The sequence below is a fragment of the Cyprinus carpio genome, chromosome A16 (assembly GCF_018340385.1).
Source record: "Cyprinus carpio isolate SPL01 chromosome A16, ASM1834038v1, whole genome shotgun sequence".
NCBI lineage: Eukaryota > Metazoa > Chordata > Actinopteri > Cypriniformes > Cyprinidae > Cyprinus > Cyprinus carpio.
In genome coordinates this window covers 9,789,005-9,931,510 of record NC_056587.1, presented here as the reverse complement: position 1 = coordinate 9,931,510, position 142,506 = coordinate 9,789,005, and the positions used below count along the sequence as shown (strand labels likewise).

Here is a 142,506-nt window from a genome sequence, read left to right as displayed (position 1 = left end):
GTGAATCAATGATAATGTCTCTACTCACAGGCAGCTCCAAGGAGCACCAGGAACACCAAAGACCTCATGACTGCTGATTAAAACTGTGAGATGAAGGTCTTGCTCCTTACTTGGCGTATTTATAGGACTGTCAGCCTATTGATCCACGCCCAAGAGGTCTGTTATTGACCAATCAGCTGCAAAAGACATATCTGAAGCCTTATAAATAATATGCTATCACTGTGTTTCCATGAAGAGAAAACAGTATTTTAGGGTTGCATTGGCACCCAGTGTATAAAAAATATACAGTATCAAGATATTTTTAGACTTAGTGTAAAAATGTTTGTCATAATTTTCCCAAAATATAAGGCCTTTAAAAAATAACAATAAATTTAAAAGTCATCTGCGATACAACAGTATTACAGTTTTTCTGAATTGCTAAAACACTAAAACCTAATCTCTGAACCAAAGACCAGAGGGTTTTTTTTCTCTTTGTCTAGCAAAAGCAAATGATTTCGAATGCAAGGGCAATGGTTTTGCAGTGATTGTTTGATTTTGATGGGAGAGTCAGAGGTTTCGTGAATTTAGTTTGAGTATTTGGATTTGTGTTTAAGGTTTTGAGAAAATGAGTGATGGTTTCAAGAAATGTGTTTTAGCAATTCAGAAAAAACTGTAATATTACAGGGAACAAATTGTAAAACTGGACCACAAAACCAGTCTTAAGTCGCTGGGGTATATTTGTAGCAATAGCAAAAAATACATTGTATGGGTCAAAAATTATAGATTTTTCTTTTATGCCAAAAATCATTAGGACATTAAAGATCATGTTCCATGAAGATATTTAGTAAATTTCCTGCCATGAATATATTAAAACTTAATTTTTGATTAGTAATATGCATTGCTAAGAACTTCATTTGGACAACTTTAAAGGCGATTTTCTCAATATTTTGATTTTTTTGCACCCTCAGATTCCAGATTTTTAAATAGCTGTATCTGAGCCAAATATTATCCTATCCTAACAAAACATACATAAATGGAAAGTTTATTTATTCAGCTTTCATGATGTATAAATCTCAGTTTCAAACAATTTACCCGTATGACTGGGTTTGTGGTCCAGGGTCACAATTAGAGCACAAAATTAAATTTTCAAACAGTGTAGATGAAACTGTATGTCAAATTTTGATACAAGCATGGAGATCCAGCAGCTGTGCTGTTGATTATGTTTATTTTAGGCTTTGTGACCTTGACAGCAGGTTTCCTCAAAACAAGTTTTGATCAGCTATCCATCTTCTTACCCAGGTTTTGCATCTGTACTTGTCCCTGACTGTTTCACAATTCCCATGTTGGAAAACCGAAAATATTTCCTGGTTTTGTTTCTCACAAGAAGCAAATAGATCGGTAGTAGTATTTCTAATAATTCAGTTTAAATTTCCAGTAAATGTCCACTTACAACAAGATGTTTAATATGTTTGTGGATTTTTTTTGTTGTTGTTGTTTGTGAAAGTTTATTTTACACAGTTGTCTTTGAAACTGATTTCATTGCTAGTTGGTAAACAAATTTGTTCATGTTATTGATATTACAGCTTATATGTTTAAATAATATGCAATCAGTATTTGTGCTGCTTCATGCAGATATTTTGGGGGGGGTTTATAATGCTAATCATATCAGCTATAGATTAAATTATATGCATTTAAAATGTATTTATAATAAATTACACTATTACACAAATTAGAAATATCTGAAATTGTCACAAATGTAAAAAAAAACTTTATGTTAACTTTTGCAATATCTAACTTTTAAGTAATTCATAAATTTTTAAATAAAAATAATTAATTAAAATAGAAAAACAAGAAATACATAAATAAATAGACTTATAATTTTGCATTTAACTGATTTTATTTTTCTCATGATGAATAGACTTTATTTTTTAATAATAAAAAAATAATTACAGCAGGAGAGATGTAATTATGCTGCATGTTCTTTTTTTCTTACAGTGCATGTGCAGTACATGTACATATATTCACATGACCTAAAATATGCTATCTAAAGGTTCTGTGAAACACATTTGATCCCAGTGCCATTTTAGATTTTGTCCTTGGATAGTTTCACCATGTTAAGTTTAGTCAAAGGTGTACTGTATATTACAGTTTTACTGAATTTCTAAAACACTAAACCCCAGTCTCTTTTGGCCTTGCAATTTCTCAAAACCTTAAACACAAATCCAAATACTCAAACTAAATTCACGAAACCTCTGACTCTTCCATCAAAATCAATCACTGCAAAACCATTCCACTTGCATTCAAAATCAAACAGTGCTTTCAGATCACACACACACACACACACACACACACACACACACACACACACACACACACACACACACACACACACACACACACACACACACACGAGTCAATCAAATAAACACTACAGAGCATTCATTAGATGCTACAGAGAAAAATGGAGAACACAGCATCCTGAACATTACAGAAAAAAGTATATTGTATTGCTTCAATTATAATTATTGCAAAATTACTTACAACATTCGTAAGACAATCGCTTATGAAATATTGTGCCTTAAAGCCTGACACGGTAAAGTCATCTGGAAACAATGGATGCACAGGTCTATTAGAATTTTTTCATTTAGCTAATAGTAGAGTAAATGATCCTTTGCTTATGATATTCTGTTTTGTTATCTTGGCTCCACACTGTTAACATCAGTGTTCATTTTTTTTTTTTTTTTAAGAAAGTGACTAGAATTTTTTCTGCAAATTATTTAGAAAAAATAAAAACATGTACAAATGCCTTCCATGAACAGATTTATTCTTTATTAATTATTATATTCAGTTAGAAAGATATTGTAAGTCACAATTTTAATATATGTTAAATTCAACCAAGGATAATAAGGATTAGTGGATTAAATTGTACATGTATATTGTCATTGTCAAGGTCCTTTTTGTTAGGGTTAATTTTAGTGTTAGGGACAAGGTATTGAGCACAGCACAGTCATGCTGGGAATGAGAATGACACTGCCGCCTGTTGGAATTACTAGCTACAGAAAAAAAGTGTGAGAGCAACAAAAAATCTTAACACTTCATACAAAAGGACTCCAAACCTTCACTCACAGGAGCTCATGGTGTTTTGTCTAATGACACTGCACATGACAGCAGGAACACAGCTGTTGGGCTGCAGAGCAATATGCTGCAAGTACTGAGTGATCAGCATCATGTCACTGTAGAATCAATGAACTGCTCAGAAAACCTCATTCAGTACAATGTTGTGCTGACCCAAAATGATCTCAGCATGACTACAATACACAATACACAGCTAAATTCTTTTTTTTTTTAATTGTCACAGCTGCACTTATATTCTTATATTTCAATAAATACCAACTAATTACAGATTTGATGAAGCTTTTTAAAAAAACATCCACTAAACTTATGTCAGGTACAGTTCCTAGCTGTTTTTAAAAAAAATATTTGAGTTGAATGCATCAAAATCTAGTTGAGAATTAATAATTATTTAGTTAATTTATAAGAAAAAAATAAACTGTGTCTTTAATAAAACCTTGTTTTCAGGAGATTTATATATATATATATATATAAAAGAAATAATGAGAGAAATATAATAATATGTGTGTGTGTGGTGTGTTGTATGTCTCTTTCATGCATGTGTATGTGTGTGTGTGTGTGTGTGTGTATATGTGTGTGTGTATGGTGTGTGTGTGTGTGTGTGTGTGAATTTTTTATTAAGAATTATTTTTGAGGAGAGTTGGGCTAGTAGGTTTTCAAGAACAAAATACGCATAAAATTATAAAAGGCTTCAGACTACCAAACATGTGCATCCAAATTTGTACTGTAAGCTGGGAAACACCCAGATGTTGTTTTTGGGTCAGAGGAAAAATCCAAGGACAGAATGATTCTCTTTGTGTAAGGCAAGGTCTCTATATTTCTATTATCTTTCATTTGGATACCGATTGTGGGTTATTTACTTCTGTACAAGTGACTTTGTATTAGGAATTCAATCCTTTAATTTTAAACAACTGAACCAAAAAATTCAGTCTTCAGTCTTTACTTGCCATTCTCTAGTTTCCAAGGACATTCTTTCAGAATAGCTTTTCTATTTTTATTTGCTGTTCATTTTAAGATTTGATTCCCTGATGAGACTCTCCATTAGGTCTAATGCTGCAGTTAACCTAACATTTAGGTTAATATGTAGATTTTATTTTCTCAAAAATGCTCTTACTTCTCAGAGAAGCAAAGAGCAAATATTCATAAATGTAAACTAGTCTCATCATAAATTTAGGGGAAAGAATTGATTCCAGTCATATTCAAAGTTTTCTTTTTAGGCTTATGATACTCAAATGAACCTAGACTTGTTACAGATTAACAGTTTACAAAAAAATAACAATTAGGCTTAATATGGATGTTGATCAACTTATATAAAATAATATGTTCATTAACAGCACCCGTTGTTTTGTACACTGTTTTCATTGTCTACACATAAAGCAAAAGGCTAGTGTTTTTAGCGCACATTTCTTTTAAAATGTCTATGAAGTCTGTAGATTCTCGCAGTGAAATTTACTGTATAGACTGTGTATTTCCCATGGCAAGTTTTCACGTCACAAACCAGCTCGTTCGGATGTTTCTGAAAGTATTTAAGTCATACTTTCACAGTGTTTTTTGGCAAAGGCAATGAACACTTAACAGAACAGATACATAACAGAAACACACACACACACACACACACACACACACACACACACACACACACACACACACACTTTTAAGACATCTATTTCCACAATAAAACACATTTTACCTAATAATATATTGTTGTGTTTTTTTTGCTTTATAGTTATTATACTGCATTACTGATGTACAAAAAATATTTTAGCACATTTTATTTTTATTTAATTCATTAATTGTTATGTGTTGGGAGCTGCCCTGTTTGAGAAGGACTAGATATTTCTTCCAGCATTGAGCAAGGGCTGCTATATTTGGGGTTTCTTGTTGTGAACTTTTGAGAATTTCTGTTTTTGTTCTTGATTCCAGCCTGCCTTCATTTGTATTTATATATGGTCCATGTTATCGCTAATTAATTGAGCATTTACTGTAAGGTAAATGTCTTTAATTTCTGCACAAACACACCTCCTTTCCACAGCATGTACAATAAATTAGCATCATTATAGTAGTCATTATAGTATATTTATAGTATATTATAGTATATTTATTCACAAAGCTGCCTGCCTGATGCATCTCTCTATCACCACTTGCGGAAATTAAAAATTTCTACATTCTCCAGTATCTATAGTGCTCAGAACCAACCCACAAGATGGGGGAAATCGGCTTTAAAATAACAAACACAGTACATGCAAATGAACAGCAATGTCAGCGGGCGTAATTCATTCTTAGTGAATTCCCCTACGAAGTTTTGATTTTTGAGACTGGTTGGTTAAGATGTCTTTGAAAAGCAGTTCATATTGTTACAGTGGTTTTACTAATATGCTACTCCTTACATGGAAACAGCATCAAATATCTAAAAATAAATTCCTATATCTGCTTGAAAATGTAATGATCACAACAACTGTAGGGCTGTATGATTTGATAATAGGCTTATGGTATCAGAGAACCAGGTCACTGACTGTAAAGGCAGCCACAAGACAAACCTGAACAGTGACATGCTGAAAGAATTTCCAGAGGCCGTGACGGAAAATATCATTCACCGAGTTTTAATGTGGGTTGAATTGTTGTACTGTTGTACACCGATTAACAGTGGGTTGTACTTTCAATTTGCTGAAACTATATAGCTGACAGAAATGTAGAAAACACAGGTGAACTGAGAAAGGTCGCTAAATAAATTCATATGCATTTTTTCCACAACATGTTTGCTTATATCATGCATCTGTTTTATTTTAGGAAAAGATTTTCTTTTCTGCATTTCGCTTCTGCACTAGCTGGTTTCCTTTAAATAAACCTGGCACTACATACTAAATATAGTTGGTTCTGTGACAAATTGCATGTTATATTAAAATGCATGTTTACAAATGAGTTATTTCCTTTTAGAAAGGCTAGCTGTATATTGAGGAGGAAGCAGCAAAAGCCCTCATTCAATCAATACAGTACAGTTTGTGTTTAGGAAAAAGCTGTTTTTGTGTACAGTAGAAGAACATGTATGTCTTCTGAGTTCATTTGGCATATTTAGATAAGACTCTTTAAGTGACTTAATTTGCAGATTACATTCACTATAGATGAATTTCTGTGTTTGCAAAGAGTGATGACGTTTTTGTGGGCGGAGACTATATGGTGGCAGAAAATGCCAGTTTTAACCTTTTTATACAGTCTATGGTTTCAACGTAGCAAGCCATGGAATAAAATGTATTTATTTATTTTTTTTAAAGTTCATTTTGAGTTTATATTTTAAAATTCAGACTTTTCCCCCATTGAATTCCGAGATTATATCTCACAAAATTAACTTGTCATTCTCTTAGATCCGATTTTATATTGGATCATGTTTCCTGGGAAACAAATTCATTACCTTGGTGTTTCTAGCATCATTCTCCATCAGCTAAGCTATAGAAACCCACAAATCAATTGGTTAATTATTGTGTTTTGTACTTGACATTGATCAAAGCCTCTTGTGAGCTGATTATATTTTAATAAATACTTTAAATTCTTCAAGTGGGCATATCTAAACTAGTTGGTTTATGTGTCATTGTCTGCATGTCTGCTGGATTTAGTGTGCAGATCTGGAATACTGTGTCCACCTGCTTCTCTTTTATTTACAGTTGTTTCAGTAATTCTGCATCTGAATATGTCTCAAATCATTTCCTGCTTTTAGGTCTTCTGTTGTTTCAGTGGTTGCATACAAGCTGTTTTTTTTATTTTTTTTTTTTATTTTAAAGGGTTCATATGATGTTGCTAAAAAGAACATTATTTTGTGTATTTTGTTTAATGAAGTGTGTTCATGCATTTTAAGGTTCAAAAAACACATTATTTTCCACATACTGTACATTATTGTTTTTCCTCTATGCCCCGCCTATCTGAAACGCGTCGATTTTTACAAAGCTCATCGTTCTGAAAAGTGAGGTGTGCTCTGATTGGCCAGCTATCCAGTGCGTTGTGATTGGCCAAAAACCTCAAGCGTGTGACAGAAATGTTACGCCTCTCACCATACTGTGATGCCATTTCCCGGCACGACCAGACAAAACTAATAAAACCCATTACAAATGAGGCATTTGTTGCATCCAGTGGGGACATAATTACTGATTATAATGACTTTGTGATTGGAGAAATGACAAACAACAAGTGCTACTCTACACTGCTCCAAACTTGTGTTTGAATCATCAGGGACAAATTCTTTAAATACAAAAAACGTAATTACAGGCTGAGAGTCAGAACAGCCGGCAGATCAGGAAACAGTCCTCCATAAAATGTGTTGCACACATCTGAATATTTGGGTCGAACTGTTCTAGTTGTGTCCTCTTTTGGAAGACCAAACAAAGTAGTTTCGCTTTCACAACTAAACACAGCGTCACACACGGCGGGCTGAGTGAGTGGAGGCCAGCTTGAGAACGGCGCAGCCGGTGGATTTGGAAAAGGACATGTGACATGTGACAAAGGATGGCAACCACATGTGATGACCATGAGCTGGACTCCACTTCTTCCACGGTGAAAGCCGATGCGGCGATCCTCAGCGCAAAGTTGATGCATTTCCTCAGCGACCAGCACGGATCAGCTCTAGGCATGACAAAGCAGATATCATCCTCTTTTGTAAGGCACAACAAATTAGTTTCGCTTTCACAGTGAAACACACAGCATCTCCACAACATGGCGGCGGTGGCAACAACAATACTACAGCGAGAATAAAAGTTACGCCTTCTTTCTTTGTGTGAACATTTGGGTGGTGTTATGCAAATCTTCCCACATCGTGCCATAGACATGTGGGGGCATGTTTAAACGAGGCATTTTAGGAGGGATGGTCGACTCTTAACTTTTATAAAGAATATCTCTTTGGATTTGAGACTTTACAGATCTTCTTTATGCACCAAGAGCTTGTAACACCCCCAAGAGAAAGGAAAAATTGAAATCGCATCATATGACCCCTTTAAAAAAGGGGTTTATTACTTGCACAAATTACAACATGCTGTTTATTACTTGCTTCAAATTAAGAACATGGTGATAGACCCTTCATGTCGTTGTGTTTAAATGTGGGTTAAATGTGTGTATGTGTGTATGTGTGTGTGTGGGGGGGGGGGGGTCACTGCAACACTTGTTAATTGTACACAGTTTATTGATTGCTCTGGTCTAAGGGGGCATCACAGGAAACACACAGAAAGAAATTCCACCAGTCATGTTTGTGTGGTGATAAGTAACAAATTCTGCTCTATTCTGAAGTAATTCAATAATAAACAAATATTAAATATGGAATTTGTCTGTGTCTTCAGGGAATTTCTGTCAGGAGGAAGTTCTTGAAAAAGGACACACCCTGAAGTCTATGAAACTCTCGTTCTGCACTTAACACGGCTCATTTGGTTTTGTAATGAAGCTGTTTACTCATTTCTTACTTACCAAAGGTAAGATAACTTTCTATTTCATTATATATTATTAACTTTTAAAACTAACATTAACTTACTTATTAGAGATAAAGTCATTTTTAAATATATTTCAAATAATTTGGTTGAGAACTGTTAAATTTGAGCTGTTTATGTCTTAAGACTTAAATGGCTTATCCGATACTTTCTTTTGTAATACTACCAATAATTAATTTTTTTGTTTTGGAAGAATTAAAATCATATATGATTTGAATCGGTATATTTAAAGATTAATAGGCTTACTGTTGAAACAAAACAAAAATAAATAAATAAATAAAAAATTAAGAACTATAGCCAAGCTTAAAGAAATATAAATAGCTATCATTGGTCTATAAGCAGTTCTACAAACATCAAATTTATGTTTTTATGCAATTAAGAAATGGATGCAACATGTTGGTTTATGCCTTTCAGATCGGAAATTAAATGACCATTTCAGTGAGACGTTTGTATGATTCAGTCCAACTATATGTTGCAGTGGACAGTACTGAAGCTTCCAGAGGCTGAGCAGAGAATTCACTACTCACAGCGGTGGGTAAAAAAAAAACAAACAAAAAAAAAAAAAAAAAAAATTTTTTTATATATATATGTATATATATATATATATATATATATATATATATATATATATATATATATATATTATATATATATATGTATGTATTTATATATAATATTATTTTTTTAATTGTGTAACATGCATCATGCTTATATAAGGTATTTCTCTGTGCTTAACACTGTTAATTTATTATTAATCAGATATGATTTCATTAATTTATTATTTCATTATAGAGCTACCATGACAGATTTGGTAAATCCCTATAATGAAGAGGATTGCTCCAGCCAGTCATCTGTATCATCATCAAGTTCATCACATTCATTCGGCACAGAAAAGACTAAAGACAAAAAAGCTAAATCGCCAAGTTCTAAATATCCAACAATTAGTCCAATAAATATGCTGCGAAAACTGGAAACAGCTGAGAAAAATGTACAGACGAAATGTCTTGACGAACCTAAAGATAAAGACATCAAAAAGTCAGATGAAGAGGACCAAAACAGTAATCTTTATGTGGTTTCCAGAGAGTTTGTAGGCATATTGTCAGATGCCACAGCGAACACAGAAGATTCAGACTCTCTTGGCTCAGCATTGGAGGGAATAATTGACTCTCCACCTGCAGAAAAAACAAACAAACTAAAAAGTAAACTGAAAGAGTTAGAGAATGTTACACTTAACATTGCTATAACTGGGATGACAGGGGCAGGGAAGTCTTCCTTCGTCAATGCCATCAGAGGCCTTCCTAATGATGATAAGAACGCAGCTCCCACAGGAACAACTGAGACTACCATGAAGCCCAGCATGTACCCACACCCCTCCATGCCAAACGTGAAGATCTGGGATCTCCCAGGAATTGGTAGTCCAAAATTTAAAGCTAAGAAGTACCTGAAAGATGTCAATTTCCACACATATGACTTCTTTCTCATAGTAACCTCTGAAAGATTTAAGGAGAATGACATAGAGCTGGCTAGAGCGATCAAGAAAAGCAAGAAGCTATTTTATTTCATTCGCACTAAAATTGACAACGACATTCGTGCTGAATCAAACAAAAGAAACTTTGATGAGCGGACGTTGCTCGAAAACATCAGAGAGGACTGTAAGTTGAACCTACTGAAAGTAGGAATACCCAAAATATTCCTAGTGTCTTCATTTAACTTGGAAAAATATGATTTTCAGAAGCTGATCAACACTCTTGAAGATGAACTTCCTGAGAACAAGAAATTTGCTCTCATTCAGTCTTTGCCTGTTTATTCTCTTGAGGCCCTCACAAAGAAGAAAACATACTACAAGAAACTTATTTGGCTAAACGCCTTTGCGGCCGGGGTCGGGGCGATAGCGCCCATCCCAGGATTGTCCCTGGCCTGTGACTATGGCATCATAAAGAAGTTTTTTCAGCAAGTCTTTGTGGGCTTCGGCTTATCAAATCAGGCCCTAGAGGCCCTATCAGAACGAGTGAATAAACCGGTGGAGCAACTAAAAGCTGCTAAGACATCACGCTTCAAAGATGGATCCACTGAGGATATTGTGATAGATATGCTGTCTAAACCAATAATTGCGATAGCCAAGACACTGGGGACCATACTGTCTCTGCTGCCAGGAGGAGCTCTACCAGCAGGAGGAACGGCTGTTGCTTCAGTGCACTACCTGCTTAATATGGGACTGAATGAGATGGCAGAAGACACCCAAAATGTTCTTGCTGTGTCACAGCTTGCCTAATATGCAAAAAAATTAGCCTCAGATCAGGCTTACAGATCATATAATAGGTCTGTTGTTACAGAAGATATGTCATTTGAAAATAAATTGATAAAGTGATCAAACTAATAATAATAATACTATTAATACTATTAATACTATTAATACTATTAATAATACTATTATATTATAATAATAATAATACTCTTTTTTTGTAATTATGATTTTATGATGATACAATAAAATAATAAACTGAAATGTGATCATGAAATTAAAACATACTTTGTTATACCAATGCAAACTACACGTTCTAATTTTGCCAGTTTCTTTCATTTGTGTCTTTATATAACTCTATGTATATACTCCATGTATACTGGACTTGTAATTTGTGCAAGTAATAAAGCACTTGTTTAAAGGATTGATTTATTTTATTTATTCTTTTTTTTTTGTACACTGTGTGACTTAGAAGACATTGTTCATTGGTTTGCAACTGTATCAGATATATAACTTGATATTTAAAAAAACGAATGTTCTAGTCAATTCAACAAAGTCAACAAGTCATGCAAAAATGAATACTGCTATACACTAATACGTATCTGTTGTTCTCATTTCATTACATGCATACATACATACATACATCATATATCATCACTATATAATGACAATTAAAACCTAGAAATTATTAAATTTTATTAAATGAAATGTATCATGTCTAAAATGCACATTTAAACACAGAAGTGTTGTGGGTAACAAGAATTACATAATAAGATTTTACTTTTTGTAAGTAACAAGTATTCTTTAAATTCACACCATAGCTTAGCTACCACTTCTTTTACTTTTTTTCTTGATATATTTAATAATGCACTTACAAATACAACTGAAACCCCCTCTTTTCTTCATAAAAGTCATGTTGGCTAAGCAGCTGAAATGGCACATTGCACTGAAACACATAATAGATTTAACCTGCTTATTCAGGACTACTGAGCATTTTACAGGTGCTGTATCATAGAACTATGTGTTTACTGATTTGTTCATTATCATGTTTATGTGGTTACGATTTTAGGTTTCTAACTAGCAGAATAAAGGCTACATCCCCCTATAAAATATCTAAAATTCACCTGTATGGGAAATGGTCAGGAATGAAAGAGCCATCATATGCCTGTTGACTTAATATGCAAGTCTGTTACGTATGCCAATATAGTAATGAGTAGTAACATCATTCATTCCTATCTGAGTGATTTTGTAGACATATCTGTCCATCACCAATTTCAAGAGATAAAAACAAAACCTGAACAGCAATAAAGAAACATAAATATTTTACGTATATTTTGGAATTGTATTCAAAGGTATCACATATTTCTCTTACAGATAGAAAGATACAATGTGCATTATGAAAATTTTTATATTGGGTAAATCATTGCTATATAGCACTGCTGGAAGAAATTTAACAGCACTTTGAAATTAAAAATAACCTGGAAGAGATTAATAATGCATGATACACAGACCTAACCATAAAATTTTGTTTATAAACAAAATAAACAAATATAAATTTGTATATACATTGAATATTAGGACCTCAGCAAAGTTCAAACAAAAATGACAGTGTGCTTGTTTAGGAAAAAGCTATTTACTTTGCTTAAAGATTGTCCATTGCTTAAAAAAAAGCAAGCCTCAAAGAGGAAAAAATTTAACACTTACAAGCAGAGATGTTTTGCATGTTTTGCACACATACCTTTGCCAGTAAAAGAGCAACAGAAATATCTCGTTCTACAACACTGAAACTTCTTCAAACAGTCCTCAGACTGGAAGGTGCTAATAGTTACAAAACAGACTTACACGAACCATGAACACATATGTTAAAAAAAAAAAAAATGCTTGTAGACATTAATGAACAATGGGAGTAGTAAGTCATTTAAGTCTGTAGGCATTTAAAATGATTCATACTTGAAACTGCTACCTTTGAAACACTGTTGATGCATAATCAACAGTATTCATTCACATGCATGTCTGACAAAGAATATTTGATTAATATGTTCTGCCAGAATGCAAAATTTGTGGTGGTTTCATGTAAAACCTTTCATATTACAAAAAAACATAGTACCTGCATTACAAAAAGAATCCAAATATGATCTGCTTCCAGTAAAGCACTTCCTGCTAAACAGCATTCATGTGGAAATGTGCATGTTTGGAATTGCTGTGTGTTATAATTGGAAACAGCATACAGACAAAATATAGATATTATTATTATTATTATTATTTTTAAATAAGACAAAAAAAAAAGATGTAGATAAGAGTGTATGGACAGGAAATATTTAAATATGGTCAGATATATTTAAAAAAATGCACACACTCACATACACATACAAGAAATTGACTTCTGCTGCAAGTGCATTTATCAACACTTTTGTTTTTAGAAATGTAAAGATTAATATTTTCTGTGTTAAACCACAGCATGTCACTCAATTCATATTTAATCGAAATACTAGTTTTCTTATAGTAGTTCTAACTAGATTTTTAGCCTCAGTTCTCAGACGTTCTCAAAACCACACCCTAAATCCACACCTACCTTTTCATAAACAGCTACCATATAATTTAAAGACTTAGACAAATACTAATATTATAACCAACTGTGCACAGATAAGGTAAGTTTGCCTTATGTTCGTTTCGATCACGAGTGTTATGCTATTATTGGTGTAGGAAAATGTCTACTAATTGATGTATACTAATGCTGTTATATTGTACAAAATATAGGTTTATATGTTTCTGAAAATATAAATATTTATCTCGAAAAAATGATGTAAATGATGTGAGGTCCAGTATTATTATCATAAGTAGGCTAAAGGTTTACGAGATCTACTTACTTTATCTCGGTAACACCCTTCCAAATTACTTTCGCTCGCAAAATAAATAAATAATGGATAACAGAATTTCTAAAATGGTTTATACAACTGCTTTTGCAAATTTTCATTTGCATTTGTATGACACTCTATATACGCCGCTAGATGTCAGCGCAACATTAGGAATAATCACACAACAAAAAAATAAAACTAAAAAAAACAACATAAAAGAATCAACAATGAATGAAACATATTGACTTAATTTAAAGGGAAAAGAGAAAGTGTTGATTTATATGATAATGGCTTCAGAACAGTTAAAGTTTACAAATTAGATTTAAATATTTTAATTATAGCCTATATTTTGTATTGAATGGTTTAAATTACACATGGCCATGTGTAGACAGCTACCTAAACAGCTGCATTATTCTAATGAATGATTAAAACATCACAAGATAAAAAACAGATTTTATAATATTAACTACAAATGGCACTATTGCTGCAAAACTATTATTGCAAAGCAGTACAAACATTTACTAGACACTCTGCATTTATGGCAGAAAACCCCTGAATGTTTCTTGACATTTACCCAGTTGCTTTACTTTTTCAGAGCCATCATGTCAGATGAAGTCAACGTCTTTATGGACCCTTTCCTCAAAATCTACACAAATCCTGATCAGATAGAAGTAGCCGATAAACTCACTGAATCCTTTCACGAGGACATTGTGTTGAAAGAGCAACAGAGAAACACAGAATGGTTGGAGTCCCTAGGAATCATCCAATCAAAACGCATTAAAACTATTGAGAAACAACCGGAGAAACCCAAACAAAGTAGTTCATTACTGGGCATTGTTGAATCAAAACTTAATGATGTGAAGGAAAGAGAGAGGCTGAGAGAGAAAAAACAGAGTGATAAAGAAAAGCAAGTAGAGAAAGAAGTGAGAAATGTAACAACTGAAACAACTGTAGATCAGTCAGAAAAAGCTAAAGTGTGTAATTTTAACATGATAAAGATGGAAAAATGTCTTGAGGAGCAAAATGAGCAAGCTGAGGCTGAGGAACCACGTGAAGTGACTTCAGAACAACAATATATGAGAGAAAAAAAGCAGAGTGATAAAGAAAAGCAAGCAGAGAAAGAGGTGAGACATATAAGAAATGAAGCAACCATAGAACAGTCAGAAAAAGCTGAAGTGTGTACGTTTAACATGATACAGATGGAAAAATGTCTTGAGGAGCAAAATGAGCAAACTGAGGCTGAGGAGCCATGTGAAGTGACCATGGAACAACAACATGTGAAGGCTATTAATAAAGAGGAACAAAAAGAACAAAACTGTTCAGTTCCGATGACAAACGAGGAAGCAAAGAAAATGATTGAGTGTGGAAAAGCTACAGACATTCACAAAACAAAACAACCTGACAGTGTCGAAACACACCATTTTCAAGAGCCACGTGATGCTATAATGGAAAAAAATATTTTGACAGAAAAACTCAGAAAGACTAATTTCAATGAACCATTAAACAAAGTCAGCGCTAAAGAGGAAAATGTGGCGGTTATAGAGATACAGAACCAAGAATTGCTCAGTGGAGCATTGGGTCCAGATGCAAAGAAGTCACAAGATGACACAGATAATGTGATTCAGTGTAAAGCAAAAGAGAACACACATTTAAAATCAGAAAGCACAGAGAAGAGGGAAAGTATAGACACAACAGCTAAAAAGCATGAAGACGAGCATATATATGAAGTACCTGATGTTATGCTCACTAGTTCTGCAGAATACGTTTATGTAACAGAAAGTGTTGAAGAACAATTCAAGAAACTGGACAATGTCACACTTCACATTGCTGTTACAGGATCAACTGGAGCAGGAAAATCCAGCTTTATCAATGCAATACGAGGTCTTCAACCGGATGATGTCAATGCAGCTCCCACGGGAGCGACTGAGACGACAATGACATCAACAATGTACCCACATCCTACAATGCCCAATGTAAAATTCTGGGATCTGCCGGGGACTGGGAGTCCCAAATTTAAAGCCAAAAGATATCTAAAGGAGGTGAAACTTGACACCTTTGACTTCTTCATCATCATCTCCTCAGAGAGATTCAAAGAAAACGACATCATGCTGGCTAAAGCAATTAAAGAGAAGAAGAAGTTGTTCTACTTTCTCCGCTCAAAGATTGACAATGACATTCAAGCGGAATCTCAAAAGAAAGACTTTGATGAGCAGAAAGTTCTCTCCCAAATTCGTGAGGACTGCCAAAGGAACCTGAAGAATATGGATAACCCAGAAGTTTTCCTGATTTCCTCATTTGAATTGCACAAATATGATTTTCAAACCCTCATCGACACACTGGAGAAGCAGCTGCCTGCTCACAAGAGAGATGCTTTGATTTTGTCTTTGCCAGTATACTCCTCTAAGATTCTGGAGGAGAAAACTGAATTGTTTATGAAGCAAACCTGGTCGGCAGCTGTCGCTTCTGGTTCTATTGCTGTGGCTCCAGTGCCTGGTCTTTCCATAGCTTGTGATGCTGCCATATTGCTGGCTTTCTTCACCAAGTGTTACAATGCATTCGGCCTGGATGATGAATCAATAGATAAGCTGTCGGTGAGGGTCAACAATCCATCCCTCAAATCTGTAAGAAAGTCACCTCTTGTGGTTGCTATTGGGCAAAAGAAACTCAGTAATAAGGAGCTATCAGCACTGACAAGTAAGAAAGCAGCTGTTAAATTTGCGTGGAGCATGGTTCCTGTTGTAGGGAGTAAAAAAACAGCGGAAATGGCATACTCTACAACACTAAACCTTCTGCGAGCAGGAGTTCAGGATCTTGCTGATACAGCCAAAGAAGTGCTGAAAGTGGCGGGTCTGACTGATGTCTACTAAGATCACAGATTAAAATCAAAATCAAAACCCAATCACAATTATCATTTAAGCCAATCCATAAATTTGACATATTGTGTGTAGTCACAATCACTCATAACATACTAGCTAACAGTTCTGAATATGTTTCTGTATTATCTTAAAAAGCTATATATTACTTTTGTTCATTGATTTATTTCCTATAGAACATAATAAACATTTTATGTCTGTGACATGGACTCAATGTTCATATGTTATTTGTTAGATTGTGTGCTGAGTGTGTGTAGAAACTAGCTTCCACTGCTTGATAGTTTTAAGATGTTCAAGTGTGTAAACTATTTACAGGAATCTGGTCCCAATTAGCTGACAGTTATATTTGTCATAGTTTTTATTATGTAATCTATAATGATTTTTGATGATGTATAATGTCTCATACATAATAAAAAGTAAACGCTGTATGTAGTTTTTATTGGCTTTTGGAGCTATAAAAACATTAGCAACATTAGCAGCGTTTTTAATTTCAAGGCAACAATAAATATATAACCAATGTGCAAGCCTTTTTTTTTTTTCAATTTCACAAAATCGAAACCGTGAATAGAGCAAAATAATATTTGTTTTATTTACAACTTAGGAAAAAATCATTACAGTGTAGCTTATACTCTATGAAAAGAGACGAAACAATTCTGATTCTTATTTTTGCTAAAGCATTTTAATAAGCCAAGTAGCTAATGTAGCTAATTTTGAAAATACGGCGCGGTGCTTTTATTGCGCTGTTTGGACTGTCACTCATCTGTCCTAAGTTTCGTTTTCCAAACATAGGGCACGTCAGTATTGTGAGGTTGAGGAAGGCGTGAAGGAAAAGATATTGGACATTGTGACGTAACAGCTCGGTATTTAGCAGCCGATTTAATTTTCATTTATATTCATTTGTAGAACTTCTGCAGAGTTTTCTTAAGCATCTCTATAAGTGAAGAGGCACTGAGTTACCACTGCTGGAACCCAGAAATCAAATAAGTAAGTAGGATATAGACTAGCTTAATTATTTGTTGTCAGTTGTTTAATTGCTTTATATGTCCCTCATTAATCATTCACTAAGTATCTTTAAAATCAAATTAATTGCTTTATTAAATGCAATAACAAAAATAAACATAAACAGAATAGCCTATTGTATGTATGATTGCAGGCTATTGTATGAAAATAAAACACTGTAAAAAAATATTTTTCGAAATTGTAGGCCAGGGATAGGCAACTCCGGTCCTGGAGGGCCACTATCCTGCAGAGTTTAGCTTCAGCCCTCATAAAAACTCACCTGCCTGTATCTATCTAGTAATCCCGAAAACACTGGTTGCCTTGTTCAGGTGTGTTTAATTAGGGTTGGAGCTAAACTCTGCAGGACAGTGGCCCTCCAGGACCGGAGTTGCCTATCCCTGCCATATGTAATTTAACAGCCATATTTTAATACATTTCAGTATAATTTTTTTAAAATAAAACTAAATATATGTATTTTTAAACAACATTTTATATATACAGTTTTATATATTTCATTTTGCTGCTGAAGCAAATTATGCATGTTATCTGTTAACGTTTGTGTTATGAATGTAGTAGCACGGTCACTTTAAGAATGGCGCGTGGAGTGCGTGGTGGGTTGGTACGTCAGGTAATCACGTAATATAGACACAGGTGAGATTTCAGTGTCCTCGTGGCATTGCGCTGATGTGACCTGTTTGTGTGGGTCGTGTATCTTCTTCACTCATCTGGAAAGGTATGTTTGTCGTTTTAAAAAATCTTTTAAACAAAAGGGAATTATAAATTTAGAATATGGGTGTTTGGGGGGAACTAATTTAATTCGTATTTGGATTCATGTAATTTCAGTATAGCATTGCAGATAACATCTAACTATAATAGGGAACAGAGAACTGGTTCTTATTCATAACCTGTTCCGCTTTTCTTTATTCTTTTTTTTAAAGAACCGGAACCGTGAACAATTTATAAGTTTCGGTTCCGAAAAGGTTCTGGTTCGACGCGTGACCCGCTGTGAGGGTCAGGGTATATTCTGGCAAACTACCAATCACGTTTCGCACGTTTTGCGCCGGCGTTTCGCGTAAAGGATGTCACAAACCAAATAACAGAAACCCCGCCCTGCCTCTTTAATTACTGAGCACATCGTTTCCCACGACTTAGAGAACTGTGCACTTTGTTTTCATGCATTTTAAACGTTTAAAAATCTGGAAACCACTCATTGCATCACACCATCTCCTGACTCCATTATTATTATTTGTAAAATAGGGGGTTTATGGAGAGTACATGGTTATAAGTACAAGTATCAGTTTATTCCTGCTTAAAAAGCAAAATGTTATTGATAGTGTAAAAAAAAATCAACTTTGAAGCACGTGTGACTGATGGACTAGCATTACTCAACATTACTTGCTACCTTACAGCAACACTACATTCAATGAAGGTGAAATAGTGAAAATAATAGTTAATTTAAATGGAACCGGAATCATAACCGGGAATTGTTAGGCATAACTGTAATCGGAACCGGAAAATTTCTAACGATACCCAACCCTAAATCATAATATGCTATATCTGCTCCATTATTTTTATGATGTAAAAATGTAGTTTTATTACTAAAGTGTTATTTGATAAACTTTAAAATACACATCAACCAGAACTATTGCAGTTCCTGACACATTAGGGGACAGCAAACAACATCAGCAGACACCACAACTGAAAAATGTGATGATTATTGTAGTAACAGAAAGGATTAGCTATCAGGCTTCAAGAATAAATTGTTAAAGTACACATACTTTTATATACATCTATAACTTTTACAGTTTAAGACATGGAAAGTCAAGACCCTGCTGTTGAAGAGGCAGTGAAGGCATCAGGCGAGTCCACCCTGGAAAAGGCCACAGCGAAAGCTAAAGAAACATTTGACCAGTTAATGAATGTTTCACTTAACATTGCTGTGACTGGAAAAACAGGCTCTGGGAAATCCTCCTTTATAAATGCACTTAGAGGTCTAAATGAAGATGATGATAACGCAGCACCTTCTGGAGTCACAGAAACTACAATGGAACCCACCATGTATGAGCATCCCACAGTGCCAAATGTGAAAATCTGGGACCTGCCTGGAATAGGAAGTCCAAACTTCAAAGCAAATAAATACCTGAAAGATATCAAGTTTCACACCTATGATTTCTTCATTATTTTAAACTCGGAGAGGTTCATGGAGAATGATGTCATGTTGGCTAAAGAAATAAAAAAACAGGAGAAAAACTTTTACTTTGTTCGTTCCAAGATTGACAATGACATTTTAGCAGAGAAAAGAAAAAAGGGATTTGATGAGCAGAACGTTCTTTGCAAAATAAGAAAGGATTGTCAGAAAAACTTGAAAGAACTGGGAGACCCCAAAGTTTTCTTATCATCTTTTGAATTGGAGAAATATGATTTTGAAATATTTCAAAACACTCTCGAAGAAGAGCTTCCGGACCATAAGAGATCTGCTCTTCTACAAGCCTGGCCAGTGTGCTCTGCTGAATCTCTTGAGAAGAAGATCAAGATGTTTAAAGGAATGATCTGGGCTGTATCTCTTGCCTCAGCTGGTGTAGCAATAGTCCCTGTGCCTGGTCTATCAGCAGCATGTGATGCAAGCATGGTGTTGCTTTTTCTCACAAGGTGCTACTATGCATTTGGATTGGATGATGGCTCACTGAGAAGGCTTTCAGAAAAAGTGAACAAGCCCTTGCTGGAACATCTGGCCAAATCAAAGTTTGCATCTGCCATTCGAGAAAAAGCAATGGCCAGATTACAAGTTTCTGTTTCACTTGCAACACTTGCTACCCTTGAATATGTTGCAAGTCTCTTTCCAGGGGTGGGCAGTGTTGCTGCTGCAGGAATATCCTTTGGTACTACTTATTACCTCTTGAGAGAAGGGTTTAAACTTGCAGATATTGCTCGAAAAATCAGAAAAGAGGCTGAGCTGGACACACTATGCAACTCGTAGATGTCCTGAACATGTTTGTATAAGAATATATGGTATTAGATTGGTTTTGTTGGATGATTTAGGTTTCAGATGCATACATCCTATATAGCATGTATGCATATTCTGCCTCTGTTATGGGCTTAATGGCCATTTTGTGTTGATTTAATAAGTACCACCATGTCTTCATATAGTCTTCAAAGAATAGATTACAGTGTGCATGTGGATGACTTCAGAATTTAATACTGTACTTTCATTGAATCTCATGTTGAGTGTTAAATTATATTAATATAGGCTTGTATAATCATTTTAAATCATTAACAGTGTTCATTTTCTCTGTTCAAATATGAAATGTTAAAATCTGAAATGTTTATGATATATATATATATATATATATATATATATATATATATATATATATATATATATATATATATATATATATAATATATATGCTAGTATATTTGTTATAGCATAATCACATCTCATACAATAAAAAAATTAAAATCTGTTTATAAACCTTTTTGTGATAAATGTTTGTATATGTAGTTCAACCACACACCCGATCTTTTAATATTTCTAATAATTTTGTAACATTTTCCTGAAGGTTATTTACCTCAAGATTAAAAAAATAAAGCTGAAGTTTAAAATAAGGAATAAAGCACATTGTGTTATATATATTCTCAATTGTGTGATATAAAGTCATATTGTGAGAAATAAAGTTGCATTTACAATGAAAGCTTACGACTGTGAGATATAAACTCCTAAATTGGAGATGTGAACTCATAATTATGTCAAATAAATTCACAGCTGTCTGTGACTAAGCAAAAGAAAAAGTCATGATTATACTGTAGTAAAGTAACTTAAACCATGCAATGATTTATACCCATTATGTGTTTTTTTTTTTTTTTTTTTTTTTTTTTTTTTTTTAATACAGTGAAAAATTTAACGGCATAATGACAGAAGATTCTTCTGCTGACTTGCATTTCTCTGGAGCTTTGGAGAGACTGGGGGAATGTGACGCAAATGTAGCTATTGCAAAGGCTAAAGAAAAACTGGACAATCTTGATAGTGTGGCTCTGAATATTGCAGTGACTGGAGAAACAGGAGCAGGAAAGTCTGCCTTCATCAATGCATTTCGAGGTCTGAATGATGATGATGACAATTCTGCACCAACTGGAATAACTGAAACAACAAAGCAAGTCACCATGTACACCCATCCCTCAAAGCCAAATGTCAGACTGTGGGACCTGCCAGGGACTGGCATGCCTAATTTCAAGGCTAACAGATTCCTCAAGGAAATGAAATTTGAGACTTGTGATTTATTTATCATCATTTCCTCTGAGAGGTTCAAGGAAAATGATGTATTTCTGGCCAAGGAGATTGAAAAAAAGCAGAAGAGGTTTTATTTTGTCCGGACCAAGATTGACAATGACATTCGGTCAGTGGCGAAAACAAAAAATTTTGATGAGCAGAAGGTACTTTGCACAATTAGAGAGGACTGCCACAGAAATGTGAAGGAGCTAGGAAACCCCAAGGTGTTCCTGATTTCCTCTTATGACTTGGGAAAATATGACTTCCAAGACCTTGTAGATGCCCTAGAGTTAGACCTTTCAGAAAACAAGAGATTTGCTCTGGTCCAGTCTTTGCCTGTGTGCTCTCTGGCTATGCTAGAGAAGAAAAAAGAGGTTATGGAGAAGTTAATTTGGCTTGCAGCACTAGCTTCAGGACTGGGTGCCTTTATCCCTGTTCCTTTATTACCTGTACTCGTTGACAAGATGGTATTGACGACCTATCTTGTACATTGTCATTACGCTCTGGGTTTGAATGAGAACTCGCTCATCAAACTGTCTGAGACAATGAACAAGCCTCTTTCACAGCTGAAATCAGCTATAAAGTCTCCTTTAGCATTAGCACTGATAGACAAACTGGCAATTAGGCCTCGTACATCTGTGGCAAAACCAGTGAAAAGCTTAGAGGATCTGCTTGATGCTAAACTTCTTGTTACAAATTTTGTGAATGCGTCTGAGGCCTTCAAATCAACATGCACTGTATTGCGTGGAGCACTAAATGACATGATAAATGACATGAGACAGGTCCTTCAAGCTGCAGGTTTGAATGAATAAAATCAAGCTGGTACAGTAAAGAGATGTTTACCAAAATGTTAACCAAATTTACATCAGAACATCAAAACTGAGTTTATTGGCCATACATCTGCACTGGAGAGTTAAATGGTTGGAAAGAAATGTTATACTGAATATTCTCCTTTTATATTATATAATAGTGCATGTTAAATGGAATGGAATAAATAGAATAATAATCATTTAAACAATAAATTGGGTAAAATGTGGGACTTTGTACAGTTTAAGGATACTTGGGAATCTGGTGGTTTGTGGAAACATTTCTTCTGCCTTCTCATTTATTATACACTTGTGAAAATTAGAACTAATAGACTCATTGTAATGTTTAACTTATTTTACAATGTTTACACTGGCTTTAGGCCAAAGGGTCAGAATTTCTTTATATTACCTTCTCCTAATATACCTTTTCTGTATATTCAGTAGTGTTTTTTTTTTGTTTTTTTTAATGTAAATTTGCTTTAAGCATATTGTTAATGAAATTTTATTTACTGAAATGATGCTGAATGACATAGCAGGTGTTTACTTTCAGGATTTACTAGTTGTGTGATCCAGGCTCGAAGGGATTTGCATTTATTATTGAAAATATGTGTGTATATGTTAATAAAAAATAACATTTATGACTGTCAGCCATTAACATTATTTTTTGTTTCATGGTGCTACCTACTGATGCTTAAATTTAGGATATTAAACTGTTGAATTGTTAGAGGTATTGGTTTAGTCTTAGAAGGCAGATGGGTGTGATCATACATAATTCTTTCTTAATGTGAAAGGGGGAAAAAAGCCCAACCTTTTCTTTACAGGTTTATTTTTGGACCTATTATCAGTTTTATGACGCATTTGAAATTTATGAAGGTTTTTGGAATTTTGTAAGGTGTGAGTAAGCTGTCGAGTTGGGTGTCACAGTAATAGATTAGTCCAGTTCATATCACTGATTCCTGGCATAGTCACAAAGTATTTGTTTATGTTGCTACCCATAACAACATCAGACATTTCGGTTGACCTAGAAAGTGCACATAGGGGTAGCTTACTTATAGTTTCACAAAAATTATTTCTACAATTTTTAGGTCCCTTAAAATACAAATAATAATTAAAAACACTAAATATTGTTATAGTATAACTTACCTACAGTCCATTACAAACTGTTTTTTTTTTTTTTATTTGCATAACAAAAGAAGAAACAGGGAATATTTTTTTATAACGTTTTATTAAACGAGAAATAGCCTTAACTGTGAAATGATGTGAGAATCTGCAGTTATTACAATTATTACAAACATTCAATAAAATAGTATATTGAGGTCAACGGTTCACATATTTTTAATGCAGACCAACTTCTACAAATTATTTTCTATTTTCCAACTGAATATCTTCTATTCTTTTTCAATAATAAGGACAATTAAAATGTGGTGCCTCTCTAGCATTTTCTTCATATGTTTCAAAGTCATCTTATCTGTCACAGACAGAAAAATACAGAATTATACAGCATATTAAACTAAATCAAACATTATTTGCTAATTCAGTTAATATATTATTACACATCCGTTTTAAACTGAAGTTACATTAGTATGCTTAAATATTTAATGGTTATTTTAAATTAATGGTTAATTAAATTAAACGGAAATCAAGTCATTTTAAAGCAGTTTACTGCTGCATCATATCTTACACTTCTATGTTTTTTTTTTTTTATTATTTATGTTCCTTTACTGTGTTTGCTATATAATATGCAAAAGCACTTGTCCTGACAGTTTTGAGGTCACTGGAGAGTGCACTTTCCAAAACTACAAAATCAAAGGCACACCTGTCCAGATTGTTGATGAGAAAAATCTGCTCTTCAGACAGTTTTGCCATCTGAAGCTCCTGGGTATATTGTGCCCGAAGCCCATCAAGTATCTCAGTCTCATCACAGCACAACTCACTTTTTTGAGTCTGTAGATGACGGTCTACTTTAGTCTGGACTAAGAGGTAATGCTTCCTTAATTCTTCAACTGCTTTAGCTAGTTTTAAATGGCGTGCTTTCTGCCAGTCTGATACAATGATGATAAAGAAGTCATAACAATTCAGGGCTTGTTTCATTTCATACATCGAGTAATCCATGACTCCCTCTATGCCGGATATGTCCCAGAACCGTACATCTGGGTATCCCAGACTCATTGCTGGGTTGCTGATGGACGCTGAAGCTGCACCACACTCTTCGTTCCCCAGCCCAATTAAGGCATTTACAAAAGTGGACACTCCAGAGCCCGTCTCACCCAAAACTGCAACATCTAGCTGAAAGTGACTCAAAGCCTCCAGTACAACACTGACTTTCGCAGCTCCAAAACCTGTGCGCTTATGCATATTTTGCAATGTTGTGATGTCCTCAGCTTGAAGTTTCCTAGTCTGTTGGATGTGATTTGTAGCATACCTAAAGTAATAAATAAAAATAAATTACATGAATGTTAGGGTAAATGATGTTACATTCATTGTTTGCCCTCTCTATTATGACTATTTTTCTTCAATAATACATTCAATATATCAGTCATAAATGCAATAACTTAAATAGGCCTCATCTATGATGACAACATTCTTAAATTCAGAGTTAAAATTAACTGTGATATTTAATTTGAGGTATAAAGCCCAAAAAGTAAGAAATTCATAATTCATTACTTTAAAAACGTTAAAATATAAAAACATTTGGAGAATAACGGTTAAAATGTATACCTGTATTCAAAGTGTAAGGAAAATGTTTACTAAACATGAAATGTTCAAAATCATTCAATTTAATGTTTTCTAAAATGGTACAAAAGTTTTAAATACAATGGATTTCTAAGTATTAAACATTTCCTACAGTTTTGAACAAGCATTTACTTACAGTACATACTTACCTTGCTTTTATCCATCGTCCATGTAACATCTCGTCCAGAAAACTTGAAAATACCTCTGCTCTAAGTTGAGAAACCTCATCCTTAAGAGTGTCTGTGAGCTTCTGCAACTCATATTTTTGAGTGTCAATGGCTGACACTAGGAACACATGTGGGTCCAGTTTCTTCTCCTTCAGATATTTCTTACAGTCCTGTCTCATTTGATCTAATACATGTATTTCAGAGAATTTTTTTTTCTTTCTCTGGGACTGTATGTCATTATCAATTTTTGTTCTAATGAAATAATAGGGCTTCTTTTGTTGCTCAATTTCTTCAACCAACAGCATGTTGTTTTCTCTGACTCTCTCTGATATCACAACCATGAACATGTCATATAGATCAAAGTTCATTGTCTTTACATAACTCTTGGATTCAAAGGAAGGGGTGCCCATCCCTGGAAGATCCCACAGTCTGACGTGTGGAAAATTTGGATGCTGATACATGGTTGCTTCCTTCGTGGTTTCCACAGCTCCAGTTGGAGCAGCCCCTGCATCATCAGGATTCAATCCGAGGAACGCATTGATAAGAGAAGACTTCCCTGCACCAGACTCTCCAGTCACAGCGATATCTATCTTTAAACGGTCAAAGACTTCCAAAAGAGAGATAAGCTGGTGGGGAATTTCCTCAGGGCTTTCAGAGGCAAACACATTCTTGATTTTGTTGATATAATCCTCTTGTATTTTTGCTGGTAAAAATCTACAGAAAACAGAACACTCGGTCAACACTTTATGCTGTAACATTTTAAAGAACATTATTCCATCATCCCACATTTAGGGTTCTTGGCCTTTTTGTGTAGTTGGGAGGTCCAGTGAACTATTCTGTAAAAATAAAAAGATAGGCTACTAGAGGCACTTTGGGTTTCTCTGGAGAAATATCTCAACACTCTTTTGAAGGTACCTCAAATATCACTGTGTGTGTCATATTTATGAGGAATGAATCTGAGAAAGCCGAAAGTGCCTCATTTTTTTTACACGGTTCAAACATATCGCTTTCTCGTCGTTCCACTGCGATTTAATATTTTTAGATAGGTTAAACATGAGCTACACATGTCGCCGACCCTTGCGTCGCGTCTAGCTGCTTTTTAAGACATTTTAAGATGTCGTGTCAAGTTAAGACGCTTAACCGCAAAACCGCGTTCATTTGTAAACGAACCAAGTTGACTTATAGCTGTTGAAATAAGCGCTACTGAATTTTGATAGAAAAATGTGCAGCTGGCAACTAGACGGCTGTAAGTAAAAAGTAGGAAAATAACATCTAAATGTATAGAGTTGTCGTGTTTTTGGAGAGATTGCCAAATAAACCCACTCACCCATCGTCCATTGCGCTGATGTTTATGTTGGTTTCAGTTTAAAGGAAATGGAAAGTAGTCTATGCGATGTGCTCACAACGCATTAACAAAACTAACATTGTCATAATTAGGCTTTCTTCACAGTTTGATTTTAAAAACTGTCAAAACCCGACCCCGTTTTTTTTCACGCCAAATACCAATGTAAACACGATTTCACTTGAAGTCTAAGTGTAGGACTGGCATAAAGTTTGCTTGACGCTGGACTTCGATATTCGCAAATCTAGGGACCGTCTCTAAAGTTACATGCGAAATTACTATATACACTTCTCTAAGGTCAATAGCATGTAAGGAGAATGACTAAAAGTCATGAAAACAACGGTTAACTGTTCATCCAGATGTCAACTATAATGCACACCTTTTATATTTTTTGATAATTATTAAAATAAACTGTAAATCATATGTAATTAGCAATTAAATCAAATTAGCATGATTTTACATATGATTTACAGTTTATTTTAATAATTATCTATGTATATTATATTATGTGCATTATAGTTGACACCTGGATGAACAGTTAACAGTTGTTTTCATGACTGTTAGTCATTCTCCTTGCATGCTATTGACGTTAGAGAAGTGTATAGTAGTTTCGCATGTAACTTTAGAGACGGTCCCTAGATTTGCGAATATCGAACGTCCAACGTCAAGCCAACTTTATGCCAGTAGCAGTAGGGAGGAGGAAATGACGTCGTGGAAGCCAATCTGAGGACAAAATCTGAAGACAAATGACTTACTAGCAGTGGCGTTGTGCAAAAGATATAGATTCTAAATATAGGCCTTTTTTCAGATTGTGTATTATACACACACACATATATATATATTTTTTAAAAATATGCCCAATATGCATCCTCTTCATACATCATATAACAACATGGTAAATAATAACAACATTACAGGTACCAGGACTGGTGGCATTTATTTATAAAATATATTTTCTTGTCTTTCTTGCTTCCGTCGGCTTAATTTCTTACAGCAACCAGAGTGTGTTGATGTGTGTAATGTAGTCTAGTATAACTATCTTTCAAAATAATGTTGACAATCGTTCAGTTTTAGTGCAAATATTAAACCTACTACATTCATACATAAAAGAAAGATTGTTTATGATAGATATGGCTTGAAAGTCTGGTTTAACTTAACCTTGGCACACTTTAACAAATCATGTGAAACTCATTATAAAAGAATGAAGGAAACAAGAAGAATGCATTCAGGTGAATCCCAACCACCTCTAAACAAACAGAAGTACTCCAGCATTTTAACACACTGAGTTCTGGCTCAATCCAACAGAGGGCAGCAGAGACAATCCAGAGATCATTAACAAGAAAGTCACAGCAGTATGGAGCAATCGGTTGTTATAGTTCTCATTTACAGCCAGGCTTGGAAAAACATTGTTTAATTGCACAGATCTGGCGCCAAAACAAAGGTTTTCAGAGATTTTCTAGGCAGTACAAAGAATAAATATCAATGCATGTCTGTTTCAATTCTTTTACTAAATATGAAATTGTAAATCTGCAAACTGTTACTGTTATGTAATGTGAAACTTTTTTTTGGTTTGATTTGGTTTGGTCTGGTGTGAACGAACTGAAATTACTTACACACTTCCATCTTATTTAGATAAAGTTAAACAACCTATATCTTAAGATATAGAAAGAAAACAAGTCTGCTTATTGTTTTATTTTATTATTATTTTTTTTTTATTATTATTATTATTCTGGTCTGTCAAAACACAGTGCTTGTTCTCTAAAAATTTAGTAGGCATGAGGTAGAAAAATGTGTTTAAAAGGTGTGAGCAGTAAAATGCATGTTTTCTGCTGTCAATGCAAAGTTCAGTTGAACTAACATACATACAGAACATGTATGTTCCGAATATGGTGATTATTGAGTCCTTTGAATAATTTTGGTTGTCCATTGATGCTGATATCACACAATTGCTTTGTCTGGTCAATATACTTTACAGTCTGAAGTCGGAGGTGAATTTTGCTGTCAGGATGACGTGTTTCCTTCCATCTCCCCATGAATATGACTTCCTGAGGGAGATGCTGAATCTGCCACACCTCTGTCGTGATCTTCTTCTTCCTTGTCCCTTCTTTTCGCTCTCTTCTTCATTTTTACACTTTCTGAAGGCCCTTCCCAGGGCTCCCCACCTACACAGACAGGAAATTGTTTCATCAGATATGATCTGCTATGTCATTTCAAGCCCTGCCACCTGATGTCAGTAAACAGCAGCAAAAGTAATGTTTGGGTGTCTCAAGTGTTCAACAAAACGTGTCACAAGTATTCTTAAGATATTTAATGAATAAAAAATATCACAGTTATAATAAGCATACAAGAAGTGAATGAAAGTCAGTTATGATACCTACTCTGTCTGACATATGGCAAAGATGAGGGACGGAAGTCTTCCAAAAGTTCCTCACTTCTGAATCCAGTTGGAAAGTAAAGAAGCAGAAAAGGATAGCAGAAATAGACATAGTTATAAAAACTTATTGTTTTAATTTATTAACTTATTAATGCATCAAACATCTGACTATAGCTAGCAACCCCAAAACATATTGGACAATTAAGGCTTTCTGAAAATGTGAGAATTGTAATTGCATTAGGTGAAAAATATGAAACCAAGTGGCATCTGAAAGCAACTAGCATGACAGCTAACTTCACTTTTCGTAACTATTTATACAATGGATTTTAAGGTTATTTTTGGTGGATGCATGACATCAATTACAGTACCATCAAGATCACACAGGCGTCCAAACAGAGGATCTAATGCAAATGTATTCATGCATTATTGCCAAATACTTGTAAAGAGAATCTTACCCATGTGTACTATGTTGTAAACATATTATTCAGAACATTTCTTACCTATCTGAGGAAGTTTGTCTTAGCATGTTTTCTGACCAGGAACTGGGTTTGACTTTCTGCGGTAAGAACGTGATAACTGATTCTCATGATTACAGTTACACCGAATTCACTTACTAACCACTGATGACCATGCACTCAACAAAAGTAACATTATTTATTTCATAATTTGGTTACCAAGTGATCTAAAAACAAAACCAATAGATAGACAGACAGAACAACCCACCAAGCTAGACTGGCTGACCTGTGTGCCTATGCTCAAGGATCTGGAGGGTGGTTTGGGAGATGGACAAGGGGAGAGTGAATGTCTTTTGGGAGGAAGGGGAGGAGGTGACAGACTGGAACGGGGAACTTGATACTCCTCCTGAGAAATCTGAAATAGTGAGAGAGGAATGAGATTAAACACTCATTAAAGTCAGAGTGAACTGAAGAATTGCACACACTCAGAACAATAGATAAAACTACCGTACATTCACATTTATTGCATAAGCAGACATTTTTCATAGCAAAGCAACTGCCAAATAACAGACACTTGAGAATACAAAATATTATCGAGAAAATCAAAAACTGTGATCATGAATACAATACAATTTATGATGCAGCCCTATCTGAACTGAACCAACACTGAACTGACTTGAGCTAAATAATGACACATATTAGAGCTACTTTAGCAGAATCTGAATACTCCCCATAGCTGAGTTTCCATAAGTGATTCTGCTACTTTACTATTTAGCACCGTGAAGCTGCTTTGACACAGGCTGTATTGAATAAAGAGCTATAGAAATAAAGGTGACATTAACTTTAAGTGAGCTTTAGATGGTGACAAAGTTAATCTAAATGTTAAAACTGGAAATGAGCATTCACAATGAAATAGTATAAACAAATTGATCTGTAATATTGGCTGATAACTGATATAGTACAGATATATTGTGCATTCCTGGTTTAATCATCTATAATCTATTACACTGCAGTCAAATTATATAAACAGGGTACCCTACACACAAGAGTAAACAGTAAATAAACAGTGTAAGTCATAAAATGTGGATTTCAGATTTGCAGCAAAAGACATACTCTCACCTTTTTCATACAAGCCATTTTTTTCATCACCAGCTCTACATCCTCATGATCCTCCTCCTCATCTTCATCTTCCTCCTCTTCCTCCTTCCCCCCTGCCCTCCTGTCTCTGGTTGGCAGGTAGGGCTCAATGAGGATGGACTCTGTGCCTCTGATGTCACAGCGGCAGTAGGGGCAAGTGTGCCCATCTGACTTCTGCATATCAGAGGGAGTGACACAACTTTCAACACACAAATTCACATACTTAATTAATGCACAGGGTACTGAAACCATGGACTCAATTTCTTAGCTCCCAAGGGCATCTTTCCCCTGCACATCATACCACAAGAAAGATTTGCTTATCTTATGACATCTTACGCGAGTTGCACTAGTGTTACATTGTAAGATGCAGAGCTGCAGAAATGCATCACATCCTCTCATTCTCTAGGGTCAATGTGATCTTATCATTCAGTGAAGTGTAAGTTTAGAGAAGTGGAAAATTAGTCACAGTGCACACATATGCTTTATCAAACACAGGCAGGAAGCTTGAGCCAAAATGTCAGGTCATGTTGCATGACACTGTGGCAAACACTGTATTTCATGCAGAACTGCTTTCTGAATAACTTTGCTTCATGCAAGTATTTAATTATCAGTTTATGTTAATGGTATATTGTTATTAAAATAATTATATTCTAATTAGATTTATGTTTATTTATGTGCACCAACAATGGAAAAACACAACCACATAATCATGTATAATTGTTCTGGATGTGGGTTTGGGGTGTAACCTGACCATAATTGCATGTGAGTGTGAATGTAAGTGTGAATGGGAGATGGTTATAAAGGTCTGAGCACAATAGGAAAGCAATATACCTGCCAGCCAGTCAAGCAGGGCTGACACAGCAGATGGCCGCAGGGCTGAATGCGAGTGTCCTTGTCTCGTTCTGTGCAGATTTTACAGAGCTGAAATGTGCTGCCAATCTCACAGTATAATTCATACTGCTCCTGAAGAGAGAAGTTCAACAAATAAAGGAAAGAGAAAACAGTCAATCTTGCATTAGAGAAAAAAAAAATGCACTTACATTCAAGAAACAAGCACATTTCAAATATGAAAAAAGCAGAGGACCATGTTTAGTATAGTGTAATGTTTAAACGAACAATTAAAAATGTAGGCAATAATTTAATTTAGTATTACATAATAGTGATTATTATTATCATTTACATTTTTCTTGTAATGTTGTGATCCAAAAAAGGGAATTTTAGTATTAGTTTAGTATCACTGAAACTAAAACTTTTTTATAATTTATTTCAATAATACATTTAATCTAACATAAATAAAAAAAAAAATAAAAAAAATGTATATAATATATATATATAAAAAAAAAATATACATATATACATTATAAAATACAATAACCTCAGTGACTTTGACACTACCATCTTGACTTTATATATATATATATATATATAGTAATGTACTTTTATCTTGACTTTGTAACTTTCAGTTACCTCAGTGACTTTGACTCGACCCTTGTGAGTTGGACTGCACAGGCTGGTGAGGTCAGGGTTCACATCACGCCCATCAGGGTATAAGTAGCTGCATATATAAGCATTCCAGATTATGTTAACACTGTGAGGTCAGAGTTTTTTTTTTCTTGAAATAATATTAGATTGTGAACTCACCAGCCCTCCCTGAAACCTTGTATGAGTGCTTGAAAGAGAGGTGTATTCTGGGGAATGGTTTGCACAATGGTGCCATCACTGGTCACATGACCAATCGCCCACTGACCCATTTTTGTGCAACTGAGACGAAAGATGTAGCTGTGGGGAGAGCCAGTAAGAGTTTAGATCTAATCCACTGTAATTCTGTAAGTTTAAACCTAGATAAGCAAACTGTAATATTTTGGTTTATTGACTTTTTTGGTTACATAGTTTGTTCATTTTAGCCCTGCTATAGCCTGGTGTATCTCTTACCTGCCAGGACGATGTCTGTAGTGCTCTAGTCGGACCCTGACCTGGTCATAGGTGAGAAACGCCATGTATCCTGGGTGAGTTACTGCTAAATGATTCCAGTTTCTTAACAAAGTTGACCAAGGCTGAAGGAAGAATAGAAGATTAAATAGCTTATAGCAAAAAAAAAAAGGAGGTAATGTTTTACTGCTGCACTTTCCATGAATAAAGTACAAAATACAGTACAAATACAGAATACAGTACAAAAAATATATATGTGACCCTGGACCACAAAACAAGTTTTAAGTCGCTGGGGTATATTTTTAGCAATAGCCCAAAAAACATTGTATGGGTCAAAATTATCGATTTTTCTTTTATGCCAAAAATCATCAGGATATTAAGTAAAGATCATGTTCCATGAGGATATTTGTACCATAAATATATCAAAACTTAATTTTGGATTAGTAATATGCATTGTTAAGAATTCATTTGACAACTTCAAAGGTGATTTTCTCAGTATTTTGATTTTTTTTTTTTTTTTTTGCACCCTCAGATTCATCATCTCGAAAAATTGACACTTAAGGTTTTGTGGTCCAGGGTCACATATTATAAATACATGTATAGTATATAAATGTTGAAATTATCTACTTTTCGTGTTAGATTTAGTTTATCAAACATATCTAGCAAGTCTCACAAAAATGACTGAATTAATGGAATGTGCCTGCTACTTAAAAAAAAAATATTGTCATGTGAGAAAACAAAAAATATTTAAAAAAAAAATATATGCAAGTTCTCCTCAAGCTAAGGATACCTGAAAAAGCCTGGTGAATATATCAAACTCAAAGATGGATATGTGATCATTACAAGTGAGATCAACCGTGGACTTCAAAGCCATGGCCTCCATTCCCTCTTCAAAGTAATGAAACCTCCTCAGCTGCTGTTTGAAAATGTTCCACTGCACTATACATCTGAGAGAGAGAGAGAGAGAGAGAGAGAGAGGTGTGTGTGGGGGGGGTGGATGACTGACCAATTTTTTATTTATTAAATTTTTTTTAAATTGATGCATAGGGTTTAAATTTTCAATACATATAAAAAAAATGCAATACTTGTGTCCAAAGGCTTTCCTCCAGAAGTCTTTGGCCTCTGTCTTTGTAATTCTATAAGTATCACCCTGAAATCGTCCCCCAGGAAACAAAGTTTGTAGTTCATTCAACATGTGGCTGAACAGCAGTGACAGCTTAGTAAGATTTCTCCTGAAAAAGAAAGCAAACTTTTTTAATATATTTTTATTATTTTATTTTAATGTGTGCGTGCATATATATATATATATATATATATATATATATATATATATATATATATATATATATATATATATATATATATATATATATATATATATATATATATATATATTGTGTGTTGCATAAAATATTACCCAGATATATATTGCATGGTAAAACATATTTGTTTGTATATAAAGTGGGTAGTAAAGTGCACAGAAGAGCTGTGGTGCTTGTTTTCTGATTTGTGTGCATATGATAATTGTTTGTTGATGTGTGATATAATCATGTCAACAAGTTGCACAAACATACACTCAAAAAGAAACAAAAAGCAGGCATAAGCACAATGCACTCTAACTTCTAGAAACAGGAAGTTGTACTTTGATGCATCCTGTCCTGTGTGTCTGAGGTGGGGCTGACAGAATTTTCCATTACTAATTGATCAAAGACGTTTCCATGGTAGTGTCAGCATCCTCTACACAGCACGGCACAGATCGGCACCTCTCATCTTATTCTCTTGTCAATAAATCTGCAGTCTGATTTAACATGAAGATTAAATCAGATTGAAGATTTAATTTTATATTAGATCTGAATGCAGAGAAAATAAATAACATATTTACTTAAAAAGCACACAGCAGGGCAGATGTAATATGCATTGTATTTAAAAATGGTGTAGTAAGGGATGTTTGAAGAAATCAATGCTTCACTTTTTTCATTGTAATATAATAATGACTAAAGTGTATTTTTAATGTTGTAAATAAGATTATGTTCTACAAGAAAATACTATTTCAGTCTTTCTACTTGTTACTTGCTCTTTCACTGTAATTGAAATATTTTTTTCCCATTCCTTGAGTCTGTTAATGTTTGACTGTGGATAATGTGGCTTACTGTGTTGAGATGCATATGCACTTGGGTGCTAAACTGACCAACCATGTCTTGTATGCAACAGATTTTTCCATTCAGACAATATGACCGCTTTGTTTCTACTTTTATCTCTACTAGCTTAGCCACAAAGCCCTCATTTTGTCGTACCTTTTCTCTGAGCAGCGTCTCTGAAGCCTGAAGTTTCCTTTAGTCATGCTCTTAAATTTTCCCCCACATACTGTCCTGTCCACTAATCATGTTGACATGGTTTCATCGCAGTCACAAAGTATAGGTGAAATGATCTACATTTACCCACATGTACTGTATTAGGTTTGTGTGGTGATTCCGTTCTCTCTTATAGTGAAAAAATTAAATGAATTAGTCACAGGAGAGATATAATATTTCATGCTTCTCAATTAAAACTCAGAGCTTTGAGGAAAAGGCATGTATTAAGCATGGTGTTCAGATTATGTATATATTTTGTCAGCATATCAAACGTGTGTATTTAAAGTATGCATACATTCACACATAGTGGTGCTGCTTGGTTTCTTTCAGATCTTTTCTCAACACTAAAGGTCCAGTTGTGACATGCTGTGTGAAATATTGAATACATTGCAGCTCCAGTAGAAAGTAAAAAAGAAAGTTGTGACTTGAAGGACCTGCTATTCAGCTTCACACAGCAGAGAAGGTAAAACAATTTGCGGACATTGCGAAACAAGCCTTTTATTTACTGTTACTTGGAGATAAATGAGTAGTAGACCAAATATTATCTATTACGTCTCAGGTTATTCTCAAATTTGATGTATTATTTGAGGAGCATATTTCACTCTTTTATTTTGCCATGCATAAATAAAAGAATAATAATCTAATAAAGTAAAGTTTTGTGATCAGGAAGTAACTGAACAGCCACTGCTGTGCTGAAACATAACATTAAACTGCTGGCCTCCATTGCCAGAGGAAAGTTTCCTCCATTTCCATGATAATGCTGCACTATACACACTGGTCATTAGTAGTCACAGCAGATCAGAAACTTGGTCAAGCCTCACAACAAAGTGTAAATAGGGACTGCTATGTTTGGTTTCTTAAGATCGAAAACAAGCCGTTTTATTGCAGGCAGGTTGTTGGTAAGGTTTACTAGGAACGTTTTTACCAGGATAATTTTTTCCCTTGCAAAACTGATCCACATCTTTATATGTGTGTGAACATGTCAGCATTTATATTTGCATTCTTTTGGCAGACATTTTTGCTAAACATTCTATTTATTGGTGTTTAACTTTATGACTGTGGTCATTTCATCTGATGACCAAATTTGAATACTTCAATAGTTTTAATACTGTTTGTGTTTTTGCACCTTCTTGATGGTCTTTTTTTTTTTAATTAGATAAGACCATTACAACAACCATAGAACCAATATTAGAGAAGTAGCAATAAGACTTGAATTAAAGTAGTATTTCCAGATTCTTCAAAGTTGAGGGTACATCATAATGCTGCTCTACTGAAGAAATGTGTAAACCACCACTGTAATTTACACCCACACACAATTACATATTTATATATATACACACACAGGCACACATTCGCATAAGAGCGAGTTACCTTCTTATATCTTTCTAAGTTAAGGTTCTGATATGTGTCTGAATCAACAGTCATCTAAATTAGTGTTGAAACCAATCACTTTATTCACACAGTTAAAGTGTAGTTAATGCATTTTTTTGCATGTAGCTGTTGATGATCAGTTGAGTCAGGGGTGCCGCTAGCAATTTCCATGAAAGAAAATGAGGTTGGGCCCCCTACCGTACCCATACCGCACCAAACATACAAGCCAACCTAGTTATCTTTGTCTGCAATTTAATAATACTGACCTACTACTTTTGCAATTGCTTTTCACCACTGGGTATCAGTATTTAGTCATAAACCTACACATAGCTGGGTTCAGCTTGTTCGAGATGCGTCGGCGCTGCGTAGCCACAGATCGATCGGCCTAATAAAGTGCTTTTGCTTTCGCCTAGATACACACAGCATCTCCCTGACATGGCTGCTTCAACACTAACTGCGGTTACTGAAACCATGCCTTCTTTCTCTGCGTGAACATTTGGGCGCCACTGCACAAATATTTCCACATAGTGACGTAGAGATGTGGGGGAGTGTTTGAATGAGCCGTTGAAATATATGAGAACGAATATATATTTGTCCTTTTGTGGGTTTTAGTTCAATTGTGTTTTTTTTTCTTTAATTTTTTACAATTATTTTAAGGGGATTTTACTAAATATTAATCTAAATATTAAAAAAGGGCAGAAATAATTTTGTTTTATTTGTAACTCTTGGGTAGATACATTTATAATTTTTTATTGCATTACTACTAGTACTGTTACTGCTAATAAAACAGATCTCTGGGGGCCCCAAAAGAATCGTCCTAATTTTCCCTCCCTTAGCGGCGCCCCGGTTGAGTTTATGGAAAGCGTCATTTTTAGCAGAGCTAGCAAGAATGAAAAGATGAAAATCTCTATATATGCATACACACACTTACATACAAAATGTATTATTTAATTAATTTTAAAATTTATTTATTTATGGTTACACTTTATTTTGATAATCCAGACATTATACAAACTATAAGTAACTTTGCAACTACATGTCAAATAACCCTTAGAGAATGGTAGACTGTTAGGTTAGGGTTAGGATTAGGGTTAGGCTGATATGTACTTCCGTATACGTTACTTATAGTCATCAGAATATCTGTTAGGGAACCATTAAAAAGAAGCGTTACCATATATACACTTATAATAAAAATGTGTGTGTACCTAATCTTAAAATTTTTTTTGAGGTTTTTTTGACCATTTTCGGATTTTTATTAATTTATCATACAAAATATATTATAAAAATACAATATATTAAAGGTTTTCTTTGATAGACCTACCTAAAACAAACAGGATTAATCTGCTTTATTACCTTTATACCTTGTCTTTTTTTTCTTCTTAATTTTTAATATGATTCAGTCAGCTCAACTCTGATCATCTCTGAGATGTTTGAATATGTCCACCTAAAGAACACACACACTGAGTCCAGTACATAGACTAAACTGACCTCTGCACTGTTTGTTTTTCTCTTACCTGTAGCTTGATGTCTCTTCAAACATCTTCTCCTTGCCATCCTTAAACAGCAGCACAGCTCTATCTGCCTTGTCCAGCAAGTGTTGAATATGGATCCTCAGATAATCACCCTCGTCCCCTCGTGGCACGGCCATCATGGACCCCCTGTAGGGAGCCCAAACTTCTGTCAGGTGGATGGTGGTCTCTGACACTAGTTCAGGAAGGTACGGTGGGCTGTTTTTAAGACCCAGCCTGGGGTCAGTGCTCAGTTTATGCAGTTTGTTGAGTCTCCTGAGAACTTTATCAAAAAGTTTACGGTCCGCACTGGTGGGGGGCTGGGACATGGATTGAGAAGTGTCAGGAGTTTGACTCGAACGTCTAGCTGTTGCCATGATAGATGAGATACATCCAATGTGCCACACGTGGAGTGCTAGTTAAGATTCAGACATGTGTCTGAATCAACAGTCATCTAAGATAGTGTTGAAACCAATCACTTCCTTCACACAATTGAAGTGTAGTTGATGCAGATATCCTCTTTTATGCATGTAACTGCTGATGATTGGTAGAATTTTTGGAGAACATCATTTTTAGCAGAGCTAGCATGAAAAGATGAAAACCTCTGCAGCTATAACTCATCAAACAGCCACATACAATAACAAGTGGTTAATTTGTGTCCCCATTATCCTCTGAAAAGACATCTATTTTTAGGTAGCGTGATTTATCTGAAAACCACTTCCCCAGTAACTTTGTCCTGTTATCACTGGTGATGATATGATGTAAAACAGCAGTTCAAACGAAGCTGTAATTGTGACGATTTCAAAATGAACAGTCATCTTACCACTACAAAACTCTGTTCAATAATCCAGTTTACAAACCTTGTGTCGTCCATGGCGAAGGTCCATGGGTCATATCAAGTGCGAAGAAGTGATGAGCGACGTTTGTCATCATTGCCACATGCGATTCACAAGATACATTCCTCTCAAGCAGAACAAGAAAAGCTTACCTACCCAAACAACACAGGCGCAACACCTGACCAAAAAAAAAAAAAAAAAAAAAACTATGCAGGTTGGTTTCAGTTAAAAAAAAAATGCTACTGCTCCATAGGAAAAAGGTGCAAAGTGCTAGTCATGTGTCCTTTTGCCATGTCTCCATTACAAAGACTGCTCACAAGCAAAGAGAAACCCAAAACCATGACACCAAAAATACTCAAAATACTAATACTTTGCTTTCAGATCTACTGGCCTCCAGGTCCTACTAGCACTCCTCCCATACAGACATTTGGTGCTCTCGCTCAGCATTTTTCTCTCTCCTCCATTTGGTTTCTCTCAGTCTGTCTGATTCTATCTCTGTGTCCTAAATTTTGAAGAGGCACTCACGCTCATGCTGGTTAAGGACAGGAACTCAACTGCAGACATGCACCTCTCTTTCTCCCTCTCTCTCTCTCTCTCTCTCTTTCTCTCTCTCTCTGATCAGTTTCCGGGTAGCTAACAGGCAGACAAACAGGTTTGTTTTCTTTGTGTGTGAGAGTGAGCCGAGCAGCGTGGGCTGTGTGCAGTTGGGACGCTGTTTGAATATTGGACCGACCATGTGTGAACGACTTCCTGAATACATAACAAATGACTATGGAAAGAGGGAGCAAAGAGAGTCTCTGAGCTGTAGTAGGTCTTAAAGTGACATTTGATTATTACACAAATTGATTAATACAATATGTATAGGCCTACCATACTGATATGAGATTTCATGCTATAATGTTAAATATATTTTAAATTGAAATTGTATATTTCATATTATAGTTTATGGTAAATGCTTAAAAAATAAAAAAAAATAAAAAAACATTTAAAAAGCAAATAAATAAATAAACAAAACAAACAACAAACCAAGATGATAACTGATGAAACCAAAGGAGGAAAAAACGATTTAGGGACTATATTTATGTCATACTGACAGCTAATATTAGCTGACGACTTTTCTTGAGATTTACTTCAACTTGTTTTAAACAGTTGGTTCTGTGTGGCCCTCTAGTGGACAAAAATTACTATTCTGACAATAGGTTGTGGCTATAAGGGAAACAGCAAAAACCGGAAGCTAACAATAAATTTAATTGTCCCCAGAGCAGCGCTGGGATTCTCTGATCACTGTTTGGTTCACCGTCTACCAGCCTACAGGCAGAAACGCAAATCTGCTAAGCTTGTAGTTAAAACTGAAAAGAGATAGACTGCTGAAGCAGAGCAAGATTTACAGGCCTGCTTTGAACTTACTGATTGGAGTGTTTTTGAGGCTACAGCAACTGATCTGGATGAGCTTACTGACACCGTGACATCCTACTTCAGTTTCTTTGAGGACATGTGTGTTTCCACCAGGACTTATTTATCTTTTAACAATGACAGACCTTAGTTCAGTGCAAAACTCAAACGGCTTCGCCAGGCCAAAGAGGACACCTACAGGAGTGGGGACAAAGACTTGTACAAACAGGCCAAATACACACTGAATAGGGAAAAGCTAAAACAACAGCTTTCAAGTAATGACTCTACATCAGTGTGGAATGGCCTGAAAGCCATCACCAGCTACAAGACCCCATCCCCCAGCACTGAGGCCAGTTGATCTTCAGCAGATCCCTGGAACTGTGTGAAGTCGCCTCCTGCTTCAAATGCTCCACCATCATCCCTGTACCCAAGAAACCAAAAATCACAGGACTTAATGACTACAGACCTGTTGCTTTAACATCTGAGGTCATGAAGTAATTTGAGAGACTGGTGCTGGCCTACCTGAAGGACATTACTGGACCCTTGCTGGACCCCCTGCAGTTTGCTTACCGAGCAAACAGGTCTGTGAATGATGCAGTCAATATGGGATTGCACTACATCCTCCAACATCTGGAGAAACCAGGGACTTATGCAAGGATCTTGTTTGTGGACTTCAGCTCCGCTTTCAACACCAGCATCCCGGACACCCTTCAGAATAAACTCACACAGCTCTCTGTGCCCACCTCCATCTGTCAATGGATCACCAGCTTCCTGACAGACAGACAGGCAGCAGCTAGTGAGGCTTGGAAAAATCACATCCAACACCGCACCATCAGCACCGGAGCTCCTCAGGTATGTGTTCTCTCCCCACTGCTCTTCTCCCTCTACACAGATGACTGCACCTCTAAAGACCCCTCTGTCAAGCTCCTGAAGTTTTCAGACAACACCACAGTCATCAGACTCATCCAGGACAGAGACGAGTCTGCTTACAGACAAGAGGTTGAGCAGCTGGCTGTATGGTGCAGTCACAACAACCTGGAGCTCAACACGCTCAAAACTGTGGAGATGATCGTGGACTTCAGGAAAACCCCCCCTGCTCTCCCCTCCTCGCCATTATAGACAGCACTGTGGCTGCAGTGGAGTCATTCAGATTCCTGGCCACAACCTTCTCTCAGGACCTGAAGTGGGACATTCACATTGACTCCACTGTGAAAAAGGCCAGGCAGAGGTTGTACTTCCTTCGTCAGCTGAAAAAGTTCAACCTGCCACAGGCACAGATGACACAGTTTTACTCAGCTATTATTGAGTCGGTTCTGTGCTCTTCTATAACTGTCTGGTTTGTGTCAGCCAGCAAATCAGATTTAAGAAGACTGCAACGGACTGTTAGGACAGAAGAAAGGATCATTGGTGTGCACCTGCCCAGTCTTCAGGACTTGTACAACTCTAGAGTGAAGAAACGGGCAGGTAACATCATCACAGACCCCTCTCATCCTGGACACAACCTGTTTGCACTTCTCCCCAATGCCATCTCCAGCTTAAACCGCTAACATAACATACATCTTTAATTATTACCTTCTCAAGTATTATGTAAATACATATGCATATCTCTATTATTTATACAGTTCTATATAGAGTAAAAATGCACAAATCTGTGCATAAATCATAAATCATATATATATATGTTTAGCTATTTTTATATATATATATATTTAGCAATTGTTTAAAACTGTTCACAAATATACATTTTCCCTCATCAGCAGAGGGCGCTGCTTCACAGCATTTCAGCATCAGTCCGAGACTCTTATGACAGTGATAGAAGAGCCCGACAGCTTCTGAAAAATGTGCAAGATGATCTTGGTGTTCTGACTGAACGAATGATTTTGGTTCCTCTATATTGCTATAATGTCTACCATGTCCAACCTGTAGAGCAGAAAAAAATCATATGGTTAAAATTTTTACAAAATAACTATTATTGAATTTACTAATGATTGCATAGAAGTTTTTTTTTTCTTCTTCTTCTTCTAAAGGCAATGTAGGAATGGTAAATGGTGTAACAGTGTAAATGGAACGTTCATTAAAAAAATATACTAAAAAATAGATTAGAAAAACTGTCTGACTGTCTATAAGATTAGTTTAAGGTAAGCATATCAAACACATGAACACTATGTGTAACACACTGTTTATTGTCTTTTTTCTCTGTAAAGCACTAGGCTACAAATTGTAGCCTTCATTTCCCTCAGGGATTAAAAAAAGTATTATATTGCATTGTCAAATGTGTTTTGATTATGCAGCAGAAAACCTAATGCTAAATTTAATTGTGTGTTCTATTCAATTTAAAAAGTTCATTCGCAGATCCTGGAATCATCTTGCTGATCTTCAGTTGGCCCACGGGGACTAAACAAGCTGTGATTCAGCATTTTGACAGTATTGTATGTCACCAACTGACAAGTTCAGACCCACCATGGACTCTTGGTGTTTTAGGGACTTTAAACACCTATAATTTTTTTCCGTTTGCTGTTCCAACAACCCCACAAAGAAGGAAAGTCCCAAACTGGCCAAGGTAACTTCAAACCCCTGGTGTGAGGAGGAACTAAGGCTAGTGGGGTGTAGGCTCAAAGAGAGGGAGGGGTACTGACTGAGATTTTTATTTGCACATAATCTGATACTATGTCTTGTTTTTTCCGCCCAGTATATTTTGATTGTACATAGGGATAGATCAGAGGGCTGACGCTAATGATTTCAAACTCACAGCAAACACAGAACATTGTCCTACTGTTAGCATATAGGCTAGTTCTCATTTGGTTATTTCTGTTCCTATCGTTCTTGGAACGTTCTCTTTAGGTTCTGTTTTGTAACCAATCACCTTAACGTCTTCAGAACGTTCTAGGAACCAACAATTATTATCCGGCCTATGTATCTTTAAGGGATGGGGGTGCTTTCCAGATAAGATGCTGAGATAGCATATGAAAGTCAGACATTTGTTGTTGTTATCGGTATGAGTCATATATCTAATCTCTAATGTGAAAAAAGGACTGTATTTTATCAGTTCAATCAGTCACTAATGATCCGCTGACCGATATGAATGTGGTCAAATACAGGAAGACAGAGGGCTGGGCCTGGCAGGTTTCCCGACAACAGCTGAGGGACATCCCCGCGGAGATCCAGCCCGCTTCCTACCAGGCACCAGAGCGAACATTAAAAACCGAGTACGGCTGAAAGGAAAGCAAAACTACACACCTGTTATCTGACAGCTCGTGACACATTTATGTGCACTGAGAGATGAAAACACAAACGCTGATGTACATGAGTACGATTCAAAAGACAGTTTCATACATGCCAAACATTTAATAACTAAACCGAAACCGATGTTCCCATCCTACAACCACCTAAAACGAAACCTTTACTTTACATGACGAATAAACTGACCCTGATTGTCAAGTACAAAGTAGCCTTACCTACTAATAAATGCTAAAATTTTAATCTAAACTGCAAAGAGCTTCAGCAGTAGGCTACCGTCCTTTTAACCGTGTCGCAAATGAGCAGCTTGCGAGCGATTCAGTTATAGCTGAAAGGGAAAACCCCAAAGTTCACTCACCCTCCTACTTCCTAATTTGAGTGAATGAGAGAGGGAGTCTCTGTGAATTTAGTTCAGATTACAGAGGCAGCGAGCAGAACAGCGCACAGGTTATCATCATGACTGCAGTGCGTGGTCAATAATAATAATGATAATATTAATGCACATGACATATTGTCATTGCCCTAAAACGTCATTATTCTAATTGCATGCGTAATTATTAAGGATTTTTATTCAGTTGTTTTTTTTTAACTTATCATTTTAATAGAAAACTTGTGCATAAGAGAAGAATATGAATTTAAGTGCTTCAGTGAGCTGTGCTAAAACATCTTGAGCAGAGCAAATGTAAGTATGTTGTTTAATCTGGGCAACCTGAGGTGATAGTCAGCTTGAGACCGAGTAGAGATTCAGATCTACATAATGCTGATAAAAGGATTCGTCTAGAACCCATATATCGCCTACCTGAGGACAATGACCATGAGTGGCAGTAATCACACTGTGCGATCTGTGCCACTGGATCTTACCAACAAAACCAGAGAGCGTGGGAGCTGCGCGCAAACGGGAGACCAAGGTCGCCCTAGACCTGCTCCAGGAGGACAGGTGGAACCGGCGCACAATTGCAGCAATGGACACGGAATTCTTCCATCCGAAGCGCAGGACTGTTGTGATGGATCAGTTTCGCAGACTACTCAAACAGACGCTGTGGGTGTCAGGGGAAATAGGACGCTTAAGGGTCCCAACCAAACCCGGACTATAACCCCTAACGCTGCAGGAAAACCGACAGATTCCTCAATTTCCAAACTTCCGCCAAGGAAACGTCCTTTCCCTCTGGATGTGGATCATGACCACAGTGGTCCAAGAAACGATCCACCTAGCCCGGATCCAAAAGTTTTGAAGAAGCCAGAGACTCAGATAGACACAGATACACAGCGGAAATTTTGTCCATCTGGACATAAACCAAGCGCTAATGACTCCCGGTTTGTGCCACACTTAACACCATATCGTAAGTTTACAAAAATGTTTATTTTTAATGATCACTAACTTTATATTTTGAGTGCAAACTTGGATGTCTTTGCGCAATTTAGTTTGTTATGTCATTGTGAAAGTATGTGTGTCCGTTTGCGTGGAGCGCGTGCGTAACATATGATTGCGCAGTCATGGTCAGTCCAGTCAGCGAGCAACAGTCAACACGAAACCACTGAGCTGATCAGCAGGATGTTTGGTTCAGCAGCCTGCAAAACGTGTCAGTGGGTTAACACGCGTAGGTGAAACCGTGTAGTGTTGTAAAACATAATGTTTCTCTGTTTTTTTGCAATATATAACCAAAACCGCATATTGACTATCAGTTTGTACATCAGTAAAATACAAGCTAACACCGTTTGAAAACATTGACACTGTAAATTGTATGCATGAATTAATGTCAAAGTACTTTTCCCACACCTTCCCATTGTTGATTAAATTGACAGACTTGGTATTACACTACTCCCCAGTCTCCATTATACAGAAAATCTAACATAGAAATAATAATCTCCAGAATTGTGCTGAAAACCGTCACACATTGACATTAGTAAATTCTCCACTCTTGCCGTGTTGTGCCCAATTCTGACCCCCTGCCAGATTATTATCTCCTTAGTATTGGTAGGTTTAGGAGTCTGTGTCAGGGAGGGGTTAGGATTATGCAATCAGGTAGTGAATTTATCAAGGGGGGTAATCATTTGACTGGGGGTCAAAATTGGGCACATCACCAGCAATGAATTCTTGGTTTTTATGATAATGTGCAATGCAGAACTTTAGTTTGTTAGATCTATTCTTATCTTTTCTTGAAGATAATCTAAACCAAATGTATGTACATTGCAACTCATGGGCACCGTAACAGGGGAGAAAGTTAAGACGATTCCAAGGGCCCGATGAGGGAGAGGGACCCCGGAATGTGATTTTTAATGATTTAACCCCCCCCCCCACCACCACCACCAGCAACGTGATCGTGGAGGCGGGGCCCAAGTCAATATGCTGTTCAGAGGGCCCAGAAACCACAGCGGCACCCCTGCTGCAACTATCCAAAATTGAACCAAAGCATATTAGCAACTTATTAGCAAAGATATCCTATCATACTACTTCTTCTAGTTTGGAAGATGTAAGGAAGTAGTAATGCAAGAAACTACTTTCTATACATTTTTCAGTGAGGCGATTTACTTTTTTGAGTGCGCAACTAATTCATTAATGTTGGTTTGACATGCATTGACAATGTTTGATTACGTTTGCAAGTACAAATATTTCTTCTCCTCTGGGTTCATAGCAGGTTGTCCATATTTCCAGTGGCCTCGGCAGCCTCCTCCACTGGAGAGCACAGATCGTCTGCTGGCAGATATTGCTGAGGCAACACGTCAAGATGAAGATGGTGACACGTGAGTCTTTTACCCTTAATGAAGTCTCAGTTATTTCATGGCATGTTGTAGTTTAAGAAATGATTATGGTGAAACATCCCTCAAAATTGTCTATCATGCATTTCAGCAGGTAAGGAAGTAGATCAAACCATATTTTATCATATGTACTGTATATTTAAATGGTCAGATTCATTGTTAAACTGCACATGGGTTTATTATTAGTAATTGTAGGTAAATTATGAGTATTAGTAGGGTGGACATGTACTTTCTGTTGGCTTTTTGGAAATTCCAGATTATCCTAGATATGTCACTCTGACTCTTGCTTAGTCATCCAGAACAAAAAGAAATCCAAAAAAAAATCTTAAGTGATAGGTTCAGTGTGCTTAAAAATATGTAGACATGCCTTCTGTTTATTGTAGTCCTGGCTGAATCACAAGAGTCAAGTACACAGTCACAGTGACCCCTGTTACCCAATACATTTCAACTTCCTGTAAAAAAAAGATTACCAAAATCATTTTATCTGATGATCCACACTGAAAACAGAGATTCTCTGTTCTTTGTGAGAGTGATAAAAGGGAGATTGATTGTGGAGGAGGGTATGTCTTGTGGGTATGAGTAAGAGTAACTGAGAGAAACTGGTTTCATGTGCTGCTGTTTCAGGGGTTGGTTTTATGAGTGTGGCTGGTTATGAACATTCTGGCTCCCTTAGGCTCTGGCACTAACACAAACACATGTAATGTGTTACTGTAATATCTCAACATTTACTCAGTATGAAAATAACCTTTCTCATGTGAGCGAAACTTCTCCATGATGACATCTGGTGTCACGCAATATTGATATCAAGGTTTAGTCATCAACAGATAAAAACATCGCTGCATGCATATAATGCTTAGTAAGCAAATGAAGCCAATTCCAATTTTGAGAAATTTATTTGACTCATCACACATAGGTTCATAAAATCTATCCCTTATGTATGATTAAAGGGATAGTCCACCCAAAAATGAAAACTCTGTGATCATTTACTCACCCTCATCTATTGTCTGTTGTCAGAAGTGAAATCATTGCGAAATCTGCATTGTGAAATCTTTCGCCCTCAAATGAAATTCCTGATTATGTTAAAATGAATGGATTTGCCTATGAAAATTTGCTGAACAAATAGGAAGTATGTTCACACATTCAGACTTTTGGACATCTTTAGAACACAATTCAGAACATTATATTCTCTCATTATTTTTGTCCATCCACTGAGAGTCTATGTTGTCAACATAGGGTATAGGGTAAAATTAATCTATAACAATCGAGCAGTTTCAATCTAAGTCTCTGAAGAGACACATTAGCGTTTTATATGATTAACAAATTTAATCAAGGCTTTTATTCACATATAAATCAAGGCAGATAAATACAGCACATCAAATATGGTAAATAGGCACTCCAGTGTGCTTGCTTGAGGTTTGTTTTCCGTGCCACTCATGTACAATGTTTATTACTCTCAAAGCATGGACAAACAAATAATAAGAGAATATTAAAAATGGCTTGTATGATTCAATAAATAAGAAGCTGTATGATGAGAAACAGACCACTGATAATTCATTAAAGGGGTTCATTAGAGTTCATTAAAGAGTTCATTAAAGCAGCAGTGATTCCTGAATGAATTTTTCTTTTGAGTCAGATCTCACTTTATCTAGTTCACAGAATCTGTTTGAATGATTTATTTCACAAATAGTACTGTTTCTGTTCTCAAAGATCAAATCACAGACTTGCTCCACTGGAAGAAGGATATCAGTAAATAAGAAATTAAAATTTGGATTGTTTCTATCATAAAGAGTCAAAAGATACAGCATTCCTGTAGCTCAAATGGTAGAGCATGACACTAGCAACACCAGGGTCATGGGGTTGAACCCCAGGGAATGCAAACAAGTCATATGGGCCAATGGTGCTTTTGCATGTCAATGTGATTGCATGGACAAGAGCGACCAGTATACAATTCTTCAGAATTTCTTTTATGTTCCACAGAAGAAAGAAATTCCTGATGTGTTTAAAATAGCATGCAAATGATGAGGTTTACTGTTATGGTGAAAAGCTTTCTTAATAAAATGTTTAGTTCTGTTGCTATTTTGTTGGCTTTTTATTGGTTAAACTTTTTAACCACATTCTCAACCACATTTCTTCCCTGAACTGATACTCTGCTGATAGTTGTTAACAAAGTTTTGGTTTCCAGTAGATCCCTATTTCCTGGTTTCTGTCTATTGTTTACATGTACATCTGTCAGTCATGCTATTCAATCAACTGCATTTACACAAACAGAAAAACAACCTTGTCTAAATTTATTTCTCTCACCTCCCCCCTTGTCTGTACTCTCTTACGTCAATGGGCTTCTCATGCTCTCACCTTGTTTTTTTCTCAGCACTTCACAGACCCTCATTTTCGGGAAAGCCTGACGTGAGTGCAAGTCTGTTGTGTGACTGCGGTTGTTTCAGGTGTCTTTCTCTCTTTCTCTCTCTCTCTCTCTTTCATCTTTTTCACTGCTTTGTGTGTTTAAAATGAATGGGCTCAAAAACCCAAACATCCGCTCTTCACTTCCTCTTTTACCGCTTTTTCTCTGTTGCTTATCAGTCTCTCTCTCCCCCTTTTGCTCTGTACTGTTAGCTTATATACCTGTGCCATTTCTACTCTTCATACCTACTTTTTCTTCCTTCCTCCTCTTTCATAGTTTGCATACTTATATGAAGCACCATAAGGTTGCATGACAGGTCATTCATGCTTTAAACATCTAGTTCCTCTAAAAATACAAATTTGGTCATCATTTACTTACCCTCATATTGTTCCAAGCATGTATGACTTTCTTGATTTTGTGGAACACAAAAGAAGTTATTTAGAAAAATGTCTTTGTGATATATATATATATATATTTTTTGTCCATTCAGTAAAACTCACTGTGGTTCAATGTATGTGTTTCGGACCCCAGTGACTTTCAATGTTGACAAAATATATTACTGACAAAAACAATTCTTTAAAGTTCTTCTTTCTTTTGCAAAAAAAAAAAAAAAAAGTCACATAGGCTTGGAGCGACACACATTACTGTTTACAGTAGTGCATGATGTAAGTAATGCCATGGATAGCAAAGTCATGCATTTGTTTCTCTGGTAATGTAACCAATGCACTGTAAGTCACTTTAAATAAAAGTGTCTGCCAAATGTGTTAATGGCAAAGATTTTTTTAGGTTATATATGATGTGAAGGCTATTTTCAGATCTCATTGGTATGCAGAAAAACATAGAGCCTTGACACATGGTTACCTTCAAACACCTTTCTTGTAAGGATTTTATAGTCTCTTCTGTTCCTGTAAGAGTTTTTTATTCGAGTGGTTGCATGTCTTGTGTTTGGCTCAGGCTGTTTATGTCTTGTCTCAGCCTCTGAGCTTGTTTTCTGCAGCAGAAGCAGGCCTGTGTACTGCAAGGGATGTTAGAGGTTTGTGTATCTGGGCTGTACAGGATGCCACACATGCGCCACAGCCCCGCCATGAGCCCTTCATCTCCTTCTGATGATGTTCAGGTTCCTACGTCAGTCTCAGCCTGGGCCTTATCTGGGGCTGCGGTCTAACTAACTCTCAGTCACTTCCAGGAACCCAGAGAGTTTCATCTTACGAAAAGAGCGAGAGAGATAAAAATAGACAAAAAAACATAAAATAACTTCTGACCTGCAGTATAGTAAGTGACAGCAAAGCCAATGATTATCATATACAGACATACATGTGATAAGAATATATTATAAATATAACTTAGTTTACATTAATATTTATATTAAATTATACATTTTCTTTTGATGTGTTTATGACGGGTCTGTTTATCCAAAGGCTGGCTTTTCTGATGTAAAATATCATCAAGCATTAAATCCTGATCATATTAGTATATTTACATACTTTGTTGTGATGTTTAAATTGCAAGGCCATTTACAATAATTGTTAATGTACTTTTTAATGTACATTTTATTTAATACATTCTAATGTGGGAGGAACAAGCAAAGATTTAGTTGAGGGCATAGTTTGAAAAAAAAAAAAGAAAAGTTGCTGAAAATTTACTCACCCTTGGCCGTCCAAGATGTAGAGGACTTTTCTTCATTGTTCATGGTTTCTTCATTAGATTTGATTTGGAGAAATCTAGCATTTCCTCACTTACTCACCCACAACCTGTCAATCACATGAGATGGTAGCAATTAGCAAATGGCAAAGATCTAATCAAATAGAAATAAGTCTCAATAGAAAAGTCAATTGTAATTTCCAACTTTATTAAAATTTCCGACCTTAAAGGCCCCTGCATTTATTACAGCACTTACTGAAACTGCAATAGACAGAGATTTGTTAATTGTGTGCAGCTGTATTTTTTATTTATTTATTTATGTATTTAGCCATATCACCCTGTAGCCCAAAACTGGTTGCCCACTGAAGCTAATCAGGGTTGAGCACGGTTAGTACCTGAATGGGTGACCTCCTGGAGAAACTAGGAGTTGCTGCTGGATGAGGTGTTAGTGAGGCCAGCAGGGGGTGCTCACCATGTGGTCTGTGTGGGTCCTAATGCCCCAGTATAGTGATGGGGACACTATACTGACAAAAAGCAAAGGTCCTGACTCTCTGTGTCATTAAAAATCCCAGGATGTCCTTTGAAAAAGAGTAGGGGTGTAACACCTGGCTTCCTGGCCAAATTCACCAATTGAAAGCTCTCCATGTGGGCGTTCCTTTAAGGGTGTGATGACACCATAGACTGTATAAAAACATGGACGTAGTGTCTGTGATGTCACCCATAGACTCCTGAAGAGTGGTTTTGAAACTCAAAGTGTGCAGAGCGGGCCGTCGCCATCTTGGCAGCACGTCACCGCGCGACTCTCCCGGATAATCGAAAATGGGCAAAAAGGCGGGAGCTGGTTGCTGAAGCCACGCCCTCCTAGCATGACGGCATTGTCAGCAGCGGCAATCCACCTGTCACTCAAGTGGCCACGCCCTTAATTATACAAACCTTTAAGGCTTAATATAATTTAAACGGATGAGTTATAAGAAAAATTCACCCCCCTCACAGTTGTCATGAAGGGCAAAATTAGCTATATAGACCAAAATCATTTTTTGAACCAGGCTGTAAACATGTTTTTTTTTCTGCTGTAAAGTTGGGCATTTTACATGGGGAGTCTATGGGATTGACTCCCTCTTGCAGACAGCCTCAAGCGGACAGTCGATGAAATGCAGTTGTTGTCACTTCCTTGTTGTCTTCACGAGAGAGAGTGGGAGGTTGCTGCTCGGACGACACGTGAAAACTACCAATTGGCCTCTGTCCATCATAATGGCCTCACAATCTTCCCTATATACCATAGGCCTTCAACCCTGCTCCTGGGGACCCACTGTCCTGCAAAGTTTATTTCCAACCTGCTTCAGCACACCTGGTCTATGACTTTTCATATCTTTCGATCTTGAAGACCTTGATTAGCTGATTCAGTTGTGTTTGGAGCTGAACTCTGCAGGACAGTGGTTCCCCAGGAGCAGGGCTGAAGACCTATACTATATACTGATTAACTTCTTGACTCCTTCTCCTCCTGCTGGTGTGTGGTGGGCATTCTGGCGCATTATGGCTGCTGTCGCATCATCCAGGTGCATGCTGCACATTGGTGGTGGTTGAGGAGATTCCTCCCATTCATGTAAAGCACTTTGAGTACCCAGAAAAGTGCTATATAAATGTAACAAATTATTTATTTATTTCTTTTGCAAAGAGTGTGGCCCTTGCACTGTGATGCAGGCCAATCTCACATGTTCTGTGTAAACATACAATCCTCAGACCTGATAAAGACTCCTTGATCAACAAAGCAGCATCTTGTCAGAAGGGCTGAACACATGGCCCTGATGGCAGAAGTATAAAAGCATGAGATTTCCTGAAGTACAGTGACGTTGAGCTCACTTACAGGAAAGGAGACAAATAAAGAAAGAATTAAGCTACTAATAAACTCTTCTGCTTTCTTATCAAAACCAAGGAACAGAGAAACTGTGATTTGGCAGGCCGGCCATAGCCTGCGTCAGGCCAGCTTGCATTCATTTTGACAAAAAGGCTCTTCTCTTCCTCTTTTGGTTTGATGCTTCATAAAGGAGTTTGATTTAATGGTGACTTGTTCTAAACAGAAAGTTATATTTCAGGAAGTCAGGTGGCATTCGTTTTTTGTATTTTATCACCTGTTCTTATACATGTTATATATAGATTTGTGCTTATATATGTAGCATATAATTTCATTCTCTATGTTTTATCTTGCCACAATGGAATAACCCACATGAAGCAATCGCAATATTTACATTTATATCAATAGGAATATGAATCAGCACCATAATTCAAATCATTTGCTCTCCCACTGTCTGTGTTCCGGCTTTTCATCCCACAATGACTCAATACGGGTCAAAAAAACAATATAAACAATGAGTTCCTGTTCTTCTCTGTTCTCTTTTTCTCTATCATTTTTCCTGCTGTCACAGTATGACTTCCCATCAGGCCTATTAACATTCTTGCCACATTCCCAAGAACTCTTTTATAGTTCATAATGAACATTCTACATTGATGTCTGCATTGATAGCAATCCTAAGTGTTAGTCCTGCTAAAAAGTGTTCATTATATTATTATATTATCTTTTATTAAGATGACTTCTGAATGATCACAAATGATCTTGAACTTGTTTCAATATTGTTTTGCATGTTACAGTAAACAATTGCTAAGCAAATAAAGCACTCTTGTTGGACTCTTGTAATAGGCTATAAATACACTGTTCTTGTGTTTTAAGTCAGTGCAAGGTTCTTCTTTGTAATTTTTTCAGGGTTTCATGGGAAGTTCTGCTAGAGGAGTCTGAAAAGCACAGAAAGCCCCTAATGCAACTGTAAATATAATGATAATTAGTATTCAAAACAGAAAGAACGGTGCCATTGTCCCTGAGGGCAGGAAGTGACTTCAAACCAAAGTAGCTGTTACTGGAAGCAGATATAGCAAGAAAAAAAAACATCATTAAAACATTTCATGAAGAGTCCCTCTCTCTTTCTCACCCAGTGTTTTCTTCCTGTTCCCAAACTTTGACTTCTACACTCTCACCTCAGAGAGGCTTTCTGTGAAATGATAAGGGAGATAAGCATTTCCCTGTACTCACTGACACTGGTTGCATTTAGAGCCACTGTGTACAAGATGAGTTGTCACTCAGGTGAAGGGTTATTCATTATGAAGGGTTAGGCCCTTAAAAAGACAGTCATCCCTGTATTGTTAAAAGAAATGCATCACTGTACATTTTAATATTTCTAGTTTTGTTTGAGTGGTTTAATGTTAATGCATTTACATCAGTGCATGATGTTTTGTTTGGTGAATAATGCATGTGTTTGTTGGTCTGTTTGCATTTACAGGCCTCTTCACATTGCTGTTGTCAAAGAGAATAGCCAGTTGGTCAAATGGCTTATTGAAATATATCGACGGGCGCACAAAGACATGGACGTTTTCAATAACCTAAGACAGGTAAAGTGTATAAACACACACACACACACACACACACACACACACACACACAAAGCAAACTCTGTTAGATATCATGAACAATAACAATGAACAATGTTTTGGAAGCATTTATTAATCTAGATCAGTGGTTCTGAACCACGGAGCCAGGAACCACTAGGGGGCCTCAGCAAACGTGCAAGGGGGCAGCAGGATGACTTAAATGATTAAAATTAATATATTTATACTATTAATATTAATATTAATATTAATAAGTTAAATCATTTAAATACTTAAAATTAAAATATTTAAAAAATGTGGGAATGTAAAGAATGTTGATCTAGAATAGATTAATGATCATTTCTACATAGACTTATAAATGTTTAATATTTTAGCTTTAAAAAATTTAATTGATCAATTGAATTGTGAACAAATATGAATTGATAACAATAGTATATAAAACATAAATAATAAAAGTAAAAAATAAAAATAAAAGAATTATTTTAGAAATTAACTAATTATTCAAATGAAATGTTATTAGTTCATTAACTAAAGTTAAGGAATCAAACCTTATTGTAAAGTGTTAAATAATTTAAATAATGGCTACTTTAAATAAGCCATAAAGTAGCTTTGAAATATGTGCTGATCTACCTTGGTCTTTGCAGCAGGATATAGCAGGACAGAAGAGAGTTAATGTTGGTGATTGTTGGATTAGAGGATTTAATGCACAAAGAGCACCAGGCTAGTTAAACCTGAATTCTTGTCCCTGTGGGACATATGTTGGTTAACTGTAATTTCCACAAATGTGTTCTTAACTGTCACTCAATACCTTTAAGCTAGGTTTGAGCAGAAGAGGAAATTACTCCTAAGGCACTTTTGTTCTCAGGAGATGCCACCGAACTGCTCGTGGTTATTTGAGCACTTTTAGAACTGCTGGCCTGCCCACTTGTGTGCTCACCACATGGTGACCACAACACACGCAACCCGTGTCCTCTGCCTCATCGTTCTCCCATGTGTCAGCAACATAAATTGAGCACACAGACCTTTCGGACTCTTCCCAGGCTTTCACATCCTGTTCTTCTCCTTTTCTGGTTGTGTTAACCCATACTTCCACCAACCGCATTATCAATTACTGCCATTGCATGTCTAGCCAGACCTCAAAAATTACCTCAAATTCATGTTTAGGTTTCACTTGACGTACAGATGCACTCTTTCACACACAAACACGAACGCTTGTACATTCACAGGTAGCCGACAGTTACCAGAAGCTGCACGTACGTCTTAGCCACTGGCTGAAACTTGTTTCTGTCAGATTGTTGAGGTTAAATTTTGTGTTATATCCTGTGTTCAATTCTTATTTCCCCAGAAATGTGAACTGAGCATTAGCATGTCTTTGAAGCTTAGATGGAGTTTTAAGTAACTTTTGTTGCAGCAAATTACTGTTTTGGTGTTTCAAAATCCAAGATTAGGGAGTAAATACAGTGAATGATGCATTATTTTAATGGCAAGTAGATACACAGCTGACTAGTACGGTACCGAGGAAAGTGTTACTACAGCTATCATTATTACTACCACTTAGATTTGTATGTGCCAGAATGACTTACACACAATGTCTGCGTTTCCACTCCTCACTCTTTTAAAAACTGATTGTGCTCCCACATGTCTGTCATGATCAAACACTGGCACTAACATTTGAAATGCACATGAGAAAAGCCATGCCGTATATGTGTGTGTGTGTGTGTGTGTGTGTGTGTGTGTGCATGACAAATGTGTTTTTATGTGTTGTCTATTATCAGTCAAGCAAGCCTGAAGCTGATGGGTTGTTTGCATGGCTGTAAGTAAATTCAGTTTACAGAAGTGTATGTTTTTATACTTGTATGAGTGTATGTGCAAACACATGTAAAGCGGCTGCTGCATGCATCTGAACTTAAGTATCCTCATTCCGAGAAGTCACATGACCCCCCTCACACCCTGGGTTGTTTCTCAACATACCTTGTGTTGAGGTTTGCAGGGTATTAAAAGGGACTTTCCCTTGCGCTCAGTTGCTCTTTCTCACTCTTCTGCAGCCTTTTAATATGCTTATCTTTTTTTATCCTGAATTATAAAAAATGATTTTACTACAAGTTGGAGACCCATAGATCTTCACAGAAAAACTATACAATGGCCTAACTATGCATAACTATATAAGCATTCATTAAATACAAGAAATATACTTCCTTAATGCTTGTTCCTGTTTTTTTGTGATTTGTTGGTGCATGTTACTTCATAGAAAAAAACTGGCTGATGATGCCTAAAACCAGCTGAGCATGAGATTGATCAGGCTTAAACCAGATAAGACCAGCAAACTATCTTATGCTGGTTTAAACAGGATTCAGCAAAACCCATTTAGATCTGGTTCCACTCTGGGATGCAAGACCCACTTTTCCTGATGCAAGCAATTCTCCATGGATAGTACAGAATACAATTTATTTAGCATTAAATGACCTCTTTAATTTTTCTTCACATAAATTACATAGAAATAAAATGGGTCTAATTTAAAGTGTGACAAATGTATAAAAACAACTATTTATTTTCCTGTACTTTCTTGTCCTAGAGTTTTTTTAAGCCCATTCATAAGTGCTAAATCATGCAGGCTTTAGTTTCAGTTCACTACAGTGTGTTTTTGGCTCATGCATCTAAGTCATGAGTCTTCCCCTCAGTCACTTTCCTTATTCATCCAACATTCCGCTCTTTTTTTCCCCCTGTGTTTACAAACAGGAATATGAATCTGAGGACACACTGCTGGGGAGAGGAAAGGGATTTTCCCTCTCTGATCCATCTCTTCCCTTCACCGTTCCCTTTGCTCGATCATTTCTGGCTTCTCCTTTCCCTTTCTGTGTCTCTCTAATCCCTCCTTTTCCAAGTACTTGCAGTTTCTCGTTAAACCTTTATTGGTTGTTTATTGGTCAGTTATTGCAGGTTCATTGGTATTGTAAAATGAAAAAAGGCACTATTACGCTGGAATTTCTCTCCATATTTTCTCAATGTAATGTGATGTATTTCTTATATAATTTCCTGTTTCAAGGCTTGCCTAAAGAGGATGTAAGTGGGTTTTATCCATCGCTGTTCCTAAGTTAGATTTGTAGTGATACAGTTGATCTGAGCACAAAGGAAAACCCATCAAATTTTTGTGTGGTAACATGTCTTCTAACACATACACACACCAGCAAGTGTGTGATGCTTGGTGAGTCAGACAGGATTCAGGGAAATAGGAGCGTTGTTTTCATAGGAAGGGAGGACCAAAGGCATTGTGACACCAGAGGAATTTCTGTCTTCATTCTCACTGTACTTTTTTTTTTCCTCTACTGTGCCTTACTGGAACACCCTCCCTCTAGTGTCAAACCACCCCCTCCGTGTATCGGGCTGGAGCCAGCTTTACCTGCTAGCACATCTGAGCTGATGACAATCTATAGTGTGTATCATTAAAAACCACAAACCTCTCTTTATCTTTCAATCTTCTGTCAACAAAACACATACATGACAGATTACTTGACTTGTGTGCAGTATTAGCTTCCTATATTAGCAAAAATGCTAATATCCAATGTGTTTGTAGTGTACATCTGGATGCAAGATTGTTCTGTGACCCATGTAGAGCTTTATTTTTTCTTCCTTTGCCTGAGTTAAATGAAGGAGCTTCAAATAAACTAGTGCAGTGTGTTGCCATTTTGACTCCGTTAATGTTTGTTAGGCCTGGCGTTTTACCTCTTTGAATTTATTATTTAACTGCTGTCAATAACACTAGTTCTTTCAATGTAAGATTTTACCTCAGGTGAAGGAAACAAAAATAAACAGACACACAACTTTGGCTTGTTATGTCCGTTAACGTATCTACTGTAAATTATACGTGAAATTGAAATAAATTATATAATAGTTGATATTTTTCGAATTTATCACTTTACGTTAACAAAATTAATAGCACACAGAGGCATAACCACCACATACTGTACATTGTAATAATAGTCATGATAGTTTTGCGATAGAAAAGATTAACTACTAATAATCCAGTGATGCAAAGTAACTTTTTAAAGGTAAATTTCACCATTTTAAATTTAAATTATAGACAGTCATTCATGTGATTCATGCATTTCAGAAATAAATGACAGATGAAACATTCACAAATCCGTTTTAAGAATATGATGAAAATATTATTTCCCAAAATATTATTTGCAGATAGTTCAAATGTATTACTTGACAATAAATTCTTGTTCTTTTCTTAAATCCCTTTAAATCCTTTAAATATTTCATTCATTTAAATAAAAAGAACCATTACTACGCTTAAAAAAATTATAATTTGGTCTCCCACCAGTGTTCACGCCATGGTTACGGCCTTGATTGTACATGTTTGTTTGCATGTGTTGGATAAGTCACTGCAGGGCTGTTTACAAAGGGGCGTTAGCCCAATTTATCTCATTATTATCAGATCTATGGAACTGACCTTTAACCTGTTAGACAAGTTCCAGGTTAGCAGCTACAGCCACAGGAATCCACACCAGGATGTGACTCAGCCCATTAGCTCAAATACACCTGAACACCATATCAGACCTCAGAGTGGTAGATTTTCTAGATACACTGCTTAAATATTGACATGCAATAGGAGTCGTGGGAGTTGAGAGTATGCGGTCTAAATATAATCGGGCCTTAAATATACTGTGGATTTGATTGACTGAATCAGTAAACTGTATTTCTCTCTCTCTCTTTCTCACTCTCTCAGACACCATTGCACTTGGCTATAATAACCCATCAGTCTATTTTGGTGAAAGCTCTGCTGGATGCAGGCGCTGACCCTGGAGCTTTGGACCGTAACGGACAGACTGCGCTGCACTTGTGCTGCGAGCACGGAGAGGCCGACTGCCTGTCTGTCATCCTCAGACACTACCCCCAAAACTCCTCACCCCATCTGGAGATCAGGAACTATGAGGGTAAGTGCTGGACCTGGATCTACATGAGTATATATACATGCAATTTTGTGTGTGTAATTTTTTTTGTAGCTTAACAAAAAAAGTAAAAGGTTATTTCAGTCATCTGTTGGCATGCATATAGATGTGCTGACACTAAACCTCTCTTGACTATGGTCCTGTTTAGTACAGCAATGCAAACAAATACATAACTGTAAAATTAACATTTCTCTTGTCTGTCATTATGCAACACTTCTGAAAATTATACATGACTTCAGAAGGAAGAACTTTTTTTTTATTCCAGTGGGGGGCAGTAGACAGAAAAAGAGGTCATGCTGGTCATGGATTTTCCTGCATGAATGTGTGATTTTGTTTTGGAATATTTTTGTTAATCAGAAATGAGGGATGTATATAGACATCTAGCATTATTTTTGGATTCTGACACAACTATTCCCTCTTGTAACAGAAAACCACTCATATAACCCCAAATAAAAATCCAAATAAAAAATCCTAAAAAAAACCCTTAAATAAACCTATTTTAATTATTTAATTCAATTTATATTAAGTCAGTGTAGTCCTAAACAGTCCTTACAGTTGGTATTTGCTTCATTCATGCATAAGAAATGTAACATGAGACATTTCCTGTTGTTGTCACAATTCAAAAAGTCCCTAGAAACACAGTGAGGAGGTGTATTAGTGTTTTTGTGTATCTTACCCAATGAAACATGCCCAAACTTGTTTCAATGGGTCATTCAGATTACAGCCTGAAGATTTTAATGTCTAATTTAGGTCTGACGCCCCTCCACCTGGCTGTGCAGAATGGAGATAAAACGTTGGCAAAAATCTTATTGAAGAATGGAGCTGAAATCAACGCTGGGGTCAGTGAGTTTGTCATCATTTCCACTACCTGTTATGTTGTCTGATGTGATGTTATCTTATGTTTTCCTCATGCATGAGTTATTGCATGAGGACATGAGTTGTGTATTATGATCTGTAGTGTTTGCTGCACACGCTATGTGTTTATTGTCCCTTTTTTTTCCTCTATCACAGGATAATAAGAGTGGTCGAAGTCCACTGGTTCATGCTGTAGAAAACAACTTTACTGACATGGTCATCTTTCTGATTGAGGTGCGTATGCATATATAAATATACATTTGATGAGTCATCACCTGTTTCCCAATCTGTTCCCTTCATTTTTAGCTTGTTCTTCTCTGTTAGTGAGCACAGGGATGAACACGTAAAACTATGAGACTGAAATCTTTAACTATTACTCTTTATTACTCAGTTTTTATCCGTGTGTGGATTAGAACCAGTTATTAATGTTCACAGTGTCTTTTTCTGTGCTGTGTCTTTCAGAGTGGGTGTGATGTGAACGCTCAGTCTTATAGTGGGAACACAGCATTGCACAGCGCCTGTGGCAGAGGTCACATAGAGATTGTCAGGGTCTTGCTGAAAAATGGAGCCGACAGTAGTCTGAAAAACAACCATAATGATACTGCCATCATGGTCGCAAAAAACAAAAAAGTAAGAACTAAAAGAATGGCATTAGTTTATTTGGAAACATACTGTATATTAATAAGTCATGCCTAGTGATGTATTTATTTACAATATAAAATGTTTTTTTTTCTGTTCATCAGCATTGTTTTGACAAAAATACAGAAAGTTATTTAAATTTTTCATTATAATAATAAATAGATTCAGCAGAGTATATATAAAATGCAAACACTGCCAACAAGTGGCGATTCACAGAACTTTCATTGCTCAGTTTTATTGCATATTAATTACCAGTCAGATATCAACAAAGATGGGTTATAGTTGTATGAAGCCCCATGAAGACTATTTCTTGTAAGAAACAACAACAACAACAAAAATTTATTACTTAATTAAACTTTAGATTCTACAACTCAGAATTTGAACCTGAACATAATTACAACATTATAAATGAAATTATGCTTAAAATGCTTTAACTTTAGAAACTTTTGCTTTATATTACTATCGTATCTTTACTTCACATCATCAAATTCATCTCAAATTTGAGCTTTATTTCCTGTGTCAGTCCATTCCAGGCCTCTCAGTTCGTGGCCCCTGTAGTCAAAAACCCCCATTAGCATCATAATCCATCCATGTGTATCACCATAACTTCTGTAACTTTTCTAAACAAGTATTCATGTGGTTTTGTCTTAAGTATCTGATGTGCTGCGTGGGAGAGGCACTCGCAGCTGCACTGTGAAAACAAGCAGTAATGGTAAGCATCTCTCTGAAATTACAAGAGTGGATTTATTTCTAAACATCTTGTTTAAACATTTTCATTCAAATTTTGCTCTGCTGTTTAGGTTCTCTGTCCCCTGGCAGCTCCAACCATTCTCCCCGAATGACTCCCACTTTCTCCACTTTCTCCCCACATTCTCCTGTGACTCCAGTTTTACCCCGAAGTCAGTCAGCAGACAACATTTCAGAACGTCAGTCACCGATGAACAGCAATGAAGAAACACTGCAAATGTTGCCACGGACACACCATAATGTAGCAGTGGACAACAGGGCAGGCTATGGAATGGCACTCCATCATTTCCCATATCTGTTACCGTCTGGGTACAACCAAATTAAGCCCACTGTCCCTCATATCCAGAGAAGGATGCTAATCACAGATTGCCCAATTTACTATCCCACTGGTATTCAAACACCTCCATATTACTCAGATGCACAGATCATCTTACTCCCCAGTTTCTCTGTGCCAGTCACATATGGCTCTCCTTCACAGGGTGCCGTTATCCAATCACGGCCATCGAGTCGCAGCAGTGACCAATCAGACATGTCTACTGTGAGCGTAAACAGTGAAGAAAGAAGTGTGAGTTGATAGTTGCTAGATGTTTAAGCAGCTGGTCATCTTAAAGGGATTGTTCACCCAAAAAGGAAATTTCTATCATTATTCACTCACCCTCACACTGTTCCAAACCTGTATGAGTTTCTTTCTTCTGCTGAACACAAAGGAAAATATGTGGATGAATTGGTATGGTAACCAAACAGTTGCTGGTAGACAGTGACATCCAAAGTATGGCGAAGAATAAAAAAAAAGGAAGTCAATGGCTACCAGTGACTGTTTGGTAAGCAAAATTTTCTAAATATCTTCCTTTGTAAGAAAGACATTCATTAAGGTTTAGTGGGTGAATTCCCACCTTTAAGGGCATAAATCACCCAAGAATGAAAATTCTTTCATCATTAATTCACCCTCATGTTGTTCCAAACCTGTACAAGTTTCTTTCTTCTGCAGACATATTTTGAAGAATGATGGTAACCATTAGTTTTGGTAACCATTGACTTCCATTGTAAAATGGAATGACATGAGGGTTAATAAATAATGATTTTTGGATGAATGTTCCCTTTAAGTGGTGTTGTTTGAATATTATTTGTGGTTGGACAACATACTGACTGATTTATAGCATTTATTTGTATCTAAGCTTTTTTCAAATATATGTTGATTCTGATATTGTTTTTTCCAAATCAATAATATGTAAGTGTATATTTGTGTTACCAAGTGTTTTGCAACATATTTAAAATGATTATGGTGATTTTGTCATGTATTATAAAGGGCTATGATATTTATACTTCAATAGCAAGATGGCAGAATAATGATTTTTTTTGTGTGTGTGATTTTCTTATTGTTTACCATCAAAACTGTTGGTCAGCGTGTTTATTGAAATCGTTTTGGTTTTCCCATGTTCAGATTTTCCAGATATTAGTTATTCAGATTCATTTGACACACACCCACACACACACAAATCTTTAAGTGCATTCATCTTTACAAAAAAAAAAAAAAGGTCAAAAATTGCACTTCACATTTTGAGGCTCTCAAAAGGGTGTTATTAGGGTACACACATGACAGCTGAAATCAACCAAGTATAATGCCTATAGACGCCAGGATAGGTTTTTCTAATGAACGGAGTGCCATTGTCAACTATTGTCAAAAATGCCATATACACAAAATCCCAAAATTGTGACTATGTGCCACTTTTATTTTAGGGCGAGTCTTTGAATGGCCACTCGAAATCACTGTCTGATTTCATTTTGACTCACTGTTTAGTGGCTTAAAATGAATAACCTTGTAGAAGGCCAGTGTGAAAAAAAAAAAAAAACTGTAAAACAGTAACCTGTAAGATTAAAACCATATCCAGAATCTTGATATTCTGAAACTGTGATTAAAATTATAACCACATGGGTTTTAATATGCATTTAATATGCCATAGTTGTACTTAATGATGTTGCTGACAGTTATGTGAATGTATGAATTTAGCTTTTCATATGGATGTGTGAATATAAGTGCAGCATAGTATATAGTAGCCTAATTTACGAATAATAAAAAATACATATTTTTATACATATGTGTGCATTTCATGACTAATATTTGAATAATACATATGATTATTTCTTTGATGTTAAGCACTTTTCAAACTAAAAAAAAATATATTTTTTTGTTTTTGTTATATGAAGGTCACATTAAAACAGTCTTTGAAACTTTTTCCATGCCTTCATAATTTTTTACTACTTTTCAAAAGCTTTTTTATGTATACTATTATTTAGCCTACCTTTTGTCCAGATTTTTTTCATCTTAAAGGGTCATATGACATTGCTAAAAAGAAAATTATTTTGTGTATTTGATGTAATGCAAAGTGTTTATGCGGTTTAAGGTAAAAAAGAAACAACAACATTATTTTCCACATTATGTACATTATTGTTGCTCCTCTTTGTCCCACCTTTCTGAAACGCGTCGATTTTTACAAAGCTCATCGGTCTGAAAAGCGAGGTGTATGCTGATTGGCCAGCAATCCAGTGCTTTGTGATTGGCCGAATGCCTCAAGCATGTGATGGAAATGTTACGCCCCTTACCATACTGTGATTCCATGTCCCGGTGCCATGACACAAAAGCAGTAAAACCCATTACAAACGAGGCATTTGTTGCATCCAGTATGGACATAATTACTGCTTATAATGACTTCTACTGTCTTTTTATGCATTGCGTTGGATATCGCACCGCGTAAACATTAAACCATTATGTTGTGATTGGAGAAACAACAAATAACAAGCGCTACTCTACACTGCTCAAAACTCGCGTTTGAATTGTCAGTTGCAAATTCTTTTAATATGAAAACATACTTACAGGCTGTGAGTCAGAAGCGCCAGCCTGTCCTTGCAAAGTTGGAACTGACTCACTTTATAGAAACAGCCTTTGTGTGTAGATGCATTGTAGGCTACTTTCCCAGATTCAGGACACGGCCTTCCCAAAAATGCGCTGCACACATCTGAATATTTGAGTTGAACTGTTCTGGAACAGTGTTGTAAATACAATTAACCACTGATTTCTAGTTGTACGAAGTAGTTTGCTTTCACACAGGGCCGTAGCTGGGGTTGTACCAGTGGGCCCGGTTTGAAATTGTTTAATTTGTATGTTTGTTCTATTTATTTATTTGTGCTATTTACACAATGTTTGTTTTTTCAAGTTTAAAGGTGTCCAGGTACAGAAAACAAATAATAAATGTAAAATAACACTGCATAGTCTTCACTGTAAAAAAAATATATATATATACAGTCAAACCAAAATGTATTCAGACACCTTCAACATTTCTCACATTATCATAGTTTATTTGCTATAGTTTAGAAAATGTTAATAAAATATGACAAGGACTCAGAGTTAAACTGTGTCAGAACAAATTCATCTTGATAATGTCAGCTAACTTTGATAGAAAGGTATTTAATGGATTAATGGATGGACAATCAACCAAAACTTCAGACAACTGTTAGTATGACAATATTTACACAACTATCAATACTTTGTTGAATTACCAAGCAATGTTTTTTTTTTAATTTTGTTCAGTCTGTGTTGTAAAAAGGTTGCATTAGCAATTAAAGAAAAAACATTTAAGCAAAACTTATAATCAGGTCAAAGTGTCTGAATAATTTTTGGTCCAAATTTATATATATATGTATATATATATATATATATATATATATATATATATATATATATATATATATATATATATATATATATATATATATATATATATAAATTTTGCTGGTAGTCCACTGTATAAAGAATTTTTGGGTATAATATGTCACAGTTTATTGTTTATTTTGCTATACTCACTTACATAAATGAACAATAGTGTGCTGCACCCAAATATCAAAAATTATATCTGGTGTCTGAATAATTTTTGGTTTGACTGTGGATTCTTGTTAAAACTACAAAGTAATTCAGTCAAGAGCAGAGAGTGATTTTCTTTCTTTCATTTTCTCAAATTAACATCACAGCAGCTAGTAAATTAGGTGCGGTCACTTTAGGAGACAATGGATCCATTATAATGATACTCATCCGATTTCTTTCTCCACTGTTTACTTTCACTTAAGACATAACCAACAGGTTTTTTGAGGATACCCTCCAACACGGGTATTTTGACATAATTTTGTATGTATTTACGGTACAAGAGCAAGAAGAGCAAATTCGGTGTTGAAGCGTTTTGAGACGCATCTCTCTGCTTGCACCCTGAACACAAGAACACCAGGTGATGAAGTGGGCTCTTACACATCTTTTTCTGTTTGCATGTCTAAACTGCGATTTGTATTTGTTCGTTCATGTGCAGGAGGACGTGAAGGAGAGCTCGGTTCAGTGTTGCTCTCCGTGAGATGTGGCTCTCGCGATCTCTGCATGCACACTGAACACAGCGTGCGAGTACAGTTGAGTTTTTCCACGTCTTGTGTTTAAATGCTTTAAACTCTTTTGAATGTTTAAATTGGCATGGCTTAAAAACACGAGCAAATGATAAGCTGTCAACTGTCTTGAGCATTTTTTTTAGGCTGGCATCAGTCAGACGGTTGAGATACACAGTGTCTATACGACATGGCGGCGGCAGCAACAATACTACAGAGAGAATCAAAGTTACGCTTTCTTTCTTTGCGTGAACATTTGGGCAATGTTATGCAAATCTTCCCACACAGTGACGTAGACATGTGGGGGCGTGTTTAAACGAGGCGTTTTAGGAGGGTGTGGTCAAGTCTTAACTTTTATAAAGAATATCTCTTTGGGTTTGAGACTTTAGTCTTTGCAACTTTAGGGATCTTATCTATGCACAAACAGCTTGTAACACTCCAAAAAGAACGGAAAACTTGAAATCACATCATATGACCCCTTTAACATAATCATGTTTTAAACTTTAATGATCAAAACACAAACCATCTCAATATATCTGTTGTGAACATTATTTATATCAATAACAATTTGTAGCCTATAGTTTTTCAAACATGCAAAAAAAATTGCAATGTCAGTGGAGAGCCTGCTTGATACAAAATATGAAACTTGTGGTGTGTAAGAAAAAGAAAGAAACAATAGATTAAATATTTTTTATGTTTCTGAAAGTCCACAGGGCCAAAAGCGCCTACATATGTAGAAGTACTGAGCGTACGGAGGTGGACTTGATAATGGTACCGCCCACCAAATTCAAACTCTGTCACCTGATTGGTCAATTTCGATTCGTGCGTAAGCGTCTATGCGTCCTCTGAGATCGATTCAATGCACGGCCATGTTAAATCTCTAGACGGAAGAGACAAAAGCCACAGCAACAAAGAATTTCTCAAGAAACGTTCGAAGAATTAATCAAATCCACGAAGATTCAAATCCTTCAGAATTCGAAGGTAACGAATTCGGACATAATTATAATTGAAATAGACCGTTATCTTCCCCAACGTGCATAGTGGGCCTCTCTTGCGCTCTTGTTAGCATCTAGCTAAGCTAACCTGTCTTAACAATGTAACCGCTGGCAGGTTGAGTTAGCATGAGCTTTAATAGTATGTTTCAAATATAGTTCACCGGTATCTCATACCTCAGAAAAAAAACACAGTTCACCATGTCTCCAGAAAAATGTGCGGCGTTGTGTTGTTCTCCTTTAATGTTGTGAAATGCACACTTTTACTTATGCATCTAAAATGAAAAAACAAAACTCCATAAAACAAACCACTTTTTGCCTTTCCTCTAGCCCAGCTAACTCAGCAAACAAAACACCCAAACCACAACCTCACTCTTCAGATCCGATCGTTAAAGCTAAACCTTTAGAGAATTAAGAATGACCTTAAATCCGACTCGAATTGAATCAGATGTGTTATTAATCCAAATTTAAAGACGTATAAAAGTATTTAAAGTATTTAAAGACGAACAGTGAAACTTACCCTTTACTAGTTGCCAGAAATAGTGTATGCTTGATATGATACTTATTTTGTATAATATCTTTAATATTTGGCAGGTATTCCAGAAATTCCTCCACTGAAGCGTTCAGGAACTGTGACAGAGAGAGGAGAGGAAAAACGAGACATCGCGAAGCCAAAGTGGAAACATTTATGGACTGTTAACGTTATTTTGGACTCATAATCCTGCATTGACTTTCAGTTTGAAATCCCTCCGTTTGGAGTTTTTCAGCAGGTGAAATAAGAGCAAGTGACCCTGAGCGAAGTTTGAAATTCCTCATGACGGAGAGAATACAGGAATTTTAAGAGCACATTAAGAACCTTTTGCTGAGCCTTGTGCTTTTGAATGTAAATACTTTATACCTTTTTTTGGATACCAAAAGGAATACAGAGGGTACTACAGGATTTCTGCAATCCAGCTGTTAAAAAAAAAAAATCAGAAAAAAATAAAAGTGAATACTTTTCAGGGATAACGTAAAAAGTGACTTTTGAAAAGCATTAATAGATTTTTTGCGAACTTGCATTTTTGGAAACCCTTGTGTAAGACTTGAATTTTACAAGTACCTGTTTGCTAGTTATTTTGTACATTGGCTCTAGGCTTGTTATATATTTATTCATATAAATATAATTTTCTCCTATATTGGGAGAGCTTATTATAAACAATTGTTATACGCCAGGCACTCTTCTTTTTAAGAGGTCTGTACGTACTGGAAACTGTTTACATAAAAGCGCAGTGAGCGTAACGGTAAAACAGTTTAACAAATAGCTGAAAAGTAGCAAAAAAAAAATTTATTTGTTTGAAACCGTTGAGGGAAAACATCTGACAATGGCTACAGCGAGAACAGAGATCCCTTCTTCAGTCATGCCAATGAGCAAACAGAATGGACAGGCCAAGCCCATGACCCTCCAGTCAGGATCACATACTTCCTCAACACAGTCTGGAAAAACACCTGTGATGCCCCAGAAAGGAAGCAGTATACACCAAAGCAGTGGCGGTATCAGGTAATCTTTATTGATTTAAAATAGTTTGAAGAGTCTGGTTACTTTTGACATTGATTCCTTGCATTAATCATGTCAGTTAAGCTGTTTGTTATGAGTGTGCAACTGTATAAAGTCGAATTGAATTATTTCTTCTAGGTTTGGTGATGACTGGAAGAAGTGCCTGCAGCTTCCACCGAAAGACTTGCGAGTGAGAACCACAGTAAGTTATGAAACTTGTTTTCTTATAAGAGGGTGATTTTTGAGTTGGCTACTGGTCCCCTTATTCCCAGTTTTTGACTTTAAATGTCCTCCTTTGACAGGATGTGACTGCAACCAAAGGAAACGAGTTTGAAGATTACTGCCTTAAGAGGGAACTGCTGATGGGCATCTTCGAAATGGGCTGGGAGAAGCCTTCCCCTATCCAGGTAGTTTAACCTGTATACACCATCACAGTGTGATCCTGTTGCAAAGTTTGCATATTTATCTAAACCAAAGTGGTTGTTTAGTTTTGTCTGCTTGGATAATGACTTTTAGAATGGTTGTTAAGGGAGCCTAACTTGAGTTTTGTTTGCCCCCTCACCCCACTGTCTGTCTCTGTAGGAAGAGAGTATTCCTATTGTCTTGTCAGGGAGGGACATTCTTGCCCGAGCTAAAAATGGCACAGGTAAAAGCGGAGCCTACCTCATCCCCCTCTTGGAAAGGATTGACCTGAAGAAGGACTATGTTCAAGGTTGGAATATAATATTAAAAAAGCAAATAAGTTATTTATAATGCATTAATTCTACCATTTAAACATTTGTGGTCTGTAAGACTTTTTGTGCCCTTGTTTACCAAGGGATGCATTTGTTTGATCAAAAATGACAAAGAAAAATGTAATTGTGAATAGGGCTGGGTATCGAGAGCGATACTCTTTAGGCACCGACCGAATTGCTTCGATTCCATTGAGTAACGAAAAACCTCTTGTTGTTCAGTACCAAACTTTGATACCTAAGGGGTTAATCTCGTCAATGTCAGTAAGCCTCCAGTACTAGTATGGCATTATTTTAATGACAAATGTTGAGAGCGCATTATTGTAGCGCGAAAGCACATTAATATAATGCGCAAATTTCTCCACTCACACGTGGATTTCCTTTGCTCTCACACAAAGCTGAAAAAATTAAAACCCAAAAGTGTCGTTCAGGAACCGGTATCGGAGTCTAGGTATTGGTATCAGTATTGAATTTTTTTTTTAAGATACCTAGCCCTAATTGTGAATTTGCTTTGATTACAAATGTACTTTGTCTCATTTGGGCAGCCATTACTCTAGTCTGTAGCATCACATGATCCTTCAAAATTCATTCGAGTATGCTGATTTGCTGCTTAAATATTTCTTTTTGATATTGACAACAGTTGTGGAAAGTGATGCTTTTTCCCCCTTTCAGTAATGTTTGATGAACACAGTTTAAAAAACATTTATTTTAAATAATACAATTTTGTAACTATGTAAAAGCATGTAACTGTTACTTTTATTCAGTGGGACTGATTAAATTGAGCAAAGTACTAATCTTTCCAAAAAAAAAAAAAAAAAAATCTTGCTGACTCCAAGCTTTGAACATCTGTTTATATAAATTGATTATTTTTATTTATTATTTTTTTTCCTCCACATCTTTATTTTAGCCATCGTGTTTGTACCTACTCGTGAGTTGGCTCTTCAGGTGAGCCAAATAAGTATCAACATGAGCAAGCACCTCGGTGGTGTCAAGGTCATGGCTACAACAGGTGGCACTAACCTGAGGGATGACATCATGCGGCTTGATGAAACTGGTAATTAGAGTTCTATACCATTTTTGAGTTTCCCGAGCTTGAAAAATCTAGTAGTGATTTCAAAACTTAATGTGGGTTATGAAACTGATGTAAAAAACACCTTTACAGTAACACGCTTACAAAATTTTTTTTTTTTTGTTGCCTGTTACACCTACTGACTGTTTTTCTGAAGTCTTGCCCTCTTGCCAGACCATAGACATTTAAGCAATTCTTAAATTGTGCATCCTTGTTCCTCAAATCCACACTTCATTATAATGGGTTCAAGATCTAACATACAGGGTTATTTTGACTAGAATTTAGAAGTTAAATGTACTTGATGAATGCAGTCCCCCCTCCTCCTACTGTTAACCGTTATATTCTTTTCTCTTCAGTACATGTTATAATAGCTACCCCAGGAAGGATCCTGGACTTGATAAAGAAAGGTGTGGCCAAGGTTGACAAAGCTCAGATGATTGTGATGGATGAGGTGAGAAAAATAATGCAAAAAAGTCGATTTCCAGCTAAGAATGTTCTCTGAATGAATGCTAAAATTGAAGTTCATGGTATCTGATTCTTTCTTTACAGGCTGATAAGTTGCTATCTCAAGACTTTGTGGTGCTGATTGAGGACATCATCAGCTTCCTGCCCAAAAAACGGCAGATTCTGCTCTATTCTGCCACTTTCCCCATCAGTGTGCAGAAGTTTATGGTGAGAGATGTACTTGTAATAACTCTCCGGTTTTTATCAGTCTAATCTTTCTTAAATTGTTAAATGTCTAACTATATCCAAGATTACTCATCATATTTAGATGTATTGTTTAATCATGCTAATGACTCTCTCCTGTTGTGTAGACCAAGCACCTTCAGAAGCCATATGAAATCAATCTGATGGATGAGCTGACACTGAAAGGCATCACTCAGTACTATGCTTATGTGACAGAAAGACAGAAAGTGCACTGTCTCAACACACTGTTCTCCAGGGTAAGTGACTGTCCCTTTACAGATAGACTCTAAATTTGACAAGTTCTCCATTTGTAGTATTCCAAAGTTTCTTTAGCATACTACAGTTGAATAACTGTGTTGTCTTAAAGACTTTTGGTACTCTATTTCCTCACCTTCTAAAAAGAAAAAGAAAAAATCATTGTCTCTCCTTCTATTTGTTTATTTTATATCTTTTTCTTTCCTAGCTTCAAATCAACCAGTCAATCATCTTCTGTAACTCCACCCAAAGGGTGGAACTCCTTGCCAAGAAGATCACACAACTTGGCTATTCTTGCTTCTACATCCATGCCAAGATGATGCAGGTCAGCTTCAAAATGCATTAAACCTTTTTTTCAAGAGGAAACACACTATTATTGACTTTTTTTTTTTTTTTTTTAAGAAATTAATTTGGAAAGTAGCCATTAAGTTGAACAAAAGTGACAGTAAAGATATTTTAAATGTTACGAAAGATTTCCATTTCAAATAAATGTTCTTTTGACTTTATGTAGAGAATCCTGAAGAAATGTCACTGCTTTTACAAAAATACTATGCAGCACAACTTATTTTCAACATTGATATTAAAAAGAAATATTTCTTGAGCACCAAATCAGCATATTAGAGTGATTTCTGAAGGATCACATGACACTGAAGACTGGCTGCTGAACATTCAGCTTTGCCATCACAGAAATTAAGTATTAAAATAAATGAAAATAGACAAGTTATTTTAAATTGTAATATTTCTCAATATTACTGTTTTTACTGTATTTTTGATAAATTCAGCCTTGAGTATGAGTAACTTCTTTCAAAAACAGTCATACAGACCCCAAATTATGAACAGTACTACATGTTCCTTTGTTGTTCTTGGTGTATGCCGTGATTTTGTTTTTCTGAATTATATTTATATATTAACACAGGAATACAGAAATCGTGTGTTCCATGACTTCAGAAATGGACTGTGTAGGAACCTGGTCTGCACAGGTACGGAGAACCACGTTCGTAGATGTCTTGTTGTTAGGATATTTCCCCAAATCTTTCTGAACATTTTTCATGGGATCTTTCCTGCCACAGATCTTTTCACAAGAGGAATTGACATCCAGGCTGTCAATGTAGTCATTAACTTTGACTTCCCCAAAAATGCAGAGACATATCTGCACCGCATTGGTCGATCAGGTAATCATCAGCTCTGGATTTGACTGGTTATTGGTTGTAAGGTTTTCCGTTCATCATTTGTTAGTGTTCATTATTGTGATTGGGTCTACATGTAGTTTATTTCAGTGTTTTCTCGATGTTCTCAGGTAGGTACGGTCACCTGGGTTTGGCCATTAACCTGATCACCTCAGAAGATCGTTTCAACCTAAAGGGCATTGAGGACCAGCTGATGACTGACATAAAGCCCATACCCAGCAGCATTGACAAGAGCCTGTATGTGGCAGATTTTCACACCATGAACCCTGATGAAGAGGAGGCTGCTCACAAAGCAGGCGAGCTTAATTAACCCTTGCCGGTAAGAAGGTCATGTCCTAAAAGACCTGATCTGAAGTGCTTCAACTTGTTCTTTTGTATAGACGTGATTAAATTCAGTCGGAATATCTCCCTTTCTTTCAGGAGAATAAAGGGACCTATGCTTGGCATTCTGCACAATTTCTACTGAAGACTGGCGCAAAGATGACTGTTTGTTTGTTTGTTTGTTGTAGTTTATTTTCTCACCAAATGCTTCAAGGGTCTGGAACTGCCATGTTAAAATGTGATCAGCTGCCACACATTTAGGGGCTAGTATAAAGTCATTAGATTTGTTCTCGATGGACTCACTGAGGCAGCTTACCCCTTTTCCATTTAGAGCACAATAAGCCACTTTTCTTTGGACCATGAGCACTGGCGAAGACCATTCATCATCCATAACTGCTGTTCATGAGGATTTCTTTCCCTTTTATTTACCAAAACAATGAAATAGAAAATGCTGGCAGAAGAGGATGCCAAAACAAATGCCCAAGCTTTACTAGGAGTACATTCAGTCTATCCGTCACCTCATGTGCAAGGTTTTGCGCATTATATAATGATTGAGTTTTACTCTGAGCTTTACAGTTGATCAGGAAAACCAGGGAGGAAGTTTAACATTCATAATGGTCTTCTTTTACAACCTTGCATGTGTGTGTGTGTATATATTTATATATATATATATCATCTGGAGAAAAGCTTGTGCTTTTGTTCTAATACAAACAGACAATATTTTGACTTTTTCTTTGGCTAACTTTTGACTCGCCAGCATGACATCATTCCCAAAAGATTTTTTGAAAACATTCAGCCCCTTTTTTAAAGTCAGTCTACATCGTCATACTCCCTTTGACCATCTCCATTTCTCCAAGTGCCTTACTCTGTTACATACTTCCTCTAGGTAGGAAGGAGCACTAAAGGTGCGTACTGCAAAAAGCAAAACAGCACTTTGGTCAGGATTGTTTGGTCAAGTTGTTACCTGCTAGATTTAGACTTCTCTCATACCTCAAACCCATTAATCGCTTGTTCTCTATTTGACCCACCAGTTTGTTGGTAGTAAACAGTACCTAGCTCGGCATTGGCTGGGTGAGCAACAGATTTGCTCGTGTACAACAACCAGGTAACCCAGTTCAGATGTTTGGTGAGGCTGGACTTTTTTTTTTTTTTTTTTTTTTTTGCATTTTTGAAAACTGGGGGACAGTTCAATATACTCTCCTTTTTCCCCCCGTTGACAAGCACAGTCAGGTTTTGTTTCGATAAAAACCGTGTAATGTTATTAATCTGATTCAGTCTTTCCCCTGGTGGTGTCTAAAGCACAGAAACAGACAGAGTAATGTCTTTTACAACATATCAGCACAAATGCTGTGATGAAATGGCAGCTGTAATAAAGTTGGTAGCTCTTGAAATGTAAACTTTTGTGTCCCCTGTTGTATGTGTTGAATTGTGCTCTCTTTGCCATGTGTTAAGTAGAAGCTGTATGTTTTACTGCGAGGATTCATGGAAGAATGGCCAAAGCTTTTTGCTCAAAATGTTAATGCCAGCCTATCCTGTCCCTTCTCTTTTAAGCAAAATAAAGTCCAGCATATTCTCCAAATGTTTGTTTTCTCTTTCAAGTACCTTTAAGTCAAAGAAACTATTATCACTCCAGTGATGGCTAAATGGCTAAAAGTCATTTCTCAATGTACAGTCTTTAAATATTTAAAATAGGTCATATAAACTGATTAACTGAGTCTAGTTCAGTGAGGTTTTCACTCTAGCGTTTTTCTAATTAACATGAAATGTTTAGAAACTTCAAAAAGCTACATGGCTCAACCCACACCATACCAAGGCTGAGCAAGACAAAAGGACAAGTTTCAGAGAAGTTGCAACAGAGTTGCCACAACACATTACTGTGGGGCTCTTTGGCTGAAATAGAAGAAACTCCAGACATCAATCACTTAAGCCTCTTTGCGTGGATAAAACAAAACCACATCTGAGAGCGATTAATATTTCCTCCTGCTTGAGGTCATGTAACAATCTGAAACTCTCAGATGAGAATTGTGTGCTCTAAAGATGGGGAAAAACGTTTTCAAAAAAATCTTGTTGGCATTAAAAGCATAGTTCATGGTTAAAATATTTGCATATAAAAATATCAATATATTATTTCTCTCAATTTTGAATTAGCTGGAAAAAAATCTGCTAGTTCACTTTTCATTTAGTTTAACTTTAGTTCAAACTTGCTACAAACTATATAGACAAATTAACAAAAACTAATAAAATGTCAAAAACAACAAAATGACATTAAAAACTGAAAATATATATATAAAAAAACTAAATATGAATAGATTACCTACAATAGTATCTCAGTGACCTCTAACTTTAGAGGAGTGGAGAACACGCCACAAACCATCGCGTTTCCTTCCCCGATGACCTCACGAGTACACCATACTCAGTATCCAATTATCGGGCAGTTGTGGTGTCTTTTATCCAATCATCTCTTAATACAGCCGGAATGGGCGGGGCAAGACGTCGGGTACGTAGGTTGTCCCTTACATTCTACCGGTGCCTCCGCCGTGTAATTGGACTGCATTGCTAAACGTGAGTATAGCACGAGGCCTGCAAATACTTACATAAATTGTATTCATTCACTTGCTTTTAATTAGTCCGCCGTATATTGATGAAAAGGACCTTCCAGCTAATATATAATACATCCTCGTTCTCGCGTCTCACTCTGATATGTGCCACTCTTTATTTCACAACACAGCATGTTAGCTAGTTAGCTAGCATTAACCTTAGCTCACTTGCTATTTAGCCAGTGAGGCGTGAATGAAGCTCCACATGCCTAGTGCACTACTTTTCTCTAATGAGACAGATTCTAGTTTTTGCTGTGCGCACAGAACTGGCTTTCAAGCCGAGAGAGTCACAGCTAAACTAACGTTAGTTGTCAACTGTGTAAACCTGGGGAGATCTAAGGTTTTCATTTGGTTTTGACAGTTGGCAAGTTTTGGAACCAGAGATGTGTTGTTTACTGCCAGTCTTTGTCTGATTGTAGTAACGTGAGCTTTTTCCCGATGGTTCTTGTCAGTGGAAGCAAATGATAACATTTAATGTTATTGTAGTGTTATTATACTGTTCTATTTTTCTTTAGCATGGGCAGTGTGTTGGCTGCCAGCTCCCCAAACCCACCCCCAGCCTCAGCCTCAGGGGGTGCAGGTCTAGTGACGGTACCCCCAGGTTTCACCATGCCCCCAGTGTCTGCAGTCCCGCCCTCCTCAGGCACACAAGGGCAGCCCGGGACAGATGCAGAGTCCTCTCTCCCCAACCCCGGTACATTTGAGGAGTGTCATCGCAAATGCAAAGGTTTGTCTCATTTTCTGTCATACCTTTGCAGTTTTATAATTTATATTATATTCTGTTTACTAACATTCTTTTTGTCTGCTTCTCAGAGGTCTTCCCTGTGCAGATGGAGGGGGTACGATTGGTTGTCAACAAGGGCTTGAGTAATCACTTCCAGGTCAATTATCACACATTTCTGTTTTTGCCACTTAGAAGTGAAAGATCAAAGGACAAAACTATACATCACATCTTGGTTTGCTTCCTCAGGTTAGTCACACAATTACTCTAAGCACCTTGGGGGACTCAGGTTACAGATTCGGAGCTACTTACGTGGGCAGCAAGCAGACAGGACCTGCAGAGGTGAGCCTTTTAGTTGCTTTTAACTGACTAGTGTTTTTCTCTCAGTTTGCTAGACAGAAAACAGAAGATATAATAATACAAACTTATTCAAAATATTAATAAAAACTATAATAGTATCTCAATGATTCTATGAAATAAAAACTAACAAAATAATTATTAATATAATAATAATTGTCAAAATATTAATAAAAGTTATAATAGTATTTCAATGATACTTAAATCGCAGAAAAAATCTCAGAAACTGTTTTTAATTATAATATTCTCTTTGAAGCAGTTCAATCACAAGACATTTTTTAAAATTCAAATTATAGTGGTCCTATAATTATGAAAAAAAAAAAAATGGAAATCTGAATGGCAGTTAGTAAATCCTGACACCCATAAATTTATATACAATGGCACCACTCTTACCCTTTTTTTCTGTCAAATAACTATACTAATATTGTTTCAGAATGAAATACTGAGATGCCACTTGTTTTGTTTTTTATTTTAAATCTGTCCCCCTCAGTCTTTTCCGGTCATGGTAGGTGACATGGACAACACGGGAAGTCTAAACGCTCAGATCATCCATCAGCTTGCCAGCCGCATTCGCACTAAAGTGGCATTGCAGGTACGTACGACTTTACATTCATGTTCACAAACTCTGAAAGGGAATCCGCAGATCCTACACATGATATATTTTTTATGTGACAGTTATATTGTACAATTAATGTAAGCTGGACCAGTTATGAGGTAAACTGGTTTGTCTCGTATTGTGAGCAAAATAATTTCTGAAAAATATGGTGAGAAGAAGTTAATCCCAATCAAATGATCTAATGCTTCTTACAATTGCAGCTTTGTCAAGAAATCTGATGTTGTGTAAATGAGATGCATTGCTGCATAGTGTACTGTTATTAATGGCCTGAATAAATGACGTCTTACAGACGCAGCAACACAAGTTTGTGAACTGGCAGTGTGATACCGAATACCGGGGTGATGACTTCACAGCTGCTGTTACCCTTGGCAACCCAGATGTTCTTGTTGGATCTGGTAACTTACCTTGCAGTTACTGTAGTCCATGAATGTCAAGTTCCAAAAATACAATACAAGAAGATTTTAATGTTTTTTTTTTTAATGCTTTATTCCTAATATACACTACCATTCAAAAGTTTGGGGTTGTAGGATTTTCATAATGTTTTCACTTAAGCTCACCAAGACTGCATTTATTTGATCAGAAGTGCAGTAAAAACTGTAAAATTGTGAAATTTTATTACAGTTTAAAGAACTCTTTTCTGTTTGAATATATTTTAAAGTGTAATTTATTCTTGTGATGGCAAAGCTGAATCTTCAGGAGCTATTACTCCAGTCTTCAGTGTCACATGATCCTTCAGAAATCATTCTAATATGCTGATTTGCTGCTCCAGAAACATTTCACATCATTATCAGTGTTGAAAACAGTTGTGCTGCTTAATATTTTTGTGGAAATCTTGATACTTTTTTTTTCTTAGATGTAATATAATGCACATTTGATATAATGCATCTTTGCTAAATAGAAGTAAGTTCTTTTCAAAAAATCTTACTGACCCCAAACTTTTTTAATAGTTTGATGAGGAATAGACAGAAATGTGAATTATTAACTGATCATCTGTCTTCTGTAGAAGCTTACATTCACATTTGGTCTGTTAGGTATTCTTGTGGCACACTACCTCCAGTCCTTGTCTCCTGCTTTGGTATTGGGTGGTGAACTGGTCTATCACAGGAGGCCAGGAGAAGAGGGCACCGTCACATCATTTGTGGGCAGATACACAGGTGGTCATTTATTTGCAGATCATTCTGTCACATTTTATTTAAGGTTTGGCAAAAATCAGAATTTATTTGCATGTACTGATGGGACCTGTATGTTTTCATCTTCAGGTAGTAACTATGTCGCCACGTTGACTGTTGGAGGAGCTGGTGCACATGCATCATATTACCACAAAGCCAATGACCAGGTACTTCATACAGTGAAGAGATGTATTAAATGACAGATTTCTTACTCAAGGTAGCTCACTTAGTATGTTAAACTCACTACTATGTATTTAAACACCTCCTACAGCTCCAGATTGGGGTAGAGTTTGAGGCCAGCACACGGATGCAGGACACAAGCGTGTTGTTTGGTTATCAGCTGGATGTACCTAAAGCAAATCTGCTTTTTAAAGGTATTGAAAAACTTTCTTGAATTGTTTGCATTCAAAACAGGTTGAGATTGATTTGATTTACTTGCATACTTTCGTGTAGGGCTGCACGATTTGGGGAAACAATCTGATTGCGATTTGTCTGAATAAAAATTGCCATTACGATTTAAAATGTGATAAAATGGCTATAAGAGGGCTATCAATATGGCTATAAAATAATAATAATGATGACAGTTTGTAGTAGTAGTATTTTTATTTCTAAATAAAATATAACAATTTCTAAATAAAAACAAAAGAAATACTACTATTGTAATTGGGGCGGGATGATAAAATAACCATAATTATCGTGATGGAATTTTCTTTGAGAAAAGTTCAATAATTGTTCAATATATTGTTTGCATTATTCCCGTTAAGTCTAAACAGCAGCGCAGTGCAAGCTTACTATAGCTGTAATGTTCTATATAATGTTTCCATTATTACTATAGCAGACGTGTTTATTTGCTGATAAGTCTCAGTAGCGCAACCACTAAACGGTGCTGTGAGATCCAGTGTGAAGTGCATGAATGCAGTTTGGGATTGATAAGCGCATTACAAGTTTGGTTGACAAGACTGTTGGTGCATATTGTGTCCCCAAATTAATGTTAAAATGATCTAAACTCAGAGCAGATACAGAGATCTGCATGGAGCAGCATGCACTGTGAATAGAGCCACCTTGAGAGGAGCTCAAACTCCAGAGGATAATGAGATGCTCATGCGTAAGAACACAGTGCCGTCCTTCGCTCTGAAAACGCAGTGCATATATATTTATTTCATTAAATCGCAGTCAATTTCGATTTAATTCCGATTAATTGTGCAGACCTACTTTCATGCTTGTTCCAGTTTGGTTCTATCGCTAAGCTTCCCTCTCCTCTTCTTGTTCTTCAGGTTCTTTAGATAGCAACTGGGTGGTGGGAGCGACGCTGGAAAAGAAGCTAGTACCCCTTCCTCTATCGTTAGCTTTAGGCGCCTTCCTTAACCACCGGAAGAACAAGTTCCAATGTGGCTTCGGCATCACCATCGGATAGAATGGCCATGGCGATTTAAGAATCTCAACAGATACAACCCTCCACCACGCTTGGACCGGTGCAAAGAGACATGGGGACATGGACCAACACTGAAACGGACTCAGAGACTCCCAGTATTAGCGTGTTGAACCTTCACAAGGACAGACAAGGACACAGAGCTCGCAGGACTGTCCAGCAGAGCTCTCATCAATCTAAATGTTCATTTACTGATAAACAGGCAGTCATATAAGGTTTGTTTTTAAATGCACATGATATGAAAAAAATATGTCTGGTACGTGTAACATTACATGTGTTTTGTAAGGAAGTATATATCCACTTTCACAATGAGTTGGCATGCCATTGTTTTTTTTTTTTTTTGCCTTTTAAGACAAAATTATGTTGTTTTTTCCATTAGACGGTTATCTTAAGGGCAAAAGATTTGCACCCTCTCAATTTTTTGATTTATGAACAAAACGAAAAAAAAAAAACACTCGTCTTGGTCTGTATAAATATGGCTGGGTGGTGTGTTTTTCTTTTTCTTTTTTTTTTACTTGTTAATGTAAGAATTAAAATGATTTAATGTTCAATAACTCACTCCATGAAATGCTGTTTGTCGAAATTATGAAAATTCAATGCATGGGAAGCTCTGGAGTTAAATAATGGGTTGTTTTAAGTCGACGCCTGTGTCCCTTTGTCTCATATAACTGATCACACAGAACCGTCTGAGAATTTTGATCACGAGGTCCTTTTCCTGTATTTGTCTGTTAGGGTCTTAGGGCCAAATTCGGATGCTGGTTTAATATTTACCGGGCATAACCTATCAAGACTGTCCTTTTTATGTGTCTGGACATAAAATGCGTCACTGAATTGTCCACATGGAAGAATTTCCAAAGTTTGTATTGTTTTAATTAGTTGTTGTACACAAGGTTTTGGGGCAGTCAAAGGGTTGGTGCAGATACTGTAATAAACCTGTACAATTTAAACTGGTTTTAATGGCCAGTGGAGTTTTTCATGTCTCATGCTGATTTCATGTCTTTGTGGCCTGGCTTTTGGCCTGATTCTAATGGATGATTTTACAGTGCAATTATGTTGAATAAATATTTGGTTGTGAATTGAGTTTTGAAAAGAAGCAGGTTTTTATTTTCATTCCTAGAGATGAACGTACTCCGTTTGACTAAGGATTGCAGGATAAAATGCCTAGTTCATCTGAGGTTTAAAGAATGTACAAAGGTTTATTTTAAAAAATGTCAGCATTGACAAGCATTATTTCTGTATTACAAACATGAACATGAAACATAAAAGTGTTATATATTAACTATAACATGAACCAAATATTACAACAAAACTCCAGTTCTACATTTCAACATTAAGGCAAACCCATTTTCCCATTAAAGACAGAACAACTATTACCATCTGCAGGACTGATTTAGTCAAATTAGGTTTTTCCACTCTGTCTCTTGTGGTTCTGAATCATTCTCTTCATAACCAAATCCAGCTCGAGGTCTGACTGCTGAACATCTGCGTTTCCACAGCCAACCTTTGGACAGCTGTGAAGAATGACAGAAAGGTTGACAACAGTGGCAACTGTTTTATTATTCTATACACTACGGTTCAAATGATACATTAAATTGATCAAAAGTGAGAATAAAGAATTTTACAATGTTAAAAAAAAAACAAAAAAAATCTGTTTCAATAAATGTTTAGAACTTTCACCATACTTTTGAATCCTGACAAAATGGTGCCACTATTAAATGTAACATTGGTATAAGTTCAAGATTTAATTAATAAAATTAAATAAGTTTAACATTAAAATATATATATATATATATATCTATATATATATTTTTAAGCAGCAAATCAGCATATTAGAACGATTTCTGAAGGATCATGTGACACTGAAGACTAATAATTAAAACAGAAAACAGTGGTAACACTTTATAATAAGTATACACTATTAAAGTACTTAAAAATCATTAAACTATTAGCTCATCTTTGATTCATAGTTTATAAACAATACTTAATACATTAGTAGACTCTACACAAATGGTGAGTTCTTCATTCATTAAATAACACAATTATTATTGTTTAATTAGCTCATAGTAAAGGAATTGTTCATTGGTAATAAGGGGTGAATAGTTTTCATTTTAGATAAGGTCACAGAAAAATGGGAAAATGTCATTAAATAATATCCAGCGTTCCTTAAAATGTTTACAAATACTGTACATTAAGGACACACACACACACACACACATTGGCATGTGTGGTTTACAGGGACTCTTTAAAGGTGTCATGGTTTTTATACTGTACAAACTGAATATTCTATCTTTAAAAACATTTTAAAATTTTACTGAACACAAACATTTGAATGGTTGTGTAAGTGTATGAAACTCAAATATAAAGAAAGAGAACACATCCCAAAAAAGTAAGTAAGTTAATAAATAAATATTTGTTGGTTGCAGGATATGGAAATGAATTATGCATAGTAACTGTATACTTATTTGGGACAACATAAAGACATTACTGAGCAGTGGCTACGTACCGAAATTTCTTTTTATTTTTGTGCTTAGCCTTAATCATTTCAAGTACAGCCTCTTGGTCATAGTGATGACCGCATTTCTTGTTTTTCACTGGATTGACCATTTCAACCTGTCAGAACAAGGTACAGTAAAAAAAGGTTTGAATGATATGACATTTCTATATTCTTGCAATACAAATAACACACAAAAACACCACTATAATGTGAACTTTTAACTCAAGGGCTTGCGCACTTGATGATGTGAAATGATGCTGATGTTTACCTGGGTGAGAGGACAGGTGAAGTTTGTCTGGCTCTGTGTTACAGCAATGTCCTCATCCGACTCCTCCTCTTCATTCTCAGCAGCAGTCTGACCTGCTGCATATACATACACATACATATACATTTAGGAACTGCATCACTTCACTCACAACATGCGGGCTTTGTGAATGCTGTGCAAAAAGGTGTGAGTTCCTCACCTTGCATGGCATATCTCCTGACACTGTCTCTGAAGGCAACAACCTTGCTGTGCCTCTGCAGGTCTGCATCTGTAACTCCAGCTGTAAGCTCAGTGAAACGCTCCTTTACAGAGCTTTTCAGATGAAACATGGCCTCTGGAGGTTCACGTCTGACCTACAGAAATACGAGGGAAAGCCACGGTGGCTCAATGGGAGACTTGACAAACACTCTTCGTCAAAATGAAGCACCAGTGACAGTCAATAAGACAAACCTGAGCAGTCTTCTCATCAACAGACTCCACAAAACAACTGATTTCTCTGTCCAGTCTGGAGCACTCCAGAATCATTTCCTCCAGCTTCTTCAGAGCCGGACTGTTATCCATACCTGAAATCAAAGGTGTATAGTTTAAAAACTACGTCCAAAAGAAAGCTGATTTTTCAGCAGCCATTACTCCAGTCTTCAAAGTCACATGATCTTTCAGAAACCACTCACCTTGTGCTTCAACTATTCCCAGCGCAACATCTGATACCATGTCCATACAAGCTCTAATATCGGGCTGACATGACTTCAGAGTGGACAAGGTGGACTGCACTGAACTTAGAGACATATCTGGAAGCTATAGGACTGCTTGGTTAAAGTTAGTTAAAGTTATCACTTTAACTAAACGAACTAACAATTTAATGATCTAATTGGTAGGCTATAGCATTTTCGTTAATTTACTGAGAACATTAAAACTACTTATCTGCGATATCTTTGCAACTATAATCACATAAAATGATAAGAAACCTTCGCTTCACCAAAAGTAGCGCCACAAAGTAGCCGTTTCCGGTTTCAAAACGCCTCGAATGAGACGTCAACGTAAAAGACTTCGAACAATTTCATAAAGCGGTCTTAAAGTTCTCACTACGTTACACATGTGAATACAACCCATATAAATTATAAAAAACTACTTTTTCAAATATCTGCGTTTAGGTAATAAACGGTTTTTTTCGAATTCGAAAAAAAAAAACATATTCCTTTGCATGACTGTTAATTTGACAGTCAAATCTAACGGAAAATCGCAACAAGGACGCGTCTGTACGCGGCCACGTCATGTAAACCGAACGGGGAAGGAGTGCGTACACACACCAGGGTAACCGAACCAAAATAGAAGAAGTCTGAAGCAGCATTTCTGCCTTGTGTTCAGACTCGTTTTCATAACCCGCATCGGCGGAGAACCCACAGAGAATCTCCAGGCTTTCTAATCATATGGCAAGATGTCAGATATCGGGGACTGGTTTAAAAACATCCCTTTCATCACTCGTTACTGGTTCGCTGGCTCAATAGCAGTGCCGCTAATAGGAAAACTGGGATTAATCAGTCCCATGTACCTTGTGTTATGGCCGGAGGCATTCTTTCATAAATTCCAGGTAGGTTTACATTGAATTCAACAGAACGGAGACTTTAGACAACAGCTGCGATGACAAGGCCTTGTTGTAGGCCTCGTACCGGAGTAACGTTAAACTGATGCCCACACATGGACTGCTGCAGTGAACCGAGACGGTTTGCTGATCAGTGTATAAAGTCAGCAGTCAGTTGTGTTCAAAATCTCATGCACACGATTGCCGAAATTACGTGGTTTGTTATGTAATATTTTGTTGTACTTTAGGAAGTCTGAATGTTAGGTATTTAAAGGTTGTCGAAGCGAATATGAATACTTAATACGATGTTTTATGATTATGCAGAATGAGAATGTTAAGAGATGGCAAAGAGCGTAACACGTGCTGTTTATGCATCGACGGTATCCTAATATATTTAGTATAATCGCACCCTCCATATGTACGCCACCATTAAAATGTTGTACTGGCGGTATATTGTAGTATTGAAAGACAGGAAATGACATGTGAATCAAAAGTTGCGCAGCCACAGAAATAAATAAATAATAAGAAGAAAAAAACAGTAACTTTGAACTCGTCCCAGTCTGCTCTGTTCAACCAATGACAGCCGAGTACGCGTCTGAGGCTACTTCCGGGACAACAGGCTTTTCGTGGCCTGCCAAATTAATGTTTTTCCTTCCACAAGCGCTGCTTCTCACTGGGATGGCAGATATTTTAACCTTATTTGCTTGACCTAATTAGGAAAATGTTGAGTTTTGCGACATATAATAGAAATAATGGTGTTCTGTTGTCCTCATCACGGAGGAAGTCTGTTTTAATGCTTAATTCTAACAGTCTGCCTAAACTGTAAGATAAGTATTGTAAATATCTTAAGACATGTAATTAAGCATTTATGAATTAACAAAAAATATGATATTTATTTTTTTCAGTATATCAGTAATTTCCACCAGGTGGCGCAAAGCTATTTGTTTGTGGGCTACAAGTGTAAAACAACGAATGAATGTTTGTAAAAAAACATTTGTATCCATTTATTCCATCCTTGTTACTATTGCACCAAATTATAAGCGTATCTAGGTGGTTATGTAGCATGTGTTAATATCAAAGACCAATATAAATTCTGTTTTTCAGAACATTTTTTTGTACTTCTTAAACCAGATGTTGTCAAAGTGGGCTTCGGAGACCCCCAGGGAGTCTGTGGAAAAATTTTGAGATAATCAGTGTAAATTGATTAAAAATATAAAAGAGTATTAAACTAACTGAATAATACAAATATTTATTAAAATAAAATTATTTGATTAAAATCAAATCAAATAAAAAATAATCTAACAATGAAGCATTACTATGAGTAGGGGATAATGTTATAAACAAATACATTAATATTTTCCAAATAATATTTTACACAGATTTACATTCTTATTTTTTTCACAGTATAAATTGGATGTTTATAGATGAAACTATAAACTTTAGAATGGGATTATTATATTTGGGGGTCTGTTGCATGTAAAAGGTTGAAAACCCCTTTCTTAAACCCCTGCCGTGCAGCCTCTAAACTGTGTGTAGTGGGCATAATGCACCACTTCTTAAAAAGTAAAGCCCCCTAGAAGTTATTTTAATATGTATTTGGGTACCCACATTTCTTTGGCTTATCTAGTTTGTAAATGGCAGCATCATTGCTTTCAATCTGTTTCCCTTGCTAGTTTTCATGACATGAGAGATGTGCCTGGAATTCAGGCACAGAGTAATTTGACCTCTGCTAATGGCTAAGCTAATTGATTCATTTTTGTAGCTGCAATTTTGGTTGTAATTTATTAACTTAAACATTAAGCTCATTTTTGCATGGTGTTTCTGTGATTTATCCACTCCCTTAGAACAAGCTCTAAACTCAACTCCTGTCTGCTCACTATTAATTAACATTTCATGGCCTCTATCCTGCCAGTACAGGTTTCTTCTGTATTATGGCAAAGATCTAGGAAGTAAACACAGCTATGGAGTGAGGAAAAGCATTGCACACAGGATACTGCAGATAAGCAAAATGAGTGATATCACCCACTTTAAAGAGCATACACTGCTAAGCCAAGGGTTACATTAAGCTTTTTGTCACAGTGAACCTGTGCTCACATTGGCACTTGTGAAGGAACCATTTAGCTGTTGAGAAGCGGCCAAATAAACCTCTCCCTGTCCTCTCGCGGCATACCAGTCCTGCTGTGCTTTTTAACCCACTTTTCTCTGTGCTGCAGTCTACAGAGGTCACCTCTCCACACAAGTGAGCTGGCATGATTTATGCTGCAGTGCGTGGAGGGGCTGTTGGACTGCCTGGCTACTGCAGAGCCAGTTCAGACGCCAACATTAAAGCGTTGCTGCTCAGCGGATTCACAGCCCCAGACCGAAAAAACCCTGCTAGCTCAGAGATACTGTGTGTGCTGAAGGGAGGAGAGAAAGCGCTAGAAGTGAGAAAGGGATACAGGGAAAGGGAGGAGAATGAGACAGCCAGGGACTATAAAGAGCGATAAGGTGTGCAGTATATGCATGTTAAAAAATTGTGCAGGGGTGCGTGTTTGTTGTTTACTGACCCAGTTTTTCTAGTATGGGAATTACCCAACTAATCTGGATAACAGACCAGATGAGTGTCTGTTCCTCTCAGAGCGTGATGTCTGGTGTAATAGCTGCAGTTGTGCTCAGGCACATGGATAATGAGTTCAGAATGTGCAGGGAATCAAATCTGCAGTGCAAGCATGGTAGCCACTCCGTTTTTTCATCATTTTCAGCCAGTGCTGGTGACTGCATACACATGGTGCTTGCTGGTTTTCTCTACTTTTACTTCAGTTTAAAGGGATCGTACTGATTACTCATCCTCATGCCGTTCCAAACCTGTATGCCTTTCTTTCTTCTGCATAACACAAAAGATATTTTGAAGAATTGGTAACCAAACATCTTCATTTATGTTCCACAGAAGAAAGACATACAGGGTCAAAACAACATGAAGATGAATAAATAAGGACAGAACTTTCATTTTTGGGGGAACTATCCCTTTAAGAGTCTTGAAAGACTTTCAAGAAGTACTTTGATGCATCTCTTTCAATAAGCCAGAATGGATGGGCATCTCCAACAGTAATCTGCGTCAAGTTAACTAATCGTTGTTCTGTGTTCTCTCAACAGATATGGAGACCGATAACTGGGACGTTGTATTTCCCAGTTGGCCCAGGGACGGGTTTTCTATACCTGGTTAATTTGTATTTTCTCTACCAGTACTCCACGAGGCTTGAAACAGGTAGCTTCTGTTTCCTAAAATGTATTAATCATCCTTTAATTAAAATAATGTCTGACTGGACACGATACAACAGTCATCTTAACTGCAGTTCTGTCATCTGCTGCTTTAAATGCTTAAGCTCTTTAAAGGGATAGTTCACCCAAAAATGAAAATTATGTCATTAATGACTCACCCTCATGTCGTTCCAAACCCGTGAGACCTCCATTCATCTTCGGAACACAGTATAAGATATTTTAGATTTAGTCTGAGAGTTTTCTGTCCCTTCATTGAGAATGTATGTACGGTATACTGTCCACGTCCAGAAAGGTAATAAAAACATAATCAAAGTAGTCCATGTGACATCAGAGGGTCCGTTAGAATTGTTTGAAGCATCGAAAATACATTTTGGTCCAAAAATATCAAAAACTACGACTTTATTCAGCATTGACTTCTCTCCCAGGTCTGTTATGAGCGCGTTCACAACACTGCAGTTTAGTGATATCCGGTTCGCGAACGAATCACTCGATGTAACCGGATCTTCTTGAACCAGTTCACCAAATCGAACTGAATCGTTTGAAACGGTTCGCGTCAACAATAAGCATTAATCCACAAATGACTTAAGCTGTTAACTTTTTTAACATGGCTGACACTCCCTCTGAGTTCAAATAAACCAATATCCCGGAGTAATTCATTTACTCAAACAGTACACGGACTGAACTGCTGTGAAGAGAGAACTGAAGATGAACGCCGAGCCGAGCCAGATAACGAACGAAACATTGACTCGTTCTCGAGTCAAGAACTGGTTGCATCGGTTTTCGGATCACTAGTAGTGATGGGAAGTTCTGTTCTTTTCCGCGAACCGGTTCTTTCGGACAGTTTGATTCAATAAACCGTTTGCCGAAAACGGTTCACCAGTTCTTTTGCGCTCGACGTAATGACTTCATTGGCGATGATTGCCCTTGATTCAAGCCTTCGGTTTACCCGCGCTCATAACATTAGCACAGAATCAGTTCAGAATCAATCACCAAAAGAACCAGTTCGGTTCAGACGCGCTGTGTGTCAGTCTGCTTCACGCACGCATGCAGTATCATCAGCTCCTCGGTTCTCGAACCGGACGCGTCCGACAGAAACGGTTCTTGACTCGAGAACGAGTCAATGTTTTGTTCGTTATCTGGCTCGGCTCGATGTTCATCTTCAGTTCTCTCTTCACAGCAGTTCAGTCAGTGTACTGTTTAAGTAAATGAATTACTCCGGGATATTGGTTTATTTGAACTCAGAGGGAGTGTCAGCCATGTTAAAAAAGTTAACAGCTTAAGTCATTTGTGGATTAATGCTTATTGTTGACGCGAACCGTTTCAAACGATTCAGTTCGATTTCGTGAACTGGTTCGCGAACCGGATATCACTAAACTGCAGTGCTGTGAACGCGCTCACAACAGACCCGGAAGAGAAGACAACCCTGAATAAAGTCGTAGTTTTTGATATTTTTGGACCAAAATGTATTTTTGGCATTGAGATTGTCGATGCTTCAAAAAATTCTAACGGACCCTCTGATGTCACATGGACTACTTTGAAGATGTTTTTATTACCTTTCTGGACGTGGACAGTATACCGTACATATATTCTCAATGGAGGGACAGAAAGCTCTCGGACTAAATCTAAAATATCTTATACTGTGTTCCGAAGATGAACGGAGGTCTTACGGGTTTGGAACGACACGAGGGTGAGTCATTAATGACATAATTTTCATTTTTGGGTGAACTATCCCTTTAAAGTCAGGTGGATTTTGATTGGCTGTCAGTGTTTTTATCAGCTGGAAAATTTGTTTTGAAACTGTTGTGTGGACTTACTGTTCCCATATGTAACAAACAACACAGAGGAACAATATTGTTGGAATGACTTTCAGAACAGTTTTTTTTTTCCACTTTTTAGAATGATAAAAAACACATTGAAAGCCAGGCAGAATCCCTCCAATTTATAGAGCTTGAGCACATAAAGCAACAGACAACAAAACTGCACCATGCTCTTAGACTAAACAGTGTTATCGTCTGTTAGTGTGGACGGTAATTTAGTTATTGTTATAGTTATCTTTATAGTTATCATTATTGGTGTGAAAGGGCTTTTATACTGACACCTAGTGGTGTGGATGCAGCATCACAAGTTTTTACTTACTGATGCCCATTGTAAAAATGCTCTATTTAAAACCATAATTAATTCTATTCCATGAGTGAAAATGTCCAATAATAGGGAGGTTACTTATATAAAGAAAGAAATATTCAGCTTAGGTTACCCACTTCATATAAAATAAAATAGTGTTTATTAGTCTTATAATATGACTTGTCCTATCTCACTATGATGTACATAGTTTTTTTTTTAAATACTCTTCTTTGTGTAAAGCGTTTTGATCAGGAAGTGAAATGATGGTTACTATGGGATGTGACATCTCATCATCTCTTCTCCCTTTCACAGGAGCTTTTGATGGAAGACCAGCAGACTACATGTTCATGCTTCTGTTCAACTGGATTTGTATTGTTGTATCCTTTCTGTCCTGTACACATTATACTGTAATATTTTAAAAGATTGAATGTGTCATTCAGTGCAGCGCAAACAAGTGATTAGTCATTGTCATCAAATGATTTGCGTCTGTACAGCGCATACCCACATTAACAGTGAATGAATAATGAATGTGATGTGCTGAATTCAGCATTTGAGTATATTGCATTAAATGATTTAATATCCTCTGAAGATGTGGTTTTCATTCTATGCAGCGTCCACTCGGCGAGAAAAGCTGTTCTAGGAGTCATGTTCATTTTACTTTATCTTTCCTTAACATTTATAATTCAGATAACAGGTCTAATGATGGACATGCAGGTTAGTCAGTTGCTTTTCTTTCTTTTTCTAAATGTGAATTTTCCACTTTTTGTGTGATTGGCATTTAGTAATGTGTAGGATATCTATTAAGTCAAATAATGAAGCTATCTTTATTCTCTCTTTTAAAAAAGTGATTGTTTTTTAATTGCTAAGTGTGGTATTTTGTTCAGTTAAATATTGCTGTCCAGTATTTTTTATCTGCTGTGTAAAGTTTTAATACCTTTGAATTTAAACTTGCATCTATTTTATCACTAGGTTGTTGATTAAAAGTTAACATGAATCACAGATGCTAACACTAGTTGTTACAATAAAAAAAATAAAAAAAATAAAAAAATGTAAAGATGCCCGCTGCCTCCCTACATCATCTTTCAAACATTACATTTCCTCAGAAGCAAACTTTGCCACTCTTATTTGGTGTAAATCATCAGTTTAATGAAAACATTTAAAATGTTCTCAAAGCAGTTTTTGACTTTCTAACATCATCTGAAAATTTGTGCTGGTTAATTGAAATGACAACCTTGTGTGATTTATGAGCATTTTTCTGCACTTATGGAGTTAATTAAGCTTTTTGATGTAACCTATTAGTTGTTTAAGGACCATTGCATGACATTTAAAAGCATCTTTTATCTTCTTTTTTTTTGAGACGGAAAATTTTATGTTGCATTTGAATTTTTATTTCCTCCTTCATTTGTTCATAAATATTGGCTTGTTTGTGTTTTTCAGCTCCTGATGATCCCCTTGATCATGTCTGTTCTGTACGTCTGGGCTCAGCTAAATCGTGACGTGGTTGTATCTTTCTGGTTCGGCACCAGATTCAAGGTATTCAGTGCATTATTAAATGCAGTATGTTTTTAAATGATATAGTGATGTACACTAAAACCTGTTCATGTTCACACTCACACAGGCTTGTTATCTTCCTTGGGTCATTCTGGGATTCAACTATATCATCGGTGGCTCGTAAGAATCTTTTTGCCTCACAGAGATTTATGTTCAAATGTCATAGTCATTTGATGAAAATGTTGTACGAGTCATCGCAGTCGCATAATAATTGTAATAATAACCATTTCTTTTTTCAGGATTGTCAATGAGCTGATTGGGAACTTAGTTGGCCACCTTTACTTCTTTCTGATGTTTAAATACCCCATGGACCTGGGTGGGAGGTCCTTCCTCTCCACCCCACAGTTCCTGTGAGTTTATTGGCTGCACATCTGGCCTCAGCTTCCTGTTATTCTGCTGCAATATGCAAGCAGTGCTGATATGAATGAAGTGCCTGTTTATTAAATATTATGAATGTATAAATGAATAGCTGAATGAAACTAACAAGTAAGGAGTTATAAAAGGTTTCCTCCACCCCAAAATGAAAGTTTTGGCATTAATCAATTACCCTCATGTCGTTCCAAACCCGTAAAAGCTTAGTTCATCTTCGGAACACAATTTAAGATATTTTGGATGAAAACCGAGAGGCTTGTGACTGTCCAATAGACTGCCAAGTAAATTACACTTTGTACATGAAGAAAACATAAATAACGACTTTATTCAACAATTACTCTACCCTGTGTCTCTCTGTATCACCGTAGCGCCATTTTGGAGAATACAAGCTGAATGCAGGCAGCATATGCTATTCTGTGTCAGCCACGCCACAAGGATGGACTGTTTTCGTTCAAATCAAAGTGTAAATACAAGTAGAAAGCATATCCTTGTGGCGCAGCTGACATAGAAGAGCGTAAGCTGTCTGCGTTCAGCTCATATTCTCCAAAATGGTGCTACGGTGATGCAGAGAGACACAGAGGAGACGATTTGTTGAATACAGTCGTTATTTTTGTTGTATTCACGTATAAAAGTATTCTCGTCACTTTATAACATTACGGTTGAATCACTGATAGCAGATGGAGTATTCTGACGATGCTTTTCATATTTTTCTGGACCTTGGCAGTATATTTTACTTGGCCTCTCGGTTTTCATCCAAAATATCTTAAATTGTGTTTCGAAGACGAACAAAGCTTTTATGGGTTTGGAACGACATTTGATAAACTCATCAATTACAAAACATTCATTATCCCGCACATTACCCATTAAAAAGTTTAGTGCATTATTAAATGCCTTAAAAATGATACTGTTATGCTTTATTGTAATATTTTTCCTATCATTTCTTCTTTTTTTCCCCTCAGGTACCAGATGCTCCCAAATCGACGAGGTGGGGTGTCTGGATTCGGTGTTCCTCCAAGCAGGAGACCTGTGCCCCAAGAGCAGCCAGGAGGCGGAGGTGGGCGCCATGCCTGGGGTCAAGGCTTTCGGCTGGGGGATGACTGAAGCCTTTGACTCTTGCATCAATGGATAAATACAGAAACTTCTAACATCAATGCTGCAGAATATGGATTTTATGTTTTGGATTTTTGTGTTGCATTTCTTCTGACCCACAAGGAAAAGTGACGGGGCTCCTTCCCAGCGTTACGTATTTTCCTATTACTCTCTATGTCATATCACACTGTTATTGAGTTTCACAGTGTGTACAGAAACTCTGCAAATATATGTGCAGTGGCAGAGTTGACGTAATTGTAGAAAATTCAGGGGACTTTGATGGTGTTTCCCATAATATGAACGCATCTTTCAGTGTATTCATGTTACTTGCTCACAATCAAATGTAGCTGATGAATTTCGCCATGAAATGTTCAGTGTAGATTTGTTTGTTAGCATAGTTGTTTAGGAATGATCATTAAAATCTAAAAAGTAGTTTTTTTCTTTATCACCTCATTTGTCAAAATTAGGTTAAATTTATTGTAATTTTTCTTAAGCATTATGCTTTTACATTTGTGAATTAACTGAATTACCAATCCTAACATGCACATGAAAGTGCGGTGTCTGTTTTATACATGTATGCATATTTCCATCTGTTTGTATAATATTATAAGACTCCATTAAAAAATATCAACAAAAAAACCAACAACAAAAAAACTATGAAATTAACACACATTACTGATCATAAAAATAAAAATATCATATATTTATCTTGTGGTACATACTCATGCTATCTAAAAATGTTCTGACAGCAAACAGGAACAGATAAAGTTTTATTATTTGTACACTGGAAGTTATATTTATCACTTTCAGTGCTATAATTTTTTATTTAGTATGTACTAAATGACACATTGATTTGATATTATGTCCCTCAACACATTGTTTGGAGAAAGGTGCTTCGCAAAATGTGCAAATGGTGTATAATAGTGATACGGTCACATCAAGAGTTACACAAAGTGACCTCTTGCCAAAACCCCAATCTTTACTGAAATGTTCAGATTAGATTTCTAGTGCTTTGTTATTGCCATTTCATTGAGTGCTTTTTCAGTTATCGATGCTACAAATAAATTGTAAACAGCAACTGTGCTCACTAATTTGAGTACATCGATTTCACAGTGTCTTGAGGGACACACACCGGATACTGGCGCCTTAGTTACATTTACATTTTGCAGCACCCTGAACAGCAACTTGCTGTAAGAAAATTAGCAGCTCCCAATGAACCTCAGCTCCGTTTTCTGAAATTCTACTTTGGCAATGATACTGTTGTGTAAACGAGACTCAGAACAGGCTTTCAATCAGTTGTGTTTTATTGAATTACAGCAGACTGGTTCTTATAAAGAGCAAGCAGGATTCTTGGTAGCAGTACAGTTTTCCTGATACATGTCCGAACATGACACTAAAGCAGCTGCAGGAAAAAGAAATACACTTAAGCGAGCTGAAAGCAGTTCACAGCTGAGTAGTGGAAAAATGGAACTATGTGTTGGATACCAGGAAATGCCAACATGATACGGATAAATTTGCAGTTACTGTAATATTGCCAGAAATTAGCCTATAACTACAAATAAACATGTGCTGTGCATCTCTGTATTGTATTGATTTCTATTTCGATTATGTCTGTCATGTGGGCTCTCTACACTTAGCGATAAGGTACAGTATGAGTGCAGGCAATGTATTTATGGTCCAAAGAAAAGTCCATAATATCACCTCGTTTTCTGGAATGAGATGTTTTTTATTGAAGCACCGCTTGTTTGTGTTTGCTTGAAATATTAAGTGCCTTCATGAACCACATTGTTTTATACCAGCAGGTGGGTTAGTTTTGTGTCCACTCACAAAAATGATTGAACATTCCATTATAAGGGTCAAGGGAAATTTCTTGGGACTCCTATTATAAACGTAACAAAAGTCTCATCTTCAAAAAATTGTACAAATCTGTTGAAGTACAGAAAAAAATATTTACAAGGGCCCTTTTAAAAAACAAACACATAATAACAACATAGCAGTCAAACTTTGGCACTCCATGGTCACTCTCCAGACAGTGTTTCACAGATGCTCGCAGTCCATCTCTTCTCTGATGACCTCAAGAGTCCAGATTATGAGATCATTGTTCCATTCATGACAACAGAGGTCATTCCTTAATCATCAGGCCCACCTAGTTCGGTCATAGCAGCCTGTTTTCTTCTGCAACAGAACAAGCAACAAGTGCCACTTGACTCACATAAATAATGGATAATGTCTTTGAAATAAAAATCCAAAATCGACACTGCCCCCCTCCCCCTCCCAGCACACAAAATTTGGGCTCTGCCCTCTCTCTCGCTGCCAAGCGGTTTTTCTAAAGGCTAAATTACAGACTTCCGACATTCTGGGTGTCTTACAGCCACATCTGCTACATTATCACGAGAAGCAGCTATTTCTCAGGGAAAGCAACTCTCTCGCTTCTTCGCCATTCAAAATATCAACCAGGTAGTTAAAATAAAAAAAGACTATTACCTTTATCACTTCATCCTGTCACTCTGTGCTCTGCCGATAGGTCTCGTGCCACTTTCTGTGCATCGTAATCTTTGCCATCAATGTCAGCTGCCAAGGAAACCCACCTCTTACCATCTACGCTCGCCTGTCCATGTTGGTCCTTGCTTTTGCTGATTTCAGGCATGTTGTGGCCCAACTTACTGGTGAACCATTCGACAATGTCCTGGTTGGTTAGTTTCGATTGCTCTGCAAGCTTCTCAAAACCCTCCCCTTTTTGTACCCTTGTCTCATGAAAGTGCCTTTGTAGGACACTCTGGGCCTGCTCCGAGAATGACGAGTTGTTTTGTCCATTCGGTCTCTTGTTGCTAAGACTTTGAAATTGCTCCATCCAATCTAACGTTCCATTTTTCAAAGCAGATCTGTTGTCCTTAAACCACCGGACAATTTCTGTACGAGCTAACCCTGTTTGGATTTCTAGTTGGTTGTACTCCTCTGGTGAGGGCCACTGGGTTTGTGCAAACACGTCTTTAAGAAGGCAGAGAGACTTTCCATCAATGGCCTCTGGACAGGCTGAGGATGTCAGAATGGGAAGAGGTGAGTCCCTGACTCTGCTGTCCTGCTCATGGACTCCATTTAGTGTCCCCCTTTGAAGGTGATGCTCCGGCCTTTTTGAGCCCATCGAGTTGAGCAAGGCTTGCTCCAGGTTGTCTCGTAGTGCTCGGCGCTCCGTGAACCAGCAATCAATTTCGTTTTTGGAGAGCCTGGTATCTGCCACAAGTTGCTCTATCTCAGCCTGGGTCGGAAAGCTAGTCCTTTGGAAACTCTCCTCCAACTTTTTCATTTGCTCAGAGGATTTGCCTTTAACTCTCTCTAGTAGTGGAAAATGTGTGGCCACAGGCTTATGCGGTTGGCTGTCCTTCAAAGAGAGGTCTGTTTTAATCTGTTGCACTGCCTTATAGTTTCCATGGCGCTGATCGCTGAACCACTTTTTGATCTCTCCCCATGAGAGGCCAGTTGTCTCGATGAGGCGATACACTTCTTCATCATCAGGAAACTGACACTGAGCATAGCTGGTGGTCAGCTCTCTGATCTGATCAGGGGTTTTCTCACAATCTAAAGAAAGGGTTGGTGTCGGAGAGACAGACTTGGGAGTACTCTGAACGGACTGAATTATTGAAGGCCTCTTTATCTCTGGGGCAATCAGAGGTGCTGTATGGGGCCTCTTGACACCCTGTGCTATCTGATTTGTCACTGTTAGTGCGAGAGGAGGACCGGTAGCAGTTGAGCCATTGGAAACTGGTGCCAACACTAGGCCAGATTGTCCAAGAACATGGCAAGGGACGGTCTGGATAAGGGGCTGTGAAGCTTTAGTGGACTGAGTTAACTGAGCAGGTAAGACAGTGAATGCCTGTTGAACAGGCTGAATCGTTCCATTGAACATCTTTTTTCGTGCTTCCTCAACCTCCTCGGGAGACCAGCTAATACCTTGTTTTAGCCGTTGGGTAGTGAACCACACTTTGATTTGTTCTTCGGGGTGTTTGGAGGCTGCAGTGAGCCAAGAGAGCTCTGCTTGGGTAGGGTATGGAAACTTGTTGAAGGAGGTGATGAGGGTCAAGTTGCCATCTAGCGTGGGGTTGTATTTTGAAGTGTTCAAGGGGACAGCAATTTTTGGTACTAAGTTGTAGTTAGGCGGGCGTTGCAAGGATGGCATTATATGAGAGAGGCCATCCTTAAGAGTTGCATCTGGAATTATCACAGTCCCGTTCACATTCACTGCAGTAATTTGCTTTTTCGGTAGATCTTGAACGAGTTTGTCCAATGGACTATCGTCCTGAAAACGTAAACTATCTGCTTTGGGCTTACCCACCTTAACAGTACTGGATTTGCTCAGGGGAAAAGCAGTAAAGTCCTCTCCTGACTGAGGGCTGGTTGTATCATAGATGACTGCACAGTTCGAACCTTCGATTGTCTGTTCTAGAATGGTTTGACTGTTGAGTTTGATTCTCTTGAACTTGAAGTTGCTCTCCCCAGGATGGCACTTCTCATTGTGTTCTGTCAAAGAATCAAACTTTTTTGTGTTGAAGTTGCACACCGCACACAAGTACAGTGGGTTGAGTATCACATTGGGGTGGTTGGAATCAACATGATCTTTGAACTCGTTGAGATTTTGTGTGGAAAAGGGACAGTATTTGCACTCATAGCCTCCCTGGAGTTTCCTCTGTGGTCGTGCTTTCACTTCAGGTTTTTCCAGCTCTGTTGCTTCCTGCACAGAGTTCACAGAACTCTTCCTTCCTTCTGTCCGATCGTCACTAGAAGACACATGTGAGGATCCATTCTCTTCTGGACCATCCACACAGGAATCCATTTCTTCTGGATCATCTGCAGTCACCAAGTCATCCGGTCGGATCATGCAGGGTGTTGTAGACTTTCTTCGACTAGCCATGGTCAGGGAGTAAGACGGTGCAGTGCAGGGGGACTCTGTTGATGGGCAATGAGCAGGTCTTTGTCTGCTGGAGGATCGGTAAAGGATGATTCTGCTGACTGTGAATGTCAGCTCCAATGGAAGACTTCATGAGACTTCATCCCAGATCACACAGTCTATTTAAAAAAAAGAAAAAGAAGCAAAATAAGTATTACTAACTCGTATATCAAAACTAGATTTTCATGCATTAAAACTATGGTAATGAGGTATGAACTATACGTAAAACAATTACTGGGGTGCTTAAGGGGGTTAAACACAGGACAAGAAAAACCACACCACATCACGCAAAAGTACCACAAACAGACAAACTTGTTATTAAAAAATGGTCTATAAACAAGTTATCTTCTAGACTACAACATACATGTCACTTGCAAAGACCCCCCCCCCCCTTTTTTTTTCAAAGATTTAAAAATTTTTGAATGGCACATAAGAATTTTGAGCAGTCCACAAAGTCATATCAGGTGCTGTCGAGAGATGATGAACAGCTGTGGTGTGCAAAGATTGATAGAAAACAATGGATTTGATTTTAGGATGCTGCAAGTTGTGTCTGACTCTGCTGCATCTGGTGTGTGACTGCCTATAGACACTTAATGTGAAAATGCAAAGAGTTTTTTAAGGTTCTTCACTGTCTACAGATACTGTCTGAACTGCTGTTGAACAATAAAGGCTTATGCTTGCCATTTCAATGTAATTAAATGTATTTCTATCAACACAAAAGATCAGCTTTTTAATCACAGTTAATTGTCACTTCAGGTGCAACACAGCTTGATTTAGAGTGAAAATCATCACAAAGGACTACAGAACCTCATTAAAAATTAAGCTGAGGTGTTGCAGCTCCTGCATAAAAAGCATTTAGATACACACCCCAGTGCTGGGTAATAAATTAGAGGCATCAGCAATACGGTGGTCAGTCCGGATGTGAGGGGCAAAAACATCCTGTGCTAGGCTGAACTTGTCCAGACCAATAATAGCCTTCTTCAGGCCTGTGTTGCCCTCAGCAGATCTCAGTACATTGGAGACTAATTAAATATGGATGGGACCCTGAGCATCTCATATCACAGCGTCAACTCACTGTGAGAGCACCAGTATAATGTAACCTTAGCAATTATTTTTCTTCCTTGAGAAAACTGTGCTTACGGCATAGAGGACAACAAAAGTTCACAGAACAAGAATTTTTAAATAATATATATTAATACACACACACACACACACACACACACACACACACTCACACACACATATATAGACAGACAGAGAGAGCGAGCGAGAGAGAGAGGCTGAGATTCACCTAAATCAGGCAGTACATTTATTACCTCATGAAAATCAAAGGATGAGGAAAACGTTTATCATATAAACTCAGAATTTTAAGTGTTTGCCAAGGGCTTATAGCCAATAAAGATTGAGAAAGCATGAGACCACATAACTTACGATCACACAGCTACAATCTAAAGCCATTAAAAAAAAAAAAAAACATTACTTGTGTCAATAACAGCTATTGAGAATTGAGGCCAAGAAAGAAAAACAGAATGTTGTGTGCTTAAGACTGTGCTAGAGGCAAATAAAAAATAAAAATACAAATTAAAAAAAACAATCAAAAATAAAAAGTCATAAACTTCCAATTTCAGTGAAGGGATTTTACCATCTATAGCAGTGCTTCTCAAAGTCCGGACTGGTCCAGACCCCCCTACATTTCATAGTTTAAGAGTACTAATTATTTCCTACTTTGATAAATGCATGTTAAAGGGGTCATATGATGCGATTTAAATTGTTTCTTTCTCTTTGGAGTGTTACAAGCTCTTGGTGCAGGAGAAGATCTGTAAAGTTGCAAAGACTAAAGTCTCAAATCCAAAGAGACATTCTTCATGTCTTCATGCCCAAGTTAAGAGTCAACCACGCCTTCCTAAAACACCTCATTTAAACACGCCCCCACATGTCTACATCACAATGTGGGAAGATTTGCATAACACTGCCCAAATGTTCAAGCAAAAATAGGTGGTGTAACTTTTATTCTCGCTGTTGCCGACGCCATGTTGTGGAGACGCTGTGTGGTTTGGTGTGAAAGCAAAACTACTTTGTTTGGCCTTCCAAAAGAGGACACAACTAGAAATCAATGGTTAAGTTGTATTTACAACACTGTTCCAGAACAGTCTAACCCAAATATTCAGATGTGTGTGGCGCATTTTACGGAGGACGAGGACTGTTTCCTGGGAGAGTATCCTACAATATGGTGTCTTTTTCTATAAAGTGTCAATGTCAACTTTATTTATATAGCACCATTAAAAACAACAACTGTTGACAAAGGTGCTGAACAAAATATCAAAGCCTTGAATAAAAACAATTACAACATACAGATTATACACAATTAAAGGGATACTCCACCCCAAAATTAAAATTGTCATTATTCACTTACCCCCATGTCATTCCAAACCCGTAAAAGCTTTGTTCGTCTTTGGAACACAATTTAAGATATTTTGGATGAAAACAGGGAGGCTTGAGACTGTCCCATAGACTGCCAAATAAATAACAGTGTCAAGGTTCAGGAAAGTATGAAAAGCATCATCAGAAAAGTCCATCTGCTATCAGTGATTCAACCGTAACGTTATGAAGCGACACAAATACTTTTTGGCACTGACACAGAAGAGTGTACGCCATCTGCATACAGCTCAGGTTATAGTGTTTTTTAATCCATTGGCAAATTAATTAAAATTTCTTAAATATTACAAAAAAAAAAAAAAAAAAAAAAAACAATTATTGACTTTATATCGGCCCCCCTGCTTTCCAAGATATCGGCATCGGCTGTCAAAAAAACAATACCGACCACTAGTAAAAAGACAGTATGAGTCATTATAATCAGTTATGTCCCCACTGGATGCAACAAATGCCTCGTTTATAATAGTTGTCGAGCCGGGACACGGAATCACAGTATGGTAAGGGGCGTAACATTTCCGCCACATGCTTGAGGAATTTGGCCAATCACAACGCACTGGATAGCTGGCCAATCAGAGCACACCTCGCTTTTCAGAACAATGAGCTTTGTAAAAATTTACACGTTTCAGAAAGGCAGGTCATAGAGGAGCAACAATAATGTACATTATGAGGAAAATAATGTGTTTTTTGAACCCTAAATCACAAACGCATCGCATTACACCAAATACAGAAAATAATGTTCTTTTTAGCAATGTCATATGAACCCTTTAAACCCCCGTAAATCATTTGTTTACTTTATTTTTTAATTTCTTTTTGGAGATGGTCGGAAATGAAAGCGAAGGCGAGATATTAAAACTGTTCCTTCATGACATTTGTTGTCATGACATCCAGTGAGTTTATGACGTTTGACATAATCTCCACTCCAACAGCGCCTCCCGCTGGCAGAGAATCAATTTGCATTTGCAAGTCTGTGGGAAACACTGCTGTCTGTCAACAAACATAAACAAAAAGCAGGCTTCAGAAGGTTTTAAGAAGGTGCTTTGAGCCATGAATTATTATTACTATGAATTAGGCTACTACTACCATCTTGTGCCCTGCAATAATCATTTACTCAAACTTGCTTTTATGAGATAAAGAAATTTTTTTATTTTTTTTTAAATCGACCAAACATATCGGCCATCAGCTGCCCTGATTTCTAAATATTGACATCGGCCAGAGGTCAACCTCTATTGCTGACACTTAAATTAATTGTTTGCCACTTTTGCACTTGTTATTAATATATTTTGAATGCAAAGGGTACTTTATTTTTTCAACAACAACAAAAAAAATTTATGCATAGTATATATATTTATTAAAAACAAGTTTTGTAATAACCAATTGTTCCGGTCTGGACCTTTGACACTGATGAAAATTCAGATTTGGACCGTTGAATATAGACTTTGAGAACCCCTGGTTTATAGACTAGTCAAAGTTACATCAATATTACAGCAATAAACTACCAACGTTAACACAAGCTGGAGGGTGTGTAGCCTGATGTACAGTTTCTGTAACATACTACAGTCTATTGCAAAACAGTTCTCCTGTTTGGATTAACACATTAACATGCATGTTTCCAGGAGAGGATGTTGCAGATGAGCCACTGTGAAGGGGCGGAGACTGAGCTCTGTTAATACTGTGGAGCACAGTGGGGGGGGGGGCTAAATTTGGGATTGAGGCAGAATTAATTTAAATCTCATCAAATGGGGCTCTAGAAGCCTGCAACACTGCACAGATGTACACGGAGTTCTATTTTTCATGATAATACTGACAAAAAGTGTTGAGTGCAATTGGTATACATCACACCCCCTTCCCAGATTTTAAACTCAAATTGTGGGAACTACTGACTCCTTTTGAATATTAGGATGATGTGGCAAATGTCTCTGGATCCACAGACGTAGTAATACCTGATGCCCAATGACAGATTGATCAATAAACAGTAGCTCCACAGATTCTATTTCAAGGCTCTAGTAACAAGAAGTAAACACTATTTAAGAGAGAAAAAAAAATATTTGTTTAAATGATGAATGTGGGTATATGTGAGAATGAAGTAGTTGTGCAGAAGGAAAATGACACAGAGCTCAGAGCAAAGTCCTTTGGGTAGGTGTCCAGGCTTTCAGTGATTTGGGGTGCCAAGGGACAGGACTTGAAAAAGCTGGACTCATGCGTTGTCATGGAAACGGCCCAGCAGCAGGTGGGAGGGATTTTCTCCACAGAGATCCAGATGAGGAACGTTCCGCATTCCTATTTTTGGCCGAGCCTGTTCTTTCGGGGTGAAACCCACACTGAGAGATTGTATTCATCATATTAATTCTAGATTTGTATACTTGTGTATATGCTGATACATGTTTCATGAATCAGTATGAGTGGGTGCATTAATTATGCTTATTCAGAGGAAGCAAAGCTAAAAACTTGAAGCTAGAATGTGCATCTTGTTGATACTGAGATCACAATGCTGGCTCAACATCGTGATGTCTGTCATCCATCAGCGATGGACATGGCATCATCTATCAGCCCAACCCTATTACACTGCATTAGTTTGAAATGGGTCACTATTATGCAGGGGAAACAATGCTTAATTTTGACTAAGAAACCAGAGACAGAGGGCATGACATTCCTGCTAAAGCCAGCTGTAAAGGCATGGATGCTCAGCAGCATACAGTATCTTCAAAAAAAAAAAAAAAAAAAAAACACAAATCTCTGTGGTTGACCACTAAGTTATATGGCTGCTGTCCCAGATAGTTATGAAATACTCATGGAAAGGGTCACACTGAGGATGGATCAAGAGATCAGGGTCATGTTTGAGCACTGCGTCTATGAGCCTCGGATGAAATACTTTGTTAAATAAAATGATAATCCGTTAACATGACTTATCTACACAGGCGAATGTATGTTTTCATTGAATAACAACAATAAAAAGGTTTTAATCATTCTAAAGAGCCTATATTGATCTGGTGACTTGATAACATTTATACACTAACCACAGCCAGTTCAGACATGATTGGCAACTGTTTCTGCCTTGTCTCAAACACTCCTAATAAAACAAAAAAGACAGGCTCTACTAAGCCTCTGATATGCTCAGTGGATATCAGATTCATTCCACTGGACAGCGATCACTGCTGTCATCCATCTGTGAGTTTGAGTCATGACACTTAAGAGGCCCAAATAACACAGATCCCACTAAGATTGAAAACTGTCTGGGAGTGAACTCTTTCTCTTTTTGTTTATAGCTTTCCTCATCTGATCTAATGCATTCCAACATGCTGATGTGAACAAGAAATTAAAATCACAATTGTTTTTGTTGTACAATGATGCCACATCTGCTCATTTTAAAGGGATACTCCACCCCAAAATGAAAATTTTGTCATTAATCACTTACCCCCATGGCATTCCAAACCCGTAAAAGCATCGTTCATCTTCAGAACACAATTTAAGATATTTTGGATGAAAACTGGGAGGCTTGTGACTGTCCCATAGACTGCCAAGTAAAATACACTGTCAAGATCCAGAAAAGTATGAAAAGCATCGTCAGAATAGTCCATCGGCCATCAGTGATTCAACCGTAACGTTACGAAGCGATGTGAATACTTTTTGTATGCAAAGAAAACAAAAATAACGTGTGGTGTGGATGACACAGAAGAGCGTACGATGCTTGCGTTCTCCAAAATGGTGATACGGTGACGCTGAGACACACAGAGGAAACGAATTGTTGAAAAAAGTCGTTATTTTTGTTTTCTTCACATATAAAAAGTATTCTCGTCGCTTCATAATGTTACGGTTGAACCACTGATGGCAGATGGACTATTCTGACGATGCTTTTCATACTTTCCTGGACCTTGACAGTGTAATTTACTTGGCAGTCTATGGGACAGTCACAAGCCTCTCGGTTTTCATCCAAAATATCTTAAATTGTGTTCTGAAGACGAACGGAGCTTTTACAGGTTTGGAACGACATGCGGGTAAGTGATTAATGACAAAATTTTCTTTTTGGAGTGGAGTATCACTGTAAGGCTGCATGATATATCAGTACCATATTGGTTATCGGCTGTTATTAGAGATTGTTTTAATTGATCTGTATCCGTCGATAATGAATATTTACTTATACTTATTTAGATTGCCTTTGCTGTCATCTTTTAAAATAATAATTTAATATCACTGTTAAATGTAATCTAGCAAACCTCAAAACTTTTTCATACTGTAAATTCTAATGTTGTGATGACTAAAATCGCTTGTAGAATTCTGATAGATTTTTATTAGCATTCTTTTTATATATATATATATATATATATATTTTTTTTTTTTTTTTTTTTTCATTTGTTTAGACACAATATAACTTACATATGAGGAATTTATTGCTTATTGGACATCATATGAGAATTATTATAATTTACCCATATCGGTCATAAATTTAATTACGATGCATCCTTTGCTCATCTGCACCAATCAAATCACTTCAATATGAGTGCTTTGTTTATTTATTATCTGGAATGTAGAAGTATTAGTAGATTTGTAGGGAAAAAATAATACAAAGCAAAGAACTGAAAAAAAAGTGAGCTGCCTGAAAGAGATGAAGAGCTATGAAGAGCTTTGAAGTTATAATTTCACATCAATATGGGCCATCTTCACTGGCTACTGTTTATCTTTTCATTGGTACAAGCACATCCTGAGCTATTATGTATGTCTCTCAAAGTCTGAAATCTTCTACAGGATGAAAATTTATTTAATTACATTGTATGACTGAATTATTCAAGGTCATGAACGAGGGCACTAGAAGCACGGTCTGTCACTGCATCAACACTACAAATCTTTTTAAATCAGCGACCCACATGTCAGTGATGGTCTCCCCCTTTTGGAGTATAATATTTGTAAGGTCCTATGTGGCGAGTTTTCCTACTCTGCCTCCTTTTCACCCAGCCTCTCCTCACCTATAAAAAAAGAATTACTGGATTGGTATTTGTATCTTAGACGTTCATCTAAACATTTCTGTCAAGGCCTCAAAGGCACCGGTTCAAAATTAATAAACTTCCTTTCTAAACAAAGAATAGACACTACTCTTGACAGATACTGTTGACTGCAAACACTTATTATCTTTTCTCCATAGTGTAAGTTCAGGTCAGGGCACAGATAAGACTGTAACTCAAGCATAAACTCAACATCTTTAGGCCTAAATCATTTTATTTCATATCCCTGATGGAGCAACACCATCTTTCACATTTGCTATAACAGTTTAGCTTCTCTAAAAATTATACAGCAGCTCAGACACAAAGTGACTGTAGTTCAAGTCACCTGAGGATCTACAGGCTTTAAAATGTAGCCACTTCAGTCAAACACCACCTGCTCAGGCAAAGGAATAAACTTCTGTGTCATTTGTTAGGAATTATAGTTATATAGAGACTCTCCATTACACTTCCAGAAAAGCTGGGTCACGACTGCAAAAGTAGGGCAGAATATTGGCAACAGAGAGACAGCTAAACAGCGAGCGACTGCAAAAAGTTGAACGCATTTCTCCCCTTAAGAAAACAACTACTCAAACTGTTTTATTTTCTTTAGCTCAAGTAAGAATCTATTATGATTAGGCCCATCTGTATGAGAGCCCAGCTGCTTTCACTGCCGCTCAAACACATTCAGCATGCTCGGATATATATAATAATCATTTACAAGAATGATGGTAAGATATGTCATGAATAGTGATGAATCATGATCTGTTGTACTCATAATGCAGTAAGAAAACAGAACAAGATAGTATGCCACCTTCAACTGCAACTTCAGCTGGTAACACACGTCAGTTGTGACTCTCTCTTACAGGACATGAACACAGAGGGAAATTAATAGCTTTAGTAGTGATGACTAATAAATAACCTGGCTCCAATGTGAGGTCAGAATCCCTCACAAAGAGGCTCTGCTTTCAGTGGAGTCATGACCACCGGCACCGAGACAGAGAACACACAGCTTTCAAGGGAGCCCAGCCCACGGCTGTGACATCAGCGACTGTCGGCTTAGTCACTGACAGCACGAGCTACGAGGCAGAGGCAGCAGCAACCACCTCCTCAAAGACGTCAGCTCCTCACGAACGCGGGCAGCCATTTTGAATCCAGCCAGTCACCTGGCACAAACTGCATTTTGCGCCGGAGCAACTCAAGCAGAGTTGTACTTTTCACAATACGCTTCACTACTTTGTAAAAGTTGCCTCAGTCTTGGTTCCATGAATAAACCGTTGTAATCAGAGATGTTTCCATACTACGACCCACAAGGTGAACGCTAAAGGTTGGCAAGTGTATTTGTGCCAGGAGGAGTGAGAATGTTTAGTTATTTTAAAATGCCATAAATACAGAATGAACTTCAAGGAAATTGCACCCGAATGCCCTTCGGTGAGCACAATGGGAAAAAAAAAAATAACTAAGCATATGGGAATGGCTGTATGTTTACAGTGTATATTAATAATATTCTGTTTAGTTCCAAGCCAATTTCTAAAGATCAGTTATCTATTTAGATTAGTAAACAACATAATAAAACATGATACTAATTGATAATCCTAAAAAAATTACTAGATAAAGTCAACAAACCAGAGCAACTAAAGTGATTTTCTCTCATTTAGCCTTTTACTGTAAACTAAACCTCAGATTATACAGTCCATCGTGATATGATGGAGCATGTAGTAAGAACATAAACAGAGTATTTTACACTGAGCAATATGAGATTCCAAAGGAGGAGATATATGATTAATTTAAGAAAAACTATTAACATATGATGGTTAAGGAGTCACCACTAAAGCTGCTGCAAGATCTTAAGATACAGATGCATCTCTTTGATTTGAATCAGATTCATTTAGAGCTTTGTTGCCAAATATAACTTTATGTAAACTCAAGAAAACACTCTGATGATGCAAAACTGCTATATATATTTTTTACCCTGGAGGGCCGGTGTCCTGCAGAGTTTAGCTCCAACTTGCCTCAACACACCTGCCTGGAAGTTTCTAGTATGACCAGTAAGAGCTTGATGAGCTGGTTCAGGTGTAACTCATTGGGGTTGGAGCTAAACTCTGCTGGGCACCCTTGCACTAAACCATATTGGAGGAATATTTTAAAACTGCTTTTTTAGCAACATCAGACTACCTGAAAAAGTAGGAAAGACCTGCCAATCATAAGTAAACAGTCCAGGATTTCTGACAGATAGGAGATTCGGTCTGTACATACCTTGGGAAAGCATTTGGAATGACATGCGACTGGACACTGAAGCAAATATCAAGCGTGGGCCGTTAGTTTGCTACACCTGAAGTGTCCTAGGAATATTCGCCGAGATGATTTACGATGCATCAACTGTATGCTATATTAAGAATTCTGAACAACTCAGATCGGTACTTATTGAGTCGCATATTCAGCTTCAGAAATTGATTTGCACTATATAGGGTGCTGCGAGTCTCTAGTAGTATGGATGCGACAATTTTGGGAACTATCACAGATGTGAGCACAGTGCTGCAATGTAGCTCGCGTCTGATGCTTGTGCCATGCAGTATGGTCGTGGAAGGCGTCACCACTGCCTACATCATACGACACCGAGCCCAAATCAAAGTAGTTGCGTGCCATGCTCACTTCATACACAAGTGCATGAATTAATCATTCTTAGTTCGAAATAGATTCCCGATCGTGGCGTACAACGGAAAAGAGGGGTCTACTGAGGCAAAACCGACTCCAATAAAAATCACTTGGACCGACGTTACGCCATGTCGACATTGGTAGCCATATTTTGCTGCTTATTTCGACATCAGAGAAGTAGACATATTCTCGCGCCCATTGCCTATTAACTTTAACCATTCTGTGAAACTTTCCGCAAGCCACACCAAATCACAGCGCTCGAAATGTTAAAACTGAGGTTATTGGGTCAGGTCGATGCGGTTATTCTGGTGCTCACTTTCTACAATATGCCTTGGGCAAACAAAGTTCAGTCGAAATAAACAACTGCCATCAGAAGCACTTTACAGTACGTTTCGGGCTACTACTTATTGTGTGCATTCAAACGCGCCCGCAACTTTAAGGCTTGTTTGCTAATTTTCCAACCGACACAAATAATTCAGCCATGCTTACCTGCCCACCAACCAACGGAAAACGCTGGGAACGCGAGGTTATTGACAGCTAGAGTCCGAAATTGTGTACTTTTCCACGTGTACAGCCCACAGAAGCGTACGATTGTAACGATTCTGCCGAATTCTAAAGACAACAGCCGAAAAAAATTGGCGATCACAGGGGGATCTACGCCAAAACCCACATGATCAACTACGTCAGCAGGCGTATTTGCATACGATACAAGACGCCGTTCCATCCTGACTTTGGAAATTAATTCTCAAAAGCAAAAGTTTGAAAATCGCCACTGGCAAGCGCTGACTTTGAGTCAAGATCAGTCGTTCACTTCGCCCTGTGCTTCCTTCTTTGAGATGATTAAACCACTGTTGTTTTGACGTCCCCTGCGTAAGTTCGGATCACAGGTCATTGAATATTAAGCACTCTGGTGAAGACCAGTGGCCGAACGGCTTTCTCTCCTCCCATCCTCGCCTCTGTCCCCTCTCTCTCGCCCTCCCTCTCCTCATCCCCTCCCATGGTTTGCTTGTAGCCTTGCTGTGGTTGTGCACCAAAACAGCCAGGTCGACTTTTAAATCGAGACAGATTACACCTGGAAGAAACTCGTGCAAGAATACAGACGTTGCTATGGAGACCTTCCTTGCTGACGTTTTCTTACCTAAGTTTATGGCCATACAAGTCTTAATGCTGAAACGATTAAAACTGTTAAAATATTGAAATACACTCAAAAGCCAGGAAAAGAGTAACAGATGACACAATTATTTTTTTGGAAAATGCTAAGACGCTTGACTGTCCTTTTGAAAACTGCGCATGCAGCAGTGGACATGAACACTGCTGCAGAAGTGTATGAATTATTCATTAATCAGGACCGATCCGCCAGAGTTTGGATATATTTACATACCAATAAGCAGCTAATGAATTAATAATGGTAATTTTCTTGATTTTTTTTTTCTTTCTTGTCGTTCATTTTAACTTATGGGCACATGTTTTATTCATGACTAGGGTAGCACACCTGCACATTTAGTTGCAAATATATTTAACGCCATCTACAGGATATGCAATGTAACGTTAAATGAATTATTAGTAGTTCTTGCTGACAGAATGCAAATTCAAGTAGTTATAAGTTTCCCATAAAAATGTAATAAAATATGAAAATTAATTAAATATATGAATGCTCTAATATTTGTATAATAATTAATATCAAAGTTATATATATATATATATATATATATATATATATATATATATATATATATATATATTAAAGTACTAGTTTCCCTCCAAATGAAAATTCTTTCACCATTTTCTAACTTTCCTGTTGTTTCAAAGATTTTCTTTCTTCTGTGGAACACTGGAGGTAAAGTTTAGGGGAAAGATGAGCAGGATCTGTCCAGCACAAAAAAAAAAAAAAAAAAAACCTCCACTATATTCGAACTTTCCAAGTCATCCGAATTCAGCTTTGTGTGACAAATAGGCCCAGATTTAAAGCAACTTTTATGATGTTTTAATTATGTATTTTGTCATTTTTGGAGCTTGGAGCTTTTCTTAAACTGATTAAGAAGTTTTAAGATTAATTAGAGAATTTTAATTTTGGGGTGAACTATCCCATTAATCACTCCACAAAGAGGTTGTTCTCTAATGAAATAAAGCATTAACTTTTTATTTTAGAGGAGCATAGTCACTCAGTAGAGGTACTTATATTATGTCAGTGTTAATTTAATTGTGAAATGAAAAAAAAATTAATTAAATTAAATCCCACATGAACTTGGATCTAATGAATGTGTATGATTTGATAAGCTACGCAAAGTCCTGTCCCTCTGGAGACAAACTGATCGAGAACAGCCTTTGCCCTACACAACTCTGAATAACAGTAAGCAGAGAGGTGCCAGATTGAACGGTATGTGGTGATTGTAATGTGAGCAAAATTTAACAATATTGTTATGTAACATTTCTGTATTAGATGAAAATTGTAACAATTTAACATAAAGAGAATTTGACATCCTAAATGAATTGTTCATCTTAAACGTGTCATTACTATGTTATTCAAGATAAATGTGCTTGTGTCTATCAAAAAACATTTTAAGAGTTTGTACTATTTACTCTTGATTTTCAAAATTGTGTCTATACCTACTTAGGTTTGTTGAGAGATACATATATGAACAGAGAGCAGCCTCCCCCTTCATACGACCCCTATTACCCTCCACAATATCCTTATGCAACGCAGGGTAACATTGGGCAGCCCATCGCTGGCATGATACCCCTCGTTGTTGAACATGTCAATATGGGGATTCCAGACAGCACTCCCCCAGAATACACTCTGGGATTTGAAGATGAGAACTGCTTTTCAGATGCTACCATAAGAAGAGGTCAGATGTGCTCTCTTTTTAATTAATTTAATTATTTGGTTGTACTATTACAGTTAGAAAGAATGTCTATGTAAAGGTTTTTCTTTTTTTCTGTGTTAAAACCTAATATAGTCATGTTTCTTGATGTATGTGTTTGTGTGTGTGCGTGTTTAGTACACAGCAAAAATACATGAAATATCACTAAAATATTTTCACAAATGAAATATAAATGTTTATATGTGTGTGTGTGTGTGTATATATATATATGTAATCAAAATTTAATAATACAAGAGCCTATGTACTTTTAAATAGCTTGCAGCTAGAAGCAATTTAATGTACATGGGAATGGTCAATGCTAAAAACTTGTTTCTTGTATTCAAATGTGCTTCATGTAGGTTTCATAAGAAAAGTGTATCTGACACTTATGGTTCAACTATTAATAACTGTTGGAATCATCTGTGCTTTTCTTTACTGGTGAGTAGACTACTGGTGTTTATGTTGCCACACCTACCTCAATTCATTTCGAAAAACAAATTACAGATAATGAAGTGTACTTAAGTGTTACTTCATAGGCTTGCGCTTGTATACACGTCTTTATTTTATGTCAGTTTATATATACTGTGTATATATATATATATATATATATATATATATATATATATATATATATATATATATATATAATGTCACAATAGATTTGCTGTTCTTTGAACTTTTTTATGCATCAGAGAATTGTGAAATAAATGTATACACACACACAAAGGCAGAACAGCTATTTTTTAACACTGATAATAGTAAGGGATCTTTATAGAACACCAAATCAGTATATTAGAAAGATTTCTGAAGAATCACGTGACACTGAAGACTGGAGTAATGGCTGCTGAAAATACAACTTTGCCTTCAGGAATAAATTACATTTTAAAATATATGTAAATATATTGAAAAAAAAAAAAATTTTTAGATTGTAATAATATTTCACAATATTACCGTCTTTACTGTATTTTTTATCAAATAAAAACATCATTAAGCACAAGAAACTTCTTTGGGAAACATAAAAAAATATATTACAACCTCAAATTTTTGAACAGTAATATGTGTACAGTAAATAATGCTGACATTTATGCCCTTTTCCTATAGGCAGACACTCGAGGACTGGGTGAGAGACATGGTTTACCTACACTATGATGTGAGCACTTCTTCTTTGTTCTGCATGTTTTAAATAATATGCATGTATTGCGTCCATACATTTTACACTGAATTCTTGTGTTTGTTCAAAATTCACAAGGTGTGCAACGTTTGTTCTAATAATTATGCTCATCTGTTGTTGTGACATACGTCGCAAAGTTTCCTTAAACTTCATCTTCCTAGTGCTGTTTGTAAGTAAAATACAGAGCCACTGTACTTAATTGTATTTAATTGTGGTGGGCATTAAATGTGAAACTTTTGTAAATACTAAGTGCTGTTTTCCCACACAGACAATCACAGAAGGCTTTCTCCTCGGATCAGTGGTAGTGTGAGTAAAAGCATCATTAAAATGCAGTAAATGCATTTTAATAACTCAAAAACTTTCTCTTCAATTATTCACAAACTTTAGTTACACAATCAGTGTCATAGTAAGGAATTGTTATTATTATTCAGGTACTATTCAGCGAGGCAGTGCTCTGGGCAGAGGGTGCAAATGCTTTGGTGTCTCTTGCAATGAGTTTGTTTTCACTGCAGTCTTAAGTAAGTTACAAAATTGGCTATATGTATTGTATAAACAAAATTTTAGCTTGTTTTTAGTGGCTTCACAGCTCTGTCAGGTACCATATGGGTATTATGCTGGACGCTGTTTTTATTTGCATTACTGTGTGAAATTCTGAGATCACGGGTAAATCATCAACTAATATTTCTTCCTCCTATTAAAAATGCTTACTTATTTATATTAATTCATCTTAACTTTTATGTTCCAAAGTATCTGTACTTTACGCATCATTGGGAACTTTTGATCTTCTCTGTGGTAAGAACACACCTTTAGTCATGCTTTATCCAGTGTAGCTTTGTCGAAATTTATATGCACAATCCTTTTCTAGCAGGGCTTTCTGATAGACTGTAGTACTTGTACTCTTAGGCTGGCGCAGTCTTAATATAATGGTCTGCCAGCAATCTTTTATTGTGCTTAATAGTTCCCATTTACTGTTCTTATCTTACTGTCTCTCCTTTCATTTTCTGTTCTTAGTACCTGGTGATGGACACGCAGCTTATACTGGGCGGAAAGCACAAATACAGCATAAATCCAGAAGAGTACATCTTTGCTGCTCTGAACTTGTACCTTGATATTATCACAGTTTTCTTATTATTCCTTCAATTAATTGGACTTTGTCATTGATGCAGTTTATGAGCATCATGTTCGCTGCCGCACTCAACAACTGTCTCATGTAGACTGCAGGTTTTGAGACACATTTTTACTCCATAAAAAAAAAAAAAAACATATCCTCTGCAACATATTAGAAGTTAAACTGAATTTTGCTTAATGGTACATAAGCCTAAATGTAAATCAGGCAAACCAGCTATAAGTAAAATACCGAAAACATTTTTTTTTTTTAAATTGGAGATGCAACAATTTTCAAATTGCATGTAAATTTCACAAATAATTACAAAGACACAGCAAGTAACACATTGAATTAAACATGAAATTTTGAAGGAGAGCATATTTATAAAACAATCAAATGATCTTTATATTTCCAATTAAAAAAAAATAGTTGCAGTTTAATATTAAAATAGCTATAACATTAAGTAAAATAGCTAGTAAATAAATATCAGTTTTGTTTTTTTAAAGTATAAAAAACAATGTTATAAAATTTACATGGGATATGAATATGCAGTAAGCTCTGGATTTTTATGACAGGTTTTACTAACACTGTTTAAAACATGACTCCATAGTGTCTGTAACATTATATTAAATGTTCACTGTACATTAAGTTAAATCCTGTCACTTTAAATACATTAAAGTGTCTACTGTCATCCATTTTCTATGATTTTGAATAATTTGAGAACAATAATAATAATACAAATACTACTACTAACGACGATGAAATCTACCAATCCCTAGCTGAATACACCTCTGGGCAGCTGAAAAAGGTAAGAAGAGTTACGCCTTTGTTGTGCTAATATCTTCTATTACTTTTATTATGCGTGCAGAAATATTACCGGAAGTTGATTAAATCGATAACCGACTTCGTCACGAAACAAAAGTGTCATGGCGGAGTTAGATGAAAACGCTCGTGATAAGGACAAATTGTTGGCAAGAGACAGTAGACCTGGGGACGCGGAAACCATGAAAACACCGATTCACAAGCCCTGCTCCCAGGGCAAGCAAGACACAGCCCCCGCTGTTACCACCACGGAGTACTGCGAAAAATTACAGGAGTGGATGTGGCAGTACTACTACAGCTACATGAACTGGCAGAGCTGGATAGCCACGTCTGCGCTTTCCTTCCCACCGTGTTTCCCAGCACAAGGAACAAATGAAACGCCCGGGGCGACGACATGGGGTGCAGATATGTCTAACGGAGACCTTCGCAATTGGTTTAGCAGCCCGTTTGGTTTTCCTGCTGCAGCTGCGAGTTCTCGAGCTCCCGCCACAGCGCCTGCGCAGCAGCAGCAGCAGCCGAATGGAAATGCGCAACAGCCAGGTAATAATATCAATGAATAACGTCTTATCTTGTTTGTTGTTAATACTAACAAGGCTAGCTGTTGTATTGTGTTGATTATTATCCTAGTGGTGAATCTGACATCCTCAAATGTCAGGTGACTGTGTGAGCGAGCCTTCTTGGACTTTGTGTTTAGTTTATGCAGATCAGTTAGTGTAACGCAGTGTTGGGGAAAGTTACTTTTAAAAGTAATGCCTTACAATATTGCGTTACTCCCTAAAAAAGTAACTAAATACGTTACTTAGTTACTTTTTATGGAAAGTAATGTGTTACATTACTTTTGAGTTACTTTCACGTTACTTTTTAAATATGAGCAGGGCTTGATTGTTTTTAATATAAGAAGTTCTATTATAGCAAATGTAAAAGCCCTTTCACACCAAAAAGTGTAATGAATAAACCTCAGGCTGAAGGAAAAGTAAATTCACGTCTGTACAGTAGAACACAGGAGAAGAAGGTTCAACACTCTTCAGCAATAAAAAAAAAAACAATGAAGCACAATTGTTAGTTTATCTAAAGTCATTTTTGATTATTAGTATGGTTGAACTGGATCATTAAAGGTCAGCAGCAAAGACACTGTTAATAAAATGGGAATAGATACATTTGTGTTATTTAATATATTTAGTTATTGCAGGTTTGCGTCATATTCTGAGTTTGCATTTCACTGTTTTGATTAATTTTGATGAATACTAAATCTGTTTTGTTTTTTTGTTTTTTTTTTTAGTGGGATGAATTAATGCACATTCACATTTAGTCTAGAACTACAGTAACATCATGTTCACACAGCGCACACAACGCCTCCATACTTCCGATTTCACCCAATATGGGAACAGGAGGCTTGTCAGTCAAAAAATGGGGAATACAAAGTAACTGGCGTTACTTTTTTGAAGAAGTAACTCAGATATGTTCTTGTAAATTAAAAAGTAATGCCTTACTTTACTAGTTACTTGAAGTAAAACGTAATCTGATTACGTAACTCGCGTTACTTGTAATGCATTACCCCCAACACTGGTGTAACGTTAGTCTAATTTCATTTTATTCCTATGATCTGCATCATGTTAACACTTGGGTCATTCTCGTTATAAAGTAAGTATTTCTGTAACTTGGTACACCTGACTTCCAAAAATATGCTTTTGTTAAAGTCAGGCAATTAAACTTAATTTATTATGGCTTTATTATTATGTGAACATTAACAATTAACAATTAACACGATGTCTAACAGAATACAGGTGCTGGTCATATAATTAGAATATCATCAAAAAGTAGATTTATTTCACTAATTCCATTCAAAAAGTGAAACTTGTATATTATATTCATCCATTACACACAGACTGATATATTTCAAATGTTTATTTCTTTTAATTTTGATGATTATAACTGACAACTAAGGAAAATCCCAAATTCAGTATCTCAGAAAATTGGAATATTGTGAAAAAGTTAGATATTGAAGACACCTGGTGCCACACTCTTATCAGTTAATTAAGTCAAAACACCTGCAAAGGCCTTTAAATGGTCTCTCAGTCTAGTTTTGTAGGCTACACAATCATGGGGAAGACTGCTGAATTGACAGTTGTCCAAAAGACGACCACTGACACCTTGCATAAGGAGGGCAAGACACAAAAGGTCATTGCAAAAGAGGCTGGCTGTTCACAGAGCTCTGTGTCCAAGCACATTAATAGAGAGGCAAAGGAAAAGATGTGGTAGAAAAAAGTGTACAAGCAATAGGGATAACCGCACCCTGGAGAGGATTGTGAAACAAAACCCATTCAAAAATGTGGGGGAGATTCACAAAGGGTGGACTGCAGCTGGAGTCAGTGCTTCAAGAACCACTACGGACAGATGGGTTTCAGCTGTTGTATTCCTTGTGTCAAGCCACTCTTGAACAACAGACAGCGTCAGAAGCATCTCGCCTGGGCTAAAGACAAAAAGGATTGGACTGCTGCTGAGTGGTCCAAAGTTATGTTCTCTGATGAAAGTAAATTTTGCATTTTCTTTGGATATCAGGGTCCCAGAGTCTGGAGGAAGAGAGGAAAGGCACACAATCCACGTTGCTTGAGGTCCAGTGTAAAGTTTTCACAGTCAGTGATGGTTTGGGGTGCCATGTCATCTGCTGGTGTTGGTCCACTGTGTTTTCTGAGGTCCAAGGTCAACGCAGCCATATACCAGGAAGTTTTAGAGCACTTCATGCTTCCTGCTGCTTTATGGAGATGCAGATTTCATTTTCCAACAGGACTTGGCACCTTCACACAGTGCCAAAGCTACCAGTACCTGGTTTAAGGACCATGGTATCCCTGTTCTTAATTGGCCAGCAAACTCTCCTGACCTTAACCCCATAGAAAATCTATGGGGTATTGTGAAGAGGAAGATGCAATATGCCAGACCCAAGAAAGCAGAAGAGCTGAAGGCCACTATCAGGGGCTCTCATAACACCTGAGCAGTGCCACAGACTGATCGACTCCATGCCACGCCGCATTGCTGCAGTAATTCAGGCAAAAGGAGCCCCAACTAAGTATTGAGTGCTGTACATGCTTATACTTTTCATGTTCATACTATTCAGTTGGCCAAGATTTCTAAAAATCCTTCCTTTCTTTGAATTGGTCTTAAGTAATATTCTAATTTTCTGAGATACTAAATTTGGGATTTTCCTTAGTTGTCAAATATAATCATCAAAATTAAAAGAAATAAACATTTTAAACATATCAGTCTGTGTGTAATGAATGAATATAATATACAAGTTTCACTTTTTGAATGGAATTAGTGAAATAAATCTACTTTTTGATGATATTCTAAATTATATGACCAGCACCTGTAGAAAGTTTATCTAACAGGATGGGGTATTTTATAGTGATATAACCCCCGCAACCCTGCAATTGTGTAATGTTAGTTAAATGTTTATTATAAAAATAAAAATAAAAAAAAACAGGCAGAAAGTGAAATTGTGGAAACAGGAAAAAAACTATGAAATGATTACCAATTAAGACATCCACATGAATACGTGTTATTTGAGACTTTATAACTGGAGAAAGGGCAGATGAAGAAACACTATTCCTTATAATCGCCAGTTTTATTTTAGAATGATCACTTAATTGTGAAACAAATATTTTTCCTGTCTTTATGAATTTTGAGATTATTTTATCCTATATATAAAGACATATATAATGGGACATGAAAATATATTTCATAAGAATGATCCACTTTACAAACAGTTCATGTCTGTAATGTGTTTTGTTTAGGTAGGGAATATTATATTCCCTCTCCTTTCCAACGGTTCTTGGCAGAAATGGTGGATTTCTTTATTCTTTTTTTCATTAAAGCTACAATTATCCTCAGTATTGTCCACTTGAGTGGAATGAAGTAAGTCTGAAATTTTATTGTTTATATTTCCTAACATATCGCGCATGCTTTATTTTGTTAAAGAAAATCATTAATTTATCTCTTTGTCAATTTTAGGGACATCTCAAAGTTTGCCATGCACTTCATTGTAGAGGAGATTGATGAGGACACATCAATGGAGGAGTTGCAGAAAATGATGCTTGTGGCTCTAGTGTACAGGATATTAGTTTGCTTTTATGAGGTTAGTTCAAACAATTGATTTTAATCTGCTGAAATAATTCATGAAGACCTGTATAACTGTTTTTGATTGATTTCAGATCATATGCATTTGGGGAGCTGGTGGAGCGACACCAGGGAAGTTCCTCATTGGCTTACGAGTGGTCACATGTGACACCTCCGTCCTGGTTCAGCCAAACCGCGTTCTTGTGGTACCAGCGACTAACGTCACACTTTCTGCGTCAGTGTTGCTGTTAACATCACTCTCTGTCTTTTTTATTAAATACTTGACCTTTTTCCAGAATGTAATTTTTAAACTTGTATTTTGATTTTCTTGTAGGTCAACGGTGAGAGCGTTAAACAAGAACTTCTCCATCGCTTTCTTCTTTCCGGCGTTCATCACGCTTCTTTTCTTTCAGCACAACAGGACTGTGTATGACATTGTGGCCGGCACCATTGTGGTCAAGAGAAATAGGCTTAGATGACTTTGTCATTGAAGTCAACACCAATGACACTGTAATGCAAAAACAAGCTCATAAACAAATGAGAACTAACTAGCTGCAGTGTTGCATACTGAACTGAACTAAAGCTTTTGGCCTCTCGAAGAACTGTCACTTTAAGAGCTGAACACGGAATTTCCAGTAATTCTCACCCATCTTCTTTGGACACTTATAAGCATGAACTGCTTTCTCAGAAGTGTTTTTTAATAATCTGTGTTGACATCTTTGAATATTTTTCTTGTGCCAAAAAAGATAATTTATAAATGCGCTGCCTCACAATACTTGAACGTCCTCTGGTACATGCATTTAATCTCTATCTCTCTCTGTTAATGAATGTGGATTATTGATCCAAATTATTACTAAGAACATTCTTTGACAAATGGAATTTGAGCAGGATTTAACATTTCTCCAAAGGCAATATAGTTTGGCTATATATCCTAATCTACAGATTGGATTTGTATTTCAGATGAATGATTTTTACCTAATTATCTGTCGCTACTTTATTGCCTTTAAAATCTTGAAAATATCTATTTTTTTGAGCTGTACTGTAATTTTCACTGCATGCATTTTTCAACTCCATGTTCTGCACTATTATAAGCTTCTGAGTTGAGTAGGTCAACTTTAAGTTGCCTCATTCTTTATCCGTTTGTTTTTCCTTTTGGATTGTTTAGATATGGCCAAATCAAAATAATTCAATGATGTCCCAGAGAAATCCTTCTGTGTTGTCTCTGTTTATAAATTGACAATTTATACCAATAACAATCCGTTGAATAGATGTTTATACAGGGATTTACAGCACATGAAATATGGTTTCATTTTCTGAAATTGTGTTAACATATGAAAATGCAAAGTAGGTTGCATTAGGTTCATTTCCAAATAGTCAGAATGTGGACAAATTGTGTCAGCAAACATTTGAAAAGCACTTGAAACACTTTCAACACAAAATTTATTATTTTATATATACATATATATATTCTTTTTTTATAGGACTGAGTAATAATAAACTTCAGAGTGATGCAGATACAGTACATGTAAAGATAACTGATAAATAAAAATAAAAAAGCCCTACTAAACATTTTTTAAAATGAAAATAAAACTCAACCAATATTGTACTGGCATATGGTGTATCTCTATTTATTTATTTATTTTTTTAAATCGGAAGGCTGCTAAAAAAATTCAATTTGCTATTAAATGACATTAATTGAAGCAGGGCAGTAACCTTTTGCATTGTATTGGTATCATCCTTAAAATTTAAGACAGATAATGTGTACAAAGATCGAACAGCAGTTTTACATGGAGGAAAGTTTTTTGACATCTGGCACCCCTAGCAGTTGACAAGAGTCACAAGTAGATGGAGTGAGAGCGCTGACTGCAAACTGCCTGTGGAAACTGAACGTGTCAAACTGTGAAGTAGGAATTGCTCATGGTGTGTATATTTAAAGACAAAATGTTAATGAAACGGATAGTTCCAGTTATGGCTTCTGGTTACTAACAGCTATGACGTGTACACTATATCACTGCACAGCTCCCATACCGTATCATTATTTTTGTGGGATCGTAACATTCTATTATATCAGGACCTAGGCCTATCTAGAATTCCACTTAAAGAGGTAGTTCTACCCAAAATGAACTTCGTTTTTCTGTAGAACTCAAAATAATGTCTCTATTGTATGTAAATATGTAGGCTATGTATGTAGGCCTATATATACTAGTATAATATATATATATGGTTACCGACAGTCGTTAGAATATTTTGTGTGTGTGTGTTTTCCACAGAAAATATTGCAGGTTTGAAATGACATGAGGATGAGTAAATGACGACAGGATTTTTCATTTTGGGTGAACTATCCCTTTTAATGGATTTGCATAATAAAATAGCGTTTTCGTGATAGTTTGAGTGTAAATTCGATATGGACCTGAAAACACTTTCATTTGGTGTCCTGCACGTGAAAACCATTGGTTAATTTTACAGTAGAGTTGGAAAATAAATAATAGGTAAATAGCAGTGGTGTTTTAAAATGAGGAGTCAATGAGGCAGTAACAATTTAAACAATATTTTGGAAACAATTAACAATAAGGTTTAATTAGTTAACATTAGTTAACTACTTTAGTTAACATGAACTAAGAATAAACAATAGCCTACTTCTACAGCATTTATTAATCTTAGTTAATATTAATGTTAACATTGACTAATGCATTATTAAAATCAAAAGTTGTGTTTGTTAACATTAGTTTATGCACTGTGAGCTAACATGAACTAACAATGAACAACTGTATTTATTAACTAATGCAAACAAAAACTAATGAATACTGTAATAAATGTTCATTGTTTGTTCATGTTAGTTAACACTATAAATGACATCTAATTGTAAAATGTTACCAATATTTGTTATTTGTGAACTGATATTCAGCAGTTTTTTTTAAAGGCCCCAATATACTTCAAGCGAAATCAAAGAACAAACTGAAATGATGTCATTTCAAACAAAATCAGGTCAAAACAAAGTTCGTTTCGAGTTCATTTCGGCAGTTCAAAACAGCTCACCAAAGCAAACTTTTTGGGGGAGTTTGTTTCGGCTCCTAAACACCTTTGAGCTACCACTGGTCCATGCCGATTATGCAGTCGGTGGGTGTGTTCTTGAACTCCACCTTCTCTGACGTGCGATTTTTTTCTCCCCGATTCGTTTCTCATTCTACAGAGGTCAGACAGGAGAACACATCTCCGCGACTATCTTGTGGGCTGTGCACAGTCCAATTTTGAATGCTTCAGCCACACTTTATTGCGTGGCCCCACAAGCTAGTACTCGGAGTGTAAAGGCCAGTCTCTCTTAGTGGAACTCAGTGTCCTGTGCGTTTTTGCATGTTTCACATATGGCGATACCCTTTTCAAGAGATTGTCAAACTGCGCGGCGAACATTCTAAATTAAGAAAATGCACTTCCTCATCTGTGCTCCGCATTTGCTAAATAAAAAGGGCAAACTCACCATCATTCTTTCTGTTTTCGTTACGTGGACACACATACCACCTCATTTGTTTGTGTTCTTTTTCTTTGCCATTGAATAATGAAATGTTGATTGTGTTACTGTAGGCCCTACAGGTGGCTTTCTCCAACACAGACCCTCATCGCTCAATCAGATATTTTCATTTGATCACTTTGAACCTGCTGCCTTGTAAAACCCTGTCACTATCAGAATGGTATCACTGATGTTACATTGCAGTTATCAGTGAGTAGTGCCCAGCCACACTCAACCTGACTTCACACTATCTCACAAGTCAGAATGTTATGCCAACTATATGACGTCAGTATGAGCCACAGCTCTGTGTGGGGAACACCAGTCATCCTCATCCTGCTATTTTGATCGTGCTGGCTCTTATCTATCATTTGTTTTTAAAAAAAATCCCTTCTGTAGAAGGATGTCAATCTAAAGTGTTCATCAGGTGTGTCTTTGTTCTGGTCTTTTCAAAATTCTGGCAGTGAATGTGAATGTTGGAATGTGCATGCATGTATTCGCACTAGTCTATGTTTTTGTGTTTTTGAGATGTCTGTGTGGTCTGAAGGGCGAGAGACACAGTAAGGACTCAGTCAGCCTCTAAGGCATGTTGTCAGGGGCTTCCAAACAACAAGCTGATTGGCTGATTGGACAGCATTCTGGCATTAATTGGTGATGTGTTTTACTTTCTGTAGTAATGATGTCATCGGTAGCCAATCAAAGTGCCATGGTGACTGTGATTGGTGTGATCTGATTGGCTATGCAGTTGAAAATAACATGGGGTTGGGTTTCGCATCATCCAAGAATGATGTTCAGTCTGAGCTTCTGCAAATATGTCTGCTCTTCCAAATCGATGATCAAAACGACAATAGCAAGGAACAGTGCTCTCAAAACAGCAATAAAATCCTAATTGGCATTTTAGACTTCTTTGCTGTTATTCTGTCTTTATTTCCCCAAAACTGCAGCATATAGGCTAGTGTTAAATTGTAGCTTAATGTCATTGTCTTATACTGTCGAGAACTGAGGGGGTTGCCTCATCGCTTGAGGCTACAACAGTGTATTTTAAAACAGAGCATCCATATTTGGACCTTCAAAATAATAAAGTAAACACAATTTTGCCATACAACATTGATGTCATTACATTCAAATGATACTGACCTCCTTATACCCCAAATGTATGTTTTTCTTCTGATTTATTTATTTTGGGTTTATTTATTGCCAGTTGTTAGAGCCATAGAATGACTGAGCATATAGTGAAACTAGTGAAATTACTAGTTATTTATTTGAAATAAAAATTTCAAGTGTATGTGTGTATATATATAAACTGCAGTCTTACGTATTGCAGTTTACGTACTATAGAAATATACTGAAATATACAGAAAAATAGACTGTAATATATATATATATATATATATATATATATATATATATATACCTTAGATATATATATATATACACATACACACACACACACACACACACACACACACACACAACAAACACTTGATAGTTTTATTTCAAATAAATAACTAGTAATTTCACTAGTTTCACTATATGCTCAGTAATTCTATGGCTCTAACAATATATATATCCCTCAATTTGAGGACAGACATCCTCTGAATTTAGAACAGACTATGAAAGTGCTGACCAACCTTATCAATGTCTAGGTGTCTGTCATGTGAGTAATATTTAACATCTCCCAAGTTTACACACTTAAAGGCATCTAACTATATGTATGTGACTCATGGCTCTCTGGCAGATGCTTTAATTAGAGATCCAGCTGCAGGAGAATGGAGACTTTAATGACCATTATAACGGAAGGTGCTGAGATGAGAATGGATGGGGGGGGTTCATCTCAAAGGGGACAGATTTGGAGACAACACTGTGGAAGATGCAGCAAAACTATTTTTCATTTCTATATGTTGAACTCTCTGTCTGTTCTGTGATGACTTGATTTAAACCTGTAATTAATTATTAATGAACTCATTTTCAGAAAGATAAATATAATACTTGGGGGTTTATCAAAGGATACACAGCTTGCCAGAGCTATATGGTATAGTGAAAGATAGGTTAAAAGGTTATAGGGTTACAGTGCTTGGCTAAACAACATGATCAAATGTATTTGTTAAAATAGCCTATTCCACTGGAAAGTTGTGCTTGTTGGTTTGGAAAGAGTGACCACTAGATAATTTCCTTGACCTCACTTCCTTACTCATTTATGACCGTATTACTTTAAATGAACATTTGTTGACATGAGGCATTCTTGAATCTGGTCCCAGTCATTCAGCTATAGTGAACTCAGTCAAGCTACACAAAAGGGAAAGTGTCTGCCTAGCAACAGTATCAGTGCTTATTAAACAAATTAAGCACAACAAATTCACAAAATCAGGAACTTGTAATAATAAAAGTATTTCAAAGAAAAAACTAAAATAGAGAATTCAAGGTTTTCATATTTGGAAAGAGTGGATTTCACTATGGATTTTTTTATTTTATAATAACAAATCATTGCATTTTATTAATAAGTCAGTATAACTATTAAAGTATAAAGTGTATTAAAGTACAAAGGCTTCATTTGCAATGCATTGTAGCAGTTTTTTGCCACACTCACAAGTTCATCTGACCCGTCTTGTTTTGGCATCTCATCATTTGGTTGCCATGCCATATCACATTTCAATTGCTGTTTGTGTGTTTTCTTATGTGTCCTCTCTCTGTGAGGCTGCCAAATCCACTATTGAGGATGTAGTGCCCCCCCTTTGTGCTTAGTATTAAGCCTTTTGAGTGTCTGATAAAGAGAATGTTATTCTATTCCTTACTGGAAGCCTCAGATATAGTGACCATGCATTCTGGCATTTCACTTTTATTAAGCATTCAGCACTTTTGACCAGTGAAGGTTGCCCTCCTCTAACCCCTTGGCAGTAGTTAAAGAAATAAAAAATGATGTTCTTCATGTCTGTGCTTGTAAAGTTCTTGAGCTGCTTCTTAAACCATTCTTGTCCTTGCTCCTCAAGTTGTATTCTCAGCAAGTTCTGTCATTTACTCACTCTTATGTCGTTCCTAACCTGTATCACATTCTTTCTTCTGTGGAACACAAAAAATATTTTGAAAGTTATTGGGGTGCAGTTCAAGATAGTACTACAAATAGCTCTGTTATCATATGATTTCTTTGCAGACTTTGTGATTCAGCTTATGTGTTTTGCAATCAATTGGGCCTTGCAAACAAACAAAAGTCATATTTCCTGGAAATATTGTCTATTAATCATCTAAATATGCCAACTATTTATTCCACAAACTATTACAACTTACTATTTACCTTACATAGATTTCATTGTCCATTGATTTAAAGGTGAAACAGTAATTTTGCCTTTAATTTCTTGCTACACACAGAAAATAAAATGTCAAAAGGTATAAAATTGATTTAAAAAAAAATTGTTCACATGCATATGTAGTTATACACTGAAATAACGCATGACTCAGAGAAAAATTCTCAGTGTGGAAGCCTTGAGACATATGTAGACCCTGTCCTTGTTACCTAGGTAACACAGGTCCTTGCATAATCTTCCCACATGCCCAGAGACAGTAGGCTATAGCACTTACTAAATCAAGGGCCTTCCAGTTCGAAGATCACTCAAATGACACCAGACTGGATGCCTTCTGTTAGAAAAGTCCCTTTAAAGGGAAGTCGGTTCACTCGGCGGCCATATGGGCATTCTACAAAATAGCTCCTGTCTACTTGAATGGGGAGGGACTGAAATCTCTGAAACTGTTTGTGAAGATTGCGTTTTAACAACATATTTCATAACAATGGTATCGTAAATGATGCTTGTTTTAACAAAAAACTTTACATTTAAAAAAAAAAAGAAAAAGCATTTTTCAAGCTAATCTGAGTGAATTAGTTAATGCTAAACATCTGGACCCGTATTCACAAAACATCTTAAGTCTAAAAGAAGCTCCTAACTTGCCGTTTTGGGAGAAAATCTTAAAAATAGTGGGCATGTCAGTCTTAAATTTAGGACTCCTAAATTTTTGCTCTAAGAGTATTTCACCAAGCATTTTAGCTCTAAAATTAACTTCTAAATCTGTGAAACATTAGGAGTAGTGAAGAGGACTCCTAAGTCACTAAGACCAAATCTGAAATATCCTAAATAGGCTGTTGCCAGCAATCTACCTCGGAATATAAACATTTTAGAAACATTTTTTCTAATTGGTTTGGTTTGGAGGTTATCCCAACTCCAAATGTTTGATTATATCCTTAATATATAGCTGTTCTCACGTCCAGTTTGGTTTTTTTTATGTTTGCATGTCTTACTATCAGCCATGATTATTCTGCTAATTAAAAGGCTGTTGATATGCATATTACCAAAATGTTATTAGGCGCTTAGTTGCAGGAAAAAAAAAATTACACATGAAGTGGCGAAATCCCTCAGTCCGTGACGGACAAATCGTTAATTGCTGGTCTATGTGGTAATAGTACATTGGCCAGGACATCCATATGCTCACCTAACATTCATCAACCTTAAATATGGCTTATCATCTGAGATATGTATGTAGTAGCAACTTTACATGGCAGCTCAATCTAATGTTAGCATAGAAAATTTTTTGCATGTTTTTGCAGAGTGCGGAAGCTGAACGCTACTGCAGGACAGATGGAGGCGCCGATGCGATCATTTACTCTTAAAATACTTTGTCATTTTTGGTCATACAGATAAGAGTAATGCATCTTTTGTATCTGTAAAGACTGTACGTTTATCCGTGTGCACTCAGAATAGCAATGAAATGTTGCGCTTTTGTAAAATAATTAATGCAAACATGATGCACTTTCTGCCATCTTGGACTCTGTGAACTTGAGCGTGTCACTTCAAAACTCTGTGGATGCTTGCCTTATTACAGACATGAAAAATATATCTAGAGAGTGAAACTTTTAAATTAACCAATTCAAACAGAAAACAAATATTCTCGCATTATGTAATCCGTAAATTACGACGTTACAATAAATTAAGACTTTAATGCAGTGTACTTGCTGTTTTTCCATAACAAATTCATAATTATTATATTTGCCGGTGCACTGTGGCAAGCCTTTTTTTTTGCGTGTGCTTGAGCACTCATTAAGCTATGTAGGCAATTAAAGGCTCATTGTTATGATTTATATGGTTTATTAATAAAAGTGTGACTAATAGTTGACTAATGCTTAAAATGAACGACTTCTAGTCGACCAGAAAAATCTTTAGTCGAGGGCAGCCCTAATTGTTTATGAGATGCATACATATAAGAGGCTGACAATTAGCTGAATATGGAAATATGGAAACTGGTGGTGGTTGAGGAGATTACCCAGAAAAGCGGTCTATAAATGTAAGGAATTATTATTATTATTAATATATAGCCTACTTGTTTAATTAGTGACACATAGCCGGCATTTTAAAATCTTTATTTGAATGTGGCAATTAACATTTTTATTTTAAAACCTTTATTTGAATATGGCAACATAATATTGCACTCTGCAATATTTCTATGACTAAATCTCTGACAGAGACTATCAGCCAATCACTGTGTGCATAGTTAGTAAGTATGCTGACATCATCCATAGCAACGAGGTCAACCCCGCCCTTACTCTTAGCTTAAGACTTATGTCTATTCCTTAGTAAAAGTTTGTCTCAGCAGCTTTGTGAATAGGTTTTAAGAAAAAACTCTTAGCTTAAAAACTTTTACTGCTATTTAGGACAACTCTAAAGTTAAGTTAAAATGTTTTGTGAATACGGGCCCTGGTAAAGGTTTATTAAAGGGTTAGTTTAAATGTAATGTGGGACTTACGTTCATACATCTGCCATATTACTGTCACAGAGTCACCAGCCACGCCAGATCCCGCAGCTCCACCCACTTGTTCACAATCACCGGAATTCTGATTCACCGCACCAGCCTACACTCATCAACTCACACTTTATAATCCCTCACAGTGCACCACACCATCGTCTGGTCTTATTATTACTTTACACAACATACCTGGCTACCTACCTGCGCTCATCCTCATCCTGTTGAGCTATCACCATTGTGGACTCTTATCTGCCTGCCAATACTCACCCATATCTCCACTAAGTCTGCTTTGCCCATCAGTTTGTCTCATTTATTCATGTCAATAAACACTTCATCTGTCAGTTCCAGTCCTGTGTCCTTCTTTTTGCTGACAATTGTGCACTTGCAATTTGTTTTTGTTTTTTTATAAATATTTGCTATTCACTTTATTCACTTTACTATATTGTTTCTGTGACACATGAGACGTTAAACTCATCTCACAATTCACTTCACAGGTTTCAAACTAGAAATATATAAAATCATTTAAAATTTCTTAAATCTATCTCTCAAATGCATCCAAACAAGAACACACTTCGATCTCTTTCCTTGTTATATGTGAATGCCCTAATCTTAGCATAATTAACTTATTTTCAAAATATTGCAGCTCTAAATTCTGTGTTAAGTTGGTCCTCTACATTAGCGGTTCTCAATTCCAGTCCTCGCGACCCCCTGCTCTGCACATTTGTTATGTCTCTCTTTGTTAACACACCTGATTCAGATAATCAGCTTGTTAGAAGTGAGCTCAGTGCATGAACTGTGTTCCCATTGACATAGTCCCTACACAGTGTTCATTGCTCCCTACTCCCTGAGCAGGGGAAATCTGTTGAAGTTAACTTCACTTCGGAACATTCATTCACCGATTTGCACTGCGCTATGTCTTCACACACATGGACAAATTTGACATCATATACCTCAGTAAATAAATACAATTTAAATTCACGTCTTGCACACTTCAATGCACTTTGAATGGAACATATACATTTGCTTCGAACTGGAATCATGGCGGAATATCCTGTGATGTCCACTTCGCAGGGCATTTACATTCGAATAGAACAAACGTCTGAAGTGATAAGAGAGACATACAAAATGTGCAGATCAAGGGGTCGTGAGGACAAGGCCTAGAATTGAGAACCGCTGCTCTACATATCTTATGTTTGTGTCAACTGCAAAGTCCACATATCAGCATGAGTTCTGGTCTTGTGTTCCCCCTTGTACATGTCTGGACATGTTAGGACATGCCTCACTGTCTCTAAGAAGTTTCAGAAAAGTTCAGTGTGAGAAGTGAACAGGTGTCAGTACTTAATATAGCCAACAAAATGGCGATTATAAAATTTTGAGATTAAATTTTTCATCTAGAGGTTTGCAAAAGTGATTGGACGTCTGTGAGAAGAAAGTGGACCTAATCATGGACAATTGTGAGTGCATTCCTGTCATAAATAGATCATTGCAGAGAAACTCCTGATGGTTTTACACTGGTGACTTTGAGTTGAGTTAAATGTGTATCTTTTTGAATGCACCTAACTTTTCTCTTATTATTTATGTTTGTCTAATCTGAGATTTATTAGAGTGAGAGCTAAACTAGCAAAAGAAGAAAGCAGAAGCTAAGACTGGCAGCTAAGACAGAACACCTCATAGCTCTTTCATCTCATCACCACAGTGACTGGTTAAGGCAATACCTCAACAAACAGTGACATAGCAGGCCTCCCAAAATTTCCTGCTATTAGAAGGAATGGAGATATCAAAGACTGTCTCTCTGCAGGGCTTTGTAGGGTTTAGACACTGACCCGTCCAGGGTGAAAACAGTACAGGTATTCTCTGAGTCTGATCAACAGGTTCTGCCAAAGCTGTCTGACACTCGCTGCCTCTAACAGAGATAATAATAATGGGTAGAATTCTCTATATTTAGCATGAAAGTCGTTTTTTTGTGTAACTTTAGAAATTAATATTAAATAATATACAATTTTAATAATAGATTTTTTTTTTCAAAATCTTGGAGTTGGTAAAATACTGTAGTCTTCAGTGTCACATGATCCTTTAGAAATAATTTTTATATGGTGATTTGGTGCTGAAGAAACATTTACTATATCAATATGTTTTGTAAAAACTAAAATATTCAAAAAAAAACAACATATATAAAAAATACACATTTTTAAAACTATAAAAATCTTCACCACCTTCCTCCTTTTTGATCAAAATAATGTGTCCTGGCTGAATACAAGTAGTAATTTATTTAAATATATATTTTACAGTAGTACATATTAGGTATGTTACTATGACAATTAAATTTTACAGCGTCTGTTTTAAAATTTCTATTATTTATTAGTTTGTTTAAAATTCTAAGCCTTTATGTTAGAGACACCAAAAAGATTAGGATTCCTCATTGTCAACAACAAGAAGACGGCACACTGAGACACGTCCGTGTGTGTGAATGGTTGGCCACGAGAAGTCTATGGTTAGTGAGTTTTCCAAAGACAATGTTTTTGCTTTCATATGCTATATGGTGGCTTTGTATCTGTCTGTGGCTTGGCAAACACATCCAGTGCAGTGCTGGGATCTGCTTAGAGAGAGTAAAGCAGGCCAGGCTAATATTAGAGGTTATATATTGCTGATGGCTTTTTTTATGTTCCCTGCATTTCTCCTCATTGACAGCACATGTTTTGAACACAGGGTGTTTTCAGAACTTCTCAAGGTTGTGCGCAAAAGTAAAACACTTTTGTATGTGAGCGTTTGTGACTGAGCGAGTAACTGTATTTGCATAGGGTCCCCCCCTGAGGGTGAACTGCAACTACTTTGCATGTTTAATGTGGGAGACATACGGGTTTCTATGTTTGTGTATGTGATTATATGTAGGTGTGTATATGTATGTGGTTTGGATTATAATAATACATGATTGTATTTGTGTGTTCTTGTATGCCTTTCAGTTTATGTTTAACTCAATAATAATGTAATGTTTTCAACCATCATGATTTTACTTTTATATTCTTGAGATTCGCTTTTGAGGGAGTGGCTTATCAATACATGGTCCTTCCCTTTGGGCTGTCCCTTGCCCCCGCACTTTTATGAAGTGCATAGATGCAGCTCTTTCCCTTCTGAGACAGATGGGAATCCGCATTCTCATCTGCCTCGACAACTGGCTCGTTCTGGCTCAGTCGGAGGCAGAGTTAATATCACACAGGACCCTCCTCCTCAGCCATCTAGAGCGCCTGGGACTCAGCATCAATTTTCAGCGTTCCCCAGCCAACGATTATCGTTGCTGTGAACAGTTTTTGACTCAGCCCAAATAAGAGCTGTAGTCGCACCGGAACGGGCTATGGCCATACGGAGGCTGGCGACCTCCTTCAAGATTGGTACCACTCGCCCCCTCAAAACGTTTCAGAGGATGCTGGGCCTCATGGCTGCGGCATTGCCAGCACTACAGTTGGGTCTGCTTCATATGCGCCCCCTTCAGTGCTGGCTGAAACCACAGGTTCCATCCCATGCGTGGCATCATTGACGGCTGCAGATCAGGGTGAATCAGGCCTATATAACAGCCCTGGCCCCCTGGAAGAGCTCTCGACAGATGGAACAGGGTGTAACCATGGGAATGGTATGAAGAAGGACAGTTGTCATGACAGATGCCTCCAACAAAGGTTGGGGAGCACTGGGCAAAGGTTGAATTTTGGCCACTGTTCGAAGGTGGAGAAAGTCTTCCATATCAACTGCCTGGAAATGCTAGCAGTGTGTCGAGCCTGTCAGTTCTTCCTGCCACTCCTAAAAGGGTACAGTATCCATGTACTGATCCGGTCGGACAACATGTCAGTGGTGTCCTACATAAATTGGGCTCAACTCAACCTGCGCTTGCTGAGAGCGGCACATATACCGGGCAAATTGAATCAAGGAGCAGACATGTTATCAAGGAGCAATGTCCCCTCAGAGGAGTGGACGCTCCATCCGCAGACGATTCAGAGGATCTGGGAGATCTTCGGCGGGGCAGAGGTAGACCTCTTCACCTTAGAAGACAACACTCACTGCCCAATTTATTACTCAAAGACCAAGGACGTGTTGGCCCATGACTGGCCCAGCCTCCTTCTTTATGCATTTCCCCCAATTGACCTGATCCCACAGGTAATCAGGCGATTCAGGGAACAAAAACACAAGGTTCTGACTCAGCTGTTGGTAGAGCCCCCTTGGCCTATTCCATTAAGACATGATCTCCTCTCTCAAGCGAACGGGACAATATGGCACCCTCGGCCTGATCTATGGGCCCTACACCTCTGGCCGCTCGACGGGAGCCTTCGAGTCTCCCATAGCGATTCTTAAACAATTTCGCTAGAGCCCCATCTACGAGATGCCCCTACGCCCTCAAGTGGTCTATTTTTTCCACATGGTGTCTAAACCACGGCAAAGACCCTCCTACTTCCAATCTGTCAGAGGTGCTGTCATTCCTACAAAAGCTGCTGGATAAAGGATGCTTCCCATCCACTCTCAAAGTCTGTGTGGTGGCTCTCATGCCCCTACTGCAGGCCAATCGGTGCGCAGAAACAGCGCGGTTATCTGCTTCTCAAAGGGTGCCTTCATGGGATCTGCCCACTGTGCTGAGAGCCCTGAAGGGCCCTACTTTTGAGCCGCTACAGTCTACCAACATTCAGTCACTGTCGCTGAAGACTGCTCTGCTTCTGACACTAGCATCAGTAAAATGAATAGGGGACCTGCAGGTGCTCTCCGTTAGCCCTGCCTGCCTGGAATTTGGGCCTAACGACTCAAAGGTCGTCCTGAAACCAAGGCATGGTTATGTACCAAAAGGTTCTCTCCATTCCATTCAAAGCACAGGTCATTACGCTCTCTGTGCTTCATCACTCTGAAAAGGACAGAGAGTTATCTCTGCTCTGCCCCGTCAGAGCGCTGAGAATTTATATTGAGTGCCCTATTTATCCGCCCTTTATAGACGGTCGGTACAACTCTTTGTCAACTTTGGTAACCACACCAAAGGGCATCCGGTCACGAAGCACAGACTCTCAAGATGGATAGTTGATGCCATCTCACTAGCATACTCTTCCTTGGGCCTTCGATGTCCCATTGGGGTACAGGCCAATTCTACCAGAGGCATCGCTCATCTTGGGCATGGTCCAGCTGTGTGTCCATTGCGGATTTTTGTGAGGCAGGCGGCTGGGCCTCGCCATCCACAATCACAAGGTTTTACAACCTGGAAGTCCCTGCCTTGCAGGCCAGGATAATCTCCTACCATATCACTCAAGCTCTCTGGCATTATTTCACCTGTCAGCTCTCAACCCCAGGGTGCCGAAGTTGCAGGAGTACTCTGGAACGATTAACCATGCCGGTGTGACCTCAAGAAGCTCAGCCCGTCTTAGCCTTGGGTTGTTATTAAATTCTCTATGGACATTGTTTGCTTATGGAAGTTATGATACTTATAGTTGTTCCTCTACCATAGCATGGCATGGTTGTACTGTGTTCCCATAGCGTCTCAGCAGATGCAGTATGAGTGTATCGACAGGGAACGTACTCCCTCGGTTCCCTGAGATACGGGAACGAGTACTGTGTTGCTAGCCATGCTATGTAGCCACACGATTCAGTCATTGCTTCAGCTGAAGTAACCTTAGGATCCTGTGGTGAACGCCTGCTTATATAGCCAGATGCCCCGCCCATTCTGGCAGGCTTTGGCAGCCTTTGTCGCCATAGGCTCATGCAGCTCTGCTGCTGAGCAATTGGTTAATTTTTTATACACAGTACGAACCAATGGCCGTGCAGTTTCACTGCATGATTGAAAAAAAGGCTTCAGTTCAGGAGAAAAAAGACACAGTACTCGTTCCCGTATCTTAGGGAACCAAGGTTACGTTAGTAACCGAGTATGTTTCTTCTAGTGTGCGTGGTTCCTCGCTCACAATTTTTCCTCCTCGCTCTCTTTCCCTCTCCCTCTCCCTGTCCCTCTCCCTCCCTCTCTCTCTCTCTCTCTCTCTCTCTCTCTCTCTCTCTCTCTCTCTCCGTGTGTTCGTAGTCTGGGCGCACTGCCAAGTAGAGTGTGTTTTTTGAATGAATACCTGATGAGGCTGCTGAGGCTGACTGGGGGAGGAGGAGCTGTGTTCTCTAGAGCTCTGTGTGTGTATGTGTGAAGAGCATAAGAGAGAGAGAGAGAGAGAGAGAGAGAGAGAGAGAGTGCGAGCGAACGAGCGAGCTGGCAGTCTGTTTGCCTTGCATAACATACGCTGTAGCTCTCACATGTAGGGCTAGTGAAACAGTGCAGAGGAGGGAACTTCCTTTACCCTCAGCCTTCTGAGCAATTGTCGAAGGAAGTGGAGGAAAGTGAAGGCGGGGGGAACATTGGACATGGAAGAAAACATAAATCAGAGGATTGCGCGTGTGACCTGATAGCAGAGCTAAACCTGGACAAAGGACAGCTTGCCAGTGGGTAGAGTGAGTTACACTCGTAGTGCAGAGAGAGACAGAGAGAGAGAGAAAGGTATTAAATGCACCCCTATAAAGAAAGGTAAGACATCACCCTTAGATGAAATATTTGCTTGGTGTTGATTCATACATGCTTATTGCACATACTATATTATTCTCGTATTCCATGAAGGGAAGGAAATATGTGCATGTATGTGAGAAAACAATCTATTGTTATTATAGCTAATATTAACCAATAGGCTTTGCAGAAATAGTTGCAATTCTGTGCAAATCTTTCAGTGTCATTCTGTATGTTGTGATCTTGCTTATGGGGAGAGAGAGAGAGCAGAGAAACAGGCTTTAGTCATTGTAAAGGCAGCAACAGCTCTGTTTGGATTCATGTCTAGCTTAGGACTCCCTAGACTGCCTTTTAAAGGGACAGGCACCCATATAAAAGGTCGCTAAGTGCAAACAGGAGCTGCTTACAGGCACTAAATGGAAATGAGTGAAAATCCTTTGAGTATATAGGCGTGTTTTATGAGGAAAGACGTTAATATGAGCATTTCATTTCAGAGTTATATTTGTATTTGTATACACAATCATTGGCAATGGTTCAGGCATCTCTGAGATGACATCATTGAAAAAGGTGTCACAGCATCCTGTGAGTAATACGTTCCTGGGGATTTTGCATTAACACACTGTGCACAGACAGTTACATACAGTACATAGCAAAATTATGTGACACTATTTTTGTTTGTGTGGCAGATAAATTACGAAAGGGGAGTATTTTCATTCAGTGTGTTAATGTCTTTGTGTGGGTTTATAGGTATGAATATGATGCATTGATGACATTTGAACTACGGCAGGCCTGCAGAGCATGAAATCTACTGTTAAAGAACTAGAAGGATACTGCAAGTTTTTAATCTTTCTTGCTCTTTGGCTCAACCACACTGTGAGTGTGTGTGTGCAAATGTGTGTGTGTGTGTGTGTGTGTCTACAACTGAAATAACCTACAATGCTTTACTTAACAAATTAAACAATGTCTTGAAGCTGTAAAAGAATGGTTTCTGAAAGTTAACTATATGGTTAAGCTTAATTTAACAACAATAGTAGTCAATGGAAAGACTCACTGAGGTTCCTCAAAAGAAAATCCAACTATTGTTAATATGAACTACAGCTTTGTGGCACTGAATCAGTCACAAGAAGTAAGAGAATAGTCATGAAGCATCACTTTTATGTCTATGTGGCTGTATATTGCCTTGCAGGCTTAGGTTGAGTTAGCTTTTTAGAATTGTTGGTGTATTTCAGTAGTGCTTATTGAAACCCCCTGGAAATAAACACATAAACCAATATGGAAATAAACCAATATGACACCCAGTAAAAGAGAAATAGCGAATATGCACATACAGACACACAAATAATTTGTGAAATTTAGGTATTCTTGAACCTTTCTCACAAACATTCCCTCCTAAGTTCTCCTCTAAGCTGTTCCACTTTTTTTTCTAAAGGAACCAGCAAGCATCTGTATTCAAATATGCTAAAGGCAGAAGTACATCTTAGAAACACAAAGTCCATGCAAATAATACATTCAGAAGTCTTATAGACACTCAGAAGAGGATTGGGTTGTGTTGAGAGGATTCCACTGATTCAGTTTCTCATTAAAGCATTTTTACGGTCACTTGAATGACCGTCTCTCTGGTTTTTAGGTTAATGGTAAACAATTTGGTCTACCTGTATTGTGAAATTTTGTGTTTTTCATCTTGTTTTAGGATCTGATAATGTATGACAAAAATGTTTATTGATCCCAGTAAATGCATCCCAGGGAAATGCAGTTATATCTATATGTAATGTTTTAATGTAGTTTTGTTATGCTATGTGCATTGAAAGCTGTGTAAGACTGTGATCTATGTGATCACTACAGTTCTATTGTTCTTTGATACATGAGCACTCTGCACCAAATCACATATGCATAAGCGCGTATCAGTCCAATGGATATGCTGATGTGTATGTGTGTGTATTGTGCTCTTGTGTACAATAGACTGAAGCATTTAATGGCTGTGTGTGGTGTAAGCTGTAGGGGAAAGTAGGACAGTGATTGGTGCAGATCTACTGTGGGGAAGGGATCTCTCCCTCCCTCTATTCCCCCTCCCTCACTCTCTCTTGCTCTCTCTCTTTCTTTCTTCTCCACTGTTACACTCTAACTCAATAACTATGCTCGCTTGCAGGCAGAGCTCAATGTGGGTCAGGAGAGCCAGTGTTCTCTGCTACTCTTCCTTCATCTTTTTCCTGTTCACACACTCTTTCCACATATTAAGTTTTAATCCTGTGCTCTCTTTATTCTCATTGATTTATGTAGAGGACTGTATGAATATGCAAACATTATTAGTCTTTAAGGCATGAGGCCGATTTACATTAACATTTGATTATGTAGACATGTTCATTGTAGCCCCTTAGAGATCCATCCCGTATCACTCAAATAAAACAGTGTGAGCATCATTCATAAATGCATTACAAAATCAAATGTATTCCATTTAAAACTATTTCTTTATTTGGCCTTCATAACTGAAAGCATGCTACTGTAAGATCAAAAATCACACAATAAGCTACTATATAGGTTTGAGTTAGTTTCATAGAATCAAAGACAGTGCATAAAGAATACACTTTGTTCAGAATACACTCAGTGTTTGTTTTTGTTTTGTGTCTGTCTGATGAAGGTACGGACCAATATCCATCAGTGAGAGATGATTCCACATGAAGCACATGGATCCTTTCACGACAAGAGTCCTGACAATGGGCAAGACTATAGTAATAGTGGAGCAAAGTTATAGAACACTGAATATCTTAACAACTGAGTTCTACTTTGCACTTTAAAACAACTTGATCAAGACAAGTGGGTTAAAATTCGGGAAAAGCTCAAAGACCATGAAGTCTAACCAGGAGCGTTGTAATGAGTGCCTTCCGCCAAAAAAGCGGGAGATTTTAGCTCTGGAAGAGAAGCAGGTGCTGGTGTCAGCTGCTGTTAGTGACAGCCAGAGTGGAGAGAATTTGGCTTGGCTAGCCAGCGTTGCTACCATGGCTAGCATGGCCCACATCCCCAACAATGCAGGCCCATCACAGAGCAACAGTGCTGAGCCTGACAGCCCCCCACCATCAAATAAGGCTCTCACTGTGGTGACGGAATATCCTCCAACTACTACATCTGTTGGCTTTTCATTCTCTTCCAACAGCTCCACATACAGGGGAGTTTTCTCTGGGCCTACCGTGCTAACATCCAATCCTACGGTTCTCTCCACAAGCCTTCCTCAAACTATAGGCTCCGTCCAATACACACAACTTCCCCCCAATCTCCAGCTCATAGGGCCCTATACAAGTTATATCTCTTCACAGATTATGCCATCCACGACTAGTTCAACACAGCCACGGAGGACACCACAAGAGGTCTTGGCCACAACAGCTGTCATCTCTCAAGCATCCAGCCTTGATTCACAGAATCATCGTGTGATTTCTTCTATACCAAATGTTTCCCACAGTCAGTGCATCCAGGTAGAGAGTGCGCCTTTGGGTTTGACAGTTTCCTCCCCTTCTGCCCAACTGCCGATTCAAATCCATCCACATTCAGCAGTCCTTGCCCCTCATGCCCTGGCCCTTACCCCCTCTCAAGTGGTTCTACATTACACAGATGGCTTCATTGCAAAGCACTCCCATCACAGAGAGATGCAGAATGGTACACTAGGGGAGATTGCCGTGGTCAAGCACAGTACTGCCAAAGTAATTTCTAGCCAGTCAGAAGGCGACCAGAGCTACAAGCAAAACCACGACCTGGGCCTCCAGACCCAAGCTCAGGTTCTTCTCCCAGCAGACTACAGCACTCATGACAGAACAGGACTGCAGACGTCGCTGATGTTGGTATCCAGTAGCCACCTTGCAGCAAACAACAACTCAGAGCTCCAAAGTATCTTGGGTAAGGACCACTTATCTTTGCACCTTGCTGAGAGAGGAGGGATCTGCATAGGCAAACCAATGTCCAGAGTGTCTGCCCTTACTTCCTCAGACAGCCAAGTTTCTCCTGCCTCCACAATCTCCCCACACACACTCCTGCAGGCTCCTCACAACACTCCCCAACAAGAGCTCTCCACCAGCCTTTACTCTGCAACACAGCTCCCAATTATTGGCTACATCACCAGTGCTTCTGGTGGACACCAGCAAGCAGTAACTGGTTATCAGAGCAACCTGCCACAGCACGTGGTGATCTCAGGCAACCCCTCCTTGCTCATTCCAGTGAGTGCCACTAACATCAATCCAACTACTGCTGAGCCAGAGCTCACCCGCTGTTCTGTAATCCCCAGTGTAGCCAATGCATCAACAGCTCTGCCTCAGACCTTTATTAATACATCCCCACCTGCAGCTGCAGCTTCAGTCCTACCCAATGGTAAAGACATCACAGTCTCTGATGGTGGTCAAGCTTCCTGTGTTGTCCCAAGTCCAACCCAAATACAGCTGCCTGTTCTTTCAGCCAGTGTGGTGGGATCTCCAGTTCCTGTAACACCTCCAACATCCACAAGCCCTCACAGCTCATCACCATCAGCGGGCCTACCACCATTCTTCATGAAGGGCTCTATCATTCAGTTGGCAGACGGTGAACTAAAGCGTGTGGAGGATCTGCGCACAGAGGACTTTGTGCAAAGTGCGGAGGTGAGTGGAGAACTGAAGATTGACTCCAGCACTGTAGAGCACATAGAGTGTAGCCGCACACCCAATGCTGTCATCATACAGTTCTCAGTGGGAGAGAACAAAGCCCAGGTGAGTCAGTTTCTTGTTTATCCAAGCTCACTTATCATATTAGCAGTAATCTCCAGTAGAGCTGAATGAACCATTTGAACTCAAACATTATTTTTGTTTTGTTCTGTTTTAGGTCTGTGTCGAGGTTCTAGTGGAATACCCTTTCTTTGTGTTTGGTCAAGGTTGGTCATCCTGCTGCCCTGACCGCACCACCCAGATGCTAGCACTATCCTGTGCTAAACTATCTGTGGGTGATGTTTGTATTTCTCTCACCCTTAAAAGCCTAAATGATAGCATTCAAAAGAAAGATAATTTTTCAGACTCTGTGACGAAACACAACAATACTTTGAAACCAGACAAAAACTATGGGCCAAGTGAGGAAAGACCAACCCAAATGGAGGATCTTAAGAAAGGACAAAAAATTACATCAGGAGTGGAAAATAGTGCAGGAACACTGGTTGAGACTTCCAACCAAAGAAATGTGTTGACCCTCTTAGAGAATGGGGGCATAAATCCTCAGACACAAGTGAACCTCCAGAACCAGGCAGAAAAAACCTACACATTTAGTGCTGAGAGAGCAGTTAGCCGCAAGAGGAGATGGTCTGCACCAGAGAGGGGAGAAATGTTGAGGTCGGAAGAGGACCCTCAGATTTTACCCAAATTTTCCTTCCTCCCACATCACCTGAAGGTCAGCATTGAGGGCCGCTCCAGCACAGGTTGCTGAGATGTTCAGAACTCCATAGAGCAGTGGTGGGGAGTCAGTTTCTAACCAAGATATACATTAATTAGCCTTACTTAATTAAATCACATAATGGTGATAAACTAAATAAAATGTATTTTTGCTTGGTGTCCAAGAAAATGCTTTTGCTTCAATAACAGAGACTCAGAATACTTTCCCCGTCACTGCCATGTACTCTAAGAGGGACAAGGAAAAGCAGATTTCTTTTTGGTACTTTTTTGCTTTCCTATTAAATTCATACCCAGGTTACTGTAATATTAGATCATTTTACACAAAAATGTCTGTGATCATTTGAGTCATGTCATATGTAATAGTAATTCTTAGACTTTCTTTTAAATCAAGTGGACATGACAGTTTTGGGTTGTATGCTGCAAGGTCCGACCACTTTTTTCTCAGCTTGCTGAGCATTCAGTGTCTGTTAGTCTACTCTTATGTGTACTGAATGCATTCATAATCAGGGCTTTTACTGGATGAGGACTGTTACATGGATTGATGGAAAAAGGTTAACAGTAAGACATGTCATTTGTGTGACTATGATTACAAGTGATTTCCATAAATTGTGTGAGCATGATTTTCTTGACAGAAGCAGCCTCCCACTTGTTACTGCCCCCAATAACCTTTTGCTTACATAATGTCATCTGAGAGTGACAGGTTTTGCTCGAGTGACTACTTTGAATCTGACTTAGGTCTAGTAAAGCATCAAGATACAACAATGAATGTTAAATGATTTATACTTATTTGTTCATTCAATTGCTGATAGTCTTGTAGATATGCAATACTGAGCTTTCACATACCTCATGTGTGCATTTAACAGTTAGCCCAACCAGACAGCCTGATCGGATCTGTGATCTCAGTCTTAAGTGAGTAAGCGTTGGAAAAATCTTCACATTGTCAAAGTGGCTATGTAGAGAAGTCTCCATTCAAGTCAGAATTAGCACTTTAAAGAAAGGTTAGGGGAAGTTGAATGAATGGATGGAAACATTCCCACCTCTGTTTTGTTACTACAGCAACAGACCATTTTGAGTGCTGTTAGTCATTTTGTGCATTATTACCCATTTTACATGCAAAGCACTTCTCATTTAGTATTTTCAATAATGATGTCTTCTTTACGCAATTTTAAGTATTGTGGGTCTTAATCAGTCCAGCTGCAATAATAAATTCTTTATTAAAGACACAATATAATTACCATACAACTAAATCTACACAGCATCCTTGTTGTTCAAAACAAACCACGTTTGACAGGTTTCTCACAAACAAAATTGCCCTTTTTGTATCGAAACGTGTTTATACAGGAATCTAATATAGCATCTAATAAAGTTAACAAAATTTTCCCAGATATGATAATTCAAATAGTAAGAATCAGTAGGTCAAAGGAGGATGCTATGCTGTGCTCAATCTTCTGTCACCGAAAATCTAAATTTCCAGTGGTCAAAAATGGATTGCTAACATTGACCCAAGACATTCTGAATGGACTATACTTCAGTCTCTCACAGCCTAATTTTTGTTTGCATCAAAATAATATATAGCTACTGCTCAGACTAAGGTATGTCATCCACTGTGTCATCCACACTTAGCAGTATGCTGCTAATGGCCTAAACATGTCATGGTCAGACTTTTAACTTCTCTGCAAAAAAACAAAACAAAAAAATGTTGAGACACTATTTTTAGATTTTAATATCCACATGACCTATTTTCTCTGTCTTTATCTTAGCTGTGCTGGTCATGTTAAACAATTTTAAAGGAATTAAATTAGTACACTGCAATGAAAAATTGCAGATACAGATAAGGTAATAATCCATAAACTTTTTTTAAAATTACAAATATAATTGCTCTATTCCATAAACAAAAGCCTTATGGAACTATCTTCAGATGTATTTTTTGTGTGGAACAGTCACAAAATAATTCTTATCTAACTCAACTGACTGTTTAATACATATGAGTGCTGTTATAAATTCAGAAAAAAATCTTTGGATACATTTGAGAATTTTGCTATTTGCACAAGTAGACATTTTAAAGAATAAAGCCGAGTGTATGTATGGACTCTTATAGTTAACATTTCATATTGCCAGCTCTGTAAGTCACCTAGAAACTATACATTTTTATATGTGCGGTCATGAGTGAGAGTTTTACACTTGCGTCAGTTTGTTGACTGACTTAAAAAAGGTATTGTTGCGCCCAGGGTTATATTCAGATGGAATCACAATAGACCTCATATTGTAGAAGTAATGCTTGATTGCACATTCAGTCCAATTTGGATTTGGATTTTATGCACTTTTGAAGAGGGGGGACAATGAAAGAGAAATGAAAGGGATTGTTGATTAGTAGCCACACAGCTACAATATGTTTAATACAGCCTATTGTAATGGTGATATTGGTAAGGCAGTAGAAAATTCAGTGCTATGACAATAGACTAAAAACCATTACAAAAGTGTCAGTGTTTCTGGATTGTTGTTCGTTTCATGTTTATCATTGTTCTCTCACTTGTCTCTCTCTCTCTCTCTCTCTTTATTTTCCTGTGTAGCTATGTTCATGTAAACCTCAGTGTGTTTGTGCACTGTGTGGATAACTTCATTAAAGACAGTCAGGTTTCAACACTGGTGGCAACAAACGTTCTGTTATCCAATGTGTGCTATTCTGTTTTAACCTAACAACAGCAATCATCATTATTATCATCTGCATCAAAAAAACGTTTTTGTTTGTTTTTAAAAAGAAGGCTGTCATCCACTTGAAGGCATGAAAGCATTGTAGTGATTTATAGTCCTGCTGCATTCTCAGGTTGAGAAACTGGCCTGACTGTTTCTGTTCCTGTATTACGTTTTTGCAAAAACGCTCAAAGTTACAAAAACTGAGCTGGTGTTCATTTTAGCTCCAGTGCTATGACTCATGGGAAGTCACTGGCTGACTATTGCGCCCTCTACAGCCCATCACTGTACATGCACCCAATGTACAAAACAGGCTAACTTTTAACTAGCATGATGACATGTTGCGAATGTAACTTGCGTGCTTGCTATTGAAAATGTATTCATATGGGAAAATACAACTTTCTGTTGTATGTACAAGGTTGGGCATCAACAATATGGCTTTTTTTATATTATATATATCCAAAGACAGTCAGAATTTGCTGTATGCATATGCCTCAATGGTCCATAGCCAGCATTAGCTCTAGCAATACCACAAGGCCTCATTTTGGGTTGGAAGACCAAACTTGACGTCTAGAAATTGACCTATAACATACACAGACACTGATCTCATTGTTTTGTTTTGTTTCGTTTTTTTGTAAAGGAAGATCTAGATGTACCTCCCGTTAAACCTCAATCGCCAGAGTGAAAATTATCTTTAAAAAATAAAAAAAGCACATCAACTAATTTCTCATTTTCTGATATATTCAATGTAAATGATTGTATTTGTGTGATTCGTTGTACCTGTGCTATTTTTCTCATTCTTTGACAAGCTCCTTTTCTACAAACTGACAAAAAGCAATTAAGACAGAAGTCAACCTCAACTTTTCTAACTGTGGCGTGTTTATGTGAACAGAGCATCCAAGACTGTTCAGTGAAGTCAGTGATCATTTCTTTGGTGGTGCTTGCTAGTTTTTGTAGCTGTTTTGATTTTTGTGAAATGGAAAGGAACATCGGACTCGACTTTTGGCAAATATGTCCAGTTCATTGACTTCCTATATAGTATAAATCTATTGTATCTGTATAATCACTCTAATAAAATACTGTGCCAATTTTAGTTGCCTTTTTTCCTTTGAAGTGGGATTTTATTAGAGATGATAAACCTAAAATTGACTGTACTGCTGCATATAGATGCTTTGAATTATTCAATGGCAAAGACAAGGTTGTGCTTGACCCCTTTACAAAAGCCTCCTGAGACACTGACAATAATCTGACTACACAAGCTGTCTAATTCCTCACATATGCACATATGCTACATACTGTATATGCTGTATACTTCCTCTTATATTCCACACGCACTCTTAGAAATAAAATTGTCAGATGTTTTTTTCTTTTCTTGTTTTGTTTTTTGCTGTGATACCATTGGAGTACCATTTGGTTTCCCTAAAAAATCTTCAGTGAGCCGCTCTTAAGGCTGATGATACACGGGGCAACTTTCTGAACAATTTTGCAGTGCAACTTTTTTTTTGAGCAATGTTGCTTGAGCACTTTCACGTTTAGAATGGGTAACAAATTTCTATCTGGATACTTTAGATCGTATTAGTTGTGGGCACTGTTTCTCACCTGGTTGCCCGTTGATGGCAACATTGCTCAAAAAGTTGCTCTGTGTATCATCAGCCTAAGAGAATATTTTTTTTATTACTCAGCCTCAAGCCGTCCTAGGTGTATACTAGGGATCCACGATTTACCGCTGATTGCAGAACCGGTTTTACTGACGAGATGCGCATTAAATATCGTGTTGATATTTATCGTGTATTCCTGGTGTATATAGTGATGGCCGCTTTTGAAACACTGCTTCAAGAAGCTTCGAAACCTTTGCGAATCAGTTGTTTTGAAACAGTGGTTCAGAGCGAGTAT

The 142,506-nt window shown here is 37.2% G+C and overlaps 13 protein-coding genes and 1 pseudogene across 24 annotated transcripts in view; 9 read left to right on the top strand and 5 right to left on the bottom strand.

Moving 5' to 3' along the window:
- The window catches only part of LOC122147992 (trypsin-1-like), a 1,423-nt gene extending 1,235 nt beyond the window's left edge, over nt 1–188 (bottom strand). The window contains 1 exon segment of the mRNA XM_042772552.1: nt 29–188. Within this exon segment, the coding sequence (XP_042628486.1) occupies nt 29–68 (40 nt within the window). The 5' untranslated portion in view covers nt 69–188.
- Nucleotides 189–8,515: 8,327 nt separating this feature from the next.
- LOC109105945 lies at nt 8,516–16,546 on the top strand. Its single transcript, XM_019119243.2, has 4 exons — nt 8,516–8,555; nt 8,985–9,101; nt 9,363–10,836; nt 14,246–16,546. Exons 2-4 carry the CDS (start codon nt 9,022–9,024, stop codon nt 16,532–16,534), a joined length of 3,843 nt encoding a protein of 1,280 aa, XP_018974788.2. The 5' UTR covers nt 8,516–8,555; nt 8,985–9,021; the 3' UTR covers nt 16,535–16,546.
- Nucleotides 16,547–18,166: 1,620 nt separating this feature from the next.
- On the top strand, nt 18,167–22,839 carry irge4 (immunity-related GTPase family, e4). 2 transcript variants are annotated; one of them, XM_042772551.1, is made up of 2 exons: nt 18,167–18,272; nt 19,345–20,841. In XM_042772551.1, the coding sequence occupies exon 2, from the start codon at nt 19,353–19,355 to the stop codon at nt 20,514–20,516; it is 1,164 nt and encodes a 387-aa protein (XP_042628485.1). In that variant the 5' UTR covers nt 18,167–18,272; nt 19,345–19,352; the 3' UTR covers nt 20,517–20,841. The 2 variants fall into 2 exon arrangements, with proteins under 2 accessions (XP_042628485.1, XP_042628484.1); XM_042772550.1 differs by lacking the exon at nt 19,345–20,841 and adding an exon at nt 21,430–22,839 and having other exon boundaries at nt 18,173–18,272.
- Nucleotides 22,840–23,818: 979 nt separating this feature from the next.
- LOC122147991 (interferon-inducible GTPase 1-like) lies at nt 23,819–27,110 on the bottom strand. Its single transcript, XM_042772549.1, has 3 exons — nt 26,840–27,110; nt 25,495–26,226; nt 23,819–25,034 (listed from the first exon to the last, which is right to left on the bottom strand). The coding sequence occupies exons 1-3, from the start codon at nt 26,848–26,850 to the stop codon at nt 24,317–24,319; spliced, it is 1,461 nt and encodes a 486-aa protein (XP_042628483.1). The 5' UTR covers nt 26,851–27,110; the 3' UTR covers nt 23,819–24,316.
- Nucleotides 27,111–27,772: 662 nt separating this feature from the next.
- On the bottom strand, nt 27,773–39,740 carry LOC109085509 (E3 ubiquitin-protein ligase CBL-like). 4 transcript variants are annotated; one of them, XM_042772546.1, is made up of 12 exons: nt 37,986–39,740; nt 33,835–33,981; nt 33,540–33,696; nt 32,753–32,874; nt 32,462–32,599; nt 32,288–32,375; nt 31,652–31,783; nt 30,803–30,994; nt 29,952–30,098; nt 29,729–29,784; nt 29,233–29,288; nt 27,773–29,016 (listed from the first exon to the last, which is right to left on the bottom strand). In XM_042772546.1, the coding sequence occupies exons 1-12, from the start codon at nt 38,354–38,356 to the stop codon at nt 28,856–28,858; spliced, it is 1,767 nt and encodes a 588-aa protein (XP_042628480.1). In that variant the 5' UTR covers nt 38,357–39,740; the 3' UTR covers nt 27,773–28,855. The 4 variants fall into 4 exon arrangements, 2 of the variants coding, with proteins under 2 accessions (XP_042628480.1, XP_042628481.1); XM_042772547.1 differs by having other exon boundaries at nt 29,970–30,098; nt 37,986–39,739; XR_006161971.1 differs by lacking the exon at nt 29,729–29,784 and having other exon boundaries at nt 28,931–29,016; nt 37,986–39,736.
- A 4,113-nt stretch (nt 39,741–43,853) lies between these two features.
- LOC122147990 (B-cell lymphoma 3 protein homolog) lies at nt 43,854–62,960 on the top strand. Of its 2 annotated transcripts, none has more exons than XM_042772545.1 (9): nt 43,854–44,784; nt 46,081–46,186; nt 53,570–53,678; nt 58,405–58,612; nt 59,378–59,466; nt 59,639–59,716; nt 59,945–60,112; nt 60,773–60,833; nt 60,922–62,960. In XM_042772545.1, exons 1-9 carry the CDS (start codon nt 44,253–44,255, stop codon nt 61,440–61,442), a joined length of 1,872 nt encoding a protein of 623 aa, XP_042628479.1. In that variant the 5' UTR covers nt 43,854–44,252; the 3' UTR covers nt 61,443–62,960. The 2 variants fall into 2 exon arrangements, with proteins under 2 accessions (XP_042628479.1, XP_042628478.1); XM_042772544.1 differs by having other exon boundaries at nt 46,078–46,186.
- A 3,151-nt stretch (nt 62,961–66,111) lies between these two features.
- Nucleotides 66,112–73,642, top strand: LOC122147989 (probable ATP-dependent RNA helicase ddx6). The gene is made up of 14 exons (XM_042772543.1): nt 66,112–66,268; nt 66,874–67,816; nt 67,952–68,015; nt 68,116–68,220; nt 68,396–68,525; nt 69,452–69,598; nt 69,970–70,064; nt 70,163–70,285; nt 70,429–70,557; nt 70,764–70,880; nt 71,472–71,535; nt 71,626–71,727; nt 71,853–72,061; nt 72,163–73,642. The coding sequence occupies exons 2-13, from the start codon at nt 67,641–67,643 to the stop codon at nt 72,050–72,052; spliced, it is 1,452 nt and encodes a 483-aa protein (XP_042628477.1). The 5' UTR covers nt 66,112–66,268; nt 66,874–67,640; the 3' UTR covers nt 72,053–72,061; nt 72,163–73,642.
- Nucleotides 73,643–74,489: 847 nt separating this feature from the next.
- On the top strand, nt 74,490–80,032 carry LOC109111920 (mitochondrial import receptor subunit TOM40 homolog). 3 transcript variants are annotated; one of them, XM_019124921.2, is made up of 10 exons: nt 74,490–74,625; nt 75,176–75,387; nt 75,474–75,541; nt 75,631–75,723; nt 76,229–76,330; nt 76,644–76,749; nt 77,386–77,508; nt 77,614–77,690; nt 77,795–77,897; nt 78,798–80,032. In XM_019124921.2, the coding sequence occupies exons 2-10, from the start codon at nt 75,177–75,179 to the stop codon at nt 78,935–78,937; spliced, it is 1,023 nt and encodes a 340-aa protein (XP_018980466.1). In that variant the 5' UTR covers nt 74,490–74,625; nt 75,176; the 3' UTR covers nt 78,938–80,032. The 3 variants fall into 3 exon arrangements, with proteins under 3 accessions (XP_018980466.1, XP_042628473.1, XP_042628474.1); XM_042772539.1 differs by lacking the exon at nt 74,490–74,625 and adding an exon at nt 74,710–74,963; XM_042772540.1 differs by lacking the exon at nt 74,490–74,625 and adding an exon at nt 74,942–75,083.
- Nucleotides 79,798–82,826, bottom strand: LOC109111922 (E3 SUMO-protein ligase NSE2-like). Of its 2 annotated transcripts, XM_019124922.2 has the most exons (7): nt 82,677–82,826; nt 82,383–82,506; nt 82,162–82,274; nt 81,911–82,064; nt 81,715–81,809; nt 81,456–81,562; nt 79,798–80,463 (listed from the first exon to the last, which is right to left on the bottom strand). In XM_019124922.2, exons 2-7 carry the CDS (start codon nt 82,495–82,497, stop codon nt 80,352–80,354), a joined length of 696 nt encoding a protein of 231 aa, XP_018980467.1. In that variant the 5' UTR covers nt 82,498–82,506; nt 82,677–82,826; the 3' UTR covers nt 79,798–80,351. The 2 variants fall into 2 exon arrangements, with proteins under 2 accessions (XP_018980467.1, XP_018980468.1); XM_019124923.2 differs by having other exon boundaries at nt 81,715–81,806; nt 82,383–82,826.
- Nucleotides 82,827–82,984: 158 nt separating this feature from the next.
- Nucleotides 82,985–92,113, top strand: LOC109105957 (derlin-1-like). Its single transcript, XM_042772541.1, has 8 exons — nt 82,985–83,299; nt 86,423–86,534; nt 88,982–89,046; nt 89,357–89,383; nt 90,107–90,202; nt 90,288–90,340; nt 90,460–90,570; nt 91,552–92,113. Exons 1-8 carry the CDS (start codon nt 83,147–83,149, stop codon nt 91,691–91,693), a joined length of 759 nt encoding a protein of 252 aa, XP_042628475.1. The 5' UTR covers nt 82,985–83,146; the 3' UTR covers nt 91,694–92,113.
- A 2,052-nt stretch (nt 92,114–94,165) lies between these two features.
- On the bottom strand, nt 94,166–107,327 carry LOC109105956 (zinc fingers and homeoboxes protein 2-like). Of its 3 annotated transcripts, none has more exons than XM_019119255.2 (2): nt 107,171–107,327; nt 94,166–96,742 (listed from the first exon to the last, which is right to left on the bottom strand). In XM_019119255.2, the coding sequence occupies exon 2, from the start codon at nt 96,585–96,587 to the stop codon at nt 94,176–94,178; it is 2,412 nt and encodes an 803-aa protein (XP_018974800.1). In that variant the 5' UTR covers nt 96,588–96,742; nt 107,171–107,327; the 3' UTR covers nt 94,166–94,175. The 3 variants fall into 3 exon arrangements, with proteins under 3 accessions (XP_018974800.1, XP_042628470.1, XP_042628471.1); XM_042772536.1 differs by lacking the exon at nt 107,171–107,327 and adding an exon at nt 106,283–106,414; XM_042772537.1 differs by lacking the exon at nt 107,171–107,327 and adding an exon at nt 105,998–106,057.
- Nucleotides 107,328–107,539: 212 nt separating this feature from the next.
- Nucleotides 107,540–111,709, top strand: LOC109106523 (annotated as a pseudogene).
- Nucleotides 111,710–112,682: 973 nt separating this feature from the next.
- Nucleotides 112,683–118,362, top strand: LOC109105958 (protein FAM8A1-like). Its single transcript, XM_019119257.2, has 5 exons — nt 112,683–113,180; nt 116,429–116,549; nt 116,646–116,769; nt 116,846–116,985; nt 117,085–118,362. Exons 1-5 carry the CDS (start codon nt 112,745–112,747, stop codon nt 117,227–117,229), a joined length of 966 nt encoding a protein of 321 aa, XP_018974802.1. The 5' UTR covers nt 112,683–112,744; the 3' UTR covers nt 117,230–118,362.
- Nucleotides 118,363–127,254: 8,892 nt separating this feature from the next.
- Nucleotides 127,255–141,706, top strand: LOC109104771 (ataxin-1-like). 2 transcript variants are annotated; one of them, XM_042772535.1, is made up of 3 exons: nt 127,255–127,490; nt 135,168–137,253; nt 137,366–141,706. In XM_042772535.1, exons 2-3 carry the CDS (start codon nt 135,376–135,378, stop codon nt 137,954–137,956), a joined length of 2,469 nt encoding a protein of 822 aa, XP_042628469.1. In that variant the 5' UTR covers nt 127,255–127,490; nt 135,168–135,375; the 3' UTR covers nt 137,957–141,706. The 2 variants fall into 2 exon arrangements, with proteins under 2 accessions (XP_042628469.1, XP_042628468.1); XM_042772534.1 differs by lacking the exon at nt 127,255–127,490 and adding an exon at nt 132,220–132,556.
- Nucleotides 141,707–142,506: the final 800 nt, after the last annotated feature.

Bases quoted from the DNA above. Each gene is read 5' to 3' on its own strand.
- LOC109105945 (XM_019119243.2), top strand. From the start codon at position 9,022: ATGATTCAGTCCAACTATATGTTGCAGTGGACAGTACTGAAGCTTCCA. The intron at 9,102-9,362 runs GTGGGTAAAAAA...ATTTCATTATAG, and splicing joins AGAATTCACTACTCACAGCG to AGCTACCATGACAGATTTGG. The intron at 10,837-14,245 runs GCCTAATATGCA...ACATTTACCCAG, and splicing joins TTCTTGCTGTGTCACAGCTT to TTGCTTTACTTTTTCAGAGC.
- irge4 (XM_042772550.1), top strand. From the start codon at position 21,449: ATGACAGAAGATTCTTCTGCTGACTTGCATTTCTCTGGAGCTTTGGAG.
- LOC122147991 (XM_042772549.1), bottom strand. The intron at 25,035-25,494 runs GTAAGTATGTAC...TTATTACTTTAG, and splicing joins GGACGATGGATAAAAGCAAG to GTATGCTACAAATCACATCC.
- LOC109085509 (XM_042772546.1), bottom strand. From the start codon at position 38,356: ATGGCAACAGCTAGACGTTCGAGTCAAACTCCTGACACTTCTCAATCC. The intron at 32,875-33,539 runs GTATCCTTAGCT...TTCTTCCTTCAG, and splicing joins TATTCACCAGGCTTTTTCAG to CCTTGGTCAACTTTGTTAAG. The intron at 30,995-31,651 runs GTATATTGCTTT...TCTGATATGCAG, and splicing joins CCTGCTTGACTGGCTGGCAG to AAGTCAGATGGGCACACTTG.
- LOC122147990 (XM_042772544.1), top strand. From the start codon at position 44,253: ATGACCATGAGTGGCAGTAATCACACTGTGCGATCTGTGCCACTGGAT. The intron at 58,613-59,377 runs GTAAGTGCTGGA...TGTCTAATTTAG, and splicing joins GGAGATCAGGAACTATGAGG to GTCTGACGCCCCTCCACCTG. The intron at 59,467-59,638 runs GTCAGTGAGTTT...CCTCTATCACAG, and splicing joins GAGCTGAAATCAACGCTGGG to GATAATAAGAGTGGTCGAAG.
- LOC122147989 (XM_042772543.1), top strand. From the start codon at position 67,641: ATGGCTACAGCGAGAACAGAGATCCCTTCTTCAGTCATGCCAATGAGC. The intron at 68,221-68,395 runs GTAGTTTAACCT...CTGTCTCTGTAG, and splicing joins AGAAGCCTTCCCCTATCCAG to GAAGAGAGTATTCCTATTGT. The intron at 69,599-69,969 runs GTAATTAGAGTT...TTTTCTCTTCAG, and splicing joins CATGCGGCTTGATGAAACTG to TACATGTTATAATAGCTACC.
- LOC109111920 (XM_042772539.1), top strand. From the start codon at position 74,854: ATGAAGCTCCACATGCCTAGTGCACTACTTTTCTCTAATGAGACAGAT. The intron at 76,331-76,643 runs GTACGTACGACT...GACGTCTTACAG, and splicing joins GCACTAAAGTGGCATTGCAG to ACGCAGCAACACAAGTTTGT. The intron at 77,691-77,794 runs GTACTTCATACA...CACCTCCTACAG, and splicing joins ACCACAAAGCCAATGACCAG to CTCCAGATTGGGGTAGAGTT.
- LOC109111922 (XM_019124922.2), bottom strand. From the start codon at position 82,497: ATGTCTCTAAGTTCAGTGCAGTCCACCTTGTCCACTCTGAAGTCATGT. The intron at 82,275-82,382 runs GTGAGTGGTTTC...CTTTGATTTCAG, and splicing joins GGGAATAGTTGAAGCACAAG to GTATGGATAACAGTCCGGCT. The intron at 82,065-82,161 runs GTTTGTCTTATT...GTATTTCTGTAG, and splicing joins TTGATGAGAAGACTGCTCAG to GTCAGACGTGAACCTCCAGA.
- LOC109105957 (XM_042772541.1), top strand. From the start codon at position 83,147: ATGTCAGATATCGGGGACTGGTTTAAAAACATCCCTTTCATCACTCGT. The intron at 86,535-88,981 runs GTAGCTTCTGTT...TCCCTTTCACAG, and splicing joins CTCCACGAGGCTTGAAACAG to GAGCTTTTGATGGAAGACCA. The intron at 90,571-91,551 runs GTGAGTTTATTG...TTTTCCCCTCAG, and splicing joins CTCTCCACCCCACAGTTCCT to GTACCAGATGCTCCCAAATC.
- LOC109105956 (XM_019119255.2), bottom strand. From the start codon at position 96,587: ATGGCTAGTCGAAGAAAGTCTACAACACCCTGCATGATCCGACCGGAT.
- LOC109105958 (XM_019119257.2), top strand. From the start codon at position 112,745: ATGGCGGAGTTAGATGAAAACGCTCGTGATAAGGACAAATTGTTGGCA. The intron at 116,550-116,645 runs GTAAGTCTGAAA...TGTCAATTTTAG, and splicing joins GTCCACTTGAGTGGAATGAA to GGACATCTCAAAGTTTGCCA. The intron at 116,986-117,084 runs GTCAGTGTTGCT...ATTTTCTTGTAG, and splicing joins ACTAACGTCACACTTTCTGC to GTCAACGGTGAGAGCGTTAA.
- LOC109104771 (XM_042772535.1), top strand. From the start codon at position 135,376: ATGAAGTCTAACCAGGAGCGTTGTAATGAGTGCCTTCCGCCAAAAAAG. The intron at 137,254-137,365 runs GTGAGTCAGTTT...GTTCTGTTTTAG, and splicing joins TGGGAGAGAACAAAGCCCAG to GTCTGTGTCGAGGTTCTAGT.